This window comes from Dromaius novaehollandiae, chromosome 10 (genome assembly GCF_036370855.1).
Source record: "Dromaius novaehollandiae isolate bDroNov1 chromosome 10, bDroNov1.hap1, whole genome shotgun sequence".
Classification (NCBI taxonomy): domain Eukaryota; kingdom Metazoa; phylum Chordata; class Aves; order Casuariiformes; family Dromaiidae; genus Dromaius; species Dromaius novaehollandiae.
The window spans coordinates 29,390,931-29,535,109 of record NC_088107.1 but is presented as its reverse complement, the minus strand read 5'-3'; positions in this window follow the sequence as shown (position 1 = coordinate 29,535,109).

Below are 144,179 nucleotides of genomic sequence, written 5' to 3'. Positions count from 1 at the left end.
TCCACGTCACTTTCGAAGCCCCCACGTGACGTCCACGTCACGTTCGATGCCCCCACGTGACGCCCACGTCACGTTCGCATCACCCAGGTCACACCCACGTCAAATGTAAAGTACCCACGTCATGCCCACGTCACGTTCGAATCACCCACGTCATGCCCACGTCACGTTTGAATCACCCACGAAATGCCCACGTAACGTTCGAAACACCCACGTCACACCCACGTCACGTTCGCATGACCCAGGTCACACCCACGTCACATTCAAAGTCATGCCCATGTCACCTTCGAAACACCCACGTCACACCCAGGTCACGCTTGAAGCCCCCACGTGACGCCCACGTCACGTTCGATGCCCCCACGTCACGCCCACGTCACGTTCCAATCACCCAGGTCACACTCACGTCACATTCAAAGTACTGACGTCACACCCACGTCACGTTCGAATCACCCACGTCATGCCCACGTCACGTTCGAAGCCCCCACGTCACAGCCACGTCACGTTCAAATGAGCCAGGTCACACCCACGTCAGATATAAAGTACCGACGTCACGTCCACGTCACGATCGAAGCCCCCACGTCACGCCCAGGTCACTTGTAAACACCCACGTTACGCCTACGTGACGTTCGAAGCCCCCACGTCACACCCACGTTAGTTTTGAAACACCCACATCACGTTCGAAGCCCGAACGTCACACGTACGTCACGCTCGAATGACCCAGGTAACACCAGCCTCAAATTGAAAGTAGCGACGTCACGTCCAAATGACCCAGGTCACACCAACCTCAAATTGAAAGTACCGACGTCACTCCCACGTCACGTTCCAATCACCCAGGTAACACCCACGTCACATTGAAAGTAGCGACGTCACTCCCACGTCACGTTCGAAGACCCCACGTCACACCCACGTCACCTTCGCATCCCCCACGTCATGCCCACGTCACTTTCGAAGCCCCCACGTGACGCCCACGTCACGTTCGATGCCCCCACGTTACGCCCACGTCACGTTTGCATCACCCAGGTCACACCCACGTAAAATGTAAAGTACTCACGTCACGCCCACGTCACGTTCGAAACTCCCACGTGACGCCCACGTCACGTTCCAATCACCCACGTCATGCCCACGTCACGTTCGAACCCCCCACCTCACACCCACGTCACGTTCGAAGCCCCCACGTGACGCCCACGTCACGTCCGAAGCACCCACGTCACACCCACGTCACGTTGGGAACACCAACGTCACGATCGAAACACCCACGTCACGCCCATGTCACGTTAGAAGCCCCCACGTCACGTTGGAATCACCCACGTCACGCCCACGTCACGTTCTATGCACACATGTCGCCCTTACGTCACATTCGAAGCCCCCAGGTCACACCCACGCAACTTTCAAAGTACCGACGTCACGCCCACGTCACGTTCCAATCACCCACCTCACGCCCACGTCACATTCGAAGCCCCACGTCACGTTGGAATCACCCGCATCACGCCCACGTCACGTTGAAACCACCCATGTCACGTCCACGTCACGTTCCAATCACCCAGGTCACGCCCACGTCAACATCCAAGCCCCCACGTCACGCCCAAGTGATATTCGAATCACCCCCATCACGTCCACGTCACGTTCGAAGCCCCCACGTCACGTTGGAATCACCCACGTCACTCCCACGTCACGTTCTAAGCACCCATGTCACCCTTACGTCATGTTCGAAGCCCCCGCATCACTCCCACGTCACGTTCCAATGACCCAGGTCACACCCACGTCACATTCAAAGTTCCGACGTGACGCCCACGTCACGTTCGAAACACCCACCTCACACCCAGGTCACGTTCGAAACACCAACGTCACGTTCGAAGCCCCCACGTCACGCCCACGTCACCTTCGAATCACCCACGTGACGTCCACGTCACTTTCGAAGCCCCCACGTGACGCCCACGTCACGTTCGATGCCCCCACGTGACGCCCACGTCACGTTCGATGCCCCCACGTCACGCCCACGTCACATTCGAATCACCCACGTCACGCCCACGTCACGTTCAAAGCCCCACGTCACGTTGGAATCACCCACGTCACGCCCACGTCACGATCAAATGACCCAGGTCACACCCACGTCACTTTCGAAGCCCCCACGTCACACCCACGTCAGGTTCGAAGCCCCCACGTTACGCCCACGTCACATTCGAAGCACCCATGTCACACCCATGTCACGTTCGAAACACCAACGTCACCTTCGAATCACCCACGTCACACCCACGTCACCTTCGAATCAACCACGTGACGTCCACGTCACTTTCGAAGCCCCCACGTGACGTCCACGTCACGTTCGCATCACCCAGGTCACACCCACGTCAAAAGTAAAGTACCCACGTCACGCCCACGTCACGTTTGATTCACCCACGAAATGCCCACGTAACGTTCGAAACACCCACGTCACACCCACGTCACGTTCGCATGACCCAGGTCACACCCACGTCACATTCAAAGTACTGACGTCATGCCCACGTCACCTTCGAAACACCCACGTCACACCCAGGTCACGCTTGAAATCCCCACGTCACGCCCACGTCACGTTCGATGCCCCCACGTCACACCTACGTCACATTCGAATGACCCACGATACGCCCAGCTCACATTTAAAACACCCACCTCACGTTCGAACCATGCACGTCACACCCACGTCACATTCAACGTACTGACGTCACATCCACGTCAGTTTGGAAACACCTACGTCACGTTCGATACCCCTACGTCACACCCACGTTAGTTTTGAAACACCCACGTCACGTTCGAAGCCCCCTTCGTCACACGTACATCACGTTCGAATGACCCACGTCACACCCACGTCACATTCAAAGTTCCGACGTGACGCCCACGTCACGTTCGAAACACCCACCTCACACCCAGGTCATGTTCGAAGCCCCCACGTCACGCCCACGTCACCTTCGAATCACCCACGTGACGTCCACGTCACTTTCGAAGCCCCCACGTGACGCCCACGTCACGTTCGATGCCCCCACGTGACGCCCACGTCACGTTCGCATCACCCAGGTCACACCCACGTCAAATGTAAAGTACCCACATCACGCCCACGTCACATTCGAATCACCCACGTCACGCCCCCGTCACGTTCAAAGCCCCACGTCACGTTGGAATCACCCACGTCACGCCCACGTCACGTTCAAATGACCCAAGTTACGCCCACGTCAGGTCCGAAGACGCCACGTCACACCCACGTCAGGTTCGAAGCCCCCACGTTACGCCCACGTCACATTCGAAGCACCCATGTCACACCCACGTCACGTTCGAAGCCCCCACGTCACACGTACATCACGTTCGAATGACCCACGTCACACCCACGTCACTTTCAAAGTACCGACGTCACGCCCACGTCACGTTTGAAACACCCACGTCACACCCAGGTCACGTTCGAAGCCTCCACGTCACGCCCACGTCACGTTCGATGCCCCCACGTCACGCCCACGTCACGTTCGAAACACCCACGTCACACCCAGGTCACGTTCGAAGCCCCCACGTCACGCCCACTTCACGTTCGATTCCCCCACGTCACACCCACGTCACGTTCGAATCACCGACGTCATGCCCACGTCACGTTCGAATCACCGACGTCATGCCCACGTCACACTCGAAGCCCCCACGTCACACCCACGTCACGTTCGATGCCCCCACGTCACGCCCACGTCACGTTCGAATCACCCACGTCACGTCCACGTCACGATCGAAGCCCCCACGTCACGCCCAGGTCACTTGTAAACACCCACGTTACGCCTACGTCACGTTCGAAGCCCCCACGTCACACCCACGTTAGTTTTGAAACACCCACATCACGTTCGAAGCCCCAACGTCACACGTACGTCACGCTCGAATGACCCAGGTCACACCAGCCTCAAATTGAAAGTAGCGACGTCACGTCCAAATGACCCAGGTCACACCAACCTCAAATTGAAAGTACCGACGTCACGTCCACGTCACGTTCGAAACTCCCACGTCACGCCCATGTCACGTTCAAATGACCCACGTCACGCCCACGTCACTTTCGAAGCCCCCACGTCACTCCCACGTCAGGTTCGAAGCCCCCACGTTACGCCCACGTCACATTCGAAGCACCCATGTCACACCCATGTCACGTTCGAAACACCAACGTCACATTCGAAGCATCCACGTCACGCCCACGTCACGTTCGAAGCCCCCACGTCACACCTACGTCATGTTCGAATGACCCACGTCACGCCCAGCTCACATTTAAAACACCCACCTCACGTTCGAACCATGCACGTCACACCCACGTCACATTCAACATACCGACGTCACACCCACGTCAGTTTGGAAACACCTACGTCACGTTCGATACCCCTACGTCACACCCACGTTAGTTTTGAAACACCCACGTCACGTTCGAAGCCCCCTTCGTCACACGTACATCACGTTCGAATGACCCACGTCACACCCACGTCACATTCAAAGTACCGACGTCACGTCCACGTCACGTTGGAATCACCCACGTCACACCCAGGTCACGTTCGAAGCCCCCACGTCACGCCCACGTAACGTTCGATGCCCCCACGTCACGCCCACGTCACGTTCGAAACACCCACGTCACACCCAGGTCACGTTCGAAGCCCCCACGTCACGCCCACGTCACGTTCGATGCCCCCACGTCACGCCCACGTCACGTTCGAATCATCGATTTTATGCCCACGTCACGGTCGAATCACCGACGTCACGCCCACGTCACGTTCGAATCTCCCACGTCATGCCCACGTCACGTTCGAAACCCCCACGTCACACCCACGTCACGTTCGAATGACCCACGTCACACCCCCATCAGGTATAAAGTACCGACGTCACGTCCACGTCACGATCGATGCCCCCACGTCACACCCCCGTCATGTTCGAAGCCCCCACGTTACGCCCACGTCACGTTCGAAATACCAACGTCAGGTTCGAAACACCCACGTCACACCCACGTCACGTTCGAAGCCCCCACGTCACACCCACGTCACGTTCCAATCACCCAGGTCACGCCCACGTGACGTTCGATGCCCCCACGTCACACCCACGTCACGTTCGAAGCCCCCACGTCACGCCCACGTCACATTCGAATCACCCACGTCACGCCCACGTCACATTCGAAGCCCCCACGTCACACCCACGTCACGTTCGATTGACCCAGGTCACACCCACGTCAAATGTAAAGTACCACGTCACGTCCACGTCACGTTCGAAACACCCACGTCACACCCACATCATTTTCGAAGCCCCGACGTCACGCCCACGTCACGTCCGAAGCACCCACCTCACATCCACGTCATGTTCGAAGCCCCCACGTGACGCCCACGTCACGTTCGAAGCACCCACGTCACACCCCTGTCACGTTCGAAACACCAACGTCACATTCGAAGCATCCACGTCACTCCCGCGTCATGCTCGAAGCCCCCACGTTACGCCCACGTCAGGTCCGAAGCACCCACGTCACACCGAAGTCAAGTTCGAAACACCAACGTCACGTTCGAAACACCCACGTCACACCCACGTCACGTTCGAAGCCCCCACGTCACACCCACGTCACGTTCCAATCACCCAGGTCACACCCACGTCACGTTCGAAGCCCCACGTCACGTTGGAATCACCCACGTCACACGTACGTCACGTTCGAATGACCCAGGTCACACCAACCTCAAATTGAAAGTACCGACGTCACGTCCACGTCACGTTCGATGCCCCACGTGACACCCACGTCACGTTGAAACCACACACGTCACGCCCACGTCATGATCGAAGCGCCTATGTCACGCCCACGTCACGTTCGATGCCCCCACGTCACGCCCACGTCACGTTCGAAGCCCCCACGTCACGCCCACGTCACGTTCGAAGCACCCACGTCACACCCACGTCACTTTCGAATCACCCACGTCACGCCCACGTCACGTTCAAATGGCCCAGGTCACACCCACGTCACATTCAAAGTACCGACGTCACACCCACGTCACGTTCGAAGCCCCCACGTCACACCCACGTCACGATGCAATCACCCACGTGACGCCCACGTCACGTTCGAAGCACCCATGTCACCCTTACGTCATGTTTGAAGCCCCCACGTCACTCCCACGTCACGTTCAACTGACCCAGGTCACACCCACGTCACGTTCGAATCACCCACGTCACACCCACGTCACGTTCGCATGACCCAGGTCACACCCACGTCACATTCAAAGTACTGACGTCATGCCCACGTCACCTTCGAATCAACCACGTCACACCCAGGTCACGTTGGAATCACCCACGTCACGCCCACGTCACGTTCTAAGCACCCATGTCGCCCTTACGTCACGTTCGAAGCCCCCAGGTCACACCCTTACGTCACATTCAAAGCCCCCGCGTCACTCCCACGTCACGTTCAAATGACCCAGGTCACACCCACGTCACATTGAAAGTACCGATGTCACGCCCACGTCACATTCGAAACAACCACCTCACACCCACGTCACGTTCCATGCCCCCATGTCACCCCCACATCACCTTCGAATCAACCACGTCACACCCAGGTCACGTTTGAAGCCCCCTCATGACGCCCATGTCACGTCCGAAGCACCCACGTCACACCCACGTCACGTTGGAAACACCAACGTCACGTTCGAAACACCCACGTCACGCCCATGTCACGTTCGAAGCCCCCACGTCACATTGGAATCACCCACGTCACGCCCACGTCACGTTCTATGCACACATGTCGCCCTTACGTCACGTTCGAAGCCCCCAGGTCACACCCACGTCACTTTCAAAGTACCGACGTCACGCCCACGTCACGTTCCAATCACCCACGTCACTCCCACGTCACATTCGAAGCCCCACGTCACGTTGGAATCACCCGCATCACGCCCACGTCACGTTCTAAGCACTCATGTCACCCTTATGTCACGTTCGATGCCCCCACGTCACTCCCACGTCACGTTCAAATGACCCAGGTCACACCCACGTCACATTCAAAGTACCGACGTCACACCCACGTCACGTTCGAAGCCCCCACGTCACACCCACGTCACCTTCGAATCACCCACGTCATGCCCACGTCACTTTTGAAGACCCCACGTGACGCCCAAGTCACGTTCGAGGACCCCACGTGACGCTCACGTCACGTTGAAACCACCCACGTCACGTCCACGTCACGTTCCAATCACCCAGGTCACGCCCACGTCAACATCGAAGCCCCCACATCACGCCCAAGTGATATTCGAATCACGCACCTCACGCCCACGTCACGTTCGAAGCCCCACGTCACGTTGGAATCGCCCACGTCACGCCCACGTCACGTTCTAGGAACCCATGTCACCCTTACGTCAAGTTCGAAGCACCCACGTCACTCCCACGTCACGTTCCAATGACCCAGGTCACACCCACGTCACATTCAAAGTACCGACGTCACGCCCATGTCACGTTCGAAACACCCATGTCACCCTTACGTCACGTTCGAAGCCCCCACGTGATGCCCACGTCACGTCCGATGCACCCACGTCACACCCACGTCACGTTCGAAATACCAACGTCAGGTTCGAAACACCCACGTCACACCCACGTCACGTTCAAAGCCCCCACGTCACACCCACGTCACGTTCCAATCACCCAGGTCACACCCACGTCACATTGAAAGTGGCGACGTCACGCCCACGTCACGTTCGAAGACCCCACGTCACACCCACGTCACCTTTGAATCACCCAGGTCACACCCACGTCACTTTCGAACCCCCCACGTTACGCCCACGTCACGTTCGCATCACCGAGGTCATACCCACGTCAAATGCAAAGTACCCACGTCACACCCACGTCACGTTCGAAGCCCCCACGTGACGCCCACGTCACGTTCGAAGCCCTCACGTCACACCCATGTCACCTTCGAATCACCCACGTCATGCCCACGTCACGTTCCAATCACCCAGGTCACGCCCACGTCAACATCGAAGCCCCCACATCACGCCCACGTGACGTTCCAATCACCCACATGACGCCCACGTCACGTTCGAAGCCCCACGTCACATTGGAATCACCCACGTCACACCCACGTCACGTTCTAAGCACCCATGTCGCCCTTACGTCACGTTTGAAGCCCCCACGTCACTGCCACATCATGTTCAAATGACCCAGGTCACACCCACGTCACATTCAAAGTACCGACGTCACGCCCACGTCACGTTCGAATCACCCACCTCACACCCACGTCACGTTCCATGCCCCCACGTCACACCCTCGTTACCTTCGAATCACCCACGTCATGCCCACGTCACTTTTGAAACACCCACGTCACACCCACGTCACGTTCGCATCACCGAGGTCACACCCACGTCACATTCAAAGTACCAACGTCACGCCCACGTCACCTTCGAAACACCCACGTCACACCCCGGTCACATTTGAAGCCACCACGTCACACCCACGTCACGTTCGAATGACCCAGGTCACACCCACGTCACATTCAAAGTACCAACGTCTCGCCCACGTCACGTTCGATGCACCCACGTCACACCCAGGTCACGTTCGAATCACCACGTCCTGCCCACGTAACGTTCGAATCACCAACGTCACACCCACGTCACGTTCAAATGACCCAGGTCACACCCACGTCACATTCAAAGTACCAACGTCACGCCCACGTCACGTTCCAATCACCCACGTCACGCCCGCGTAACTTCGAAGCCCCCACGTTACGCCCACGTCACATTCGAAGCACCCATGTCACACCCATGTCACGTTCGAAACACCAACGTCACATTCGAAGCATCCACGTCACTCCCACGTCATCTTCGAAGCCCCCACGTTACGCCCACGTCACGTCCGAAGCACCCACGTCACACCCACGTCACGTTCGAAACACCAACGTCACGATCGAAACACCCACGTCACACCCACTTCACGTTCGATGCATCCACGTCACGTCCACGTGACTTTCCAATCCCCCAGGTCACCCCCACGTCAACTTCGATGCCCCCACGTGACGCCCACGTGACGTTCGAAGCCCCCACGTCACACGTACATCACGATGAAATGACCTAGCTCATACCCACGTCACCTTCGAAACACAAACGTCACGTTCGAATGACCCACGTCACACCCACGTCATGTTCGAAGCCCCCACGTCACTCCCACGTCACGTTCGAATGACCCAGGTCACACCAACCTCAAATTGAAAGTACCGCCGTCACGTCCACGTCACGTTCGAAACTTCCACGTGACGCCCACGTCACGTTGAATCCACTCACGTCACGCCCACGTCACGTTCGAACCACCCACGTCACGCCAACGTCACATTCGAATCACCCACGTCACGCCCACGTCACGTTCGAAGCCCCACGTCACGGTGGTATCACCCACGTGACACCCACGTGACGTTTTAAGCACCCATGTCACCCTTGCGTCACGTTCGAAGCCCCCACGTCACTCCCACGTCACGTTCAAATGACCCAGGTCACACCCACGTCACATTCAAAGTACCGACGTCACGCCCACGTCACGTTCGAGGCCCCCACGTGACGCCCACGTCACGTTCGCATCACCCAGGTCACACCCACGTCACATGTAAAGTACCCACGTCACGTCCACGTCACTTTCGAATCACCCACGTCACGCCCACGTCACTTTCATATCATCCACGTCACACCCACGTCACATTCGAAGCCCCCACGTCACACCCACGTCACCTTCGATTCACCCACGTCATGCCCACGTCACGTTCGAAGCCCCCACGTCACGCCCAAGTCACCTTCGAATGACCCACGTCATGCCCAGGTCACGTTCCAATCACCTACGTGACGCCCACGTCACGATCGAAGCCCCACGTCATGTTTGAATCACCCACGTCACGCCCACGTCACGTTCTAGGCACCCATGTCACCCTTACGTCACGTTCGAAGCCCCCACGTCACTCCCACGTCACGTTCAAATGACCCAGGTCACACCCACGTCACGTTCCAATCACCCAGGTCACACCCACGTCACGTTCGAAGCCCCCACGTCACGCCCAAGTCACCTTCGAATGACCCACTTCACGCCCAGGTCACGTCCAATCACCCACGTCACACCCACGTCCCGACCGAAGCACCCACGTAACGCCCACGTCATGTTGAAACCACCCACGTCACGTCCACGTCACGTTCCAATCACCCAGGTCACGCCCACGTGACCTTCGAAGCCCCCACGTCACGCCCAAGTCACACTCGAATCACCCACATCACGCCCACGTCACGTTCAAATGCCCCACGTCACGTTGGAATCGCCCGCGTCACGCCCACGTCACGTTTTAAGCACCCATGTCACCCTTGCGTCACGTTCGAAGCCCCCACGTCACTCCCACGTCACGTTCAAATGACCCAGGTCACACCCACGTCACATTCAAAGTACCGACGTCACGCCCACGTCACGTTCGAGGCCCCCACGACACACCCACGTCACGTTCGAAGCCCCCACGTCACATACACGTGACGTTGCAATCACCCAGGTCACGCCCACGTCAACTTCGATGCCCCCACGTCATGCCCACGTCACGTTCGAATCACCCACGTCACGCCCACGTCACGTTCCAAGCCCCACGTCACGTTGCAATCACCCACGCCACGCCCACGTCACGTTCGAAGCCCCCACGTCACACCCACGTCACCTTCCAATCACCCAGGTCACGCGCACGTCATCTTCGATGCCCCCACGTGACGCCCACGTGACGTTGGAAGCCCCCACGTCACGCCCACGTCACATTCGAATCACCCACGTCACACCCACGTCACGTTCGAAGCCCCAAGCCACGTTGGAATCGCCCACGTCACGCCCACGTCACGTTCTAAGCACCGATGTCACCCTTACATCACGTTCGATGCCCCCACGTCACGCCCACGTCACGTTCCAATCACGCAGGTCACGCTCATGTCAACATCGATGCCCCCACGTGACGCCCACGTGATGTTCGAAGCCCCCACGTCACACCCTCGTTACCTTCGAATCACCCACGTCATGCCCACGTCACTTTTGAAGCCGCCACGTGACGCCCACGTCACGTTCCATGCCCCCACGTGATGCCCCGTCACGTTCGCATCACCCAGGTCACACCCACGTCAAATGTAAAGTACCCACGTCACGCCCACGTCACGTTCGAAACTCCCACGTCATGCCCACATCACGTTCGAAGCCCCCACGTCACACGTACGTCACGTTCGAATGACCCAGGTCACTCCAACCTCAAATTGAAAGTACCGACGTCACGTCCACGTCACGTACGAAGCCCCCACGTCACACCCACGTCACCTTCGAATCACCCACGTCACGCCCACGTCACCTTCGAATCACCCACGACATGCCCACGTCACTTTCGAAGCCCCCACGTGAGGCCCACGTCACCTCCGAAGCCCCCACGTGACGCCCACGTCACGTTGAAACCACCCACGCCACGTCCACGTCACGTTCGTAACTCCCACGACACGCCGAGGTCACGTTGGATCCACCCACGCCACGCCCACGTCACGTTCGAAGCCCCACGTCACGTTGGAATCACCCACGTGACGCCCACGTCACGTTCTAAGCACCCATGTCACCCTTAAGTCACGTTCGAAGCCCCCAAGTCACTCCCACGTCACGTTCCAATCACCCAGGTCACGCCCACGTCAACTTCGGTGCCCCCACGTGGCGCCCACGTCACGTTCGAAGCCCCCACGTCACGCCCACGTCACATTCGAATCACCCACGTCATGCCCACGTCACGTTCTAAGCACCCATGTCACCCTTAAGTCACGTTGGAAGCCCCCAAGTCACTCCCTCGTCACGTTCCAATCACCCAGGTCACGCCCACGTCAACTTCGGTTCCCCCACGTGGCGCCCACGTCACGTTCGAAGCCCCCACGTCACGCCCACGTCACATTCGAATCACCCACGTCACGCCCACGTCACGTTCGAAGACCCACGTCACGTTGGAATCACCCACGTCACACGTACGTCACGTTCAAATGACCCAGGTCACACCAACCTCAAACAGAAAGTACCGACGTCACGTCCACGTCACGTTCGAAACTCCCACGTGACGCCCACGTCACGTTGGAACCACACACGTCACGCCCACGTCACGATCGAAGCGCCTATGTCACGCCCACGTCACGATCGAAGCACCCAAGTCACGCCCACGTCACCTTCGAAACACCAACGTCACGTTCGAAGCATCCACGTCACGCCCACGTCACGTTCGAAGCCCCCAAGTCACTCCCACGTCACATTCAAAGTACCGACGTCACGCCCACGTCACATTCCAATCACCCACGTCACGCCCACGTCACGTTCGAAGCCCCACGTCACGTTGGAATCACCCACGTCACGCCCACGTCACGTTCCAAGCACCCATGTCACCCTTACCTCACACTCGATGCCCCCACGTCACTCCCACATCACGTTCAAATGACCCAGGTCACGCCCACGTCACATTCAAAGTACCGACGTCACGCCCACGTCACGTTCGAAACACCCACGTCACACCCACGTCACGTTTGAAGCCCCCACGTCATGCCCACGTCACGTTGAAACCACGCACGTCACTCCCACGTCACGTTCGATGCCCCACGTGACACCCACGTCACCTTGAAACCACACACGTCATGCCCAAGTCACGATCGAAGCGCCTATGTCACGCCCACGTCACATCCGAAACACCCACGTCACACCGACGTCACTTTCGAATCACCCACGTCACGCCCACGTCACGTTCCATTCACCCACGTCGCGCCCACGTCACGTTCCAAGCACACACGTCACGCCCACGTCACGAGCGAAACTCCAACGTCACGTTCGCATCACCCACGTCACAACCATGTCACGTTCGAAGCCCCCCTGTCACACCCACGTTACTTTTGCAACACCCACATCACGTTCGAAGCCCCCACGTTACGCCCACGTCACATACAAATGACCCAGGTCACACCCACAGCACATTCGAAACTCCCACGTCACGCCCACGTCACTTTCAAAACAACCGCCTCATGTTTGTAGCCCCCACGTTACACCCACGTCACGTTCGAATGACCCACCTCACACCCCCGTCACGTTCGTAATACCAACGTCACGTTCGAAACACCCACGTCACACCCACGTCACGTTCGAAGCCCCCACCTCACACCCACGCCACGTTCCAATCACCCAGGGCATGCCCACGTCAAGTTCCATGCCCCCACGTGACGCCCACGTGACGTTCGCAGCCCCCACATCACGCCCACGTCACATTAGAATCACCCACGTCACACGTACATCACGTTCGACTCACCCAGGTCACACCCACGTCACCTTCGAAACACAAGCGTCACGTTCGAAGCCCCCACGTCACACCCACGGCACATTCGAAGCCCTCACGTCACGTCCACGCTACGTTCCAATCACCCAGGTCACGCCCACGTCAACTTCGATGCCCCCACGTAACGCCCACGTGACGTTCGAAGCCCCTACGACAAGCCCACGTCACGGTGAAATGACCCAGGTCACGCCCACGTCACGTTCGAAGCCCCCACGTGACACCCATGTCACGATCGAACCACCCACGTCACGCCCACGTCACGTTCGAAACACCCACGTCACACCCACGTCACGTTCTAAGCACCCATGTCACCCTTACGTCACGTTTGAAGCCCCCACGTCACTCCCACGTCACGTTCCAATGACCCAGGTCACACCCACGTCACATTCAAAGTACCGACGTCACGCCCACGTCACGTTCAAAACACCCACGTCACGCCCACGTCACGTTCGAAGCCCCACGTCACGTTGGAATCACCCACGTCATGCCCACGTCACGCTCCAATCATCCAGGTCATGCCCACGTCAACCTCGATGCCCCCACTTGACGCCCACGTCACGTTCGAAGCCCCCACGTCACACCCACGTCACCTTCGAATCACCCACGTGACGCCCACGTCACTTTCGAAGCTCCCACGTCACGCACACGTCACGTTCGAAGCCCCCATGTCACACCCACGTCTCGTTCGAAGCCCCCACGTCACGCCCACGTCATGTTCGAAGCCCCACGTCACGTTGGAATCACCCACGTCACGCCCACGTCACGTTCCAATCACACAGGTCACGCCCATGTCAAACTCGATGCCCCCACGTGACGCTCACGTGACGTTCGAATCACCCACGTCACGCCCACGTCACATTCGAATCAGCCACGTCACGCCCACGTCACGTTCAAAGCCCCACGTCACGTTGGAATCACCCACGTCACGCCCACGTCACGTTCTAAGCACCCATGTCACCCTTATGTCACGTTCGAAGACCCCACGTCACTCCCACGTCACGTTCAAATGACCCAGGTCACACCCACGTCACATTCAAAGTACCGACGTCACGCCCACGTCACGTTCGAATCACCCACGTCACTCCCACGTCACGTTCGAAGCCCCACGTCACGTTGGAATCACCCACGTCACACCCACGTCACGTTCAAATGACCCACGTCACACCCACGTCACTTTCGAAGCCCCCACGTCACACCCACGTCAGGTTCGAAGCCCCCACGTCACGCCCACGTCACATTCGAAGCACCCATGTCACACCCATGTCACGTTCGAAACACCAACGTCACATTCGAAGCATCCACGTCACACCCACGTCACGTTCGAAGCCCCCACGTCACACCTACGTCATGTTCGAATGACCCACATCACGCCCAGCTCACATTTAAAACACCATCCTCATGTTCGAACCATGCACGTCACACCCACGTCACATTCAACATACCGACGTCACACCCACGTCAGTTTGGAAACACCTACGTCACGTTCGATACCCCTACGTCACACCCACGTTAGTTTTGAAACACCCACGTCACGTTCGAAGCCCCCACGTCAAACGTACATCACGTTCGAATGACCCACGTCACACCCACGTCACATTCAAAGTACCGACGTCACGCCCACGTCAGGTTCGAAACACCCACGTCACACCCAGGTCACGTTCGAAGCCCCCACGTCACCCCCACGTCACGTTCGATGCCCCCACGTCACGCCCACGTCACGTTCGAAACACCCACGTCACACCCAGGTCACGTTCGAAGCCCCCACGTCACGCCCACGTGACGTTCGAAGCCCCCACGTCACGCCCACGTAACATTCGAATCATCGATTTTATGCCCACGTCACGGTCGAATCACCGACGTCACGCCCACGTCACGTTCGAATCACCCACGTCATGCCCACGTCACGTTCGAATGACCCACGTCACACCCCCATCAGGTATAAAGTACCGACGTCACGTCCACGTCACGATCGATGCCCCCACGTCACACCCCCGTCATGTTCGAAGCCCCCACGTCACGCCCACGTCACGATCAAATGACCCAGGTCACACCCACGTCACATTCAAAGTTCCGACGTCACGCCCACGTCACGTTCGATGCCCCCACGTCACGCCCACGTCACGTTCGAATCACCGATTTTATGCCCACGTCACGGTCGAATCACCGACGTCATGCCCACGTCACGTTCAAAGCCCCCACGTCACACCCACGTCACGTTCGATGCCCCCACGTCACGCCCACGTCACGTTCGAATCACCCACGTCATGCCCACGTCACGTTCGAAACCCCCACGTCACACCCACGTCACGTTCGAATGACCCACGTCACACCCCCATCAGGTATAAAGTACCGACGTCACGTCCACGTCACGATCGATGCCCCCACGTCACACCCCCGTCATGTTCGAAGCCCCCACGTGACGCCCACGTCACGTTCGAAATACCAACGTCAGGTTCGAAACACCCACGTCACACCCACGTCACGTTCGAAGCCCCCACGTCACACCCACGTCACATTCCAATCACCCAGGTCACGCCCACGTGACGTTCGATGCCCCCACGTGACGCCCACGTGACGTTCGAAGCCCCCACGTCACGCCCACGTCACATTCGAATCACCCACGTCACGCCCACGTCACATTCGAAGCCCCCACGTCACACCCACGTCACGTTCGATTGACCCAGGTCACACCCACGTCAAATGTAAAGTACCACGTCACTTCCACGTCACGTTCGAAACACCCACGTCACACCCACATCATTTTCGAAGCCCCGACGTCACGCCCACGTCACGTCCGAAGCACCCACCTCACATCCACGTCATGTTCGAAGCCCCCACGTGACGCCCACGTCACGTTCGAAGCACCCACGTCACACCCCTGTCACGTTCGAAACACCAACGTCACATTCGAAGCATCCACGTCACTCCCGCGTCATGCTCGAAGCCCCCACGTTACGCCCACGTCAGGTCCGAAGCACCCACGTCACACCGAAGTCAAGTTCGAAACACCAACGTCACGTTCGAAACACCCACGTCACACCCACGTCACGTTCGAAGCCCCCACGTCACACCCACGTCACGTTCCAATCACCCAGGTCACACCCACGTCACGTTCGAAGCCCCACGTCACGTTGGAATCACCCACGTCACACGTTGTCACGTTCGAATGACCCAGGTCACACCAACCTCAAATTGAAAGTACCGACGTCACGTCCATGTCACGTTCGATGCCCCACGTGACACCCACGTCACGTTGAAACCACACACGTCACGCCCACGTCATGATCGAAGCGCCTATGTCACGCCCACGTCACGTTCGAAGCACCCACGTCACACCCACGTCACTTTCGAATCACCCACGTCACGCCCACGTCACGTTCAAATGGCCCAGGTCACACCCACGTCACATTCAAAGTACCGACGTCACACCCAGGTCACGTTCGAAGCCCCCACGTCACACCCACGTCACGATGCAATCACCCACGTGACGCCCACGTCACGTTCGAAGCACCCATGTCACCCTTACGTCATGTTTGAAGCCCCCACGTCACTCCCACGTCACGTTCAACTGACCCAGGTCACACCCACGTCACGTTCGAATCACCCACGTCACACCCACGTCACATTCAAAGTACTGACGTCACGCCCACGTCACCTTCGAATCAACCACGTAACACACCCAGGTCACGTTGGAATCACCCACGTCACGCCCACGTCACGTTCTGAGCACCCATGTCGCCCTTACGTCACGTTCGAAGCCCCCAGGTCACACCCTTACGTCACATTCAAAGCCCCCACGTCACTCCCACGTCACGTTCAAATGACCCAGGTCACACCCACGTCACATTGAAAGTACCGACGTCACGCCCACGTCACATTCGAAACAACCACCTCACACCCACGTCACGTTCCATGCCCCCATGCCACCCCCACGTCACCTTCGAATCAACCACGTCACACCCAGGTCACGTTTGAAGCCCCCTCATGACGCCCATGTCAGGTCCGAAGCACCCACGTCACACCCACGTCACGTTGGAAACACCAACGTCACGTTCGAAACACCCACGTCACGCCCATGTCACGTTCGAAGCCCCCACGTCACATTGGAATCACCCACGTCACGCCCACGTCACGTTCTATGCACACATGTCGCCCTTACGTCACGTTCGAAGCCCCCAGGTCACACCCACGTCACTTTCAAAGTACCGACGTCACGCCCACGTCACGTTCCAATCACCCACGTCACTCCCACGTCACATTCGAAGCCCCACGTCACGTTGGAATCACCCGCATCACGCCCACGTCACGTTCTAAGCACTCATGTCACCCTTATGTCACGTTCGATGCCCCCACGTCACTCCCACGTCACGTTCAAATGACCCAGGTCACACCCACGTCACAGTCAAAGTACCGACGTCACACCCACGTCACGTTCGAAGCCCCCACGTCACACCCACGTCACCTTCGAATCACCCACGTCATGCCCACGTCACTTTCGAAGACCCCACGTGACGCCCAAGTCACGTTCGAGGACCCCACGTGACGCTCACGTCACGTTGAAACCACCCACGTCACGTCCACGTCACGTTCCAATCACCCAGGTCACGCCCACGTCAACATCGAAGCCCCCACGTCACGCCCAAGTGACATTCGAATCACCCACAAAACGCCCACGTCACGTTCGAAGCCCCACGTCACGTTGGAATCGCCCACGTCACGCCCACGTCACGTTCTAGGAACCCATGTCACCCTTACGTCAACTTCGAAGCACCCACGTCACTCCCACGTCACGTTCCAATGACCCAGGTCACACCCACGTCACATTCAAAGTACCGACGTCACGCCCATGTCACGTTCGAAACACCCATGTCACCCTTACGTCACGTTCGAAGCCCCCACGTGATGCCCACGTCACGTCCGATGCACCCACGTCACACCCACGTCACGTTCGAAATACCAACGTCAGGTTCGAAACACCCACGTCACACCCACGTCACGTTCAAAGCCCCCACGTCACACCCACGTCACCTTTGAATCACCCAGGTCACACCCACGTCACTTTCGAACCCCCCACGTTACGCCCACGTCACGTTCGCATCACCGAGGTCATACCCACGTCAAATGCAAAGTACCCACGTCACGCCCACGTCACGTTCGAAGCCCCCACGTGACGCCCACGTCACGTTCGAAGCCCTCACGTCACACCCATGTCACCTTCGAATCACCCACGTCATGCCCACGTCACGTTCCAATCACCCAGGTCACGCCCACGTCAACATCGAAGCCCCCACATCACGCCCACGTGACGTTCCAATCACCCACATGACGCCCACGTCACGTTCGAAGCCCCACGTCACATTGGAATCACCCACGTCACACCCACGTCACGTTCTAAGCACCCATGTCGCCCTTACGTCACGTTTGAAGCCCCCACGTCACTGCCACATCATGTTCAAATGACCCAGGTCACACCCACGTCACATTCAAAGTACCGACGTCACGCCCACGTCACGTTCGATGCACCCACGTGACGCCCACGTTTGTTTCGAATCATCCACGTGACACCCACGTCACGTTCCGATCACCCACGTCACGCCCCCGTCAACTTCGAGGCCCCCACGTGACGCCCACGTGACGATCGAAGCCAACACGTCACGCCCACGTCACGTTGGAATCACCCACGTCACGCCCACGTCACGTTCCAAGCCCCACGTCACGTTGCAATCACCCACGTCACGCCCACGTCACGTACGAAGCCCCCACGTCACACCCACGTCACCTTCCAATCACCCAGGTCACGCGCACGTCATCTTCGATGCCCCCACGTGACGCCCACGTGACGTTGGAAGCCCCCACGTCACGCCCACGTCACATTCGAATCACCCACGTCACACCCACGTCACGTTCGAAGCCCCAAGCCACGTTGGAATCGCCCACGTCACGCCCACGTCACGTTCTAAGCACCGATGTCACCCTTACATCACGTTCGATGCCCCCACGTCACGCCCACGTCACGTTCCAATCACGCAGGTCACGCTCATGTCAACATCGATGCCCCCACGTGACGCCCACGTGATGTTCGAAGCCCCCACGTCACACCCTCGTTACCTTCGAATCACCCACGTCATGCCCACGTCACTTTTGAAGCCGCCACGTGACGCCCACGTCACGTTCCATGCCCCCACGTCACACCCACGTCACCTTCGAATCACCCACGTCATGCCCACGTCACTTTCGAAGCCGCCACGTGATGCCCCGTCACGTTCGCATCACCCAGGTCACACCCACGTCAAATGTAAAGTACCCACGTCACGCCCACGTCACGTTCGAAACTCCCACGTCACGCCCACATCACGTTCGAAGCCCCCACGTCACACGTACGTCACGTTCGAATGACCCAGGTCACACCAACCTCAAATTGAAAGTACCGACGTCACGTCCACGTCACGTTCGAAGACCCCACGTCACACCCACGTCACCTTCGAATCACCCACGTCACGCCCACGTCACCTTCGAATCACCCACGACATGCCCACGTCACTTTCGAAGCCCCCACGTGAGGCCCACGTCACCTCCGAAGCCCCCACGTGACGCCCACGTCACGTTGAAACCACCCACGTCACGTCCACGTCACGTTTCAATCACCCAGGTCACGCCCACGTCAACTTCGATGACCCTACGTGGCGCCCACGTTACGTTCGAAGCCCCACGTCACGCCCACGTCATCTTCGATGCCCCCACGTAACGCCCACGTGACGTTCGAAGCCCCCACGTGACGCCCACGTCACGTTGGAACCACACACGGCACGCCCACGTGACGTTCGGAGCCCCACGTGACACCCACGTCACGTTGAAACCACACACGTCACGCCCACGTCACGTTCAAATGGCCCAGGTCACACCCACGTCACATTCAAAGTACCGACGTCACACCCAGGTCACGTTCGAAGCCCCCACGTCACACCCACGTCACGATGCAATCACCCACGTCACGCCCACGTCACGTTCTAAGCACCCATGTCACCCTTACGTCACGTTTGAAGCCCCCATGTCACTCCCACGTCACGTTCAACTGACCCAGGTCACACCCACGTCACGTTCGAAGCCCCCACGTCACACCCACGTCACGATCGCATGACCCAGGTCACACCCACGTCACATTCAAAGTACTGACGTCACGCCCACGTCACCTTCGAATCAACCACGTCACACCCAGGTCACGTTTCAAGCCCCCACGTTACGCCCACGTCACGTTCGATGCACCCACGTCACGCCCACGTCACGTTGGAATCACCCACGTCAAGCCCACGTCACGTTCTAAGGGCCCATGTCGCCCTTACGTCAAGTTCGAAGCCCCCAGGTCACACCCACGTCACATTCAAAGCCCCCATGTCACTCCCACGTCACGTTCAAATGACCCAGGTCACCCCCACGTCACGTTCGAATCAACCACGTCACACCGAGGTCACGTTTGAAGCCCCCTCGTGACGCCCACGTCACGTTCGAAGCCCCCACGTGACGCCCACGTCACGTTCCAATCACCCAGGACACACCCACGTCACATTCAAAGTTCCGACGTCACTCCCACGTCACGTTCGAAACACCCACGAAATGCCCACGTAACGTTCGAAACACCCACGTCACACCCACGTCACGTTCGCATGACCCAGGTCACACCCACGTCACATTCAAAGTACTGACGTCACGCCCACGTCACCTTCGAAACACCCACGTCACACCCAGGTCACGCTTGAAGCCCCCACGTCACGCCCACGTCACGTTCGATGCCCCCACGTGAAGCTCACGTGGCGTTCGAAGCCCCCACGTCACGCCCACGTCACATTCGAATCACCCACGTCACGCCCACGTCACGTTCAAAGCCCCACGTCACGTTGGAATCACCCACGTCACGCCCAGGTCACGTTCAAATGACCCACGTCACACCCACGTCACTTTCGAAGCCCCCACGTCACACCCACGTCAGGTTCGAAGCCCCCACGTTACGCCCACATCACATTCGAAGCACCTACGTCACACCCATGTCACGTCCGAAACACCCACGTCACACCTACGTCATGTTCGAATGACCCACGTCACGCCCAGCTCACATTTAAAACACCCACCTCACGTTCGAACCATGCACGTCACACCCACGTCACATTCAACATACCGACGTCACACCCACGTCAGTTTGGAAACACCTACGTCACGTTCGATACCCCTACGTCACGCCCACGTCACATTCAAAGTACCGACGTCACACGTACATCACGTTCGAAGCCCCCACGTCACACCCACGTCACATTCAAAGTACCGACGTCACGCCCACGTCACGTTCGAAACACCCACGTCACACCCACGTCACGTTCGAAGCCCCCACGTCACGCCCACGTGACTTTCGAAGCCCCCACGTCACGCCCACGTCACGTTCGAATCACCCACGTCATGCCCACATCACGTTCGAAGCCCCCACGTCACTCCCACGTCACGTTCGAATGACCCACGTCACACCCCCATCAGGTATAAAGTACCGACGTCACGTCCACGTCACGATCGATGCCCCCACGTCACACCCACGTCATGTTCGAAGCCCCCACGTGACGCCCACGTCACGTTCCAAGCACCCACGTCACACCCATGTCACGTTCGAAACACCAACGTCGATTCGAAGCATCCACGTCACACCCGCGTAATGTTCGTAGCCCCCACGTTATGCCCACGTCACGTCCGATGCACCCACGTCACACCCACGTCACGTTGGAATCACCAACGTCACGTTCCAAACACCCACGTCACACCCACGTCACGTTGAAACCACACACGTCACGCCCACGTCACGTTCGATGCCCCCACGTGACGCCCACGTGACGTTCGAAGCCCCCAGGTCACGCCCACGTCACGTTCGATTGAGCCAGGTCACACCCACGTCAAATGTAAAGTACCACGTCAGGTCCACGTCAGGTTCGAAACTCCCACGTCACGCCCACGTCACGTTCGAAGCCCCCACGTCGCGCCCACGTCACGTCCGAAGCACCCACCTCACATCCACGTCATGTTCGAAGCCCCTCCGTTACGCCCACGTCAGGTCCGAATCACCCACGTCACACCGAAGTCAAGTTCGAAACACCAACGTCACGTTCGAAACACCCACGTCACACCCACGTCACGTTCGAATCACCGACGTCATGCCCACGTCACGTTCGAAGCCCCCACGTCACACCCACGTCACGTTCGATGCCCCCACGTCACGCCAACGTCACGTTCCATGCCCCCACGTCAGGTTGGAATCACCCACGTCACGCCCACGTCACGTTCTAAGCACCTATGTCGCCCTTACGTCACGTTCGAAGCCCCCAGGTCACACCCACGTCACTTTCAAAGTACCGACGTCACGCCCACGTCACGTTCCAATCACCCACGTCACGCCCACGTCACATTCGAAGCCCCAGGTCACGTTGGAATCACCCGCATCACGCCCACGTCACGTTCTAAGCACCCATGTCGCCCTTACGTCACGTTCGAAGCCCCCAGGTCACACCCTTACGTCACATTCAAAGCCCCCACGTCACTCCCACGTCACGTTCAAATGACCCAGGTCACACCCACGTCACATTGAAAGTACCGACGTCACGCCCACGTCACATTCGAAACAACCACCTCACACCCACGTCACGTTCCATGCCCCCATGCCACCCCCACGTCACCTTCGAATCAACCACGTCACACCCAGGTCACGTTTGAAGCCCCCTCATGACGCCCATGTCAGGTCCGAAGCACCCACGTCACACCCACGTCACGTTGGAAACACCAACGTCACGTTCGAAACACCCACGTCACGCCCATGTCACGTTCGAAGCCCCCACGTCACATTGGAATCACCCACGTCACGCCCACGTCACGTTCTATGCACACATGTCGCCCTTACGTCACGTTCGAAGCCCCCAGGTCACACCCACGTCACTTTCAAAGTACCGACGTCACGCCCACGTCACGTCCGAAACACCCACGTCACTCCCACGTCACATTCGAAGCCCCACGTCACGTTGGAATCACCCGCATCACGCCCACGTCACGTTCTAAGCACTCATGTCACCCTTATGTCACGTTCGATGCCCCCACGTCACTCCCACGTCACGTTCAAATGACCCAGGTCACACCCACGTCACAGTCAAAGTACCGACGTCACACCCACGTCACGTTCGAAGCCCCCACGTCACACCCACGTCACCTTCGAATCACCCACGTCATGCCCACGTCACTTTCGAAGACCCCACGTGACGCCCAAGTCACGTTCGAGGACCCCACGTGACGCTCACGTCACGTTGAAACCACCCACGTCACGTCCACGTCACGTTCCAATCACCCAGGTCACGCCCACGTCAACATCGAAGCCCCCACGTCACGCCCAAGTGACATTCGAATCACCCACAAAACGCCCACGTCACGTTCGAAGCCCCACGTCACGTTGGAATCGCCCACGTCACGCCCACGTCACGTTCTAGGAACCCATGTCACCCTTACGTCAACTTCGAAGCACCCACGTCACTCCCACGTCACGTTCCAATGACCCAGGTCACACCCACGTCACATTCAAAGTACCGACGTCACGCCCATGTCACGTTCGAAACACCCATGTCACCCTTACGTCACGTTCGAAGCCCCCACGTGATGCCCACGTCACGTCCGATGCACCCACGTCACACCCACGTCACGTTCGAAATACCAACGTCAGGTTCGAAACACCCACGTCACACCCACGTCACGTTCAAAGCCCCCACGTCACACCCACGTCACCTTTGAATCACCCAGGTCACACCCACGTCACTTTCGAACCCCCCACGTTACGCCCACGTCACGTTCGCATCACCGAGGTCATACCCACGTCAAATGCAAAGTACCCACGTCACGCCCACGTCACGTTCGAAGCCCCCACGTGACGCCCACGTCACGTTCGAAGCCCTCACGTCACACCCATGTCACCTTCGAATCACCCACGTCATGCCCACGTCACGTTCCAATCACCCAGGTCACGCCCACGTCAACATCGAAGCCCCCACATCACGCCCACGTGACGTTCCAATCACCCACATGACGCCCACGTCACGTTCGAAGCCCCACGTCACATTGGAATCACCCACGTCACACCCACGTCACGTTCTAAGCACCCATGTCGCCCTTACGTCACGTTTGAAGCCCCCACGTCACTGCCACATCATGTTCAAATGACCCAGGTCACACCCACGTCACATTCAAAGTACCGACGTCACGCCCACGTCACGTTCGATGCACCCACGTGACGCCCACGTTTGTTTCGAATCATCCACGTGACACCCACGTCACGTTCCGATCACCCACGTCACGCCCCCGTCAACTTCGAGGCCCCCACGTGACGCCCACGTGACGATCGAAGCCAACACGTCACGCCCACGTCACGTTGGAATCACCCACGTCACGCCCACGTCACGTTCCAAGCCCCACGTCACGTTGCAATCACCCACGTCACGCCCACGTCACGTACGAAGCCCCCACGTCACACCCACGTCACCTTCCAATCACCCAGGTCACGCGCACGTCATCTTCGATGCCCCCACGTGACGCCCACGTGACGTTGGAAGCCCCCACGTCACGCCCACGTCACATTCGAATCACCCACGTCACACCCACGTCACGTTCGAAGCCCCAAGCCACGTTGGAATCGCCCACGTCACGCCCACGTCACGTTCTAAGCACCGATGTCACCCTTACATCACGTTCGATGCCCCCACGTCACGCCCACGTCACGTTCCAATCACGCAGGTCACGCTCATGTCAACATCGATGCCCCCACGTGACGCCCACGTGATGTTCGAAGCCCCCACGTCACACCCTCGTTACCTTCGAATCACCCACGTCATGCCCACGTCACTTTTGAAGCCGCCACGTGACGCCCACGTCACGTTCCATGCCCCCACGTCACACCCACGTCACCTTCGAATCACCCACGTCATGCCCACGTCACTTTCGAAGCCGCCACGTGATGCCCCGTCACGTTCGCATCACCCAGGTCACACCCACGTCAAATGTAAAGTACCCACGTCACGCCCACGTCACGTTCGAAACTCCCACGTCACGCCCACATCACGTTCGAAGCCCCCACGTCACACGTACGTCACGTTCGAATGACCCAGTTCACACCAACCTCAAATTGAAAGTACCCACGTCACGTCCACGTCACGTTCGAAGCCCCCACGTGACGCCCACGTCACGTTCGAAGCCCTCACGTCACACCCATGTCACCTTCGAATCACCCACGTCACTCCCACGTCACGTTCGAATGACCCACGTCACACCCCCATCAGGTATAAAGTACCGACGTCACGTCCACGTCACGATCGATGCCCCCACGTCACACCCACGTCATGTTCGAAGCCCCCACGTGACGCCCACGTCACGTTCCAAGCACCCACGTCACACCCATGTCACGTTCGAAACACCAACGTCGATTCGAAGCATCCACGTCACACCCGCGTAATGTTCGTAGCCCCCACGTTATGCCCACGTCACGTCCGATGCACCCACGTCACACCCACGTCACGTTGGAATCACCAACGTCAGGTTCGAAACACCCACGTCACACCCACGTCACGTTGAAACCACACACGTCACGCCCACGTCACGTTCGATGCCCCCACGTGACGCCCACGTGACGTTCGAAGCCCCCAGGTCACGCCCACGTCACGTTCGATTGAGCCAGGTCACACCCACGTCAAATGTAAAGTACCACGTCAGGTCCACGTCAGGTTCGAAACTCCCACGTCACGCCCACGTCACGTTCGAAGCCCCCACGTCGCGCCCACGTCACGTCCGAAGCACCCACCTCACATCCACGTCATGTTCGAAGCCCCTCCGTTACGCCCACGTCAGGTCCGAATCACCCACGTCACACCGAAGTCAAGTTCAAAACACCAACGTCACGTTCGAAACACCCACGTCACACCCACGTCACGTTCGAATCACCGACGTCATGCCCACGTCACGTTCGAAGCCCCCTACGTCACACCCACGTCACGTTCGATGCCCCCACGTCACGCCAACGTCACGTTCCATGCCCCCACGTCAGGTTGGAATCACCCACGTCACGCCCACGTCACGTTCTAAGCACCTATGTCGCCCTTACGTCACGTTCGAAGCCCCCAGGTCACACCCACGTCACTTTCAAAGTACCGACGTCACGCCCACGTCACGTTCCAATCACCCACGTCACGCCCACGTCACATTCGAAGCCCCACGTCACGTTGGAATCACCCGCATCACGCCCACGTCACGTTCTAAGCACCCATGTCACCCTTATGTCACGTTCGATGCCCCCACGTCACTCCCACGTCACGTTCCAATGACCCAGGTCACACCCACGTCACATTCAAAGTACCGACGTCACACCCACGTCACGTTCGAAGCCCCCACGTCACACCCACGTCACCTTCGAATCACCCACGTCATGCCCACGTCACGTTGGAATCACCCACGTCAAGCCCACGTCACGTTCTAAGGGCCCATGTCGCCCTTACGTCAAGTTCGAAGCCCCCAGGTCACACCCACGTCACATTCAAAGCCCCCATGTCACTCCCACGTCACGTTCAAATGACCCAGGTCACCCCCACGTCACGTTCGAATCAACCACGTCACACCGAGGTCACGTTTGAAGCCCCCTCGTGACGCCCACGTCACGTTCGAAGCCCCCACGTGACGCCCACGTCACGTTCCACTCACCCAGGACACACCCACGTCACATTCAAAGTTCCGACGTCACTCCCACGTCACGTTCGAAACACCCACGAAATGCCCACGTAACGTTCGAAACACCCACGTCACACCCACGTCACGTTCGCATGACCCAGGTCACACCCACGTCACATTCAAAGTACTGACGTCACGCCCACGTCACCTTCGAAACACCCACGTCACACCCAGGTCACGCTTGAAGCCCCCACGTCACGCCCACGTCACGTTCGATGCCCCCACGTGAAGCTCACGTGGCGTTCGAAGCCCCCACGTCACGCCCACGTCACATTCGAATCACCCACGTCACGCCCACGTCACGTTCAAAGCCCCACGTCACGTTGGAATCACCCACGTCACGCCCAGGTCACGTTCAAATGACCCACGTCACACCCACGTCACTTTCGAAGCCCCCACGTCACACCCACGTCAGGTTCGAAGCCCCCACGTTACGCCCACATCACATTCGAAGCACCTACGTCACACCCATGTCACGTCCGAAACACCCACGTCACACCTACGTCATGTTCGAATGACCCACGTCACGCCCAGCTCACATTTAAAACACCCACCTCACGTTCGAACCATGCACGTCACACCCACGTCACATTCAACATACCGACGTCACACCCACGTCAGTTTGGAAACACCTACGTCACGTTCGATACCCCTACGTCACGCCCACGTCACATTCAAAGTACCGACGTCACACGTACATCACGTTCGAAGCCCCCACGTCACACCCACGTCACATTCAAAGTACCGACGTCACGCCCACGTCACGTTCGAAACACCCACGTCACACCCAGGTCACGTTCGAAGCCCCCACGTCACGCCCACGTGACTTTCGAAGCCCCCACGTCACGCCCACGTCACGTTCGAATCACCCACGTCATGCCCACATCACGTTCGAAGCCCCCACGTCACTCCCACGTCACGTTCGAATGACCCACGTCACACCCCCATCAGGTATAAAGTACCGACGTCACGTCCACGTCACGATCGATGCCCCCACGTCACACCCACGTCATGTTCGAAGCCCCCACGTGACGCCCACGTCACGTTCCAAGCACCCACGTCACACCCATGTCACGTTCGAAACACCAACGTCGATTCGAAGCATCCACGTCACACCCGCGTAATGTTCGTAGCCCCCACGTTATGCCCACGTCACGTCCGATGCACCCACGTCACACCCACGTCACGTTGGAATCACCAACGTCACGTTCCAAACACCCACGTCACACCCACGTCACGTTGAAACCACACACGTCACGCCCACGTCACGTTCGATGCCCCCACGTGACGCCCACGTGACGTTCGAAGCCCCCAGGTCACGCCCACGTCACGTTCGATTGAGCCAGGTCACACCCACGTCAAATGTAAAGTACCACGTCAGGTCCACGTCAGGTTCGAAACTCCCACGTCACGCCCACGTCACGTTCGAAGCCCCCACGTCGCGCCCACGTCACGTCCGAAGCACCCACCTCACATCCACGTCATGTTCGAAGCCCCTCCGTTACGCCCACGTCAGGTCCGAATCACCCACGTCACACCGAAGTCAAGTTCGAAACACCAACGTCACGTTCGAAACACCGACGTCACACCCACGTCACGTTCGAATCACCGACGTCATGCCCACGTCACGTTCGAAGCCCCCACGTCACACCCACGTCACGTTCGATGCCCCCACGTCACGCCCACGTCACGTTCGATGCCCCCACGTCAGGTTGGAATCACCCACGTCACGCCCACGTCACGTTCTAAGCACCTATGTCGCCCTTCCGTCACGTTCGAAGCCCCCAGGTCACACCCACGTCACTTTCAAAGTACCGACGTCACGCCCACGTCACGTTCCAATCACCCACCTCACGCCCACGTCACATTCGAAGCCCCACGTCACGTTGCAATCACCCGCATCACGCCCACGTCACGTTCTAAGCACCCATGTCACCCTTATGTCACGTTCGATGCCCCCACGTCACTCCCACGTCACGTTCCAATGACCCAGGTCACACCCACGTCACATTCAAAGTACCGACGTCACACCCACGTCACGTTCGAAGCCCCCACGTCACACCCACGTCACCTTCGAATCACCCACGTCATGCCCACGTCACTTTCGAAGACCCCCGTGACGCCCAAGTCACGTTCGAGGACCCCACGTGACGCCCAAGTCACGTTGAAACCACCCACGTCACATCCACGTCACGTGCCAATCACCCAGGTCACGCCCACGTCAACATCGAAGCCCCCACGTCACGCCCACGTGACGTTCGAAGCCCCCACGTCACGCCTAAGTGACATTCGAATCACCCACATCACGCCACGTCACGTTCGAAGCCCCACGTCACGTTGGAATCGCCCACGTCACGCCCACGTCACGTTCTAAGCACCCATGTCACCCTTACGTCACGTTCGAAGCCCCCGCGTCACTCCCACGTCACGTTCCAATGACCCAGGTCACACCCACGTCACATTCAAAGTACCGACGTCACGCCCACGTCACGTTCGAAACACCCACCTCACACCCAGGTCACGTTCGAAGCCCCCACGTCACACCCACGTCACCTTCGATTCACCCACGTGACGTCCACGTCACTTTCGAAGCCCCCACGTGACGCCCACGTCACGTTCCAATCACCCAGGTCACACCCACGTCAACTTCGATGCCCCCACGTGACGCCCACGTGACGTTCAAATGGCCCAGGTCACACCCACGTCACATTCAAAGTACCGACGTCACACCCAGGTCACGTTCGAAGCCCCCACGTCACACCCACGTCACGATGCAATCAGCCACGTGACGCCCACGTCACGTTCTAAGCACCCATGTCACCCTTACGTCACGTTTGAAGCCCCCATGTCACTCCCACGTCACGTTCAACTGACCCAGGTCACACCCACGTCACGTTCGAAGCCCCCACGTCACACCCACGTCACGATCGCATGACCCAGGTCACACCCACGTCACATTCAAAGTACTGACGTCACGCCCACGTCACCTTCGAATCAACCACGTCACACCCAGGTCACGTTTCAAGCCCCCACGTTACGCCCACGTCACGTTCGATGCACCCACGTCACGCCCACGTCACGTTGGAATCACCCACGTCAAGCCCACGTCACGTTCTAAGGGCCCATGTCGCCCTTACGTCAAGTTCGAAGCCCCCAGGTCACACCCACGTCACATTCAAAGCCCCCATGTCACTCCCACGTCACGTTCAAATGACCCAGGTCACCCCCACGTCACGTTCGAATCAACCACGTCACACCGAGGTCACGTTTGAAGCCCCCTCGTGACGCCCACGTCACGTTCGAAGCCCCCACGTGACGCCCACGTCACGTTCCAATCACCCAGGACACACCCACGTCACATTCAAAGTTCCGACGTCACTCCCACGTCACGTTCGAAACACCCACGAAATGCCCACGTAACGTTCGAAACACCCACGTCACACCCACGTCACGTTCGCATGACCCAGGTCACACCCACGTCACATTCAAAGTACTGACGTCACGCCCACGTCACATTCGAAACACCCACGTCACACCCAGGTCACGCTTGAAGCCCCCACGTCACGCCCACGTCACGTTCGATGCCCCCACGTGAAGCTCACGTGGCGTTCGAAGCCCCCACGTCACGCCCACGTCACATTCGAATCACCCACGTCACGCCCACGTCACGTTCAAAGCCCCACGTCACGTTGGAATCACCCACGTCACGCCCAGGTCACGTTCAAATGACCCACGTCACACCCACGTCACATTGAAAGTACCGACGTCACGCCCACGTCACATTCGAAACAACCACCTCACACCCACGTCACGTTCCATGCCCCCATGCCACCCCCACGTCACCTTCGAATCAACCACGTCACACCCAGGTCACGTTTGAAGCCCCCTCATGACGCCCATGTCAGGTCCGAAGCACCCACGTCACACCCACGTCACGTTGGAAACACCAACGTCACGTTCGAAACACCCACGTCACGCCCATGTCACGTTCGAAGCCCCCACGTCACATTGGAATCACCCACGTCACGCCCACGTCACGTTCTATGCACACATGTCGCCCTTACGTCACGTTCGAAGCCCCCAGGTCACACCCACGTCACTTTCAAAGTACCGACGTCACGCCCACGTCACGTTCCAATCACCCACGTCACTCCCACGTCACATTCGAAGCCCCACGTCACGTTGGAATCACCCGCATCACGCCCACGTCACGTTCTAAGCACTCATGTCACCCTTATGTCACGTTCGATGCCCCCACGTCACTCCCACGTCACGTTCAAATGACCCAGGTCACACCCACGTCACATTCAAAGTACCGACGTCACACCCACGTCACGTTCGAAGCCCCCACGTCACACCCACGTCACCTTCGAATCACCCACGTCATGCCCACGTCACTTTCGAAGACCCCACGTGACGCCCAAGTCACGTTCGAGGACCCCACGTGACGCTCACGTCACGTTGAAACCACCCACGTCACGTCCACGTCACGTTCCAATCACCCAGGTCACGCCCACGTCAACATCGAAGCCCCCACGTCACGCCCAAGTGACATTCGAATCACCCACAAAACGCCCACGTCACGTTCGAAGCCCCACGTCACGTTGGAATCGCCCACGTCACGCCCACGTCACGTTCTAGGAACCCATGTCACCCTTACGTCAACTTCGAAGCACCCACGTCACTCCCACGTCACGTTCCAATGACCCAGGTCACACCCACGTCACATTCAAAGTACCCACGTCACGCCCATGTCACGTTCGAAACACCCATGTCACCCTTACGTCACGTTCGAAGCCCCCACGTGATGCCCACGTCACGTCCGATGCACCCACATCACACCCACGTCACGTTCGAAATACCAACGTCAGGTTCGAAACACCCACGTCACACCCACGTCACGTTCAAAGCCCCCACGTCACACCCACGTCACCTTTGAATCACCCAGGTCACACCCACGTCACTTTCGAACCCCCCACGTTACGCCCACGTCACGTTCGCATCACCGAGGTCATACCCACGTCAAATGCAAAGTACCCACGTCACGCCCACGTCACGTTCGAAGCCCCCACGTGACGCCCACGTCACGTTCGAAGCCCTCACGTCACACCCATGTCACCTTCGAATCACCCACGTCATGCCCACGTCACGTTCCAATCACCCAGGTCACGCCCACGTCAACATCGAAGCCCCCACATCACGCCCACGTGACGTTCCAATCACCCACATGACGCCCACGTCACGTTCGAAGCCCCACGTCACATTGGAATCACCCACGTCACACCCACGTCACGTTCTAAGCACCCATGTCGCCCTTACGTCATGTTTGAAGCCCCCACGTCACTGCCACATCATGTTCAAATGACCCAGGTCACACCCACGTCACATTCAAAGTACCGACGTCACGTCCACGTCACGTTCGATGCACCCACGTGACGCCCACGTCACGTTCGAATCATCCACGTGACACCCACGTCACGTTCCGATCACCCACGTCACGCCCCCGTCAACTTCGAGGCCCCCACGTGACGCCCACGTGACGATCGAAGCCAACACGTCACGCCCACGTCACGTTGGAATCACCCACGTCACGCCCACGTCACGTTCCAAGCCCCACGTCACGTTGCAATCACCCACGTCACGCCCACGTCACGTACGAAGCCCCCACGTCACACCCACGTCACCTTCCAATCACCCAGGTCACGCGCACGTCATCTTCGATGCCCCCACGTGACGCCCACGTGACGTTGGAAGCCCCCACGTCACGCCCACGTCACATTCGAATCACCCACGTCACACCCACGTCACGTTCGAAGCCCCAAGCCACGTTGGAATCGCCCACGTCACGCCCACGTCACGTTCTAAGCACCGATGTCACCCTTACATCACGTTCGATGCCCCCACGTCACGCCCACGTCACGTTCCAATCACGCAGGTCACGCTCATGTCAACATCGATGCCCCCACGTGACGCCCACGTGATGTTCGAAGCCCCCACGTCACACCCTCGTTACCTTCGAATCACCCACGTCATGCCCACGTCACTTTTGAAGCCGCCACGTGACGCCCACGTCACGTTCCATGCCCCCACGTCACACCCACGTCACCTTCGAATCACCCACGTCATGCCCACGTCACTTTCGAAGCCGCCACGTGATGCCCCGTCACGTTCGCATCACCCAGGTCACACCCACGTCAAATGTAAAGTACCCACGTCACGCCCACGTCACGTTCGAAACTCCCACGTCACGCCCACATCACGTTCGAAGCCCCCACGTCACACGTACGTCACGTTCGAATGACCCAGGTCACACCAACCTCAAATTGAAAGTACCGACGTCACGTCCACGTCACGTTCGAAGACCCCACGTCACACCCACGTCACCTTCGAATCACCCACGTCACGCCCACGTCACCTTCGAATCACCCACGACATGCCCACGTCACTTTCGAAGCCCCCACGTGAGGCCCACGTCACCTCCGAAGCCCCCACGTGACGCCCACGTCACGTTGAAACCACCCACGTCACGTCCACGTCACGTTTCAATCACCCAGGTCACGCCCACGTCAACTTCGATGACCCTACGTGGCGCCCACGTTACGTTCGAAGCCCCACGTCACGCCCACGTCATCTTCGATGCCCCCACGTAACGCCCACGTGACGTTCGAAGCCCCCACGTGACGCCCACGTCACGTTGGAACCACACACGGCACGCCCACGTGACGTTCGGAGCCCCACGTGACACCCACGTCACGTTGAAACCACACACGTCACGCCCACGTCACGTTCAAATGGCCCAGGTCACACCCACATCACATTCAAAGTACCGACGTCACACCCAGGTCACGTTCGAAGCCCCCACGTCACACCCACGTCACGATGCAATCAGCCACGTGACGCCCACGTCACGTTCTAAGCACCCATGTCACCATTACGTCACGTTTGAAGCCCCCATGTCACTCCCACGTCACGTTCAACTGACCCAGGTCACACCCACGTCACGTTCGAAGGCCCCACGTCACACCCACGTCACGATCGCATGACCCAGGTCACACCCACGTCACATTCAAAGTACTGACGTCACGCCCACGTCACCTTCGAATCAACCACGTCACACCCAGGTCACGTTTCAAGCCCCCACGTTACGCCCACGTCACGTTCGATGCACCCACGTCACGCCCACGTCACGTTGGAATCACCCACGTCAAGCCCACGTCACGTTCTAAGGGCCCATGTCGCCCTTACGTCAAGTTCGAAGCCCCCAGGTCACACCCACGTCACATTCAAAGCCCCCATGTCACTCCCACGTCACGTTCAAATGACCCAGGTCACCCCCACGTCACGTTCGAATCAACCACGTCACACCGAGGTCACGTTTGAAGCCCCCTCGTGACGCCCACGTCACGTTCGAAGCCCCCACGTGACGCCCACGTCACGTTCCAATCACCCAGGACACACCCACGTCACATTCAAAGTTCCGACGTCACTCCCACGTCACGTTCGAAACACCCACGAAATGCCCACGTAACGTTCGAAACACCCACGTCACACCCACGTCACGTTCGCATGACCCAGGTCACACCCACGTCACATTCAAAGTACTGACGTCACGCCCACGTCACCTTCGAAACACCCACGTCACACCCAGGTCACGCTTGAAGCCCCCACGTCACGCCCACGTCACGTTCGATGCCCCCACGTGAAGCTCACGTGGCGTTCGAAGCCCCCACGTCACGCCCACGTCACATTCGAATCACCCACGTCACGCCCACGTCACGTTCAAAGCCCCACGTCACGTTGGAATCACCCACGTCACGCCCAGGTCACGTTCAAATGACCCACGTCACACCCACGTCACTTTCGAAGCCCCCACGTCACACCCACGTCAGGTTCGAAGCCCCCACGTTACGCCCACATCACATTCGAAGCACCTACGTCACACCCATGTCACGTCCGAAACACCCACGTCACACCTACGTCATGTTCGAATGACCCACGTCACGCCCAGCTCACATTTAAAACACCCACCTCACGTTCGAACCATGCACGTCACACCCACGTCACATTCAACATACCGACGTCACACCCACGTCAGTTTGGAAACACCTACGTCACGTTCGATACCCCTACGTCACGCCCACGTCACATTCAAAGTACCGACGTCACACGTACATCACGTTCGAAGCCCCCACGTCACACCCACGTCACATTCAAAGTACCGACGTCACGCCCACGTCACGTTCGAAACACCCACGTCACACCCAGGTCACGTTCGAAGCCCCCACGTCACGCCCACGTGACTTTCGAAGCCCCCACGTCACGCCCACGTCACGTTCGAATCACCCACGTCATGCCCACATCACGTTCGAAGCCCCCACGTCACTCCCACGTCACGTTCGAATGACCCACGTCACACCCCCATCAGGTATAAAGTACCGACGTCACGTCCACGTCACGATCGATGCCCCCACGTCACACCCACGTCATGTTCGAAGCCCCCACGTGACGCCCACGTCACGTTCCAAGCACCCACGTCACACCCATGTCACGTTCGAAACACCAACGTCGATTCGAAGCATCCACGTCACACCCGCGTAATGTTCGTAGCCCCCACGTTATGCCCACGTCACGTCCGATGCACCCACGTCACACCCACGTCACGTTGGAATCACCAACGTCAGGTTCGAAACACCCACGTCACACCCACGTCACGTTGAAACCACACACGTCACGCCCACGTCACGTTCGATGCCCCCACGTGACGCCCACGTGACGTTCGAAGCCCCCAGGTCACGCCCACGTCACGTTCGATTGAGCCAGGTCACACCCACGTCAAATGTAAAGTACCACGTCAGGTCCACGTCAGGTTCGAAACTCCCACGTCACGCCCACGTCACGTTCGAAGCCCCCACGTCGCGCCCACGTCACGTCCGAAGCACCCACCTCACATCCACGTCATGTTCGAAGCCCCTCCGTTACGCCCACGTCAGGTCCGAATCACCCACGTCACACCGAAGTCAAGTTCAAAACACCAACGTCACGTTCGAAACACCCACGTCACACCCACGTCACGTTCGAATCACCGACGTCATGCCCACGTCACGTTCGAAGCCCCCTACGTCACACCCACGTCACGTTCGATGCCCCCACGTCACGCCAACGTCACGTTCCATGCCCCCACGTCAGGTTGGAATCACCCACGTCACGCCCACGTCACGTTCTAAGCACCTATGTCGCCCTTACGTCACGTTCGAAGCCCCCAGGTCACACCCACGTCACTTTCAAAGTACCGACGTCACGCCCACGTCACGTTCCAATCACCCACGTCACGCCCACGTCACATTCGAAGCCCCACGTCACGTTGGAATCACCCGCATCACGCCCACGTCACGTTCTAAGCACCCATGTCACCCTTATGTCACGTTCGATGCCCCCACGTCACTCCCACGTCACGTTCCAATGACCCAGGTCACACCCACGTCACATTCAAAGTACCGACGTCACACCCACGTCACGTTCGAAGCCCCCACGTCACACCCACGTCACCTTCGAATCACCCACGTCATGCCCACGTCACGTTGGAATCACCCACGTCAAGCCCACGTCACGTTCTAAGGGCCCATGTCGCCCTTACGTCAAGTTCGAAGCCCCCAGGTCACACCCACGTCACATTCAAAGCCCCCATGTCACTCCCACGTCACGTTCAAATGACCCAGGTCACCCCCACGTCACGTTCGAATCAACCACGTCACACCGAGGTCACGTTTGAAGCCCCCTCGTGACGCCCACGTCACGTTCGAAGCCCCCACGTGACGCCCACGTCACGTTCCACTCACCCAGGACACACCCACGTCACATTCAAAGTTCCGACGTCACTCCCACGTCACGTTCGAAACACCCACGAAATGCCCACGTAACGTTCGAAACACCCACGTCACACCCACGTCACGTTCGCATGACCCAGGTCACACCCACGTCACATTCAAAGTACTGACGTCACGCCCACGTCACCTTCGAAACACCCACGTCACACCCAGGTCACGCTTGAAGCCCCCACGTCACGCCCACGTCACGTTCGATGCCCCCACGTGAAGCTCACGTGGCGTTCGAAGCCCCCACGTCACGCCCACGTCACATTCGAATCACCCACGTCACGCCCACGTCACGTTCAAAGCCCCACGTCACGTTGGAATCACCCACGTCACGCCCAGGTCACGTTCAAATGACCCACGTCACACCCACGTCACTTTCGAAGCCCCCACGTCACACCCACGTCAGGTTCGAAGCCCCCACGTTACGCCCACATCACATTCGAAGCACCTACGTCACACCCATGTCACGTCCGAAACACCCACGTCACACCTACGTCATGTTCGAATGACCCACGTCACGCCCAGCTCACATTTAAAACACCCACCTCACGTTCGAACCATGCACGTCACACCCACGTCACATTCAACATACCGACGTCACACCCACGTCAGTTTGGAAACACCTACGTCACGTTCGATACCCCTACGTCACGCCCACGTCACATTCAAAGTACCGACGTCACACGTACATCACGTTCGAAGCCCCCACGTCACACCCACGTCACATTCAAAGTACCGACGTCACGCCCACGTCACGTTCGAAACACCCACGTCACACCCAGGTCACGTTCGAAGCCCCCACGTCACGCCCACGTGACTTTCGAAGCCCCCACGTCACGCCCACGTCACGTTCGAATCACCCACGTCATGCCCACATCACGTTCGAAGCCCCCACGTCACTCCCACGTCACGTTCGAATGACCCACGTCACACCCCCATCAGGTATAAATTACCGACGTCACGTCCACGTCACGATCGATGCCCCCACGTCACACCCACGTCATGTTCGAAGCCCCCACGTGACGCCCACGTCACGTTCCAAGCACCCACGTCACACCCATGTCACGTTCGAAACACCAACGTCGATTCGAAGCATCCACGTCACACCCGCGTAATGTTCGTAGCCCCCACGTTATGCCCACGTCACGTCCGATGCACCCACGTCACACCCACGTCACGTTGGAATCACCAACGTCAGGTTCGAAACACCCACGTCACACCCACGTCACGTTGAAACCACACACGTCACGCCCACGTCACGTTCGATGCCCCCACGTGACGCCCACGTGACGTTCGAAGCCCCCAGGTCACGCCCACGTCACGTTCGATTGAGCCAGCTCACACCCACGTCAAATGTAAAGTACCACGTCACGTCCACGTCACGTTGGAATCACCCACGTCACGCCCACGTCACGTTCGAAGCCCCCACGTCGCGCCCACGTCACGTCCGAAGCACCCACCTCACATCCACGTCATGTTCGAAGCCCCTCCGTTACGCCCACGTCAGGTCCGAATCACCCACGTCACACCGAAGTCAAGTTCGAAACACCAACGTCACGTTCGAAACACCCACGTCACACCCACGTCACGTTCGAATCACCGACGTCATGCCCACGTCACGTTCGAAGCCCCCACGTCACACCCACGTCACGTTCGATGCCCCCACGTCACGCCCACGTCACGTTCGATGCCCCCACGTCAGGTTGGAATCACCCACGTCACGCCCACGTCACGTTCTAAGCACCTATGTCGCCCTTCCGTCACGTTCGAAGCCCCCAGGTCACACCCACGTCACTTTCAAAGTACCGACGTCACGCCCACGTCACGTTCCAATCACCCACGTCACGCCCACGTCACATTCGAAGCCCCACGTCACGTTGGAATCACCCGCATCACGCCCACGTCACGTTCTAAGCACCCATGTCACCCTTATGTCACGTTCGATGCCACCACGTCACTCCCACGTCACGTTCCAATGACCCAGGTCACACCCACGTCACATTCAAAGTACCGACGTCACACCCACGTCACGTTCGAAGCCCCCACGTCACACCCACGTCACCTTCGAATCACCCACGTCATGCCCACGTCACTTTCGAAGACCCCCGTGACGCCCAAGTCACGTTCGAGGACCCCACGTGACGCCCAAGTCACGTTGAAACCACCCACGTCACATCCACGTCACGTGCCAATCACCCAGGTCACGCCCACGTCAACATCGAAGCCCCCACGTCACGCCCACGTGACGTTCGAAGCCCCCACGTCACGCCTAAGTGACATTCGAATCACCCACATCACGCCCACGTCACGTTCGAAGCCCCACGTCACGTTGGAATCGCCCACGTCACGCCCACGTCACGTTCTAAGCACCCATGTCACCCTTACGTCACGTTCGAAGCCCCCGCGTCACTCCCACGTCACGTTCCAATGACCCAGGTCACACCCACGTCACATTCAAAGTACCGACGTCACGCCCACGTCACGTTCGAAACACCCACCTCACACCCAGGTCACGTTCGAAGCCCCCACGTGATGCCCACGTCACCTTCGATTCACCCACGTGACGTCCACGTCACTTTCGAAGCCCCCACGTGACGCCCACGTCACGTTCCAATCACCCAGGTCACACCCACGTCAACTTCGATGCCCCCACGTGACGCCCACGTGACGTTCGAAGTTCCCACGTGACGCCCACGTGACGTTCGAAGCCCCCACGTCACGCCCACGTCACATTCGGATCACCCACGTCACGCCCACGTCACATTCGAAGCCCCCACGTCACACCCACGTCACGTTCGATTGAGCCAGCTCACACCCACGTCAAATGTAAAGTACCACGTCACGTCCACGTCACGTTGGAATCACCCACGTCACGCCCACGTCACGTTCTAAGCACCCATGTCACCCTTACGTCACGTTTGAAGCACCCACGTCACTCCCACGTCACGTTCTAAGCACCCATGTCACCGTTATGTCACGTTCGATGCCCCCACGTCACTACCAAATCATTTTCGAAGCCCCGACGTCACGCCCACGTCACGTCCGAAGCACCCACCTCACATCCACGTCATGTTCGAAGCCCCCACGTGACGCCCACGTCACGTTCGAAGCACCCACGTCACACCCCGTCACGTTCGAAACACCAACGTCACATTCGAAGCATCCACGTCACTCCCGCGTCATGCTCGAAGCCCCCACGTTACGCCCACGTCAGGTCCGAAGCACCCACGTCACACCGAAGTCAAGTTCGAAACACCAACGTCACGTTCGAAACACCCACGTCACACCTACGTCACGTTCGAAGCCCCCACGTCACACCCACGTCACGTTCCAATCACCCAGGTCACACCCACGTCACGTTCGAAGCCCCACGTCACGTTGGAATCACCCACGTCACATGTACGTCACGTTCGAATGACCCAGGTCACACCAACCTCAAATTGAAAGTACCGACGTCACGTCCACGTCACGTTCGATGCCCCACGTGACACCCACGTCACGTTGAAACCACCCACGTCACGCCCACGTCATGATCGAAGCGCCTATGTCACGCCCACGTCACGTTCGATGCCCCCAGGTCACGCCCACTCACGTTCGAAACACCCACGTCACACCCACGTCACGTTCGAAACACCCACGTCACGCCCACGTCACGTTCGATGCCCCCACGTCACGCCCACGTCACGTTCGAATCACCGACGTCACACCCACGTCACGTTCGAATCACCCACGTCATGCCCACGTCACGTTCGAAGCCCCCACGTCACACCCACGTCACGTTCGAATGACCCACGTCACACCCCCATCAGGTATAAAGTACCGACGTCACACCCACGTCACGATCGATGCCCCCACGTCACACCCACGTCATGTTCGAATGACCCACGTCACACCCACGTCATGTTCGAAGCCCCCACGTGACGCCCACGTCACGTTCCAAGCACCCACGTCACACCCATGTCACGTTCGAAACACCAACGTCGCATTCGAAGCATCCACGTCACACCCGCGTAATGTTCGTAGCCCCCACGTTATGCCCACGTCACGTCCGATGCACCCACGTCACACCCACGTCACGTTCGAAATACCAACGTCACGTTCGAAACACCCACGTCACACCCACGTCACGTTCCAATCACCCAGGTCACGCCCACGTGACGTTCGATGCCCCAACGTGACGCCCACGTGACGTTCGAAGCCCCCACGTCACGTCCACGTCACGTTCGAAACACCCACGTCACGCCCACGTCACGTTCGATGCACCCACGTCACGCCCACATCATTTTCGAAGCCCCGACGTCACGCCCACGTCACGTCCGAAGCACCCACCTCACATCCACGTCATGTTCGAAGCCCCCACGTGACGCCCACGTCACGTTCGAAGCACCCACGTCACACCCCTGTCACGTTCGAAACACCAACGTCACATTCGAAGCATCCACGTCACTCCCGCGTCATGTTCGAAGCCCCCACGTCATGCCCACGTCACGTTCGAAGCCCCCACGTCACACCCACGTCACGTTCGAATGACCCACGTCACACCCCCATCAGGTATAAAGTACCGACGTCACGTCCACGTCAGGATCGATGCCCCCACGTCACACCCACGTCATGTTCGAAGCCCCCACGTGACGCCCACGTCACGTTCCAAGCACCCACGTCACACCCATGTCACGTTCGAAACACCAACGTCGCATTCGAAGCATCCACGTCACACCCGCGTAATGTTCGTAGCCCCCACGTTATGCCCACGTCACGTCCGATGCACCCACGTCACACCCACGTCACGTTCGAAATACCAACATCAGGTTCGAAACACCCACGTCACACCCACGTCACGTTCGAAGCCCCCACGTCACACCCACGTCACGTTCCAATCACCCAGGTCACGCCCACGTGACGTTCGATGCCCCCACGTGACGCCCACGTGACGTTCGAAGCCCCCACGTCACGTCCACTTCACGTTCGAAACACCCACGTCACGCCCACGTCACGTTCGATGCACCCAATTCACGCCCACATCATTTTCGAAGCCCCCACGTCACGCCCACGTCACGTCCGAAGCACCCACGTCACATCCACGTCATGTTCGAAGCCCCCACGTGACGCCCACGTCACGTTCGAAGCACCCACGTCACACCCACGTCACGTTCGAAGCCCCCACGTCACACCCACGTCACGTTCCAATCACCCAGGTCACACCCACGTCACGTTCGAAGCCCCACGTCACGTTGGAATCACCCACGTCACATGTACGTCACGTTCGAATGACCCAGGTCACACCAACCTCAAATTGAAAGTACCGACGTCACGTCCACGTCACGTTCGATGCCCCACGTGACACCCACGTCACGTTGAAACCACACACGTCACGCCCACGTCATGATCGAAGCGCCTATGTCACGCCCACGTCACGTTCGATGCCCCCACGTCACGCCCACGTCACGTTCGAAGCCCCCACGTCACGCCCACGTCACGTTCGAAACACCCACGTCACACCCACGTCACGTTCGAAGCCCCCACGTCACGCCCACGTCACGTTCCAATCACCGACGTCACACCCACGTCACGTTCGAATCACCCACGTCATGCCCACGTCACGTTCGATGCCCCCACGTCACACCCACGTCACGTTCCAATCACCCAGGTCACGCCCACGTCACGTTCGAAGCCCCACGTCACGTTGGAATCGCCCACGTCACGCCCACGTCACGTTCTAAGCACCCATGTCACCCTTACGTCAAGTTCGAAGCACCCACGTCACTCCCACGTCACGTTCCAATGACCCAGGTCACACCCACGTCACATTCAAAGTACCGACGTCACGCCCACGTCACGTTCGAAACACCCACTTCACACCCACGTCACGTTCGAAGCCCCCACGTCACACCCACGTCACCTTCGAATCACCCACGTGACGTCCACGTCACTTTCGAAGCCCCCACGTGACGCCAACGTCACGTTCGATGCCCCCACGTGACGCCCACGTCACGTTCGCATCACCCAGGTCACACCCAAGTCAAATGTAAAGTACCCACGTCACGCCCACGTCACGTTCGAATGACCCACGTCACACCCCTATCAGGTATAAAGTACCGACGTCACGTCCACGTCACGATCGATGCCCCCACGTCACGCCCACGTCACGTTCCAAGCACCCACGTCACACCCATTTCACGTTCGAAACACCAACGTTGCATTCGAAGCATCCACGTCACACCCGCGTAATGTTCGTAGCCCCCACGTTATGCCCACGTCACGTCCGATGCACCCACGTCACACCCACGTCACGTTCGAAATACCAACGTCAGGTTCGAAACACCCACGTCACACCCACGTCACGTTCAAAGCCCCCACGTCACACCCACGTCACGTTCCAATCACCCAGGTCACGCCCACGTGACGTTCGATGCCCCCACGTGACGCCCACGTGACGTTCGAAGCCCCCACGTCACGCCCACGTCACATTCGAATCACCCACGTCACGCCCACGTCACATTCGAAGCCCCCACGTCACACCCACATCACGTTCGATTGAGCCAGGTCACACCCACGTCAAATGTAAAGTACCACGTCACGTCCACGTCACGTTCGAAACTCCCACGTCACGCCCACGTCACGTTCGATGCCCCCACGTCACACCCACATCATTTTCGAAGCCCCGACGTCACGCCCACGTCACGTCCGAAGCACCCACCTCACATGCACGTCACGTTAGAAGCACCCACGTCACACCCACGTCACCTTCGAAACACCCACGCCATGCCCACGTCACTTTCGAAGCCCCCACGTAAGGCCCACGTCACCTCCGAAGCCCCCACGTGACGCCCACGTCACGTTGGAACCACCCACGTCACTCCCACGTCACGTTCAAATGACCCAGGTCACACCGACGTCACATTCAAAGTACCGACGTCACGCCCACGTCACGTTCGAAACACCCACGTCATGCCCACGTCACGTTCGAAGCCCCCACGTCACACCCACGTCACCTTCGAATCACCCACGTCATGCCCACGTCACTTTCGAAGCCCCCACGTCACGCCCACGTCATGATCGAAGCGCCTATGTCACGCCCACGTCACGTTCGATGCCCCCACGTCACGCCCACGTCACTTTCGAAGCCCCCACGTCACGCCCACGTCACGTTCGAAACACCCACGTCACACCCACGTCACGTTCGAAGCCCCCACGTCACGCCCACGTCACGTTCGAATCACCGACGTCACACCCACGTCACGTTCGAATCACCCACGTCATGCCCACGTCACGTTCGATGCCCCCACGTCACACCCACGTCACGTTCCAATCACCCAGGTCACGCCCACGTCACGTTCGAAGCCCCACGTCACGTTGGAATCGCCCACGTCACGCCCACGTCACGTTCTAAGCACCCATGTCACCCTTACGTCAAGTTCGAAGCACCCACGTCACTCCCACGTCACGTTCCAATGACCCAGGTCACACCCACGTCACATTCAAAGTACCGACGTCACGCCCACGTCACGTTCGAAACACCCACTTCACACCCACGTCACGTTCGAAGCCCCCACGTCACACCCACGTCATCTTCGAATCACCCACGTGACGTCCACGTCACTTTCGAAGCCCCCACGTGACGCCAACGTCACGTTCGATGCCCCCACGTGACGCCCACGTCACGTTCGCATCACCCAGGTCACACCCAAGTCAAATGTAAAGTACCCACGTCACGCCCACGTCACGTTCGAATGACCCACGTCACACCCCTATCAGGTATAAAGTACCGACGTCACGTCCACGTCACGATCGATGCCCCCACGTCACGCCCACGTCACGTTCCAAGCACCCACGTCACACCCATTTCACGTTCGAAACACCAACGTTGCATTCGAAGCATCCACGTCACACCCGCGTAATGTTCGTAGCCCCCACGTTATGCCCACGTCACGTCCGATGCACCCACGTCACACCCACGTCACGTTCGAAATACCAACGTCAGGTTCGAAACACCCACGTCACACCCACGTCACGTTCAAAGCCCCCACGTCACACCCACGTCACGTTCCAATCACCCAGGTCACGCCCACGTGACGTTCGATGCCCCCACGTGACGCCCACGTGACGTTCGAAGCCCCCACGTCACGCCCACGTCACATTCGAATCACCCACGTCACGCCCACGTCACATTCGAAGCCCCCACGTCACACCCACATCACGTTCGATTGAGCCAGGTCACGCCCACGTCAAATGTAAAGTACCACGTCACGTCCACGTCACGTTCGAAACTCCCACGTCACGCCCACGTCACGTTCGATGCACCCACGTCACACCCACATCATTTTCGAAGCCCCCACGTCACGCCCACGTCACGTCCGAAGCACCCACCTCACATGCACGTCACGTTAGAAGCACCCACGTCACACCCACGTCACCTTCGAATCACCCACGCCATGCCCACGTCACTTTCTAAGCCCCCACGTAAGGCCCACGTCACCTCCGAAGCCCCCACGTGACGCCCACGTCACGTTGGAACCACCCACGTCACTCCCACGTCACGTTCAAATGACCCAGCTCACACCCACGTCACATTCAAAGTACCGACGTCACGCCCACGTCACCTTCGAATCACCCACGTCATGCCCACGTCACGTTCGAAGCCCCCACGTCACGCCCACGTCATGTTCGAAGCCCCACGTCACGTTGGAATCACCCACGTCACGCCCACGTCACGTTCCAATCACACAGGTCACGCCCATGTCAAACTCGATGACCCCACGTGACGCTCACGTCACGTTCGAAGACCCCACGTGACGCCCACGTCACATTCGAAACACCCATTCACGCACAAGTCAGGTTCGAAGCCCCCACGTCACACCCACGTCACGTTCCAATCACCCAGGTCACACCCACGTCACGTTCGAAGCCCCACGTCACGTTGGAATCACCCACGTCACATGTACGTCACGTTCGAATGACCCAGGTCACACCAACCTCAAATTGAAAGTACCGACGTCACGTCCACGTCACGTTCGATGCTCCACGTGACACCCACGTCACGTTGAAACCACACACGTCACGCCCACGTCATGATCGAAGCGCCTATGTCACGCCCACGTCACGTTCGATGCCCCCACGTCACGCCCACGTCACGTTCGAAGCCCCCACGTCACGCCCACGTCACGTTCGAAACACCCACGTCACACCCACGTCACGTTCGAAGCCCCCACGTCACGCCCACGTCACGTTCCAATCACCGACGTCACACCCACGTCACGTTCGAATCACCCACGTCATGCCCACGTCACGTTCGATGCCCCCACGTCACACCCACGTCACGTTCCAATCACCCAGGTCACGCCCACGTCACGTTCGAAGCCCCACGTCACGTTGGAATCGCCCACGTCACGCCCACGTCACGTTCTAAGCACCCATGTCACCCTTACGTCAAGTTCGAAGCACCCACGTCACTCCCACGTCACGTTCAAATGACCCAGGTCACACCCACGTCACATTCAAAGTACCGACGTCACGCCCACGTCACGTTCGAAGCCCCCACGTCACACCCACGTCACCTTCGAATCACCCACGTGACGTCCACGTCACTTTCGAAGCCCCCACGTGACGCCAACGTCACGTTCGATGCCCCCACGTGACGCCCACGTCACGTTCGCATCACCCAGGTCACACCCAAGTCAAATGTAAAGTACCCACGTCACGCCCACGTCACGTTCGAATGACCCACGTCACACCCCTATCAGGTATAAAGTACCGACGTCACGTCCACGTCACGATCGATGCCCCCACGTCACGCCCACGTCACGTTCCAAGCACCCACGTCACACCCATTTCACGTTCGAAACACCAACGTTGCATTCGAAGCATCCACGTCACACCCGCGTAATGTTCGTAGCCCCCACGTTATGCCCACGTCACGTCCGATGCACCCACGTCACACCCACGTCACGTTCGAAATACCAACGTCAGGTTCGAAACACCCACGTCACACCCACGTCACGTTCAAAGCCCCCACGTCACACCCACGTCACGTTCCAATCACCCAGGTCACGCCCACGTGACGTTCGATGCCCCCACGTGACGCCCACGTGACGTTCGAAGCCCCCACGTCACGCCCACGTCACATTCGAATCACCCACGTCACGCCCACGTCACATTCGAAGCCCCCACGTCACACCCACATCACGTTCGATTGAGCCAGGTCACACCCACGTCAAATGTAAAGTACCACGTCACGTCCACGTCACGTTCGAAACTCCCACGTCACACCCACGTAACGTTCGAAACACCCACGTCACACCCACATCATTTTCGAAGCCCCGACGTCACGCCCACGTCACGTCCGAAGCACCCACCTCACATGCACGTCACGTTAGAAGCACCCACGTCACACCCACGTCACCTTCGAATCACCCACGCCATGCCCACGTCACTTTCGAAGCCCCCACGTAAGGCCCACGTCACCTCCGAAGCCCCCACGTGACGCCCACGTCACGTTGGAACCACCCACGTCACTCCCACGTCACGTTCAAATGACCCAGGTCACACCCACGTCACATTCAAAGTACCGACGTCACGCCCACGTCACGTTCGAAACACCCACGTCATGCCCACGTCACGTTCGAAGCCCCCACGTCACACCCACGTCACCTTCGAATCACCCACATCATGCCCACGTCACTTTCGAAGCCCCCACGTCACGCCCACGTCATGATCGAAGCGCCTATGTCACGCCCACGTCACGTTCGATGCCCCCACGTCACGCCCACGTCACGTTCGAAGCCCCCACGTCACGCCCACGTCACGTTCGAAACACCCACGTCACACCCACGTCACGTTCGAAGCCCCCACGTCACGCCCACGTCACGTTCGAATCACCGACGTCACACCCACGTCACGTTCGAATCACCCACGTCATGCCCACGTCACGTTCGATGCCCCCACGTCACACCCACGTCACGTTCCAATCACCCAGGTCACGCCCACGTCACGTTCGAAGCCCCACGTCACGTTGGAATCGCCCACGTCACGCCCACGTCACGTTCTAAGCACCCATGTCACCCTTACGTCAAGTTCGAAGCACCCACGTCACTCCCACGTCACGTTCCAATGACCCAGGTCACACCCACGTCACATTCAAAGTACCGACGTCACGCCCACGTCACGTTCGAAACACCCACTTCACACCCACGTCACGTTCGAAGCCCCCACGTCACACCCACGTCATCTTCGAATCACCCACGTGACGTCCACGTCACTTTCGAAGCCCCCACGTGACGCCAACGTCACGTTCGATGCCCCCACGTGACGCCCACGTCACGTTCGCATCACCCAGGTCACACCCAAGTCAAATGTAAAGTACCCACGTCACGCCCACGTCACGTTCGAATGACCCACGTCACACCCCTATCAGGTATAAAGTACCGACGTCACGTCCACGTCACGATCGATGCCCCCACGTCACGCCCACGTCACGTTCCAAGCACCCACGTCACACCCATTTCACGTTCGAAACACCCACGTCACACCCATTTCACGTTCGAAACACCAACGTTGCATTCGAAGCATCCACGTCACACCCGCGTAATGTTCGTAGCCCCCACGTTATGCCCACGTCACGTCCGATGCACCCACGTCACACCCACGTCACGTTCGAAATACCAACGTCAGGTTCGAAACACCCACGTCACACCCACGTCACGTTCAAAGCCCCCACGTCACACCCACGTCACGTTCCAATCACCCAGGTCACGCCCACGTGACGTTCGATGCCCCCACGTGACGCCCACGTGACGTTCGAAGCCCCCACGTCACACCCACGTCACATTCGAATCACCCACGTCACGCCCACGTCACATTCGAAGCCCCCACGTCACACCCACATCACGTTCGATTGAGCCAGGTCACGCCCACGTCAAATGTAAAGTACCACGTCACGTCCACGTCACGTTCGAAACTCCCACGTCACGCCCACGTCACGTTCGATGCACCCACGTCACACCCACATCATTTTCGAAGCCCCCACGTCACGCCCACGTCACGTCCGAAGCACCCACCTCACATGCACGTCACGTTAGAAGCACCCACGTCACACCCACGTCACCTTCGAATCACCCACGCCATGCCCACGTCACTTTCTAAGCCCCCACGTAAGGCCCACGTCACCTCCGAAGCCCCCACGTGACGCCCACGTCACGTTGGAACCACCCACGTCACTCCCACGTCACGTTCAAATGACCCAGCTCACACCCACGTCACATTCAAAGTACCGACGTCACGCCCACGTCACCTTCGAATCACCCACGTCATGCCCACGTCACGTTCGAAGCCCCCACGTCACGCCCACGTCATGTTCGAAGCCCCACGTCACGTTGGAATCACCCACGTCACGCCCACGTCACGTTCCAATCACACAGGTCACGCCCATGTCAAACTCGATGACCCCACGTGACGCTCACGTCACGTTCGAAGACCCCACGTGACGCCCACGTCACATTCGAAACACCCATTCACGCACAAGTCAGGTTCGAAGCCCCCACGTCACACCCACGTCACGTTCCAATCACCCAGGTCACACCCACGTCACGTTCGAAGCCCCACGTCACGTTGGAATCACCCACGTCACATGTACGTCACGTTCGAATGACCCAGGTCACACCAACCTCAAATTGAAAGTACCGACGTCACGTCCACGTCACGTTCGATGCTCCACGTGACACCCACGTCACGTTGAAACCACACACGTCACGCCCACGTCATGATCGAAGCGCCTATGTCACGCCCACGTCACGTTCGATGCCCCCACGTCACGCCCACGTCACGTTCGAAGCCCCCACGTCACGCCCACGTCACGTTCGATGCCCCCACGTCACACCCACGTCACGTTCCAATCACCCAGGTCACGCCCACGTCACGTTCGAAGCCCCACGTCACGTTGGAATCGCCCACGTCACGCCCACGTCACGTTCTAAGCACCCATGTCACCCTTACGTCAAGTTCGAAGCACCCACGTCACTCCCACGTCACGTTCCAATGACCCAGGTCACACCCACGTCACATTCAAAGTACCGACGTCACGCCCACATCATGTTCGATGCCCCACGTGACGCCCACGTCACGTTCGCATCACCCAGGTCACACCCACGTCACGTTCAAAGCCCCCACGTCACACCCACGTCACGTTCCAATCACCCAGGTCACGCCCACGTGACGTTCGATGCCCCCACGTGACGCCCACGTGACGTTCGAAGCCCCCACGTCACGCCCACGTCACATTCGAATCACCCACGTCACGCCCACGTCACATTCGAAGCCCCCACGTCACACCCACATCACGTTCGATTGAGCCAGGTCACGCCCACGTCAAATGTAAAGTACCACGTCACGTCCACGTCACGTTCGAAACTCCCACGTCACGCCCACGTCACGTTCGATGCCCCCACGTCACACCCACATCATTTTCGAAGCCCCCACCTCACGCCCACGTCACGTCCGAAGCACCCACCTCACATGCACGTCACGTTAGAAGCACCCACGTCACACCCACGTCACCTTCGAATCACCCACGCCATGCCCACGTCACTTTCGAAGCCCCCACGTAAGGCCCACGTCACCTCCGAAGCCCCCACGTGACGCCCACGTCACGTTGGAACCACCCACGTCACTCCCACGTCACGTTCAAATGACCCAGGTCACACCCACGTCACATTCAAAGTACCGACGTCACGCCCACGTCACGTTCGAAACACCCACGTCATGCCCACGTCACGTTCGAAGCCCCCACGTCACACCCACGTCACCTTCGAATCACCCACGTCATGCCCACGTCACGTTCGAAGACCCCACGTGACGCCCAAGTCATGTTCGAAGCCCCACGTCACGTTGGAATCACCCACGTCACGCCCACGTCACGTTCCAATCACACAGGTCACGCCCATGTCAAACTCGATGCCCCCACGTGACGCTCACGTGACGTTCGAAGCCCCCACGTCACGCCCACGTCACATTCGAATCAGCCACGTCACGCCCACGTCACGTTCAAAGCCCCACGTCACGTTGGAATCACCCACGTCACTCCCACGTCACGTTCAAATGACCCACGTCACGCCCACGTCACGTTCGAAGCACCCATGTCACCCTTACGTCACGTTTGAAGCCCCCACGTCACTCCCACGTCACTTTCATAGTTCCGACGTCACGCCCACGTCACGTTCCAAACACCCACGTCACGCCCACGTCACGTTCGATGCCCCACGTCACGTTGGAATCACCCACGTCACACCCACGTCACGTTCGAAACACCCATGTCACCCTTCCGTCACGTTCGATGCCCCCACGTCACTCCCACGTCACGTTCCAATCACCCAGGTCACACCCACGTCGCGTTCGAAGCCCCACGTCACGTTGGAATCACCCACGTCACACGTACGTCACGTTCGAATGACCCAGGTCACACCAACCTCAAATTGAAAGTACCGACGTCACGTCCACGTCACGTTCGATGCCCCACGTGACACCCACGTCACGTTGAAACCACACACGTCACGCCCACGTCATGATCGAAGCGCCTATGTCACGCCCACGTCACGTTCGAAGCACCCACGTCACACCCACGTCACTTTCGAATCACCCACGTCACGCCCACGTCACGTTCAAATGGCCCAGGTCACACCCACGTCACATTCAAAGTACCGACGTCACACCCAGGTCACGTTCGAAGCCCCCACGTCACACCCACGTCACGATGCAATCACCCACGTGACGCCCACGTCACGTTCGAAGCACCCATGTCACCCTTACGTCATGTTTGAAGCCCCCACGTCACTCCCACGTCACGTTCAACTGACCCAGGTCACACCCACGTCACGTTCGAATCACCCACGTCACACCCACGTCACGTTCGCATGACCCAGGTCACACCCACGTCACATTCAAAGTACTGACGTCACGCCCACGTCACCTTCGAATCAACCACGTCACACCCAGGTCACGTTGGAATCACCCACGTCACGCCCACGTCACGTTCTAAGCACCCATGTCGCCCTTACGTCACGTTCGAAGCCCCCAGGTCACACCCTTACGTCACATTCAAAGCCCCCACGTCACTCCCACGTCACGTTCAAATGACCCAGGTCACACCCACGTCACATTGAAAGTACCGATGTCACGCCCACGTCACATTCGAAACAACCACCTCACACCCACGTCACGTTCCATGCCCCCATGTCACCCCCACGTCACCTTCGAATCAACCACGTCACACACAGGTCACATTTGAAGCCCCCTCATGACGCCCATGTCACGTCCGAAGCACCCACGTCACACCCACGTCACGTTGGAAACACCAACGTCACGTTCGAAACACCCACGTCACGCCCATGTCACGTTCGAAGCCCCCACGTCACATTGGAATCACCCACGTCACGCCCACGTCACGTTCTATGCACACATGTCGCCCTTACGTCACGTTCGAAGCCCCCAGGTCACACCCACGTCACTTTCAAAGTACCGACGTCACGCCCACGTCACGTTCCAATCACCCACGTCACTCCCACGTCACATTCGAAGCCCCACGTCACGTTGGAATCACCCGCATCACGCCCACGTCACGTTCTAAGCACCCATGTCATCCTTATGTCACGTTCGAAGACCCCACGTCACTCCCACGTTACGTTCGAAGCACCCAGCCCACACCCACGTCACATTCAAACTACCGACGTCACGCCCACGTCACATTCAGATCACCCACGTCACACCCACGTCACCTTCGAATCACCCACGTGACGCCCACGTCACGTCCGAAGCCCCCACGTCACGCCCACGTCACGTTGAAACCACCCACGTCACGTCCACGTCACGTTCCAATCACCCAGGTCACGCCCACGTCAACATCGAAGCCCCCACGTCACGCCCAAGTGACATTCGAATCACCCACAAAACGCCCACGTCACGTTCGAAGCCCCACGTCACGTTGGAATCGCCCACGTCACGCCCACGTCACGTTCTAGGAACCCATGTCACCCTTACGTCAAGTTCGAAGCACCCACGTCACTCCCACGTCACGTTCCAATGACCCAGGTCACACCCACGCCACATTCAAAGTACCAACGTCACGCCCACGTCACCTTCGAAACACCCACGTCACACCCCGGTCACATTTGAAGCCACCACGTCACACCCACGTCACGTTCGAATGACCCAGGTCACACCCACGTCACATTCAAAGTACCAACGTCTCGCCCACGTCACGTTCGATGCACCCACGTCACACCCAGGTCACGTTCGAATCACCACGTCATGCCCACGTAACGTTCGAATCACCCACGTCACACCCACGTCACGTTCAAATGACCCAGGTCACACCCACGTCACATTCAAAGTACCAACGTCACGCCCACGTCACGTTCCAATCACCCACGTCACGCCCGCGTAACTTCGAAGCCCCCACGTTACGCCCACGTCACATTCGAAGCACCCATGTCACACCCATGTCACGTTCGAAACACCAACGTCACATTCGAAGCATCCACGTCACTCCCACGTCATCTTCGAAGCCCCCACGTTACGCCCACGTCACGTCCGAAGCACCCACGTCACACCCACGTCACGTTCGAAACACCAACGTCACGATCGAAACACCCACGTCACACCCACTTCACGTTCGATGCATCCACGTCACGTCCACGTGACTTTCCAATCCCCCAGGTCACCCCCACGTCAACTTCGATGCCCCCACGTGACGCCCACGTGACGTTCGAAGCCCCCACGTCACACGTACATCACGATGAAATGACCTAGCTCATACCCACGTCACCTTCGAAACACAAACGTCACGTTCGAATGACCCACGTCACACCCACGTCACGTTCGAAGCCCCCACGTCACTCCCACGTCACGTTCGAATGACCCAGGTCACACCAACCTCAAATTGAAAGTACCGCTGTCACGTCCACGTCACGTTCGAAACTTCCACGTGACGCCCACGTCACGTTGAATCCACTCACGTCACGCCCACGTCACGTTCGAACCACCCACGTCACGCCAACGTCACATTCGAATCACCCACGTCACGCCCACGTCACGTTCGAAGCCCCACGTCACGGTGGTATCACCCACGTGACACCCACGTGACGTTTTAAGCACCCATGTCACCCTTGCGTCACGTTCGAAGCCCCCACGTCACTCCCACGTCACGTTCAAATGACCCAGGTCACACCCACGTCACATTCAAAGTACCGACGTCACGCCCACGTCACGTTCGAGGCCCCCACGTTACGCCCACGTCACGTTCGCATCACCCAGGTCACACCCACGTCACATGTAAAGTACCCACGTCACGTCCACGTCACTTTCGAATCACCCACGTCACGCCCACGTCACTTTCATATCATCCACGTCACACCCACGTCACATTCGAAGCCCCCACGTCACACGTACGTCACCTTCGAATCACCCACGTCACGCCCACGTCACGTTCGAAGCCCCCACGTCAGGCCCAAGTCACCTTCGAATGACCCACGTCATGCCCAGGTCACGTTCCAATCACCTACGTGACGCCCACGTCACGATCGAAGCCCCACGTCATGTTTGAATCACCCACGTCACGCCCACGTCACGTTCTAGGCACCCATGTCACCCTTACGTCACGTTCGAAGCCCCCACGTCACTCCCACGTCACGTTCAAATGACCCAGGTCACACCCACGTCACGTTCCAATCACCCAGGTCACACCCACGTCACGTTCGAAGCCCCCACGTCACGCCCAAGTCACCTTCGAATGACCCACTTCACGCCCAGGTCACGTCCAATCACCCACGTCACACCCACGTCCCGACCGAAGCACCCACGTAACGCCCACGTCATGTTGAAACCACCCACGTCACGTCCACGTCACGTTCCAATCACCCAGGTCACGCCCACGTGACCTTCGAAGCCCCCACGTCACGCCCAAGTCACACTCGAATCACCCACATCACGCCCACGTCACGTTCAAATGCCCCATGTCACGTTGGAATCGCCCACGTCACGCCCACGTGACGTTTTAAGCACCCATGTCACCCTTGCGTCACGTTCGAAGCCCCCACGTCACTCCCACGTCACGTTCAAATGACCCAGGTCACACCCACGTCACATTCAAAGTACCGACGTCACGCCCACGTCACGTTCGAGGCCCCCACGACACACCCACGTCACGTTCGAAGCCCCCACGTCACATACACGTGACGTTGCAATCACCCAGGTCACGCCCACGTCAACTTCGATGCCCCCACGTCATGCCCACGTCACGTTCAAATCACCCACGTCACGCCCACGTCACGTTCGAAGTCCCACGTGACGTTGGAAGCACCCACGTGACGCCCACGTCACGTTCTAAGCACCCATGTCACCCTTACGTCACGTTCGAAGCCCACAGGTCACACCCACGTCACTTTCAAAGTACCGACGTCACACCCACGTCACGTTCAAATGACCCAGGTCACACCCACGTCAGATAGAAAGTACCGACCTGACGCCCACGTCATATTCGATGCCACCACGTCACACCCACGTTAGTTTTGAGACACCCACATCACGTTCGAAGCCCCCACGTCACACGTACGTCACGTTCGAATGACCCAGGTCACACCAACCTCAAATTGAAAGTACCGACGTCACGCCCACGTCACGTTCGATGCACCCACGTGACGCCCACGTTAGTTTCGAATCATCCACGTGACACCCACGTCACGTTCCGATCACCCAGGTCACGCCCCCGTCAACTTCGAGGCCCCCACGTGACGCCCACGTGACGATCGAAGCCAACACGTCACGCCCACGTCACGTTCGAAACACCCACGTCACGCCCACGTCACGTTCCAAGCCCCACGTCACGTTGCAATCACCCACGTCACGCCCACGTCACGTTCGAAGCCCCCACGTCACACCCACGTCACCTTCCAATCACCCAGGTCACGCGCACGTCATCTTCGATGCCCCCACGTGACGCCCACGTGACGTTGGAAGCCCCCACGTCACGCCCACGTCACATTCGAATCACCCACGTCACACCCACGTCACGTTCGAAGCCCCAAGCCACGTTGGAATCGCCCACGTCACGCCCACGTCACGTTCTAAGCACCCATGTCGCCCTTACGTCACGTTCGAAGCCCCCAGGTCACACCCTTACGTCACATTCAAAGCCCCCACGTCACTCCCACGTCACGTTCAAATGACCCAGGTCACACCCACGTCACATTGAAAGTACCGATGTCACGCCCACGTCACATTCGAAACAACCACCTCACACCCACGTCACGTTCCATGCCCCCATGTCACCCCCACGTCACCTTCGAATCAACCACGTCACACACAGGTCACATTTGAAGCCCCCTCATGACGCCCACGTCACGTCCGAAGCACCCACGTCACACCCACGTCACGTTGGAAACACCAACGTCACGTTCGAAACACCCACGTCACGCCCATGTCACGTTCGAAGCCCCCACGTCACATTGGAATCACCCACGTCACGCCCACGTCACGTTCTATGCACACATGTCGCCCTTACGTCACGTTCGAAGCCCCCAGGTCACACCCACGTCACTTTCAAAGTACCGACGTCACGCCCACGTCACGTTCCAATCACCCACGTCACTCCCACGTCACATTCGAAGCCCCACGTCACGTTGGAATCACCCGCATCACGCCCACGTCACGTTCTAAGCACCCATGTCATCCTTATGTCACGTTCGAAGACCCCACGTCACTCCCACGTTACGTTCGAAGCACCCAGCCCACACCCACGTCACATTCAAACTACCGACGTCACGCCCACGTCACATTCAGATCACCCACATCACACCCACGTCACCTTCGAATCACCCACCTGACGCCCACGTCACGTCCGAAGCCCCCACGTCACGCCCACGTCACGTTGAAACCACCCACGTCACGTCCACGTCACGTTCCAATCACCCAGGTCACGCCCACGTCAACATCGAAGCCCCCACGTCACGCCCAAGTGACATTCGAATCACCCACAAAACGCCCACGTCACGTTCGAAGCCCCACGTCACGTTGGAATCGCCCACGTCACGCCCACGTCACGTTCTAGGAACCCATGTCACCCTTACGTCAACTTCAAAGCACCCACGTCACTCCCACGTCACGTTCCAATGACCCAGGTCACACCCACGTCACATTCAAAGTACCGACGTCACGCCCATGTCACGTTCGAAACACCCATGTCACCCTTACGTCACGTTCGAAGCCCCCACGTGATGCCCACGTCACGTCCGATGCACCCACGTCACACCCACGTCACGTTCGAAATACCAACGTCAGGTTCGAAACACCCACGTCACACCCATGTCACGTTCAAAGCCCCCACGTCACACCAACGTCACGTTCCAATCACCCAGGTCACACCCACGTCACATTGAAAGTGGCGACGTCACGCCCACGTCACGTTCGAAGACCCCACGTCACACCCACGTCACCTTTGAATCACCCAGGTCACACCCACGTCACTTTCGAACCCCCCACGTTACGCCCACGTCACGTTCGCATCACCGAGGTCATACCCACGTCAAATGCAAAGTACCCACGTCACGCCCACGTCACGTTCGAAGCCCCCACGTGACGCCCACGTCACGTTCGAAGCCCTCACGTCACACCCATGTCACCTTCGAATCACCCACGTCATGCCCACGTCACGTTCCAAACACCCAGGTCACGCCCACGTCAACATCGAAGCCCCCACATCACGCCCACGTGACGTTCCAATCACCCACATGACGCCCACGTCACGTTCGAAGCCCCACGTCACATTGGAATCACCCACGTCACACCCACGTCACGTTCTAAGCACCCATGTCGCCCTTACGTCACGTTTGAAGCCCCCACGTCACTGCCACATCATGTTCAAATGACCCAGGTCACACCCACGTCACATTCAAAGTACCGACGTCACGCCCACGTCACGTTCGAATCACCCACCTCACACCCACGTCACGTTCCATGCCCCCACGTCACACCCTCGTTACCTTCGAATCACCCACGTCATGCCCACGTCACTTTTGAAACACCCACGTCACGTTCGCATCACCCAGGTCACACCCACGCCACATTCAAAGTACCAACGTCACGCCCACGTCACCTTCGAAACACCCACGTCACACCCCGGTCACATTTGAAGCCACCACGTCACACCCACGTCACGTTCGAATGACCCAGGTCACACCCACGTCACATTCAAAGTACCAACGTCTCGCCCACGTCACGTTCGATGCACCCACGTCACACCCAGGTCACGTTCGAATCACCACGTCATGCCCACGTAACGTTCGAATCACCCACGTCACACCCACGTCACGTTCAAATGACCCAGGTCACACCCACGTCACATTCAAAGTACCAACGTCACGCCCACGTCACGTTCCAATCACCCACGTCACGCCCGCGTAACTTCGAAGCCCCCACGTTACGCCCACGTCACATTCGAAGCACCCATGTCACACCCATGTCACGTTCGAAACACCAACGTCACATTCGAAGCATCCACGTCACTCCCACGTCATCTTCGAAGCCCCCACGTTACGCCCACGTCACGTCCGAAGCACCCACGTCACACCCACGTCACGTTCGAAACACCAACGTCACGATCGAAACACCCACGTCACACCCACTTCACGTTCGATGCATCCACGTCACGTCCACGTGACTTTCCAATCCCCCAGGTCACCCCCACGTCAACTTCGATGCCCCCACGTGACGCCCACGTGACGTTCGAAGCCCCCACGTCACACGTACATCACGATGAAATGACCTAGCTCATACCCACGTCACCTTCGAAACACAAACGTCACGTTCGAATGACCCACGTCACACCCACGTCACGTTCGAAGCCCCCACGTCACTCCCACGTCACGTTCGAATGACCCAGGTCACACCAACCTCAAATTGAAAGTACCGCTGTCACGTCCACGTCACGTTCGAAACTTCCACGTGACGCCCACGTCACGTTGAATCCACTCACGTCACGCCCACGTCACGTTCGAACCACCCACGTCACGCCAACGTCACATTCGAATCACCCACGTCACGCCCACGTCACGTTCGAAGCCCCACGTCACGGTGGTATCACCCACGTGACACCCACGTGACGTTTTAAGCACCCATGTCACCCTTGCGTCACGTTCGAAGCCCCCACGTCACTCCCACGTCACGTTCAAATGACCCAGGTCACACCCACGTCACATTCAAAGTACCGACGTCACGCCCACGTCACGTTCGATGCCCCCACGTCACGCCCACGTCACGTTCGCATCACCCAGGTCACACCCACGTCACATGTAAAGTACCCACGTCACGTCCACGTCACTTTCGAATCACCCACGTCACGCCCACGTCACTTTCATATCATCCACGTCACACCCACGTCACATTCGAAGCCCCCACGTCACGCCCAAGTCACCTTCGAATGACCCACGTCATGCCCAGGTCACGTTCCAATCACCTACGTGACGCCCACGTCACGATCGAAGCCCCACGTCATGTTTGAATCACCCACGTCACGCCCACGTCACGTTCTAGGCACCCATGTCACCCTTACGTCACGTTCGAAGCCCCCACGTCACTCCCACGTCACGTTCAAATGACCCAGGTCACACCCACGTCACGTTCCAATCACCCAGGTCACACCCACGTCACGTTCGAAGCCCCCACGTCACGCCCAAGTCACCTTCGAATGACCCACTTCACGCCCAGGTCACGTCCAATCACCCACGTCACACCCACGTCCCGACCGAAGCACCCACGTAACGCCCACGTCATGTTGAAACCACCCACGTCACGTCCACGTCACGTTCCAATCACCCAGGTCACGCCCACGTGACCTTCGAAGCCCCCACGTCACGCCCAAGTCACACTCGAATCACCCACATCACGCCCACGTCACATTCGAAGCCCCCACGTCACGCCCACGTCACCTTCGAATCACCCACGTCACGCCCACGTCACGTTCGAAGCCCCCACGTCACGCCCAAGTCACCTTCGAATGACCCACGTCATGCCCAGGTCACGTTCCAATCACCTACGTGACGCCCACGTCACGATCGAAGCCCCACGTCATGTTTGAATCACCCACGTCACGCCCACGTCACGTTCTAGGCACCCATGTCACCCTTACGTCACGTTCGAAGCCCCCACGTCACTCCCACGTCACGTTCAAATGACCCAGGTCACACCCACGTCACGTTCCAATCACCCAGGTCACACCCACGTCACGTTCGAAGCCCCCACGTCACGCCCAAGTCACCTTCGAATGACCCACTTCACGCCCAGGTCACGTCCAATCACCCACGTCACACCCACGTCCCGACCGAAGCACCCACGTAACGCCCACGTCATGTTGAAACCACCCACGTCACGTCCACGTCACGTTCCAATCACCCAGGTCACGCCCACGTGACCTTCGAAGCCCCCACGTCACGCCCAAGTCACACTCGAATCACCCACATCACGCCCACGTCACGTTCAAATGCCCCATGTCACGTTGGAATCGCCCACGTCACGCCCACGTGACGTTTTAAGCACCCATGTCACCCTTGCGTCACGTTCGAAGCCCCCACGTCACTCCCACGTCACGTTCAAATGACCCAGGTCACACCCACGTCACATTCAAAGTACCGACGTCACGCCCACGTCACGTTCGAGGCCCCCACGACACACCCACGTCACGTTCGAAGCCCCCACGTCACATACACGTGACGTTGCAATCACCCAGGTCACGCCCACGTCAACTTCGATGCCCCCACGTCATGCCCACGTCACGTTCAAATCACCCACGTCACGCCCACGTCACGTTCGAAGTCCCACGTGACGTTGGAAGCACCCACGTGACGCCCACGTCACGTTCTAAGCACCCATGTCACCCTTACGTCACGTTCGAAGCCCACAGGTCACACCCACGTCACTTTCAAAGTACCGACGTCACACCCACGTCACGTTCAAATGACCCAGGTCACACCCACGTCAGATAGAAAGTACCGACCTGACACCCACGTCATATTCGATGCCACCACGTCACACCCACGTTAGTTTTGAGACACCCACATCACGTTCGAAGCCCCCACGTCACACGTACGTCACGTTCGAATGACCCAGGTCACACCAACCTCAAATTGAAAGTACCGACGTCACGCCCACGTCACGTTCGATGCACCCACGTGACGCCCACGTTAGTTTCGAATCATCCACGTGACACCCACGTCACGTTCCGATCACCCAGGTCACGCCCCCGTCAACTTCGAGGCCCCCACGTGACGCCCACGTGACGATCGAAGCCAACACGTCACGCCCACGTCACGTTCGAAACACCCACGTCACGCCCACGTCACGTTCCAAGCCCCACGTCACGTTGCAATCACCCACGTCACGCCCACGTCACGTTCGAAGCCCCCACGTCACACCCACGTCACCTTCCAATCACCCAGGTCACGCGCACGTCATCTTCGATGCCCCCACGTGACGCCCACGTGACGTTGGAAGCCCCCACGTCACGCCCACGTCACATTCGAATCACCCACGTCACACCCACGTCACGTTCGAAGCCCCAAGCCACGTTGGAATCGCCCACGTCACGCCCACGTCACGTTCTAAGCACCCATGTCGCCCTTACGTCACGTTCGAAGCCCCCAGGTCACACCCTTACGTCACATTCAAAGCCCCCACGTCACTCCCACGTCACGTTCAAATGACCCAGGTCACACCCACGTCACATTGAAAGTACCGATGTCACGCCCACGTCACATTCGAAACAACCACCTCACACCCACGTCACGTTCCATGCCCCCATGTCACCCCCACGTCACCTTCGAATCAACCACGTCACACACAGGTCACATTTGAAGCCCCCTCATGACGCCCATGTCACGTCCGAAGCACCCACGTCACACCCACGTCACGTTGGAAACACCAACGTCACGTTCGAAACACCCACGTCACGCCCATGTCACGTTCGAAGCCCCCACGTCACATTGGAATCACCCACGTCACGCCCACGTCACGTTCTATGCACACATGTCGCCCTTACGTCACGTTCGAAGCCCCCAGGTCACACCCACGTCACTTTCAAAGTACCGACGTCACGCCCACGTCACGTTCCAATCACCCACGTCACTCCCACGTCACATTCGAAGCCCCACGTCACGTTGGAATCACCCGCATCACGCCCACGTCACGTTCTAAGCACCCATGTCATCCTTATGTCACGTTCGAAGACCCCACGTCACTCCCACGTTACGTTCGAAGCACCCAGCCCACACCCACGTCACATTCAAACTACCGACGTCACGCCCACGTCACATTCAGATCACCCACATCACACCCACGTCACCTTCGAATCACCCACGTGACGCCCACGTCACGTCCGAAGCCCCCACGTCACGCCCACGTCACGTTGAAACCACCCACGTCACGTCCACGTCACGTTCCAATCACCCAGGTCACGCCCACGTCAACATCGAAGCCCCCACGTCACGCCCAAGTGACATTCGAATCACCCACAAAACGCCCACGTCACGTTCGAAGCCCCACGTCACGTTGGAATCGCCCACGTCACGCCCACGTCACGTTCTAGGAACCCATGTCACCCTTACGTCAAGTTCGAAGCACCCACGTCACTCCCACGTCACGTTCCAATGACCCAGGTCACACCCACGTCACATTCAAAGTACCGACGTCACGCCCATGTCACGTTCGAAACACCCATGTCACCCTTACGTCACGTTCGAAGCCCCCACGTGATGCCCACGTCACGTCCGATGCACCCACGTCACACCCACGTCACGTTCGAAATACCAACGTCAGGTTCGAAACACCCACGTCACACCCATGTCACGTTCAAAGCCCCCACGTCACACCCACGTCACGTTCCAATCACCCAGGTCACACCCACGTCACATTGAAAGTGGCGACGTCACGCCCACGTCACGTTCGAAGACCCCACGTCACACCCACGTCACCTTTGAATCACCCAGGTCACACCCACGTCACTTTCGAACCCCCCACGTTACGCCCACGTCACGTTCGCATCACCGAGGTCATACCCACGTCAAATGCAAAGTACCCACGTCACGCCCACGTCACGTTCGAAGCCCCCACGTGACGCCCACGTCACGTTCGAAGCCCTCACGTCACACCCATGTCACCTTCGAATCACCCACGTCATGCCCACGTCACGTTCCAATCACCCAGGTCACGCCCACGTCAACATCGAAGCCCCCACATCACGCCCACGTGACGTTCCAATCACCCACATGACGCCCACATCACGTTCGAAGCCCCACGTCACATTGGAATCACCCACGTCACACCCACGTCACGTTCTAAGCACCCATGTCGCCCTTACGTCACGTTTGAAGCCCCCACGTCACTGCCACATCATGTTCAAATGACCCAGGTCACACCCACGTCACATTCAAAGTACCGACGTCACGCCCACGTCACGTTCGAATCACCCACCTCACACCCACGTCACGTTCCATGCCCCCACGTCACACCCTCGTTACCTTCGAATCACCCACGTCATGCCCACGTCACTTTTGAAACACCCACGTCACGTTCGCATCACCCAGGTCACACCCACGCCACATTCAAAGTACCAACGTCACGCCCACGTCACCTTCGAAACACCCACGTCACACCCCGGTCACATTTGAAGCCACCACGTCACACCCACGTCACGTTCGAATGACCCAGGTCACACCCACGTCACATTCAAAGTACCAACGTCTCGCCCACGTCACGTTCGATGCACCCACGTCACACCCAGGTCACGTTCGAATCACCACGTCATGCCCACGTAACGTTCGAATCACCCACGTCACACCCACGTCACGTTCAAATGACCCAGGTCACACCCACGTCACATTCAAAGTACCAACGTCACGCCCACGTCACGTTCCAATCACCCACGTCACGCCCGCGTAACTTCGAAGCCCCCACGTTACGCCCACGTCACATTCGAAGCACCCATGTCACACCCATGTCACGTTCGAAACACCAACGTCACATTCGAAGCATCCACGTCACTCCCACGTCATCTTCGAAGCCCCCACGTTACGCCCACGTCACGTCCGAAGCACCCACGTCACACCCACGTCACGTTCGAAACACCAACGTCACGATCGAAACACCCACGTCACACCCACTTCACGTTCGATGCATCCACGTCACGTCCACGTGACTTTCCAATCCCCCAGGTCACCCCCACGTCAACTTCGATGCCCCCACGTGACGCCCACGTGACGTTCGAAGCCCCCACGTCACGCCCAAGTCACCTTCGAATGACCCACTTCACGCCCAGGTCACGTCCAATCACCCACGTCACACCCACGTCCCGACCGAAGCACCCACGTAACGCCCACGTCATGTTGAAACCACCCACGTCACGTCCACGTCACGTTCCAATCACCCAGGTCACGCCCACGTGACCTTCGAAGCCCCCACGTCACGCCCAAGTCACACTCGAATCACCCACATCACGCCCACGTCACGTTCAAATGCCCCATGTCACGTTGGAATCGCCCACGTCACGCCCACGTGATGTTTTAAGCACCCATGTCACCCTTGCGTCACGTTCGAAGCCCCCACGTCACTCCCACGTCACGTTCAAATGACCCAGGTCACACCCACGTCACATTCAAAGTACCGACGTCACGCCCACGTCACGTTCGAGGCCCCCACGACACACCCACGTCACGTTCGAAGCCCCCACGTCACATACACGTGACGTTGCAATCACCCAGGTCACGCCCACGTCAACTTCGATGCCCCCACGTCATGCCCACGTCACGTTCAAATCACCCACGTCACGCCCACGTCACGTTCGAAGTCCCACGTGACGTTGGAAGCACCCACGTGACGCCCACGTCACGTTCTAAGCACCCATGTCACCCTTACGTCACGTTCGAAGCCCACAGGTCACACCCACGTCACTTTCAAAGTACCGACGTCACACCCACGTCACGTTCAAATGACCCAGGTCACACCCACGTCAGATAGAAAGTACCGACCTGACACCCACGTCATATTCGATGCCACCACGTCACACCCACGTTAGTTTTGAGACACCCACATCACGTTCGAAGCCCCCACGTCACACGTACGTCACGTTCGAATGACCCAGGTCACACCAACCTCAAATTGAAAGTACCGACGTCACGCCCACGTCACGTTCGATGCACCCACGTGACGCCCACGTTAGTTTCGAATCATCCACGTGACACCCACGTCACGTTCCGATCACCCAGGTCACGCCCCCGTCAACTTCGAGGCCCCCACGTGACGCCCACGTGACGATCGAAGCCAACACGTCACGCCCACGTCACGTTCGAAACACCCACGTCACGCCCACGTCACGTTCCAAGCCCCACGTCACGTTGCAATCACCCACGTCACGCCCACGTCACGTTCGAAGCCCCCACGTCACACCCACGTCACCTTCCAATCACCCAGGTCACGCGCACGTCATCTTCGATGCCCCCACGTGACGCCCACGTGACGTTGGAAGCCCCCACGTCACGCCCACGTCACATTCGAATCACCCACGTCACACCCACGTCACGTTCGAAGCCCCAAGCCACGTTGGAATCGCCCACGTCACGCCCACGTCACGTTCTAAGCACCCATGTCGCCCTTACGTCACGTTCGAAGCCCCCAGGTCACACCCTTACGTCACATTCAAAGCCCCCACGTCACTCCCACGTCACGTTCAAATGACCCAGGTCACACCCACGTCACATTGAAAGTACCGATGTCACGCCCACGTCACATTCGAAACAACCACCTCACACCCACGTCACGTTCCATGCCCCCATGTCACCCCCACGTCACCTTCGAATCAACCACGTCACACACAGGTCACATTTGAAGCCCCCTCATGACGCCCATGTCACGTCCGAAGCACCCACGTCACACCCACGTCACGTTGGAAACACCAACGTCACGTTCGAAACACCCACGTCACGCCCATGTCACGTTCGAAGCCCCCACGTCACATTGGAATCACCCACGTCACGCCCACGTCACGTTCTATGCACACATGTCGCCCTTACGTCACGTTCGAAGCCCCCACGTCACACCCACGTCACTTTCAAAGTACCGACGTCACGCCCACGTCACGTTCCAATCACCCACGTCACTCCCACGTCACATTCGAAGCCCCACGTCACGTTGGAATCACCCGCATCACGCCCACGTCACATTCTAAGCACCCATGTCATCCTTATGTCACGTTCGAAGACCCCACGTCACTCCCACGTTACGTTCGAAGCACCCAGCCCACACCCACGTCACATTCAAACTACCGACGTCACGCCCACGTCACATTCAGATCACCCACATCACACCCACGTCACCTTCGAATCACCCACGTGACGCCCACGTCACGTCCGAAGCCCCCACGTCACGCCCACGTCACGTTGAAACCACCCACGTCACGTCCACGTCACGTTCCAATCACCCAGGTCACGCCCACGTCAACATCGAAGCCCCCACGTCACGCCCAAGTGACATTCGAATCACCCACAAAACGCCCACGTCACGTTCGAAGCCCCACGTCACGTTGGAATCGCCCACGTCACGCCCACGTCACGTTCTAGGAACCCATGTCACCCTTACGTCAAGTTCGAAGCACCCACGTCACTCCCACGTCACGTTCCAATGACCCAGGTCACACCCACGTCACATTCAAAGTACCGACGTCACGCCCATGTCACGTTCGAAACACCCATGTCACCCTTACGTCACGTTCGAAGCCCCCACGTGATGCCCACGTCACGTCCGATGCACCCACGTCACACCCACGTCACGTTCGAAATACCAACGTCAGGTTCGAAACACCCACGTCACACCCATGTCACGTTCAAAGCCCCCACGTCACACCCACGTCACGTTCCAATCACCCAGGTCACACCCACGTCACATTGAAAGTGGCGACGTCACGCCCACGTCACGTTCGAAGACCCCACGTCACACCCACGTCACCTTTGAATCACCCAGGTCACACCCACGTCACTTTCGAACCCCCCACGTTACGCCCACGTCACGTTCGCATCACCGAGGTCATACCCACGTCAAATGCAAAGTACCCACGTCACGCCCACGTCACGTTCGAAGCCCCCACGTGACGCCCACGTCACGTTCGAAGCCCTCACGTCACACCCATGTCACCTTCGAATCACCCACGTCATGCCCACGTCACGTTCCAATCACCCAGGTCACGCCCACGTCAACATCGAAGCCCCCACATCACGCCCACGTGACGTTCCAATCACCCACATGACGCCCACGTCACGTTCGAAGCCCCACGTCACATTGGAATCACCCACGTCACACCCACGTCACGTTCTAAGCACCCATGTCGCCCTTACGTCACGTTTGAAGCCCCCACGTCACTGCCACATCATGTTCAAATGACCCAGGTCACACCCACGTCACATTCAAAGTACCGACGTCACGCCCACGTCACGTTCGAATCACCCACCTCACACCCACGTCACGTTCCATGCCCCCACGTCACACCCTCGTTACCTTCGAATCACCCACGTCATGCCCACGTCACTTTTGAAACACCCACGTCACGTTCGCATCACCCAGGTCACACCCACGCCACATTCAAAGTACCAACGTCACGCCCACGTCACCTTCGAAACACCCACGTCACACCCCGGTCACATTTGAAGCCACCACGTCACACCCACGTCACGTTCGAATGACCCAGGTCACACCCACGTCACATTCAAAGTACCAACGTCTCGCCCACGTCACGTTCGATGCACCCACGTCACACCCAGGTCACGTTCGAATCACCACGTCATGCCCACGTAACGTTCGAATCACCCACGTCACACCCACGTCACGTTCAAATGACCCAGGTCACACCCACGTCACATTCAAAGTACCAACGTCACGCCCACGTCACGTTCCAATCACCCACGTCACGCCCGCGTAACTTCGAAGCCCCCACGTTACGCCCACGTCACATTCGAAGCACCCATGTCACACCCATGTCACGTTCGAAACACCAACGTCACATTCGAAGCATCCACGTCACTCCCACGTCATCTTCGAAGCCCCCACGTTACGCCCACGTCACGTCCGAAGCACCCACGTCACACCCACGTCACGTTCGAAACACCAACGTCACGATCGAAACACCCACGTCACACCCACTTCACGTTCGATGCATCCACGTCACGTCCACGTGACTTTCCAATCCCCCAGGTCACCCCCACGTCAACTTCGATGCCCCCACGTGACGCCCACGTGACGTTCGAAGCCCCCACGTCACACGTACATCACGATGAAATGACCTAGCTCATACCCACGTCACCTTCGAAACACAAACGTCACGTTCGAATGACCCACGTCACACCCACGTCACGTTCGAAGCCCCCACGTCACTCCCACGTCACGTTCGAATGACCCAGGTCACACCAACCTCAAATTGAAAGTACCGCTGTCACGTCCACGTCACGTTCGAAACTTCCACGTGACGCCCACGTCACGTTGAATCCACTCACGTCACGCCCACGTCACGTTCGAACCACCCACGTCACGCCAACGTCACATTCGAATCACCCACGTCACGCCCACGTCACGTTCGAAGCCCCACGTCACGGTGGTATCACCCACGTGACACCCACGTGACGTTTTAAGCACCCATGTCACCCTTGCGTCACGTTCGAAGCCCCCACGTCACTCCCACGTCACGTTCAAATGACCCAGGTCACACCCACGTCACATTCAAAGTACCGACGTCACGCCCACGTCACGTTCGAGGCCCCCACGTTACGCCCACGTCACGTTCGCATCACCCAGGTCACACCCACGTCACATGTAAAGTACCCACGTCACGTCCACGTCACTTTCGAATCACCCACGTCACGCCCACGTCACTTTCATATCATCCACGTCACACCCACGTCACATTCGAAGCCCCCACGTCACACGTACGTCACCTTCGAATCACCCACGTCACGCCCACGTCACGTTCGAAGCCCCCACGTCACGCCCAAGTCACCTTCGAATGACCCACGTCATGCCCAGGTCACGTTCCAATCACCTACGTGACGCCCACGTCACGATCGAAGCCCCACGTCATGTTTGAATCACCCACGTCACGCCCACGTCACGTTCTAGGCACCCATGTCACCCTTACGTCACGTTCGAAGCCCCCACGTCACTCCCACGTCACGTTCAAATGACCCAGGTCACACCCACGTCACGTTCCAATCACCCAGGTCACACCCACGTCACGTTCGAAGCCCCCACGTCACGCCCAAGTCACCTTCGAATGACCCACTTCACGCCCAGGTCACGTCCAATCACCCACGTCACACCCACGTCCCGACCGAAGCACCCACGTAACGCCCACGTCATGTTGAAACCACCCACGTCACGTCCACGTCACGTTCCAATCACCCAGGTCACGCCCACGTGACCTTCGAAGCCCCCACGTCACGCCCAAGTCACACTCGAATCACCCACATCACGCCCACGTCACGTTCAAATGCCCCATGTCACGTTGGAATCACCCACGTCACGCCCACGTGACGTTTTAAGCACCCATGTCACCCTTGCGTCACGTTCGAAGCCCCCACGTCACTCCCACGTCACGTTCAAATGACCCAGGTCACACCCACGTCACATTCAAAGTACCGACGTCACGCCCACGTCACGTTCGAGGCCCCCACGACACACCCACGTCACGTTCGAAGCCCCCACGTCACATACACGTGACGTTGCAATCACCCAGGTCACGCCCACGTCAACTTCGATGCCCCCACGTCATGCCCACGTCACGTTCAAATCACCCACGTCACGCCCACGTCACGTTCGAAGTCCCACGTGACGTTGGAAGCACCCACGTGACGCCCACGTCACGTTCTAAGCACCCATGTCACCCTTACGTCACGTTCGAAGCCCACAGGTCACACCCACGTCACTTTCAAAGTACCGACGTCACACCCACGTCACGTTCAAATGACCCAGGTCACACCCACGTCAGATAGAAAGTACCGACCTGACGCCCACGTCATATTCGATGCCACCACGTCACACCCACGTTAGTTTTGAGACACCCACATCACGTTCGAAGCCCCCACGTCACACGTACGTCACGTTCGAATGACCCAGGTCACACCAACCTCAAATTGAAAGTACCGACGTCACGCCCACGTCACGTTCGATGCACCCACGTGACGCCCACGTTAGTTTCGAATCATCCACGTGACACCCACGTCACGTTCCGATCACCCAGGTCACGCCCCCGTCAACTTCGAGGCCCCCACGTGACGCCCACGTGACGATCGAAGCCAACACGTCACGCCCACGTCACGTTCGAAACACCCACGTCACGCCCACGTCACGTTCCAAGCCCCACGTCACGTTGCAATCACCCACGTCACGCCCACGTCACGTTCGAAGCCCCCACGTCACACCCACGTCACCTTCCAATCACCCAGGTCACGCGCACGTCATCTTCGATGCCCCCACGTGACGCCCACGTGACGTTGGAAGCCCCCACGTCACGCCCACGTCACATTCGAATCACCCACGTCACACCCACGTCACGTTCGAAGCCCCAAGCCACGTTGGAATCGCCCACGTCACGCCCACGTCACGTTCTAAGCACCGATGTCACCCTTACATCACGTTCGATGCCCCCACGTCACGCCCACGTCACGTTCCAATCACGCAGGTCACGCTCATGTCAACATCGATGCCCCCACGTGACGCCCACGTGATGTTCGAAGCCCCCACGTCACACCCTCGTTACCTTCGAATCACCCACGTCATGCCCACGTCACTTTCGAAGCCGCCACGTGACGCCCACGTCACGTTCCATGCCCCCACGTCACACCCACGTCACCTTCGAATCACCCACGTCATGCCCACGTCACTTTCGAAGCTGCCACGTGACGCCCACGTCACCTTCGATGCCCCCACGTGATGCCCCGTCACGTTCGCATCACCCAGGTCACACCCACGTCAAATGTAAAGTACCCACGTCACGCCCACGTCACGTTCGAAACTCCCACGTCACGCCCACATCACGTTCGAAGCCCCCACGTCACACGTACGTCACGTTCGAATGACCCAGGTCACACCAACCTCAAATTGAAAGTACCGAAGTCACGTCCACGTCACGTTCGAAGCCCCCACGTCACACCCACGTCACCTTCGAATCACCCACGTCACGCCCACGTCACCTTCGAATCACCCACGACATGCCCACGTCACTTTCGAAGCCCCCACGTGAGGCCCACGTCACCTCCGAAGCCCCCACGTGACGCCCACGTCACGTTGAAACCACCCACGTCACGTCCATGTCACGTTCCAATCACCCAGGTCACGCCCACGTCAACTTCGATGACCCTACGTGGCGCCCACGTTACGTTCGAAGCCCCACGTCACGCCCACGTCATCTTCGATGCCCCCACGTGACGCCCACGTGACGTTCGAAGCCCCCACGTGACGCCCACGTCACGTTGGAACCACACACGGCACGCCCACGTGACGTTCGGAGCCCCACGTGACACCCACGTCACGTTGAAACCACACACGTCACGCCCACGTCACGTTCGAAGCCACCACGTCACACCCATGTCACGATGCAATCACCCACGTGACGCCCACGTCAGGTTCTAAGCACCCATGTCACCCTTACGTCACGTTTGAAGCCCCCATGTCACTCCCACGTCACGTTCAACTGACCCAGGTCACACCCACGTCACGTTCGAATCACCCACGTCACACCCACGTCACGTTCGCATGACCCAGGTCACACCCACGTCACATTCAAAGTACTGACGTCACGCCCACGTCACCTTCGAATCAACCACGTCACACCCAGGTCACGTTTCAAGCCCCCACGTTACGCCCACGTCACGTTCGATGCACCCACGTCACGCCCACGTCACGTTGGAATCACCCACGTCAAGCCCACGTCACGTTCTAAGGGCCCATGTCGCCCTTACGTCAAGTTCGAAGCCCCCAGGTCACACCCACGTCACATTCAAAGCCCCCATGTCACTCCCACGTCACGTTCAAATGACCCAGGTCACACCCACGTCACATTGAAAGTACCGACGTCACGCCCACGTCACGTTCGAAGCCCCCACGTCACACCCACCTCACCTTCGAATCACCCACATCACGCCCACGTCACGTTCGAAGACCCACGTCACGTTGGAATCACCCACGTCACACCCACGTCACGTTCGAAACACCCACGTCACACCCACGTCACGTTCGAAGCCCCCCCGTCACACCCACGTCACGTTCCAATCACCCAGGTCACACCCACGTCACGTTCGAAGCCCCACGTCACGTTGGAATCACCCACGTCACACGTACGTCACGTTCGAATGACCCAGGTCACACCAACCTCAAATTGAAAGTACCGACGTCACGTCCACGTCACGTTCGATGCCCCACGTGACACCCACGTCACGTTGAAACCACACACGTCACGCCCACGTCATGATCGAAGCGCCTATGTCACGCCCACGTCACGTTCGAAGCATCCACGTCATGCCCACGTCACTTTCGAATCACCCACGTCACGCCCACGTCATATTCGAATCACCAACGTCACGCCCACGTCACCTTCGAAGCCCACGTCACGTTGGAATCACCCACGTCACGCCCACGTCACGTTCTAAGGGCCCATGTCGCCCTTACGTCAAGTTCGAAGCCCCCAGGTCACACCCACGTCACATTCAAAGCCCCCATGTCACTCCCACGTCACGTTCAAATGACCCAGGTCACCCCCACGTCACCTTCGAATCAACCACGTCACACCGAGGTCACGTTTGAAGCCCCCTCGTGACGCCCACGTCACGTTCGATGCCCCCACGTCACACCCACGTTACTAATGAAACACCCACATCACGTTCAAAGCCCCCACGTCACACGTACGTCACGTTCAAATGACCCAGGTCACACCAGCCTAAAATTGAAAGTAGCGACGTCACGTCCACGTGACGATCGAAACTCCCACGTGACGCCCACGTCACGTTGAAACCACACACGTCACACCCACGTCACGTTCGATGCCCCACGTGGCACCCACATCACGTTGAAACCACACACGTCACGCCCACGTCACGATCGAAGCGCCTATGTCACGCCCACGTCACGTTCTATGCACACATGCCGCCCTTACATCACGTTCGAAGCCCCCAGGTCACACCCACGTCACTTTCAAAGTACCGACGTCACGCCCACGTCACGTTCCAATCACCCACGTCACGCCCACGTCACATTCGAAGCCCCACGTCACGTTGGAATCACCTGCATCACGCCCACGTCACGTTCTAAGCACTCATGTCACCCTTATGTCATGTTCGATGCCCCCACGTCACTCCCACGTCACGTTCCAATGACCCAGGTCACACCCACGTCACATTCAAAGTACCGACGTCACACCCACGTCACGTTCGAAGCCCCCACGTCACACCCACGTCACGTTCCAATCACCCACGTCATGCCCACGTCACGTTCGATGCCCCCACGTGACGCCCAAGTCACGTTCGAGGACCCCACGTGACGCCCACGTCACGTTGAAACCACCCACGTCACGTCCACGTCAACATCGAAGCCCCCACGTCACGCCCACGTGACGTTTGAAGCCCACACGTCACGCCCAAGTGACATTCGAATCATTCACATCACGCCCACGTCACGTTCGAAGCACCCATGTCACCCTTACGTCACCTCCGAAGCCCCCGCGTCACTCCCACGTCACGTTCCAATGACCCAGGTCACACCCACGTCACATTCAAAGTACCGACGTCACGCCCACGTCACGTTCGAAACACCCACCTCACACCCACGTCACGTTCGAAGCCCCCACGTCACGCCCACGTCACCTTCGAATCACCCACGTGACGTCCACGTCACTTTCGAAGCCCCAACGTGACGCCCACGTCACGTTCGCATCACCCAGGTCACACCCACGTCAAATGTAAAGTACCCACGTCACGCCCACGTCACTTTCGAACCACCCACGTCATACCCACGTAACGTTCGAAACACCCACGTCACACCCACGTCACGTTCGCATGACCCAGGTCACACCCACATCACATTCAAAGTACTGACATCATGCCCACGTCACCTTCGAAACACCCACGTCACACCCAGGTCACGTTTGAAGCCCCCACGTCACGCCCACGTCACGTTCGATGCCCCCACGTCACGCCCACGTCACGTTCCAATCACCCACGTCATGCCCACGTCACGTTCGATGCCCCCACGTGACGCCCAAGTCACGTTCGAGGACCCCACGTGACGCTCACGTCACGTTGAAACCACCCACGTCACGTCCACGTCACGTTCCAATCACCCAGGTCACGCCCACGTCAACATCGAAGCCCCCACATCACCCCCAAGTGATATTCAAATCACCCACCTCACGCCCACGTCACGTTCAAAGCCCCACGTCACGTTGGAATCGCCCACGTCACGCCCACGTCACGTTCTAAGCACCCATGTCACCCTTACGTCAAGTTCGAAGCACCCACGTCACTCCCACGTCACGTTCCAATGACCCAGGTCACACCCACGTCACATTCAAAGTACCGACGTCACGCCCACGTCACGTTCGAAACACCCACTTCACACCCACGTCACGTTGGAAGCCCCCACGTCACACCCACGTCATCTTTGAATCACCCACGTGACGTCCACGTCACTTTCGAAGCCCCCACGTGACGCCAACGTCACGTTCGATGCCCCCACGTGACGCCCACGTCACGTTCGCATCACTCAGGTCACACCCAAGTCAAATGTAAAGTACCCACGTCACGCCCACGTCACGTTCGAATGACCCACGTCACACCCCTATCAGGTATAAAGTACCGACGTCACGTCCACGTCACGATCGATGCCCCCACGTCACGCCCACGTCACGTTCCAAGCACCCACGTCACACCCATTTCACGTTCGAAACACCCACGTCACACCCATTTCACGTTCGAAACACCAACGTTGCATTCGAAGCCTCAACGTCACACCCGCGTAATGTTCGTAGCCCCCACGTTTCGCCCACGTCACGTCCGATGCACCCACGTCACACCCACGTCACGTTCGAAATACCAACGTCAGGTTCGAAACACCCACGTCACACCCACGTCACGTTCAAAGCCCCCACGTCACACCCACGTCACGTTCCAATCACCCAGGTCACGCCCACGTGACGTTCGATGCCCCCACGTGACGCCCACGTGACGTTCGAAGCCCCCACGTCACGCCCACGTCACATTCGAATCACCCACGTCACGCCCACGTCACATTCGAAGCCCCCACGTCACACCCACATCACGTTCGATTGAGCCAGGTCACACGCACGTCAAATGTAAAATACCACGTCACGTCCACGTCACGTTCGAAACTCCCACGTCACGCCCACGTCACGTTCGATGCCCCCACGTCACACCCACATCATTTTCGAAGCCCCCACCTCACGCCCACGTCACGTCCGAAGCACCCACCTCACATGCACGTCACGTTAGAAACACCCACGTCACACCCACGTCACGTTCGAATCACCCACGCCATGCCCACGTCACTTTCGAAGCCCCCACGTAAGGCCCACGTCACCTCCGAAGCCCCCACGTGACGCCCACGTCACGTTGGAACCACCCACGTCACTCCCACGTCACGTTCAAATGACCCAGGTCACACCCACGTCACATTCAAAGTACCGACGTCACGCCCACGTCACGTTCGAAACACCCACGTCATGCCCACGTCACGTTCGAAGCCCCCACGTCACACCCACGTCACCTTCGAATCACCCACGTCATGCACACGTCACTTTCGAAGCCCCCACGTCACGCCCACGTCATGTTCGAAGCCCCACGTCACGTTGGAATCACCCACGTCACGCCCACGTCACGTTCCAATCACACAGGTCACGCCCATGTCAAACTCGATGCCCCCACGTGACGCTCACGTGACGTTCGAAGCCCCCACGTCACACCCACGTCACATTCGAATCAGCCACGTCACGCCCACGTCACGTTCAAAGCCCCACGTCACGTTGGAATCACCCACGTCACGCCCACGTCACGTTCTAAGCACCCATGTCACCCTTATGTCACGTTCGAAGACCCCACGTCACTCCCACGTCACGTTCAAATGACCCAGGTCACACCCACGTCACATTCAAAGTACCGACGTCACGCCCACGTCACGTTCGAATCACCCACGTCACTCCCACGTCACGTTCGAAGCCCCACGTCACGTTGGAATCACCCACGTCACACCCACGTCACGTTCGAAACACCCACGTCACACCCACGTCACGTTCGAAGCCCCCACGTCACACCCACGTCACGTTCCAATCACCCAGGTCACACCCACGTCACGTTCGAAGCCCCACGTCACGTTGGAATCACCCACGTCACACGTACGTCACGTTCGAATGACCCAGGTCACACCAACCTCAAATTGAAAGTACCGACGTCACGTCCACGTCACGTTCGATGCCCCACGTGACACCCACGTCACGTTGAAACCACACACGTCACGCCCACGTCATGATCGAAGCGCCTATGTCACGCCCACGTCACGTTCGAAGCACCCACGTCACACCCACGTCACTTTCGAATCACCCACGTCACGCCCACGTCACGTTCAAATGGCCCAGGTCACACCCACGTCACATTCAAAGTACCGACGTCACACCCAGGTCACGTTCGAAGCCCCCACGTCACACCCACGTCACGATGCAATCACCCACGTGACGCCCACGTCACGTTCGAAGCACCCATGTCACCCTTACGTCATGTTTGAAGCCCCCACGTCACTCCCACGTCACGTTCAACTGACCCAGGTCACACCCACGTCACGTTCGAATCACCCACGTCACACCCACGTCACGTTCCCATGACCCAGGTCACACCCACGTCACATTCAAAGTACTGACGTCACGCCCACGTCACCTTCGAATCAACCACGTCACACCCAGGTCACGTTGGAATCACCCACGTCACGCCCACGTCACGTTCTAAGCACCCATGTCGCCCTTACGTCACGTTCGAAGCCCCCAGGTCACACCCTTACGTCACATTCAAAGCCCCCACGTCACTCCCACGTCACGTTCAAATGACCCAGGTCACACCCACGTCACATTGAAAGTACCGACGTCACGCCCACGTCACATTCGAAACAACCACCTCACACCCACGTCACGTTCCATGCCCCCATGTCACCCCCACGTCACCTTCGAATCAACCACGTCACACCCAGGTCACGTTTGAAGCCCCCTCATGACGCCCATGTCACGTCCGAAGCACCCACGTCACACCCACGTCACGTTGGAAACACCAACGTCACGTTCGAAACACCCACGTCACGCCCATGTCACGTTCGAAGCCCCCACGTCACATTGGAATCACCCACGTCACGCCCACGTCACGTTCTATGCACACATGTCGCCCTTACGTCACGTTCGAAGCCCCCAGGTCACACCCACGTCACTTTCAAAGTACCGACGTCACGCCCACGTCACGTTCCAATCACCCACGTCACTCCCACGTCACATTCGAAGCCCCACGTCACGTTGGAATCACCCGCATCACGCCCACGTCACGTTCTAAGCACTCATGTCACCCTTATGTCACGTTCGAAGACCCCACGTCACTCCCACGTTACGTTCGAAGCACCCAGCCCACACCCACGTCACATTCAAACTACCGACGTCACGCCCACGTCACATTCAGATCACCCACGTCATGCCCACGTTAGTTTCGAATCACCCACGTGACGCCCACGTCACGTCCGAAGCCCCCACGTCACGCCCACGTCACGTTGAAACCACCCACGTCACGTCCACGTCACGTTCCAATCACCCAGGTCACGCCCACGTCAACATCGAAGCCCCCACGTCACGCCCAAGTGATATTCGAATCACCCACCTCACGCCCACGTCACGTTCGAAGCCCCACGTCACGTTGGAATCGCCCACGTCACGCCCACGTCACGTTCTCAGCACCCATGTCACCCTTACGTCAAGTTCGAAGCACCCACGTCACTCCCACGTCACGTTCCAATGACCAAGGTCACACCCACGTCACATTCAAAGTACCGACGTCACGCCCATGTCACGTTCGAAACACCCATGTCACCCTTACGTCACGTTCGAAGCCCCCACGTGATGCCCACGTCACGTCCGATGCACCCACATCACACCCACGTCACGTTCGAAATACCAACGTCAGGTTCGAAACACCCACGTCACACCCATGTCACGTTCAAAGCCCCCACGTCACACCCACGTCACGTTCCAATCACCCAGGTCACACCCACGTCACATTGAAAGTGGCGACGTCACGCCCACGTCACGTTCGAAGACCCCACGTCACACCCACGTCACCTTTGAATCACCCAGGTCACACCCACGTCACTTTCGAACCCCCCACGTTACGCCCACGTCACGTTCGCATCACCGAGGTCATACCCACGTCAAATGCAAAGTACCCACGTCACGCCCACGTCACGTTCGAAGCCCCCACGTGACGCCCACGTCACGTTCGAAGCCCTCACATCACACCCATGTCACCTTCGAATCACCCACGTCATGCCCACGTCACGTTCCAATCACCCAGGTCACGCCCACGTCAACATCGAAGCCCCCACATCACGCCCACGTGACGTTCCAATCACCCACATGACGCCCACGTCACGTTCGAAGCCCCACGTCACATTGGAATCACCCACGTCACACCCACGTCACGTTCTAAGCACCCATGTCGCCCTTACGTCACGTTTGAAGCCCCCACGTCACTGCCACATCATGTTCAAATGACCCAGGTCACACCCACGTCACATTCAAAGTACCGACGTCACGCCCACGTCACGTTCGAATCACCCACCTCACACCCACGTCACGTTCCATGCCCCCACGTCACACCCTCGTTACCTTCGAATCACCCACGTCATGCCCACGTCACTTTTGAAACACCCACGTCACGTTCGCATCACCCAGGTCACACCCACGCCACATTCAAAGTACCAACGTCACGCCCACGTCACCTTCGAAACACCCACGTCACACCCCGGTCACATTTGAAGCCACCACGTCACACCCACGTCACGTTCGAATGACCCAGGTCACACCCACGTCACATTCAAAGTACCAACGTCTCGCCCACGTCACGTTCGATGCACCCACGTCACACCCAGGTCACGTTCGAATCACCACGTCATGCCCACGTAACGTTCGAATCACCCACGTCACACCCACGTCACGTTCAAATGACCCAGGTCACACCCACGTCACATTCAAAGTACCAACGTCACGCCCACGTCACGTTCCAATCACCCACGTCACGCCCGCGTAACTTCGAAGCCCCCACGTTACGCCCACGTCACATTCGAAGCACCCATGTCACACCCATGTCACGTTCGAAACACCAACGTCACATTCGAAGCATCCACGTCACTCCCACGTCATCTTCGAAGCCCCCACGTTACGCCCACGTCACGTCCGAAGCACCCACGTCACACCCACGTCACGTTCGAAACACCAACGTCACGATCGAAACACCCACGTCACACCCACTTCACGTTCGATGCATCCACGTCACGTCCACGTGACTTTCCAATCCCCCAGGTCACCCCCACGTCAACTTCGATGCCCCCACGTGACGCCCACGTGACGTTCGAAGCCCCCACGTCACACGTACATCACGATGAAATGACCTAGCTCATACCCACGTCACCTTCGAAACACAAACGTCACGTTCGAATGACCCACGTCACACCCACGTCACGTTCGAAGCCCCCACGTCACTCCCACGTCACGTTCGAATGACCCAGGTCACACCAACCTCAAATTGAAAGTACCGCCGTCACGTCCACGTCACGTTCGAAACTTCCACGTGACGCCCACGTCACGTTGAATCCACTCACGTCACGCCCACGTCACGTTCGAACCACCCACGTCACGCCAACGTCACATTCGAATCACCCACGTCACGCCCACGTCACGTTCGAAGCCCCACGTCACGGTGGTATCACCCACGTGACACCCACGTGACGTTTTAAGCACCCATGTCACCCTTGCGTCACGTTCGAAGCCCCCACGTCACTCCCACGTCACGTTCAAATGACCCAGGTCACACCCACGTCACATTCAAAGTACCGACGTCACGCCCACGTCACGTTCGAGGCCCCCACGTCACACCCACGTCACGTTCCAATCACCCAGGTCACACCCACGTCACATTGAAAGTGGCGACGTCACGCCCACGTCACGTTCGAAGACCCCACGTCACACCCACGTCACCTTTGAATCACCCAGGTCACACCCACGTCACGTTCGAGGCCCCCACGTTACGCCCACGTCACGTTCGCATCACCCAGGTCACACCCACGTCACATGTAAAGTACCCACGTCACGTCCACGTCACTTTCGAATCACCCACGTCACGCCCACGTCACTTTCATATCATCCACGTCACACCCACGTCACATTCGAAGCCCCCACGTCACACGTACGTCACCTTCGAATCACCCACGTCACGCCCACGTCACGTTCGAAGCCCCCACGTCACGCCCAAGTCACCTTCGAATGACCCACGTCATGCCCAGGTCACGTTCCAATCACCTACGTGACGCCCACGTCACGATCGAAGCCCCACGTCATGTTTGAATCACCCACGTCACGCCCACGTCACGTTCTAGGCACCCATGTCACCCTTACGTCACGTTCGAAGCCCCCACGTCACTCCCACGTCACGTTCAAATGACCCAGGTCACACCCACGTCACGTTCCAATCACCCAGGTCACACCCACGTCACGTTCGAAGCCCCCACGTCACGCCCAAGTCACCTTCGAATGACCCACTTCACGCCCAGGTCACGTCCAATCACCCACGTCACACCCACGTCCCGATCGAAGCACCCACGTAACGCCCACGTCATGTTGAAACCACCCACGTCACGTCCACGTCACGTTCCAATCACCCAGGTCACGCCCACGTGACCTTCGAAGCCCCCACGTCACGCCCAAGTCACACTCGAATCACCCACATCACGCCCACGTCACGTTCAAATGCCCCACGTCACGTTGGAATCGCCCACGTCACGCCCACGTGACGTTTTAAGCACCCATGTCACCCTTGCGTCACGTTCGAAGCCCCCACGTCACTCCCACGTCACGTTCAAATGACCCAGGTCACACCCACGTCACATTCAAAGTACCGACGTCACGCCCACGTCACGTTCGAGGCCCCCACGACACACCCACGTCACGTTCGAAGCCCCCACGTCACGTACACGTGACGTTGCAATCACCCACGTCACGCCCACGTCAACTTCGATGCCCCCACGTCATGCCCACGTCACGTTCAAATCACCCACGTCACGCCCACGTCACGTTCGAAGTCCCACGTGACGTTGGAAGCACCCACGTGACGCCCACGTCACGTTCTAAGCACCCATGTCACCCTTACGTCACGTTCGAAGCCCACAGGTCACACCCACGTCACTTTCAAAGTACCGACGTCACACCCACGTCACGTTCAAATGACCCAGGTCACACCCACGTCAGATAGAAAGTACCGACCTGACGCCCACGTCATATTCGATGCCACCACGTCACACCCACGTTAGTTTTGAGACACCCACATCACGTTCGAAGCCCCCACGTCACACGTACGTCACGTTCGAATGACCCAGGTCACACCAACCTCAAATTGAAAGTACCGACGTCACGCCCACGTCACGTTCGATGCACCCACGTGACGCCCACGTTAGTTTCGAATCATCCACGTGACACCCACGTCACGTTCCGATCACCCAGGTCACGCCCCCGTCAACTTCGAGGCCCCCACGTGACGCCCACGTGACGATCGAAGCACCCACGTCACACCCACGTCACGTTCGAAACACCCACGTCACGCCCACGTCACGTTCCAAGCCCCACGTCACGTTGCAATCACCCACGTCACGCCCACGTCACGTTCGAAGCCCCCACGTCACACCCACGTCACCTTCCAATCACCCAGGTCACGCGCATGTCATCTTCGATGCCCCCACGTGACGCCCACGTGACGTTGGAAGCCCCCACGTCACGCCCACGTCACATTCGAATCACCCACGTCACACCCACGTCACGTTCGAAGCCCCAAGCCACGTTGGAATCGCCCACGTCACGCCCACGTCACGTTCTAAGCACCGATGTCACCCTTACATCACGTTCGATGCCCCCACGTCACGCCCACGTCACGTTCCAATCACGCAGGTCACGCTCATGTCAACATCGATGCCCCCACGTGACGCCCACGTGATGTTCGAAGCCCCCACGTCACACCCTCGTTACCTTCGAATCACCCACGTCATGCCCACGTCACTTTCGAAGCCGCCACGTGACGCCCACGTCACGTTCCATGCCCCCACGTCACACCCACGTCACCTTCGAATCACCCACGTCATGCCCACGTCACTTTCGAAGCCGCCACGTGACGCCCACGTCACGTTCGATGCCCCCACGTGATGCCCCGTCACGTTCGCATCACCCAGGTCACACCCACGTCAAATGTAAAGTACCCACGTCACGCCGACGTCACGTTCGAAACTCCCATGTCACGCCCACATCACGTTCGAAGCCCCCACGTCACACGTACGTCACGTTCGAATGACCCAGGTCACACCAACCTCAAATTGAAAGTACCGCCGCCACGTCCACGACACGTTCGTAACTCCCACGACACGCCGAGGTCACGTTGGATCCACCCACGTCACAACCACGTCACGTTCGAAGCACCCACGTCACACCCATGTTACGTTCGAAACACCCACGTCACTTTCGATTCACCCACGTCACGCCCACGTGACATTGGAATCACCCACGCCACGCCCACGTCACGTTCGAAGCCCCACGTCACGTTGGAATCACCCACGTGACGCCCACGTCACGTTCTAAGCACCCATGTCACCCTTAAGTCACGTTCGAAGCCCCCAAGTCACTCCCACGTCACGTTCCAATCACCCAGGTCACGCCCACGTCAACTTCGGTGCCCCCACGTGGCGCCCACGTCACGTTCGAAGCCCCCACGTCACGCCCACGTCACATTCGAATCACCCACGTCAGGCCCACGTCACGTTCTAAGCACCCATGTCATCCTTAAGTCACGTTGGAAGCCCCCAAGTCACTCCCTCGTCACGTTCCAATCACCCAGGTCACGCCCACGTCAACTTCGGTTCCCCCACGTGGCGCCCACGTCACGTTCGAAGCCCCCACGTCACGCCCACGTCACATTCGAATCACCCACGTCACGCCCACGTCACGTTCGAAGACCCACGTCACGTTGGAATCACCCACGTCACACGTACGTCACGTTCAAATGACCCAGGTCACACCAACCTCAAACAGAAAGTACCGACGTCACGTCCACGTCACGTTCGAAACTCCCACGTGACGCCCACGTCACGTTGGAACCACACACGTCACGCCCACGTCACGATCGAAGCGCCTATGTCACGCCCACGTCACGATCGAAGCACCCAAGTCACGCCCACGTCACCTTCGAAACACCAACGTCACGTTCGAAGCATCCACGTCACGCCCACGTCACGTTCGAAGCCCCCAAGTCACTCCCACGTCACATTCAAAGTACCGACGTCACGCCCACGTCACATTCCAATCACCCACGTCACGCCCACTTCACGTTCTACGCGCCCATGTCACCCTTACGTCACGTTCGAAGTCCCCACGTCACACCCACGTCACGTTCGAAGCCCCCACATGACGTTGGAATCACCCACGTCACGCCCACGTCACGTTCTAAGCACCCATGTCACCCTTACGTCACGTTTGAAGTCCCAAGTCACTCCCACGTCACTTTCAAAGTACCGACGTCACGCCCACGTCACGTTCCAATCACCCACGTCACGCCCACGTCACGTTCGAAGACCCACGTCACGTTCCAATCACCCACGTCACGCCCACGTCACGTACTAAGCACCCATGTCACCCTTACGTCACGTTCGATGCCCCCACGTCACTCCCACGTCACGTTCAAATGACCCAGGTCACACCCACGTCACATTCAATGTTCCGACGTCACGCCCACGTCACGTTCGAATCACCCACGTCACGCCCACGTCACTTTCGAAGCCCCCACGTCACACCCATGTCACCTTCGAATCACCCACGTCATGCCCACGTCACTTTCGAAGCCCCCACGTGAGGCCCACGTCACCTCCGAAGCCCCCACGTGACGCCCACGTCACGTTGAAACCACCCACGTCACGTCCACGTCACGTTACAATCACCCAGGTCACGCCCACGTCACGTTTGAAGCCCCCACGTCACGCCCACGTCACCTTCGAAGCACCCACGTGACGTCCATGTCACTTTCGAAGACCCCACGTGACGCCCACGTCACGTTCGATGCCCCCACGTGACGCCCACCTCACGTTCGCATCACCCACGTCACACCCACGTCACATTCAAAGTACCGACGTCACACCCACGTCACGTTCGAAACACCCACGAAATGCCCACGTAACGTTCGAAACACCCACGTCACACCCACGTCACGTTCGCATGACCCAGGTCACACCCACGTCACATTCAAAGTACTGACGTCACGCCCACGTCACCTTCGAAACACCCACGTCACACCCAGGTCACGCTTGAAGCCCCCAAGTCACGCCCACGTCACGTTCGATGCCCCCACGTGAAGCTCACGTGGCGTTCGAAGCCCCCACGTCACGCCCACGTCACATTCGAATCACCCACGTCACGCCCACGTCACGTTCAAAGCCCCACGTCACGTTGGAATCACCCACGTCACGCCCACGTCACGTTCAAATGACCCACGTCACACCCACGTCACGTTCGAAGCCCCCACGTCACACCCACGTCAGGTTCGAAGCCCCCACGTTACGCCCACGTCACATTCGAAGCACCCATGTCACACCCATGTCACGTTCGAAACACCAACGTCACATTCGAAGCATCCACGTCACGCCCACGTCACGTTCGAAGCCCCCACGTCACACCTACGTCATGTTCGAATGACCCACGTCACGCCCAGCTCACATTTAAAACACCCACCTCACGTTCGAACCATGCACGTCACACCCACGTCACATTCAACATACCGACGTCACACCCACGTCAGTTTGGAAACACCTACGTCACGTTCGATACCCCTACGTCACACCCACGTTAGTTTTGAAACACCCACGTCACGTTCGAATGACCCACGTCACACCCACGTCACATTCAAAGTACCGACGTCACGCCCACGTCACGTTCGAAACACTCACGTCACACCCACGTCACGTTCGATGCCCCCACGTCACACCCACGTCACCTTCGAATCACCGACGTCATGCCCACGCCACGTTCGAATCACCGACGTCATGCCCACGTCACGTTCGAAGCCCCCACGTCACACCCCCATCAGGTATAAAGTACCGACGTCACGTCCACGATACGATCGATGCCCCCACGTCACACCCACGTCATGTTCGAAGCCCCCACATGACGCCCACGTCACGTTCGAAGCACCCACGTCACACCCATGTCACGTTCGAAACACCAACGTCGCATTCGAAGCATCCACGTCACACCCGCGTAATGTTCGTAGCCCCCACGTGATGCCCACGTCACGTCCGATGCACCCACGTCACACCCACGTCACGTACGAAATACCAACGTCAGGTTCGAAACACCCACGTCACACCCACGTCGCGTTCGAAGACCCCACGTCACACCCACGTCACGTTCGATTGCCCCAGGTCACACCCACGTCAAATGTAAAGTACCACGTCACGTCCACGTCACGTTTGAAGCATCCACGTCACTCCCACGTCACGTTCTAAGCACCCATGTCACCGTTATGTCACGTTCGATGCCCCCACGTCAGCCCCACGTCACGTTCAAATGACCCAGGTCACACCCACGTCACATTCAAAGTACCGATGTCACGCCCAGGTCACGTTCGAAGACCCCACGTCACACCCACGTCACGTTCGAAGCCCCCACGTCACACCCATGTCACCTTCGAATCACCCACGTCATGCCCACGTCACTTTCGAAGCCCCCACGTGAGGCCCACGTCACATTCGCAGCCCCACGTCACGTTGGAATCACACACGTCACGCCCACGTCACGTTCTAAGCACCCATGTCGCCCTTACGTCACGTTCGAAGCCCCCAGGTCACACCCACGTCACATTCAAAGTACCGACGTCACGCCCACGTCACGTTCCAATCACCCACCTCACGCCCACGTCACATTCGAAGCCCCACGTCACGTTGGAATCACCCGCATCACGCCCACGTCACGTTCTAAGCACCCATGTCACCCTTACGTCACGTTTGAAGCCCCCACGTCACTCCCACGTCACGTTCTAAGCACCCATGTCACCCTCATGTAACGTTCGATGCCACCACGTCACTCCCACGTCACATTCAAAGTACTGACGTCACGCCCACGTCACGTTCCAATCACCCACCTCACGCCCACGTCACATTCAAAGTACCGACGTCACGCCCACGTCACGTTCCAATCACCCACGTCACGCCCACGTCACATTCGAAGCCCCACGTCACGTTGGAATCACCCGCATCACGCCCACGTCATGTTCTAAGCACCCATGTCACCCTTATGTCACGTTCGATGCCCCCACGTCACTCCCAAGTCACGTTCAAATGACCCAGGTCACACCCACGTCACATTCAAAGTACCGACGTCACGCCCACATTACGTTCGAAACACCCATGTCACACCCACGTCACGTTCGAAGCCCCCACGTCACACCCATGTCACCTTCGAATCACCCACGTCATGCACACGTCACTTTCGAAGCCCCCACGTCACGCCCACGTCATGTTCGAAGCCCCACATCACGTTGTAATCACCCACGTCACGCCCACGTCACGTTCTAAGCACCCATGTCACCCTTACGTCACGTTCGAAGCCCCCACGTCACTCCCACGTCACGTTCGATGCACCCAGGTCACACCCACGTCACTTTCAAAGTACCGATGTCACACCCACGTCACGTTCGAAACACCCACCTCACACCCACGTCACGTTCGAAACACCCACCTCACACCCACGTCACGATCCATGCCCCCACGTCACGCCCACGTCACCTTCGAATCACCCACGTCATGCCCACGTCACGTTCGAGGCCCCCCCGTGACGCCCACGTCACGTTGAAACCACACACGTCACGCCCACGTCACGTTCGATGCCCTACGTGACACCCACGTCAAGTTGAAACCACACACGTCACGCCCACGTCACGATCGAAGCGCTTATGTCATGCCCACGTCACGTTCGAGGCACCCACGTCACACCGACGTCACTTTCGAATCACCCACCTCACGCCCACGTCACGTTCCAATCACCCACGTCACCCCCACGTCACGTTGGAAGCCCACGTCACGTTGGAATCACCCACGTCGCTCCCACGTCACGTTCTAAGCACCCATGTCACTCTTACGTCATGTTTGAAGCCCCCACGTCACTCCCACGTCACGTTCCAATGACCCAGGTCACACCCACGTCACATTCAAAGTTCCGACGTCACGCCCACCTCACCTTCGAATCACCCACGTCACGCCCCCGTCACGTTCGAAGCCCCCACGTCACGTTGGAATCACCCACGTGACGCCCACGTCACCTTCAAATCACCCACGTCATGCCCACGTCACTTTCGAAGACCCCACGTGACGCCCATGTCACGTTCGAGGACCCCACGTGACGCCCAAGTCACGTTGAAACCACCCACGTCACGCCCACGTCACGTTCCAATCATCCAGGTCACGCCCACGTCAACATCGAAGCCCCCACGTCACGCCCACGTGACGTTCGAAGCCCCCACGTCACGCCCAAGTGACATTCGAATCACCCACATCACGCCCACGTCACGTTCGAAGCCCCACGTCACGTTGGAATCGCCCACGTCACGCCCACGTCACGTTCTAAGCACCCATGTCACCCTTATGTCACGTTCGAAGCCCCCGCGTCACTCCCACGTCACGTTCCAATGACCCAGGTCACACCCACGTCACATTCAAAGTACCGACGTCACGCCCACGTCACGTTCGAAACACCCGCCTCACACCCAGGTCACGTTCGAAGCCCCCACGTCACACCCACGTCACCTTCGAATCACCCACGTGACGTCCACGTCACTTTCGAAGCCCCCACGTGACGCCCACGTCACGTTCCAATCACCCAGGACACACCCACGTCACATTCAAAGTTCCGACGTCACTAACACGTAACGTTCGAAACACCCACGTCACACCCACGTCACGTTCGCATGACCCAGGTCACACCCACGTCACATTCAAAGTACTGACGTCACGCCCACGTCACCTTCGAAACACCCACGTCACACCCAGGTCACGCTTGAAGCCCCCACGTCACACCCAGGTCACGCTTGAAGCCCCCACGTCACGCCCACGTCACGTTCGATGCCCCCACGTGAAGCTCACGTGGCGTTCGAAGCCCCCACGTCACACCCACGTCACATTCAAAGCACCCACGTCACGCCCACGTCACGTTCGAAGCCCCCACGTCACACCCACGTCAGGTTCGAAGCCCCCACCTTACGCCCACATCACATTCGAAGCACCTACGTCACACCCATGTCACGTCCGAAACACCCACGTCACACCTACGTCATGTTCGAATGACCCACGTCACGCCCAGCTCACATTTAAAACACCCACCTCACGTTCGAACCATGCACGTCACACCCACGTCACATTCAACATACCGACGTCACACCCACGTCAGTTTGGAAACACCTACGTCACGTTCGATACCCCTACGTCACACCCACGTTAGTTTTGAAACACCCACGTCACGTTCGAAGCCCCCACGTCACACGTACATCACGTTCGAAGCCCCCACGTCACACCCACGTCACATTCAAAGTACCGACGTCACGCCCACGTCAGGTTCGAAACACCCACGTCACACCCAGGTCACGTTCGAAGCCCCCACGTCACGCCCACGTGACTTTCGAAGCCCCCACGCCACGCCCACGTCACGTTCGAATCACCCACGTCATGCCCACGTCACGTTCGAAGCCCCCACGTCACGCCCACGTCACGTTCGAATGACCCACGTCACACCCCCATCAGGTATAAAGTACCGACGTCACGTCCACGTCACGATCGATGCCCCCACGTCACACCCACGTCATGTTCGAAGCCCCCACGTGACGCCCACGTCACGTTCCAAGCACCCACGTCACACCCATGTCACGTTCGAAACACCAACGTCGCATTCGAAGCATCCACGTCACACCCGCGTAATGTTCGTAGCCCCCACGTTACGCCCACGTCACGTCCGATGCACCCACGTCACACCCACGTCACGTTCGAAACACCAACGTCAGGTTCGAAACACCCACGTCACACCCACGTCACGTTGTAACCACACACGTCACGCCCACGTCAACTTCGATGCCCCCACGTGACGCCCACGTGACGTTCGAAGCCCCCAGGTCACGCCCACGTCACATTCGGATCACCCACGTCACGCCCACGTCACATTCGAAGCCCCCACGTCACACCCACGTCACGTTCGATTGAGCCAGGTCACACCCACGTCAAATGTAAAGTACCACGTCAGGTCCACGTCAGGTTCGAAACACCCACCTCACACCCAGGTCACGTTCGAAGCCCCCACGTCGTGCCCACGTCACGTCCGAAGCACACACCTCACATCCACGTCATGTTCGAAGCCCCTCCGTTACGCCCACGTCAGGTCCGAATCACCCACGTCACACCGAAGTCAAGTTCGAAACACCAACGTCACGTTCGAAACACCCACGTCACACCCACGTCACGTTCGAATCACCGACGTCATGCCCACGTCACGTTCGAAGCCCCCACGTCACACCCACGTCACGTTCGATGCCCCCACGTCACGTTGGAATCACCCACGTCACGCCCACGTCATGTTCTAAGCACCTATGTCGCCCTTACGTCACGTTCGAAGCCCCCAGGTCACACCCACGTCACTTTCAAAGTACCGACGTCACGCCCACGTCACGTTCGAATCACCCACGCCACGCCCACGTCACGTTCGAAGGCCCACGTCACGTTGGAATCACCCGCATCACGCCCACGTCACGTTCTAAGCACCCATGTCACCCTTATGTCACGTTCGATGCCCCCACGTCACTCCCACGTCACGTTCCAATGACCCAGGTCACACCCACGTCAAATGTAAAGTACCGACGTCACGCCCAGGTCACGTTCGAAGACCCCACGTCACACCCACGTCACGTTCGAAGCCCCCACGTCACACCCATGTCACCTTCGAATCACCCACGTCATGCCCACGTCACTTTCGAAGCCCCCACGTGAGGCCCACGTCACATTCGCAGCCCCACGTCACGTTGGAATCACCCACATCACGCCCACGTCATGTTCTAAGCACCTATGTCGCCCTTACGTCACGTTTGAAGCCCCCAGGTCACACCCACGTCACTTTCAAAGTACCGACGTCACGCCCACGTCACGTTCGAATCACCCACGCCACGCCCACGTCACGTTCGAAGACCCACGTCACGTTGGAATCACCCGCATCACGCCCACGTCACGTTCTAAGCACCCATGTCACCCTTATGTCACGTTCGATGCCCCCACGTCACTCCCACGTCACGTTCCAATGACCCAGGTCACACCCACGTCAAATGTAAAGTACCGACGTCACGCCCAGGTCACGTTCGAAGACCCCACGTCACACCCACGTCACGTTCGAAGCCCCCACGTCACACCCATGTCACCTTCGAATCACCCACGTCATGCCCACGTCACTTTCGAAGCCCCCACGTGAGGCCCACGTCACATTCGCAGCCCCACGTCACGTTGGAATCACCCACGTCACGCCCACGTCACCTTCAAATCACCCACGTCATGCCCACGTCACTTTCGAAGACCCCACGTGACGCCCATGTCACGTTCGAGGACCCCACGTGACGCCCAAGTCACGTTGAAACCACCCACGTCACGCCCACGTCACGTTCCAATCATCCAGGTCACGCCCACGTCAACATCGAAGCCCCCACGTCACGCCCACGTGACGTTCGAAGCCCCCACGTCACGCCCAAGTGACATTCGAATCACCCACATCACGCCCACGTCACGTTCGAAGCCCCACGTCACGTTGGAATCGCCCACGTCACGCCCACGTCACGTTCTAAGCACCCATGTCACCCTTATGTCACGTTCGATGCCCCCGCGTCACTCCCACGTCACGTTCCAATGACCCAGGTCACACCCACGTCACATTCAAAGTACCGACGTCACGCCCACGTCACGTTCGAAACACCCGCCTCACACCCAGGTCACGTTCGAAGCCCCCACGTCACACCCACGTCACCTTCGAATCACCCACGTGACGTCCACGTCACTTTCGAAGCCCCCACGTGACGCCCACGTCACGTTCCAATCACCCAGGACACACCCACGTCACATTCAAAGTTCCGACGTCACTAACACGTAACGTTCGAAACACCCACGTCACACCCACGTCACGTTCGCATGACCCAGGTCACACCCACGTCACATTCAAAGTACTGACGTCACGCCCACGTCACCTTCGAAACACCCACGTCACACCCAGGTCACGCTTGAAGCCCCCACGTCACACCCAGGTCACGCTTGAAGCCCCCACGTCACGCCCACGTCACGTTCGAATCACCCACGTGAAGCTCACGTGGCGTTCGAAGCCCCCACGTCACACCCACGTCACATTCAAAGCACCCACGTCACGCCCACGTCACGTTCGAAGCCCCCACGTCACACCCACGTCAGGTTCGAAGCCCCCACCTTACGCCCACATCACATTCGAAGCACCTACGTCACACCCATGTCACGTCCGAAACATCCACGTCACACCTACGTCATGTTCGAATGACCCACGTCACGCCCAGCTCACATTTAAAACACCCACCTCACGTTCGAACCATGCACGTCACACCCACGTCACAGTCAACATACCGACGTCACACCCACGTCAGTTTGGAAACACCTACGTCACGTTCGATACCCCTACGTCACACCCACGTTAGTTTTGAAACACCCACGTCACGTTCGAAGCCCCCACGTCACACGTACATCACGTTCGAAGCCCCCACGTCACACCCACGTCACATTCAAAGTACCGACGTCACGCCCACGTCAGGTTCGAAACACCCACGTCACACCCAGGTCACGTTCGAAGCCCCCACGTCACGCCCACGTGACTTTCGAAGCCCCCACGCCACGCCCACGTCACGTTCGAATCACCCACGTCATGCCCACGTCACGTTCGAAGCCCCCACGTCACGCCCACGTCACGTTCGAATGACCCACGTCACACCCCCATCAGGTATAAAGTACCGACGTCACGTCCACGTCACGATCGATGCCCCCACGTCACACCCACGTCATGTTCGAAGCCCCCACGTGACGCCCACGTCACGTTCCAAGCACCCACGTCACACCCATGTCACGTTCGAAACACCAACGTCGCATTCGAAGCATCCACGTCACACCCGCGTAATGTTCGTAGCCCCCACGTTACGCCCACGTCACGTCCGATGCACCCACGTCACACCCACGTCACGTTCGAAACACCAACGTCAGGTTCGAAACACCCACGTCACACCCACGTCACGTTGTAACCACACACGTCACGCCCACGTCAACTTCGATGCCCCCACGTGACGCCCACGTGACGTTCGAAGCCCCCAGGTCACGCCCACGTCACATTCGGATCACCCACGTCACGCCCACGTCACATTCGAAGCCCCCACGTCACACCCACGTCACGTTCGATTGAGCCAGGTCACACCCACGTCAAATGTAAAGTACCACGTCAGGTCCACGTCAGGTTCGAAACACCCACCTCACACCCAGGTCACGTTCGAAGCCCCCACGTCGTGCCCACGTCACGTCCGAAGCACACACCTCACATCCACGTCATGTTCGAAGCCCCTCCGTTACGCCCACGTCAGGTCCGAATCACCCACGTCACACCGAAGTCAAGTTCGAAACACCAACGTCACGTTCGAAACACCCACGTCACACCCACGTCACGTTCGAATCACCGACGTCATGCCCACGTCACGTTCGAAGCCCCCACGTCACACCCACGTCACGTTCGATGCCCCCACGTCACGTTGGAATCACCCACGTCACGCCCACGTCATGTTCTAAGCACCTATGTCGCCCTTACGTCACGTTCGAAGCCCCCAGGTCACACCCACGTCACTTTCAAAGTACCGACGTCACGCCCACGTCACGTTCGAATCACCCACGCCACGCCCACGTCACGTTCGAAGGCCCACGTCACGTTGGAATCACCCGCATCACGCCCACGTCACGTTCTAAGCACCCATGTCACCCTTATGTCACGTTCGATGCCCCCACGTCACTCCCACGTCACGTTCCAATGACCCAGGTCACACCCACGTCAAATGTAAAGTACCGACGTCACGCCCAGGTCACGTTCGAAGACCCCACGTCACACCCACGTCACGTTCGAAGCCCCCACGTCACACCCATGTCACCTTCGAATCACCCACGTCATGCCCACGTCACTTTCGAAGCCCCCACGTGAGGCCCACGTCACATTCGCAGCCCCACGTCACGTTGGAATCACCCACATCACGCCCACGTCATGTTCTAAGCACCTATGTCGCCCTTACGTCACGTTCGAAGCCCCCAGGTCACACCCACGTCACTTTCAAAGTACCGACGTCACGCCCACGTCACGTTCGAATCACCCACGCCACGCCCACGTCACGTTCGAAGACCCACGTCACGTTGGAATCACCCGCATCACGCCCACGTCACGTTCTAAGCACCCATGTCACCCTTATGTCACGTTCGATGCCCCCACGTCACTCCCACGTCACGTTCCAATGACCCAGGTCACACCCACGTCAAATGTAAAGTACCGACGTCACGCCCAGGTCACGTTCGAAGACCCCACGTCACACCCACGTCACGTTCGAAGCCCCCACGTCACACCCATGTCACCTTCGAATCACCCACGTCATGCCCACGTCACTTTCGAAGCCCCCACGTGAGGCCCACGTCACATTCGCAGCCCCACGTCACGTTGGAATCACCCACATCACGCCCACGTCACGTTCTAAGCACCCATGTCGCCCTTACGTCACGTTTGAAGCCCCCAGGTCACACCCACGTCACTTTCAAAGTACCGACGTCACGCCCACGTCACGTTCCAATCACCCACCTCACGCCCACGTCACATTCGCAGCCCCACGTCACGTTGGAATCACCCACGTCACGCCCACGTCACGTTCTAAGCACCCATGTCGCCCTTACGTCACGTTCGAAGCCCCCAGGTCACACCCACGTCACATTCAAAGTACCGACGTCACGCCCACGTCACGTTCCAATCACCCACCTCACGCCCACGTCACATTCGAAGCCCCACGTCACGTTGGAATCACCCGCATCACGCCCACGTCACGTTCTAAGCACCCATGTCACCCTTACGTCACGTTTGAAGCCCCCACGTCACGCCCACGTCACGTTCTAAGCACCCATGTCACCCTTATGTAAGGTTCGATGCCACCACGTCACTCCCACGTCACGTTCAAATGACCCAGGTCACACCCACGTCACATTCAAAGTACTGACGTCACGCCCACGTCACGTTCCAATCACCCACCTCACGCCCACGTCACATTCATAGTACCGACGTCACGCCCACGTCACGTTCCAATCACCCACGTCACGCCCACGTCACATTCGAAGCCCCACGTCACGTTGGAATCACCCGCATCACGCCCACGTCACGTTCTAAGCACCCATGTCACCCTTATGTCACGTTCGATGCCCCCACGTCACTCCCAAGTCACGTTCAAATGACCCAGGTCACACCCACGTCACATTCAAAGTACCGACGTCACGCCCACGTCACGTTCGAAACACCCATGTCACACCCACGTCACGTTCGAAGCCCCCACGTCACACCCATGTCACCTTCGAATCACCCACGTCATGCACACGTCACTTTCGAAGCCCCCACGTCACGCCCACGTCATGTTCGAAGCCCCACATCACGTTGTAATCACCCACGTCACGCCCACGTCACGTTCTAAGCACCCATGTCACCCTTACGTCACGTTCGAAGCCCCCACGTCACTCCCACGTCACGTTCAAATGACCCAGGTCACACCCACGTCACTTTCAAAGTACCGATGTCACACCCACGTCACGTTCGAAACACCCACCTCACACCCACGTCACGTTCGAAACACCCACCTCACACCCACGTCACGATCCATGCCCCCACGTCACGCCCACGTCACCTTCGAATCACCCACGTCATGCCCACGTCACGTTCGAGGCCCCCCCGTGACGCCCACGTCACGTTGAAACCACACACGTCACGCCCACGTCACGTTCGATGCCCTACGTGACACCCACGTCAAGTTGAAACCACACACGTCACGCCCACGTCACGATCGAAGCACCCACGTCACACCGACGTCACTTTCGAATCACCCACCTCACGCCCACGTCACGTTCCAATCACCCACGTCACCCCCACGTCACGTTGGAAGCCCACGTCACGTTGGAATCACCCACGTCGCTCCCACGTCACGTTCTAAGCACCCATGTCACCGTTATGTCACGTTCGATGCCCCCACGTCAGCCCCACGTCACGTTCAAATGACCCAGGTCACACCCACGTCAAATGTAAAGTACCGACGTCACGCCCAGGTCACGTTCGAAGCCCCCACGTCACACCCACGTCACGTTCGAAGCCCCCACGTCACACCCATGTCACCTTCGAATCACCCACGTCATGCCCACGTCACTTTCGAAGCCCCCACGTGAGGCCCACGTCACATTCGCAGCCCCACGTCACGTTGGAATCACCCACGTCACGCCCACGTCACGTTCTAAGCACCCATGTCGCCCTTACGTCACGTTCGAAGCCCCCAGGTCACACCCACGTCACTTTCAAAGTACCGACGTCACGCCCACGTCACGTTCCAATCACCCACCTCACGCCCACGTCACATTCGCAGCCCCACGTCACGTTGGAATCACCCACGTCACGCCCACGTCACGTTCTAAGCACCCATGTCGCCCTTACGTCACGTTCGAAGCCCCCAGGTCACACCCACGTCACATTCAAAGTACCGACGTCAGGCCCACGTCACGTTCCAATCACCCACCTCACGCCCACGTCACATTCGAAGCCCCACGTCACGTTGGAATCACCCGCATCACGCCCACGTCACGTTCTAAGCACCCATGTCACCCTTACGTCACGTTTGAAGCCCCCACGTCACGCCCACGTCACGTTCTAAGCACCCATGTCACCCTTATGTAACGTTCGATGCCACCACGTCACTCCCACGTCACGTTCAAATGACCCAGGTCACACCCACGTCACATTCAAAGTACTGACGTCACGCCCACGTCACGTTCCAATCACCCACCTCACGCCCACGTCACGTTTGAAGCCCCCACGTCACGCCCACGTCACGTTCCAATCACCCACGTCACGCCCACGTCACATTCGAAGCCCCACGTCACGTTGGAATCACCCGCATCACGCCCACGTCACGTTCTAAGCACCCATGTCACCCTTATGTCACGTTCGATGCCCCCACGTCACTCCCAAGTCACGTTCAAATGACCCAGGTCACACCCACGTCACATTCAAAGTACCGACGTCACGCCCACGTCACGTTCGAAACACCCATGTCACACCCAGGTCACGTTCGAAGCCCCCACGTCACACCCATGTCACCTTCGAATCACCCACGTCATGCACACGTCACTTTCGAAGCCCCCACGTCACGCCCACGTCATGTTCGAAGCCCCACATCACGTTGTAATCACCCACGTCACGCCCACGTCACGTTCTAAGCACCCATGTCACCCTTACGTCACGTTCGAAGCCCCCACGTCACTCCCACGTCACGTTCAAATGACCCAGGTCACACCCACGTCACTTTCAAAGTACCGATGTCACACCCACGTCACGTTCGAAACACCCACCTCACACCCACGTCACGTTCGAAACACCCACCTCACACCCACGTCACGATCCATGCCCCCACGTCACGCCCACGTCACCTTCGAATCACCCACGTCATGCCCACGTCACGTTCGAGGCCCCCCCGTGACGCCCACGTCACGTTGAAACCACACACGTCACGCCCACGTCACGTTCGATGCCCTACGTGACACCCACGTCAAGTTGAAACCACACACGTCACGCCCACGTCACGTTCGAAGCACCCACGTCACACCGACGTCACTTTCGAATCACCCACCTCACGCCCACGTCACGTTCCAATCACCCACGTCACCCCCACGTCACGTTGGAAGCCCACGTCACGTTGGAATCACCCACGTCGCTCCCACGTCACGTTCTAAGCACCCATGTCACTCTTACGTCATGTTTGAAGCCCCCACGTCACTCCCACGTCACGTTCCAATGACCCAGGTCACACCCACGTCACATTCAAAGTTCCGACGTCACGCCCACCTCACCTTCGAATCACCCACGTCACGCCCCCGTCACGTTCGAAGCCCCCACGTCACGTTGGAATCACCCACGTGACGCCCACGTCACCTTCAAATCACCCACGTCATGCCCACGTCACTTTCGAAGACCCCACGTGACGCCCATGTCACGTTCGAGGACCCCACGTGACGCCCAAGTCACGTTGAAACCACCCACGTCACGCCCACGTCACGTTCCAATCACCCAGGTCACACCCACGTCAACATCGAAGCCCCCACGTCACGCCCACGTGACGTTCGAAGCCCCCACGTCACGCCCAAGTGACATTCGAATCACCCACATCACACCCACGTCACGTTCGAAGCCCCACGTCACGTTGGAATCGCCCACGTCACGCCCACGTCACGTTCTAAGCACCCATGTCACCCTTACGTCACGTTCGAAGCCCCCGCGTCACTCCCACGTCACGTTCCAATGACCCAGGTCACACCCACGTCACATTCAAAGTACCGACGTCACGCCCACGTCACGTTCGAAACACCCGCCTCACACCCAGGTCACGTTCGAAGCCCCCACGTCACACCCACGTCACCTTCGAATCACCCACGTGACGTCCACGTCACTTTCGAAGCCCCCACGTGACGCCCACGTCACGTTCCAATCACCCAGGACACACCCACGTCACATTCAAAGTTCCGACGTCACTCCCACGTCACGTTCGAAACACCCACGAAATGCCCACGTCACGTTCGAAACACCCACGTCACACCCACGTCACGTTCGCATGACCCAGGTCACACCCACGTCACATTCAAAGTACTGACGTCACGCCCACGTCACCTTCGAAACACCCACGTCACACCCAGGTCACGCTTGAAGCCCCCACGTCACGCCCACGTCACGTTCGATGCCCCCACGTGAAGCTCACGTGGCGTTCGAAGCCCCCACGTCACGCCCACGTCACATTCGAATCACCCACGTCACGCCCACGTCACGTTCAAAGCCCCCACGTCACGTTCGAATCACCCACCTCACGCCCAGGTCACGTTCAAATGACCCACGTCACACCCACGTCACGTTCGAAGCCCCCACGTCACACCCACGTCAGGTTCGAAGCCCCCACCTTACGCCCACATCACATTCGAAGCACCTACGTCACACCCATGTCACGTCCGAAACACCCACGTCACACCTACGTCATGTTCGAATGACCCACGTCACGCCCAGCTCACATTTAACCACCCACCTCACGTTCGAACCATGCACGTCACACCCACGTCACATTCAACATACCGACGTCACACCCACGTCAGTTTGGAAACACCTACGTCACGTTCGATACCCCTACGTCACACCCACGTTAGTTTTGAAACACCCACGTCACGTTCGAAGCCCCCACGTCACACGTACGTCACCTTCGAATCACCCACGTCACGCCCACGTCACGTCCGAAGCACCCACCTCACATCCACGTCATGTTCGAAGCCCCTCCGTTACGCCCACGTCAGGTCCGAATCACCCACGTCACACCGAAGTCAAGTTCGAAACACCAACGTCACGTTCGAAACACCCACGTCACACCCACGTCACCTTCGAATCACCGAGGTCATGCCCACGTCACGTTCGAAGCCCCCACGTCACACCCACGTCACGTTCGATGCCCCCACGTCAGGTTGGAATCACCCACGTCACGCCCACGTCACGTTCTAAGCACCTATGTCGCCCTTACGTCACGTTCGAAGCCCCCAGGTCACACCCACGTCACTTTCAAAGTACCGACGTCACGCCCACGTCACGTTCGAATCACCCACGCCACGCCCACGTCACATTCGAAGCCCCACGTCACGTTGGAATCACCCGCATCACGCCCACGTCACGTTCTAAGCACCCATGTCACCCTTATGTCACGTTCGATGCCCCCACGTCACTCCCACGTCACGTTCCAATGACCCAGGTCACACCCACGTCACATTCAAAGTACCGACGTCACACCCACGTCACGTTCGAAGCCCCCACGTCACACCCACGTCACCTTCGAATCACCCACGTCATGCCCACGTCACTTTCGAAGACCCCCGTGACGCCCAAGTCACGTTCGAGGACCCCACGTCACTCCCACGTCACGTTCCAATGACCCAGGTCACACCCACGTCACATTCAAAGTACCGACGTCACGCCCACGTCACGTTCGAAACACCCACCTCACACCCAGGTCACGTTCGAAGCCCCCACGTCACACCCACGTCACCTTCGATTCACCCACGTGACGTCCACGTCACTTTCGAAGCCCCCACGTGACGCCCACGTCACGTTCCAATCACCCAGGTCACACCCACGTCAACTTCGATGCCCCCACGTGACGCCCACGTGACGTTCGAAGTTCCCACGTGACGCCCACGTGACGTTCGAAGCCCCCACGTCACGCCCACGTCACATTCGGATCACCCACGTCACGCCCACGTCACATTCGAAGCCCCCACGTCACACCCACGTCACGTTCGATTGAGCCAGCTCACACCCACGTCAAATGTAAAGTACCACGTCACGCCCACGTCACGTTCGAAGCCCCCACGTCGCGCCCACGTCACGTCCGAAGCACCCACCTCATATCCACGTCTTGTTCGAAGCCCCCACGTGACGCCCACGTCACATTCGAAGCAGCCACGTCACACCCCTGTCACGTTCGAAACACCAACGTCACATTCGAAGCATCCACGTCACTCCCGCGTCATGTTCGAAGCCCCCACGTCACGCCCACGTCACGTTCGAAACACCCACGTCACACCCACGTCACGTTCGAAGCCCCCACGTCATACCCACGTCACGTTCCAATCACCCAGGTCACACCCACGTCACGTTCGAAGCCCCACATCACGTTGGAATCACCCACGTCACACGTACGTCACGTTCGAATGACCCAGGTCACACCAACCTCAAATTGAAAGTACCGACGTCACGTCCACGTCACGTTCGATGCCCCACGTGACACCCACGTCACGTTGAAACCACACACGTCACGCCCACGTCATGATCGAAGTGCCTATGTCACGCCCACGTCACGTTCGAAGCCCCCACGTCACACCCACGTCACGTTCGAAACACCAACGTCACGTTCGAAGCATCCACGTCACGCCCACGTCACGTGCGAAACACCCACGTCACTCCCACGTCACGTTCTAAGCGCCCATGTCGCCCGTACGTCATGTTTGAAGCCCCCACGTGACTCCCACGTCACGTTCAAATGACCCAGGTCACACCCACGTCACTTTCAAAGTAGCGACGTCACGCCCACGTCATGTTCCAATCACCCACGTCACGCCCACGTCACGTTCGAAGCCCCACGTCACGTTGGAATCACCCACGTCACACCCACGTCATGTTCTAAGCACCCATGTCACACCCACGTCACGTTCGAAGCCCCCACGTCACTCCCACGTCACCTTCGAATCACCCACCTCACGCCCACGTCACTTTGGAAGACCCCACGTCACGCCCACGTCACCTCCGAAGCCCCACGTGACGCCCACGTCACGTTGAAACCACCCACGTCACGTCCACGTCACGTTCCAATCACCCAGGTCATGCCCACGTCACGTTCGAAGCCCCCACGTCACGCCCACGTGACGTTCAAAGCCCCCACGTCACGCCCACGTCAGCTTCGAATCACCCACATCCCGCCGACGTCACGTTCGAAGCCCCACAGCACGTTGGAATCGCCCACGTCACGCCCACATCACGTTCAAATGACCCAGGTCACACCCACGTCACATTCAAAGTACCGACGTCACGCCCACGTCACGTTCGAAACACCCACGTCACACCCACGTCACCTTCGAAGCCCCCACGTCACACCCATGTCACCTTCGAATCACCCACATCATGCCTACGTCACGTTCTAAGCACCCATATCACACTTATGTCACGTTCCATGCCCCCACGTCACTCCCACGTCACGTTCCAATGACCCAGGTCACACCCACGTCACATTCAAAGTACCGACGTCACGCCCACGTCACGTTGGAATCACCCACCTCACACCCACGTTCCGTTCCATGCCCCCACGTCACGCCCACGTCACCTTCGAATCACCCACGTCATGCCCACGTCACGTTCGAAGCCCACCCGTGACGCCCACGTCACGTTGAAACTACACACGTCACGTTCGATTCCCCACGTGACACCCACGTCACGTTGAAACCACACACGTCACGCCCACGTCATGATCGAAGCGCCTATGTCACGCCCACGTCACGTTCGATGCCCCCACGTCACGCCCACGTCACGTTCGAAGCCCCCACGCCACGCCCACGTCACGTTCGAAACACCCACGTCACACCCAGGTCACGTTCGAAGCCCCCACGTCACGCCCACGTCACGTTCGATGCACCCACGTCACGCCCACATCATTTTCGAAGCCCCCATGTCACGCCCACGTCACGTCCGAAGCACCCACCTCACATCCACGTCATGTTCGAAGCCCCCACGTGACGCCCACGTCACATTCGAAGCATCCACGTCACTCCCGCGTCATGTTCGAAGCCCCCACGTCATGCCCACGTCACGTTCGAAGCCCCCACGTCACACCCACGTCACGTTCGAATGACCCACGTCACACCCCCATCAGGTATAAAGTACCGACGTCACGTCCACGTCACGATCGATGCCCAAACGTCACACCCACGTCATGTTCGAAGCCCCCACGTGACGCCCACGTCACGTTCCAAGCACCCACGTCACACCCATGTCACGTTCGAAACACCAACGTCGCATTCGAAGCATCCACGTCACACCCGCGTAATGTTCGTAGCCCCCACGTTATGCCCACGTCACGTCCGATGCACCCACGTCACACCCACGTCACGTTCGAAATACCAACGTCAGGTTCGAAACACCCACGTCACGCCCACGTCACCTTCGAAGCCCCCACGTCACACCCACGTCACGTTCCAATCACCCAGGTCACGCCCACGTCACGTTCGATGCCCCCACGTGACGCCCACGTGACGTTTGAAGCCCGCACGTCACGTCCACGTCACGTTCGAAACACCCACCTCACGCCCACGTCACGTTCGATGCACCCACGTCACGCCCACATCATTTTCGAAGCCCCCACGTCACGCCCACGTCACGTCCGAAGCACCCACCTCACATCCACGTCATGTTCGAAGCCCCCACGTGACGCCCACGTCACGTTCGAAGCACCCACGTCACACCCCTGTCACGTTCGAAACACCAACGTCACATTCGAAGCATCCACGTCACTCCCGCGTCATGCTCGAAGCCCCCACGTTACGCCCACGTCAGGTCCGAAGCACCCACGTCACACCGAAGTCAAGTTCGAAACACCAACGTCACGTTCGAAACACCCACGTCACACCCACGTTACGTTCGAAGCCCCCACGTCACACCCACGTCACGTTCCAATCACCCAGGTCACACCCACGTCACGTTCGAAGCCCCACGTCACGTTGGAATCACCCACGTCACATGTACGTCACGTTGGAATGACCCAGGTCACACCAACCTCAAATTGAAAGTACCGACGTCACGCCCACGTCACGTTCCAATCACCCACCTCACGCCCACGTCACATTCGAAGCCCCACGTCACGTTGGAATCACCCGCATCACGCCCACGTCACGTTCTAAGCACCCATGTCACCTTTATGTCACGTTCGATGCCCCCACGTCACTCCCACGTCACGTTCAAATGACCCAGGTCACACCAACCTCAAATTGAAAGTACCGACGTCACGTCCACGTCACGTTCGATGCCCCACGTGACACCCACGTCACGTTGAAACCACACACGTCACGCCCACGTCACGTTTGAAACACCCACGTCACACCCAGGTCACGTTCGAAGCCCCCACGTCACGCCCACGTCACGTTCGATGCCCCCACGTCACGCCCACGTCACGTTCGAATCACCAACGTCACACCCACGTCACGTTCGAATCACCCACGTCATGCCCACGTCACGTTCGAAGCCCCCACGTCACACCCACGTCACGTTCGAATGACCCACGTCACACCCCCATCAGGTATAAAGTACCGACGTCACGTCCACGTCACGATCGATGCCCCCACGTCACACCCACGTCATGTTCGAAGCCCCCACGTGACGCCCACGTCACGTTCCAAGCACCCACGTCACACCCACGTCACGTTCGAAACACCAACGTCACGTTCGAAACACCCACGTCACGCCCACGTCACGTTCGAAGCCCCCACGTCACACCCACGTCACGTTCCAATCACCCAGGTCACGCCCACGTCACGTTCGATGCACCCACGTCACGCCCACATCATTTTCGAAGCCCCCACGTCACGCCCACGTCACGTTCGAAACACCCACCTCACACCCAGGTCACGTTCGAAACACCGTCAGGTTCGAAGCCCCCACGTCACGCCCACGTCACCTTCGAATCACCCACGTGACGTCCACGTCACTTTCGAAGCCCCCACGTGACGCCCACGTCACGTTCGAAGCCCCCACGTGACGCCCACGTCACGTTCCAAGCACACACGTCACACCCATGTCACGTTCGAAACACCAACTTCGCATTCGAAGCATCCACGTCACACCCGCGTAATGTTCGTAGCCCCCACGTTATGCCCACGTCACGTCCGAAGCACCCACCTCACATCCACGTCATGTTCGAAGCCCCCACGTGACGCCCACGTCACGTTCCAAGCACCCACGTCACACCCCTGTCACGTTCGAAACACCAACGTCACATTCGAAGCATCCACGTCACGTCCACGTCATGCTCGAAGCCCCCACGTTACGCCCACGTCAGGTCCGAAGCACCCACGTCACACCCACGTCACGTTCGAAACACCAACGTCACTTTCGAAGCCCCCACGTCACACCCACGTCACGTTCGAATGACCCACGTCACACCCACGTCACGTTCCAATCACCCAGGTCACGCCCACGTCACGTCCGAAGCACCCACCTCACATCCACGTCATGTTCGAAGCCCCCACGTGACGCCCACGTCACGTTCCAAGCACCCACGTCACACCCCTGTCACGTTCGAAACACCAACGTCACATTCGAAGCATCCACGTCACTCCCGCGTCATGCTCGAAGCCCCCACGTTACGCCCACGTCAGGTCCGAAGCACCCACGTCATACCGAAGTCAAGTTCGAAACACCAACGTCACGTTCGAAGCCCCCACGTCACACCCACGTCACGTTCGAATCACCCACGTCACACCCACGTCACGTTCCAATCACCCAGGTCACACCCACGTCACGTTCGAAGCCCCACGTCACGTTGGAATCACCCACGTCACATGTACGTCACGTTCGAATGACCCAGGTCACACCAACCTCAAATTGAAAGTACCGACGTCACGTCCACGTCACGTTCGATGCCCCACGTGACACCCACGTCACGTTGAAACCACACACGTCACGCCCACGTCATGATCGAAGCGCCTATGTCACGCCCACGTCACGTTCGATGCCCCCACGTCACGCCCACGTCACGTTCGAAGCCCCCACGTCACGCCCACGTCACGTTCGAAACACCCACGTCACACCCAGGTCACGTTCGAAGCCCCCACGTCACGCCCACGTCACGTTCGATGCCCCCACGTCACACCCACGTCACGTTCGAATCACCGACGTCACACCCACGTCACGTTCGAATGACCCACGTCACACCCCCATCAGGTATAAAGTACCGACGTCACGTCCACGTCACGATCGATGCCCCCACGTCACACCCACGTCATGTTCGAAGCCCCCACGTGACGCCCACGTCACGTTCCAAGCACCCACGTCACACCCATGTCACGTTCGAAACACCAACGTCGCATTCGAAGCATCCACGTCACACCCGCGTAATGTTCGTAGCCCCCACGTTATGCCCACGTCACGTCCGATGCACCCACGTCACACCCACGTCACGTTCGAAATACCAACGTCACGTTCGAAACACCCACGTCACACCCACGTCACGTTCCAATCACCCAGGTCACGCCCACGTCTCATTCGAATCACCCACGTGACGCCCACGTGACGTTCGAAGCCCCCACGTCACGTCCACATCACGTTCGAAACACCCACGTCACGCCCACGTCACGTTCGATGCACCCACGTCACGCCCACATCATTTTCGAAGCCCCCACGTCACGCCCACGTCACGTCCAAAGCACCCACCTCACATCCACGTCATGTTCGAAGCCCCCACGTGACGCCCACGTCACGTTCGAAGCACCCACGTCACATCGAAGTCAAGTTCGAAACACCAACGTCACATTCGAAACACCCACGTCACACCCACGTCACGTTCGAAGCCCCCACGTCACACCCACGTCACGTTCGAATGACCCACGATACGCCCAGCTCACATTTAAAACACCCACCTCACGTTCGAACCATGCACGTCACACCCACGTCACATTCAACGTACTGACGTCACATCCACGTCAGTTTGGAAACACCTACGTCACGTTCGATACCCCTACGTCACACCCACGTTAGTTTTGAAACACCCACGTCACGTTCGAAGCCCCCTTCGTCACACGTACATCACGTTCGAATGACCCACGTCACACCCACGTCACATTCAAAGTTCCGACGTGACGCCCACGTCACGTTCGAAACACCCACCTCACACCCAGGTCACGTTCGAAGCCCCCACGTCACGCCCACGTCACCTTCGAATCACCCACGTGACGTCCACGTCACTTTCGAAGCCCCCACGTGACGCCCACGTCACGTTCGATGCCCCCACGTGACGCCCACGTCACGTTCGCATCACCCAGGTCACACCCACGTCAAATGTAAAGTACCCACGTCACGCCCACGTCACATTCGAATCACCCACGTCACGCCCCCGTCACGTTCAAAGCCCCACGTCACGTTGGAATCACCCACGTCACGCCCACGTCACGTTCAAATGACCCAAGTTACGCCCACGTCAGGTCCGAAGCCGCCACGTCACACCCACGTCAGGTTCGAAGCCCCCACGTTACGCCCACGTCACATTCGAAGCACCCATGTCACACCCACGTCACGTTCGAAGCCCCCACGTCACACGTACATCACGTTCGAATGACCCACGTCACACCCACGTCACTTTCAAAGTACCGACGTCACGCCCACGTCACGTTCGAAACACCCACGTCACACCCAGGTCACGTTCGAAGCCCCCACGTCACGCCCACGTCACGTTCGATGCCCCCACGTCACGCCCACGTCACGTTCGAAACACCCACGTCACACCCAGGTCACGTTCGAAGCCCCCACGTCACGCCCACGTCACGTTCGATGCCCCCACGTCACGCCCACGTCACGTTCGAATCACCGACGTCACGCCCACGTCACGTTCGAATCACCGACGTCATGCCCACGTCACACTCGAAGCCCCCACGTCACACCCACGTCACGTTCGATGCCCCCACGTCACGCCCACGTCACGTTCGAATCACCCACGTCATGCCCACGTCACGTTCGAAGCCCCCACGTCACAGCCACGTCACGTTCGAATGACCCACGTCACACCCCCATCAGGTATAAAGTACCGACGTCACGTCCACGTCACGATCGAATCACCCACGTCACACCCCCGTCATGTTCGAAGCCCCCACGTCACGCCCACGTCACGTTCCAAGCACCCACGTCATGCCCACGTCACGTTCGAAGCCCCCACGTCACACCCACGTCACGTTCGAATGACCCACGTCACACCCCCATCAGGTATAAAGTACCGACGTCATGCCCACGTCACGTTCGAATCACCCACGTCACACCCCCGTCATGTTCGAAGCCTCCACGTGACGCCCACGTCACGTTCCAAGCACCCACGTCACACCCATGTCACGTTCGAAACACCAACATCGCATTCGAAGCATCCACGTCACACCCGCGTAATGTTCGTAGCCCCCACGTTACGCCCACGTCACGTCCGAAGCACCCACGTCACACCCACGTCACGTTCGAAATACCAACGTCAGGTTCGAAACACCCACGTCACACCCACGTCACGTTCGAAGCCCCCACGTCACACCGACGTCACGTTCGATTGACCCAGGTCACACCCACGTCAAAAGTAAACTACCACGTCACGTCCACGTCACGTTCGAAACTCCGACGTCACGTCCACGTCACGTTCGATGCCCCCACGTCACACCCACATCATTTTCGAAGACCCCACGTCATGCCCACGTCACGTCCGAAGCACCCACGTCACGCCCACGTCATGTTCGAAGCCCCACGTCACGTTGGAATCACCCGCATCTCGCCCACGTCACGTTCTAAGCACCCATGTCACCCTTATGTCACGTTCGATGCCCCCACGTCACGCCCACGTCACCTTCGAATCACCCACGTCACACCCACGTCACCTTCGAATCAACCACGTGACGTCCACGTCACTTTCGAAGCCCCCACGTGACGTCCACGTCACGTTCGATGCCCCCACGTGACGCCCACGTCACGTTCGCATCACCCAGGTCACACCCACGTCAAATGTAAAGTACCCACGTCACGCCCACGTCACGTTTGAATCACCCACGAAATGCCCACGTAACGTTCGAAACACCCACGTCACACCCACGTCACGTTCGCATGACCCAGGTCACACCCACGTCACATTCAAAGTCATGCCCATGTCACCTTCGAAACACCCACGTCACACCCAGGTCACGCTTGAAGCCCCCACGTGACGCCCACGTCACGTTCGATGCCCCCACGTCACGCCCACATCACGTTCCAATCACCCAGGTCACACTCACGTCACATTCAAAGTACTGACGTCACACCCACGTCACGTTCGAATCACCCACGTCATGCCCACGTCACGTTCGAAGCCCCCACGTCACAGCCACGTCACGTTCAAATGAGCCAGGTCACACCCACGTCAGATATAAAGTACCGACGTCACGTCCACGTCACGATCGAAGCCCCCACGTCACGCCCAGGTCACTTGTAAACACCCACGTTACGCCTACGTCACGTTCGAAGCCCCCACGTCACACCCACGTTAGTTTTGAAACACCCACATCACGTTCGAAGCCCGAACGTCACACGTACGTCACGCTCGAATGACCCAGGTAACACCAGCCTCAAATTGAAAGTAGCGACGTCACGTCCAAATGACCCAGGTCACACCAACCTCAAATTGAAAGTACCGACGTCACTCCCACGTCACGTTCCAATCACCCAGGTAACACCCACGTCACATTGAAAGTAGCGACGTCACTCCCACGTCACGTTCGAAGACCCCACGTCACACCCACGTCACCTTCGCATCCCCCACGTCATGCCCACGTCACTTTCGAAGCCCCCACGTGACGCCCACGTCACGTTCGATGCCCCCACGTTACGCCCACGTCACGTTTGCATCACCCAGGTCACACCCACGTCAAATGTAAAGTACTCACGTCACGCCCACGTCACGTTCGAAACTCCCACGTGACGCCCACGTCACGTTCGAATCACCCACGTCATGCCCACGTCACGTTCGAAACCCCCACCTCACACCCACGTCACGTTCGAAGCCCCCACGTGACGCCCACGTCACGTCCGAAGCACCCACGTCACACCCACGTCACGTTGGGAACACCAACGTCACGATCGAAACACCCACGTCACGCCCATGTCACGTTGGAAGCCCCCACGTCACGTTGGAATCACCCACGTCACGCCCACGTCACGTTCTATGCACACATGTCGCCCTTACGTCACATTCGAAGCCCCCAGGTCACACCCACGTCACTTTCAAAGTACCGACGTCACGCCCACGTCACGTTCCAATCACCCACGTCACGCCCACGTCACATTCGAAGCCCCACGTCACGTTGGAATCACCCGCATCACGCCCACGTCACGTTGAAACCACCCATGTCACGTCCACGTCACGTTCCAATCACCCAGGTCACGCCCACGTCAACATCCAAGCCCCCACGTCACGCCCAAGTGATATTCGAATCACCCCCATCACGTCCACGTCACGTTCGAAGCCCCCACGTCACGTTGGAATCACCCACGTCACTCCCACGTCACGTTCTAAGCACCCATGTCACCCTTACGTCATGTTCGAAGCCCCCGCATCACTCCCACGTCACGTTCCAATGACCCAGGTCACACCCACGTCACATTCAAAGTTCCGACGTGACGCCCACGTCACGTTCGAAACACCCACCTCACACCCAGGTCACGTTCGAAACACCAACGTCACGTTCGAAGCCCCCACGTCACGCCCACGTCACCTTCGAATCACCCACGTGACGTCCACGTCACTTTCGAAGCCCCCACGTGACGCCCACGTCACGTTCGATGCCCCCACGTGACGCCCACGTCACGTTCGCATCACCCAGGTCACACCCACGTCAAATGTAAAGTACCCACGTCACGCCCACGTCACATTCGAATCACCCACGTCACGCCCACGTCACGTTCAAAGCCCCACGTCACGTTGGAATCACCCACGTCACGCCCACGTCACGATCAAATGACCCAGGTCACACCCACGTCACTTTCGAAGCCCCCACGTCACACCCACGTCAGGTTCGAAGCCCCCACGTTACGCCCACGTCACATTCGAAGCACCCATGTCACACCCATGTCACGTTCGAAACACCAACGTCACCTTCGAATCACCCACGTCACACCCACGTCACCTTCGAATCAACCACGTGACGTCCACGTCACTTTCGAAGCCCCCACGTGACGTCCACGTCACGTTCGCATCACCCAGGTCACACCCACGTCAAAAGTAAAGTACCCACGTCACGCCCACGTCACGTTTGAATCACCCACGAAATGCCCACGTAACGTTCGAAACACCCACGTCACACCCACGTCACGTTCGCATGACCCAGGTCACACCCACGTCACATTCAAAGTACTGACGTCATGCCCACGTCACCTTCGAAACACCCACGTCACACCCAGGTCACGCTTGAAATCCCCACGTCACGCCCACGTCACGTTCGATGCCCCCACGTCACGCCCACGTCACGTTCCAATCACCCACGTCATGCCCACGTCACGTTCGAAGCCCCCACGTCACGCCCACGTCACGTTCGATGCCCCCACGTCACGCCCACGTCACGTTCGAAACACCCACGTCACACCCAGGTCACGTTCGAAGCCCCCACGTCACGCCCACATCACGTTCGATGCCCCCACGTCACGCCCACGTCACGTTCGAATCACCGACGTCATGCCCACGTCACGTTCGAATCACCGACGTCATGCCCACGTCACACTCGAAGCCCCCACGTCACACCCACGTCACGTTCGATGCCCCCACGTCACGCCCACGTCACGTTCGAATCACCCACGTCATGCCCACGTCACGTTCGAAGCCCCCACGTCACACCCACGTCACGTTCGAATGACCCACGTCACACCCCCATCAGGTATAAAGTACCGACGTCACGTCCACGTCACGATCGATGCCCCCACGTCACACCCCCGTCATGTTCGAAGCCCCCACGTGACGCCCACGTCACGTTCCAAGCACCCACGTCATGCCCACGTCACGTTCGAAGCCCCCACGTCACACCCACGTCACGTTCGAATGACCCACGTCACACCCCCATCAGGTATAAAGTACCGACGTCATGCCCACGTCACGTTCGAATCACCCACGTCACACCCCCGTCATGTTCGAAGCCTCCACGTGACGCCCACGTCACGTTCCAAGCACCCACGTCACACCCATGTCACGTTCGAAACACCAACATCGCATTCGAAGCATCCACGTCACACCCGCGTAATGTTCGTAGCCCCCACGTTACGCCCACGTCACGTCCGAAGCACCCACGTCACACCCACGTCACGTTCGAAATACCAACGTCAGGTTCGAAACACCCACGTCACACCCACGTCACGTTCGAAGCCCCCACGTCACACCGACGTCACGTTCGATTGACCCAGGTCACACCCACGTCAAAAGTAAACTACCACGTCACGTCCACGTCACGTTCGAAACTCCGACGTCAGGTCCACGTCACGTTCGATGCCCCCACGTCACACCCACATCATTTTCGAAGACCCCACGTCATGCCCACGTCACGTCCGAAGCACCCACGTCACGCCCACGTCATGTTCGAAGCCCCACGTCACGTTGGAATCACCCGCATCTCGCCCACGTCACGTTCTAAGCACCCATGTCACCCTTATGTCACGTTCGATGCCCCCACGTGACGCCCACGTCACCTTCGAATCACCCACGTCACACCCACGTCACCTTCGAATCAACCACGTGACGTCCACGTCACTTTCGAAGCCCCCACGTGACGTCCACGTCACGTTCGATGCCCCCACGTGACGCCCACGTCACATTCGCATCACCCAGGTCACACCCACGTCAAATGTAAAGTACCCACGTCACGCCCACGTCACGTTTGAATCACCCACGAAATGCCCACGTAACGTTCGAAACACCCACGTCACACCCACGTCACGTTCGCATGACCCAGGTCACACCCACGTCACATTCAAAGTCATGCCCATGTCACCTTCGAAACACCCACGTCACACCCAGGTCACGCTTGAAGGCCCCACGTGACGCCCACGTCACGTTCGATGCCCCCACGTCACGCCCACATCACGTTCCAATCACCCAGGTCACACTCACGTCACATTCAAAGTACTGACGTCACACCCACGTCACGTTCGAATCACCCACGTCATGCCCACGTCACGTTCGAAGCCCCCACGTCACAGCCACGTCACGTTCAAATGAGCCAGGTCACACCCACGTCAGATATAAAGTACCGACGTCACGTCCACGTCACGATCGAAGCCCCCACGTCACGCCCAGGTCACTTGTAAACACCCACGTTACGCCTACGTCACGTTCGAAGCCCCCACGTCACACCCACGTTAGTTTTGAAACACCCACATCACGTTCGAAGCCCGAACGTCACACGTACATCACGCTCGAATGACCCAGGTAACACCAGCCTCAAATTGAAAGTAGCGACGTCACGTCCAAATGACCCAGGTCACACCAACCTCAAATTGAAAGTACCGACGTCACTCCCACGTCACGTTCCAATCACCCAGGTAACACCCACGTCACATTGAAAGTAGCGACGTCACTCCCACGTCACGTTCGAAGACCCCACGTCACACCCACGTCACCTTCGCATCCCCCACGTCATGCCCACGTCACTTTCGAAGCCCCCACGTGACGCCCACGTCACGTTCGATGCCCCCACGTTACGCCCACGTCACGTTTGCATCACCCAGGTCACACCCACGTCAAATGTAAAGTACTCACGTCACGCCCACGTCACGTTCGAAACTCCCACGTGACGCCCACGTCACGTTCGAATCACCCACGTCATGCCCACGTCACGTTCGAAACCCCCACCTCACACCCACGTCACGTTCGAAGCCCCCACGTGACGCCCACGTCACGTCCGAAGCACCCACGTCACACCCACGTCACGTTGGGAACACCAACGTCACGATCGAAACACCCACGTCACGCCCATGTCACGTTGGAAGCCCCCACGTCACGTTGGAATCACCCACGTCACGCCCACGTCACGTTCTATGCACACATGTCGCCCTTACGTCACATTCGAAGCCCCCAGGTCACACCCACGTCACTTTCAAAGTACCGACATCACGCCCACGTCACGTTCCAATCACCCACGTCACGCCCACGTCACATTCGAAGCCCCACGTCACGTTGGAATCACCCGCATCACGCCCACGTCACGTTGAAACCACCCATGTCACGTCCACGTCACGTTCCAATCACCCAGGTCACGCCCACGTCAACATCCAAGCCCCCACGTCACGCCCAAGTGATATTCGAATCACCCCCATCACGTCCACGTCACGTTCGAAGCCCCCACGTCACGTTGGAATCACCCACGTCACTCCCACGTCACGTTCTAAGCACCCATGTCACCCTTACGTCATGTTCGAAGCCCCCGCATCACTCCCACGTCACGTTCCAATGACCCAGGTCACACCCACGTCACATTCAAAGTTCCGACGTGACGCCCACGTCACGTTCGAAACACCCACCTCACACCCAGGTCACGTTCGAAACACCAACGTCACGTTCGAAGCCCCCACGTCACGCCCACGTCACCTTCGAATCACCCACGTGACGTCCACGTCACTTTCGAAGCCCCCACGTGACGCCCACGTCACGTTCGATGCCCCCACGTGACGCCCACGTCACGTTCGCATCACCCAGGTCACACCCACGTCAAATGTAAAGTACCCACGTCACGCCCACGTCACATTCGAATCACCCACGTCACGCCCACGTCACGTTCAAACCCCACGTCACGTTGGAATCACCCACGTCACGCCCACGTCACGATCAAATGACCCAGGTCACACCCACGTCACTTTCGAAGCCCCCACGTCACACCCACGTCAGGTTCGAAGCCCCCACGTTACGCCCACGTCACATTCGAAGCACCCATGTCACACCCATGTCACGTTCGAAACACCAACGTCACCTTCGAATCACCCACGTCACACCCACGTCACCTTCGAATCAACCACGTGACGTCCACGTCACTTTCGAAGCCCCCACGTGACGTCCACGTCACGTTCGCATCACCCAGGTCACACCCACGTCAAATGTAAAGTACCCACGTCACGCCCACGTCACGTTTGAATCACCCACGAAATGCCCACGTAACGTTCGAAACACCCACGTCACACCCACGTCACGTTCGCATGACCCAGGTCACACCCACGTCACATTCAAAGTACTGACGTCATGCCCACGTCACCTTCGAAACACCCACGTCACACCCAGGTCACGCTTGAAATCCCCACGTCACGCCCACGTCACGTTCGAAACACCCACGTCACGCCCACGTCACGTTCCAATCACCCACGTCATGCCCACGTCACGTTCGAAGCCCCCACGTCACGCCCACGTCACGTTCGATGCCCCCACGTCACGCCCACGTCACGTTCGAAACACCCACGTCACACCCAGGTCACGTTCGAAGCCCCCACGTCACGCCCACATCACGTTCGATGCCCCCACGTCACGCCCACGTCACGTTCGAATCACCGACGTCATGCCCACGTCACGTTCGAATCACCGACGTCATGCCCACGTCACACTCGAAGCCCCCACGTCACGCCCACGTCACGTTCGATGCCCCCACGTCACACCCACGTCACGTTCGAATCACCCACGTCATGCCCACGTCACGTTCGAAGCCCCCACGTCACACCCACGTCACGTTCGAAACACCCACGTCACACCCCCATCAGGTATAAAGTACCGACGTCACGTCCACGTCACGATCGAATCACCCACGTCACACCCCCGTCATGTTCGAAGCCCCCACGTGACGCCCACGTCACGTTCCAAGCACCCACGTCATGCCCACGTCACGTTCGATGCCCCCACGTCACGCCCACGTCACGTTCGAATCACCCACGTCATGCCCACGTCACGTTCGAAGCCCCCACGTCACACCCACGTCACGTTCGAATGACCCACGTCACACCCCCATCAGGTATAAAGTACCGACGTCACGTCCACGTCACGATCGATGCCCCCACGTCACACCCCCGTCATGTTCGAAGCCCCCACGTGACGCCCACGTCACGTTCCAAGCACCCACGTCATGCCCACGTCACGTTCGAAGCCCCCACGTCACACCCACGTCACGTTCGAATGACCCACGTCACACCCCCATCAGGTATAAAGTACCGACGTCATGCCCACGTCACGTTCGAATCACCCACGTCACACCCCCGTCATGTTCGAAGCCTCCACGTGACGCCCACGTCACGTTCCAAGCACCCACGTCACACCCATGTCACGTTCGAAACACCAACATCGCATTCGAAGCATCCACGTCACACCCGCGTAATGTTCGTAGCCCCCACGTTACGCCCACGTCACGTCCGAAGCACCCACGTCACACCCACGTCACGTTCGAAATACCAACGTCAGGTTCGAAACACCCACGTCACACCCACGTCACGTTCGAAGCCCCCACGTCACACCGACGTCACGTTCGATTGACCCAGGTCACACCCACGTCAAAAGTAAACTACCACGTCACGTCCACGTCACGTTCGAAACTCCGACGTCACGTCCACGTCACGTTCGATGCCCCCACGTCACACCCACATCATTTTCGAAGACCCCACGTCATGCCCACGTCACGTTCGAAGCCCCCACGTCACGCCCACGTCACCTTCGAATCACCCACGTGACGTCCACGTCACTTTCGAAGCCCCCACGTGACGCCCACGTCACGTTCGATGCCCCCACGTGACGCCCACGTCACGTTCGCATCACCCAGGTCACACCCACGTCAAATGTAAAGTACCCACGTCACGCCCACGTCACATTCGAATCACCCACGTCACGCCCACGTCACGTTCAAACCCCACGTCACGTTGGAATCACCCACGTCACGCCCACGTCACGATCAAATGACCCAGGTCACACCCACGTCACTTTCGAAGCCCCCACGTCACACCCACGTCAGGTTCGAAGCCCCCACGTTACGCCCACGTCACATTCGAAGCACCCATGTCACACCCATGTCACGTTCGAAACACCAACGTCACCTTCGAATCACCCACGTCACACCCACGTCACCTTCGAATCAACCACGTGACGTCCACGTCACTTTCGAAGCCCCCACGTGACGTCCACGTCACGTTCGCATCACCCAGGTCACACCCACGTCAAATGTAAAGTACCCACGTCACGCCCACGTCACGTTTGAATCACCCACGAAATGCCCACGTAACGTTCGAAACACCCACGTCACACCCACGTCACGTTCGCATGACCCAGGTCACACCCACGTCACATTCAAAGTACTGACGTCATGCCCACGTCACCTTCGAAACACCCACGTCACACCCAGGTCACGCTTGAAATCCCCACGTCACGCCCACGTCACGTTCGAAACACCCACGTCACGCCCACGTCACGTTCCAATCACCCACGTCATGCCCACGTCACGTTCGAAACACCCACGTCACGCCCACGTCACGTTCGATGCCCCCACGTCACGCCCACGTCACGTTCGAAACACCCACGTCACACCCAGGTCACGTTCGAAGCCCCCACGTCACGCCCACATCACGTTCGATGCCCCCACGTCACGCCCACGTCACGTTCGAATCACCGACGTCATGCCCACGTCACGTTCGAATCACCGACGTCATGCCCACGTCACACTCGAAGCCCCCACGTCACGCCCACGTCACGTTCGATGCCCCCACGTCACACCCACGTCACGTTCGAATCACCCACGTCATGCCCACGTCACGTTCGAAGCCCCCACGTCACACCCACGTCACGTTCGAATGACCCACGTCACACCCCCATCAGGTATAAAGTACCGACGTCACGTCCACGTCACGATCGAATCACCCACGTCACACCCCCGTCATGTTCGAAGCCCCCACGTGACGCCCACGTCACGTTCCAAGCACCCACGTCATGCCCACGTCACGTTCGAAGCCCCCACGTAACACCCACGTCACGTTCGAATGACCCACGTCACACCCCCATCAGGTATAAAGTACCGACGTCATGCCCACGTCACGTTCGAATCACCCACGTCACACCCCCGTCATGTTCGAAGCCTCCACGTGACGCCCACGTCACGTTCCAAGCACCCACGTCACACCCATGTCACGTTCGAAACACCAACATCGCATTCGAAGCATCCACGTCACACCCGCGTAATGTTCGTAGCCCCCACGTTACGCCCACGTCACGTCCGAAGCACCCACGTCACACCCACGTCACGTTCGAAATACCAACGTCAGGTTCGAAACACCCACGTCACACCCACGTCACGTTCGAAGCCCCCACGTCACACCCACGTCACGTTCGATTGACCCAGGGCACACCCACGTCAAAAGTAAACTACCACGTCACGTCCACCTCACGTTCGAAACTCCGACGTCACGTCCACGTCACGTTCGATGCCCCCACGTCACACCCACATCATTTTCGAAGACCCCACGTCATGCCCACGTCACGTCCGAAGCACCCACGTCACGCCCACGTCATGTTCGAAGCCCCACGTCACGTTGGAATCACCCGCATCTCGCCCACGTCACGTTCTAAGCACCCATGTCACCCTTATGTCACGTTCGATGCCCCCACGTGACGCCCACGTCACCTTCGAATCACCCACGTCACACCCACGTCACCTTCGAATCAACCACGTGACGTCCACGTCACTTTCGAAGCCCCCACGTGACGTCCACGTCACGTTCGATGCCCCCACGTGACGCCCACGTCACGTTCGCATCACCCAGGTCACACCCACGTCAAATGTAAAGTACCCACGTCACGCCCACGTCACGTTTGAATCACCCACGAAATGCCCACGTAACGTTCGAAACACCCACGTCACACCCACGTCACGTTCGCATGACCCAGGTCACACCCACGTCACATTCAAAGTCATGCCCATGTCACCTTCGAAACACCCACGTCACACCCAGGTCACGCTTGAAGCCCCCACGTGACACCCACGTCACGTTCGATGCCCCCACGTCACGCCCACATCACGTTCCAATCACCCAGGTCACACTCACGTCACATTCAAAGTACTGACGTCACACCCACGTCACGTTCGAATCACCCACGTCATGCCCACGTCACGTTCGAAGCCCCCACGTCACAGCCACGTCACGTTCAAATGAGCCAGGTCACACCCACGTCAGATATAAAGTACCGACGTCACGTCCACGTCACGATCGAAGCCCCCACGTCACGCCCAGGTCACTTGTAAACACCCACGTTACGCCTACGTCACGTTCGAAGCCCCCACGTCACACCCACGTTAGTTTTGAAACACCCACATCACGTTCGAAGCCCGAACGTCACACGTACATCACGCTCGAATGACCCAGGTAACACCAGCCTCAAATTGAAAGTAGCGACGTCACGTCCAAATGACCCAGGTCACACCAACCTCAAATTGAAAGTACCGACGTCACTCCCACGTCACGTTCCAATCACCCAGGTAACACCCACGTCACATTGAAAGTAGCGACGTCACTCCCACGTCACGTTCGAAGACCCCACGTCACACCCACGTCACCTTCGCATCCCCCACGTCATGCCCACGTCACTTTCGAAGCCCCCACGTGACGCCCACGTCACGTTCGATGCCCCCACGTTACGCCCACGTCACGTTTGCATCACCCAGGTCACACCCACGTCAAATGTAAAGTACTCACGTCACGCCCACGTCACGTTCGAAACTCCCACGTGACGCCCACGTCACGTTCGAATCACCCACGTCATGCCCACGTCACGTTCGAAACCCCCACCTCACACCCACGTCACGTTCGAAGCCCCCACGTGACGCCCACGTCACGTCCGAAGCACCCACGTCACACCCACGTCACGTTGGGAACACCAACGTCACGATCGAAACACCCACGTCACGCCCATGTCACGTTGGAAGCCCCCACGTCACGTTGGAATCACCCACGTCACGCCCACGTCACGTTCTATGCACACATGTCGCCCTTACGTCACATTCGAAGCCCCCAGGTCACACCCACGTCACTTTCAAAGTACCGACGTCACGCCCACATCACGTTCCAATCACCCACGTCACGCCCACGTCACATTCGAAGCCCCACGTCACGTTGGAATCACCCGCATCACGCCCACGTCACGTTGAAACCACCCATGTCACGTCCACGTCACGTTCCAATCACCCAGGTCACGCCCACGTCAACATCCAAGCCCCCACGTCACGCCCAAGTGATATTCGAATCACCCCCATCACGTCCACGTCACGTTCGAAGCCCCCACGTCACGTTGGAATCACCCACGTCACTCCCACGTCACGTTCTAAGCACCCATGTCACCCTTACGTCATGTTCGAAGCCCCCGCATCACTCCCACGTCACGTTCCAATGACCCAGGTCACACCCACGTCACATTCAAAGTTCCGACGTGACGCCCACGTCACGTTCGAAACACCCACCTCACACCCAGGTCACGTTCGAAACACCAACGTCACGTTCGAAGCCCCCACGTCACGCCCACGTCACCTTCGAATCACCCACGTGACGTCCACGTCACTTTCGAAGCCCCCACGTGACGCCCACGTCACGTTCGATGCCCCCACGTGACGCCCACGTCACGTTCGCATCACCCAGGTCACACCCACGTCAAATGTAAAGTACCCACGTCACGCCCACGTCACATTCGAATCACCCACGTCACGCCCACGTCACGTTCAAAGCCCCACGTCACGTTGGAATCACCCACGTCACGCCCACGTCACGATCAAATGACCCAGGTCACACCCACGTCACTTTCGAAGCCCCCACGTCACACCCACGTCAGGTTCGAAGCCCCCACGTTACGCCCACGTCACATTCGAAGCACCCATGTCACACCCATGTCACGTTCGAAACACCAACGTCACCTTCGAATCACCCACGTCACACCCACGTCACCTTCGAATCAACCACGTGACGTCCACGTCACTTTCGAAGCCCCCACGTGACGTCCACGTCACGTTCGCATCACCCAGGTCACACCCATGTCAAAAGTAAAGTACCACGTCACACCCACGTCACGTTTGAATCACTCACGAAATGCCCACGTAACGTTCGAAACACCCACGTCACACCCACGTCACGTTCCAATCACCCAGGTCACACCCACGTCACATTCAAAGTACTGACGTCATGCCCACGTCACCTTCGAAACACCCACGTCACACCCAGGTCACGCTTGAAATCCCCACGTCACGCCCACGTCACGTTCGATGCCCCCACGTCACACCTATGTCACATTCGAATGACCCACGATACGCCCAGCTCACATTTAAAACACCCACCTCACGTTCGAACCATGCACGTCACACCCACGTCACATTCAACGTACTGACGTCACATCCACGTCAGTTTGGAAACACCTACGTCACGTTCGATACCCCTACGTCACACCCACGTTAGTTTTGAAACACCCACGTCACGTTCGAAGCCCCCACGTCACACGTACATCACGTTCGAATGACCCACGTCACACCCACGTCACATTCAAAGTTCCGACGTGACGCCCACGTCACGTTCGAAACACCCACCTCACACCCAGGTCACGTTCGAAGCCCCCACGTCACGCCCACGTCACCTTCGAATCACCCACGTGACGTCCACGTCACTTTCGAAGCCCCCACGTGACGCCCACGTCACGTTCGATGCCCCCACGTGACGCCCACGTCACGTTCGCATCACCCAGGTCACACCCACGTCAAATGTAAAGTACCCACATCATGCCCACGTCACATTCGAATCACCCACGTCACGCCCCCGTCACGTTCAAAGCCCCACGTCACGTTGGAATCACCCACGTCACGCCCACGTCACGTTCAAATGACCCAAGTAACGCCCACGTCAGGTCCGAAGCCGCCACGTCACACCCACGTCAGGTTCGAAGCCCCCACGTTACGCCCTCGTCACATTCGAAGCACCCATGTCACACCCACGTCACGTTCGAAGCCCCCACGTCACACGTACATCACGTTCGAATGACCCACGTCACACCCACGTCACTTTCAAAGTACCGACGTCACGCCCACGTCACGTTCGAAACACCCACGTCACACCCAGGTCACGTTCGAAGCCCCCACGTCACGCCCACGTCACGTTCGATGCCCCCACGTCACGCCCACGTCACGTTCGAAACACCCACGTCACACCCAGGTCACGTTCGAAGCCCCCACGTCACGCCCACGTCACGTTCGATGCCCCCACGTCACGCCCACGTCACGTTCGAATCACCGACGTCATGCCCACGTCACGTTCGAATCACCGACGTCATGCCCACGTCACACTCGAAGCCCCCACGTCACACCCACGTCACGTTCGATGCCCCCACGTCACGCCCACGTCACGTTCGAATCACCCACGTCATGCCCACGTCACGTTCGAAGCCCCCACGTCACACCCACGTCACGTTCGAATGACCCACGTCACACCCCCATCAGGTATAAAGTACCGACGTCACGTCCACGTCACGATCGAATCACCCACGTCACACCCCCGTCATGTTCGAAGCCCCCACGTCACGCCCACGTCACGTTCCAAGCACCCACGTCATGCCCACGTCACGTTCGAAGCCCCCACGTCACACCCACGTCACGTTCGAATGACCCACGTCACACCCCCATCAGGTATAAAGTACCGACGTCATGCCCACGTCACGTTCGAATCACCCACGTCACACCCCCGTCATGTTCGAAGCCTCCACGTGACGCCCACGTCACGTTCCAAGCACCCACGTCACACCCATGTCACGTTCGAAACACCAACATCGCATTCGAAGCATCCACGTCACACCCGCGTAATGTTCGTAGCCCCCACGTTACGCCCACGTCACGTCCGAAGCACCCACGTCACACCCACGTCACGTTCGAAATACCAACGTCAGGTTCGAAACACCCACGTCACACCCACGTCACGTTCGAAGCCCCCACGTCACACCGACGTCACGTTCGATTGACCCAGGTCACACCCACTTCAAAAGTAAACTACCACGTCACGTCCACATCACGTTCGAAACTCCGACGTCACGTCCACGTCACGTTCGATGCCCCCACGTCACACCCACATCATTTTCGAAGACCCCACGTCATGCCCACGTCACGTCCGAAGCACCCACGTCACGCCCACGTCATGTTCGAAGCCCCACGTCACGTTGGAATCACCCGCATCTCGCCCACGTCACGTTCTAAGCACCCATGTCACCCTTATGTCACGTTCGATGCCCCCACGTGACGCCCACGTCACCTTCGAATCACCCACGTCACACCCACGTCACCTTCGAATCAACCACGTGACGTCCACGTCACTTTCGAAGCCCCCACGTGACGTCCACGTCACGTTCGATGCCCCCACGTGACGCCCACGTCACGTTCGCATCACCCAGGTCACACCCACGTCAAATGTAAAGTACCCACGTCACGCCCACGTCACGTTTGAATCACCCACGAAATGCCCACGTAACGTTCGAAACACCCACGTCACACCCACGTCACGTTCGCATGACCCAGGTCACACCCACGTCACATTCAAAGTCATGCCCATGTCACCTTCGAAACACCCACGTCACACCCAGGTCACGCTTGAAGCCCCCACGTGACGCCCACGTCACGTTCGATGCCCCCACGTCACGCCCACATCACGTTCCAATCACCCAGGTCACACTCACGTCACATTCAAAGTACTGACGTCACACCCACGTCACGTTCGAATCACCCACGTCATGCCCACGTCACGTTCGAAGCCCCCACGTCACAGCCACGTCACGTTCAAATGAGCCAGGTCACACCCACGTCAGATATAAAGTACCGACGTCACGTCCACGTCACGATCGAAGCCCCCACGTCACGCCCAGGTCACTTGTAAACACCCACGTTACGCCTACGTCACGTTCGAAGCCCCCACGTCACACCCACGTTAGTTTTGAAACACCCACATCACGTTCGAAGCCCGAACGTCACACGTACGTCACGCTCGAATGACCCAGGTAACACCAGCCTCAAATTGAAAGTAGCGACGTCACGTCCAAATGACCCAGGTCACACCAACCTCAAATTGAAAGTACCGACGTCACTCCCACGTCACGTTCCAATCACCCAGGTAACACCCACGTCACATTGAAAGTAGCGACGTCACTCCCACGTCACGTTCGAAGACCCCACGTCACACCCACGTCACCTTCGCATCCCCCACGTCATGCCCACGTCACTTTCGAAGCCCCCACGTGACGCCCACGTCACGTTCGATGCCCCCACGTTACGCCCACGTCACGTTTGCATCACCCAGGTCACACCCACGTCAAATGTAAAGTACTCACGTCACGCCCACGTCACGTTCGAAACTCCCACGTGACGCCCACGTCACGTTCGAATCACCCACGTCATGCCCACGTCACGTTCGAAACCCCCACCTCACACCCACGTCACGTTCGAAGCCCCCACGTGACGCCCACGTCACGTCCGAAGCACCCACGTCACACCCACGTCACGTTGGGAACACCAACGTCACGATCGAAACACCCACGTCACGCCCATGTCACGTTGGAAGCCCCCACGTCACGTTGGAATCACCCACGTCACGCCCACGTCACGTTCTATGCACACATGTCGCCCTTACGTCACATTCGAAGCCCCCAGGTCACACCCACGTCACTTTCAAAGTACCGACGTCACGCCCACGTCACGTTCCAATCACCCACGTCACGCCCACGTCACATTCGAAGCCCCACGTCACGTTGGAATCACCCGCATCACGCCCACGTCACGTTGAAACCACCCATGTCACGTCCACGTCACGTTCCAATCACCCAGGTCACGCCCACGTCAACATCCAAGCCCCCACGTCACGCCCAAGTGATATTCGAATCACCCCCATCACGTCCACGTCACGTTCGAAGCCCCCACGTCACGTTGGAATCACCCACGTCACTCCCACGTCACGTTCTAAGCACCCATGTCACCCTTACGTCATGTTCGAAGCCCCCGCATCACTCCCACGTCACGTTCCAATGACCCAGGTCACACCCACGTCACATTCAAAGTTCCGACGTGACGCCCACGTCACGTTCGAAACACCCACCTCACACCCAGGTCACGTTCGAAACACCAACGTCACGTTCGAAGCCCCCACGTCACGCCCACGTCACCTTCGAATCACCCACGTGACGTCCACGTCACTTTCGAAGCCCCCACGTGACGCCCACGTCACGTTCGATGCCCCCACGTGACGCCCACGTCACGTTCGCATCACCCAGGTCACACCCACGTCAAATGTAAAGTACCCACGTCACGCCCACGTCACATTCGAATCACCCACGTCACGCCCACGTCACGTTCAAAGCCCCACGTCACGTTGGAATCACCCACGTCACGCCCACGTCACGATCAAATGACCCAGGTCACACCCACGTCACTTTCGAAGCCCCCACGTCACACCCACGTCAGGTTCGAAGCCCCCACGTTACGCCCACGTCACATTCGAAGCACCCATGTCACACCCACGTCACGTTCGAAACACCAACGTCACCTTCGAATCACCCACGTCACACCCACGTCACCTTCGAATCAACCACGTGACGTCCACGTCACTTTCGAAGCCCCCACGTGACGTCCACGTCACGTTCGCATCACCCAGGTCACACCCACGTCAAAAGTAAAGTACCCACGTCACGCCCACGTCACGTTTGAATCACCCACGAAATGCCCACGTAACGTTCGAAACACCCACGTCACACCCACGTCACGTTCGCATGACCCAGGTCACACCCACGTCACATTCAAAGTACTGACGTCATGCCCACGTCACCTTCGAAACACCCACGTCACACCCAGGTCACGCTTGAAATCCCCACGTCACGCCCACGTCACGTTCGATGCCCCCACGTCACGCCCACGTCACGTTCCAATCACCCACGTCATGCCCACGTCACGTTCGAAGCCCCCACGTCACAGCCACGTCACGTTCAAATGAGCCAGGTCACACCCACGTCAGATATAAAGTACCGACGTCACGTCCACGTCACGATCGAAGCCCCCACGTCACGCCCAGGTCACTTGTAAACACCCACGTTACGCCTACGTCACGTTCGAAGCCCCCACGTCACACCCACGTTAGTTTTGAAACACCCACATCACGTTCGAAGCCCCAACGTCACACGTACGTCACGCTCGAATGACCCAGGTCACACCAGCCTCAAATTGAAAGTAGCGACGTCACGTCCAAATGACCCAGGTCACACCAACCTCAAATTGAAAGTACCGACGTCACGTCCACGTCACGTTCGAAACTCCCACGTCACGCCCATGTCACGTTCAAATGACCCACGTCACGCCCACGTCACTTTCGAAGCCCCCACGTCACTCCCACGTCAGGTTCGAAGCCCCCACGTTACGCCCACGTCACATTCGAAGCACCCATGTCACACCCATGTCACGTTCGAAACACCAACGTCACATTCGAAGCATCCACGTCACGCCCACGTCACGTTCGAAGCCCCCACGTCACACCTACGTCATGTTCGAATGACCCACGTCACGCCCAGCTCACATTTAAAACACCCACCTCACGTTCGAACCATGCACGTCACACCCACGTCACATTCAACATACCGACGTCACACCCACGTCAGTTTGGAAACACCTACGTCACGTTCGATACCCCTACGTCACACCCACGTTAGTTTTGAAACACCCACGTCACGTTCGAAGCCCCCTTCGTCACACGTACATCACGATCGCATGACCCACGTCACACCCACGTCACATTCAAAGTACCGACGTCACGTCCACGTCACGTTGGAATCACCCACGTCACACCCAGGTCACGCTTGAAACCCCACGTCACGCCCACGTCACGTTCGATGCCCCCACGTCACGCCCACGTCACGTTCCAATCACCCACGTCATGCCCACATCACGTTCGAAGCCCCCACGTCACAGCCACGTCACGTTCAAATGAGCCAGGTCACACCCCCATCAGGTATAAAGTACCGACGTCACGTCCACGTCACGATCGATGCCCCCACGTCACACCCGCGTCATGTTCGAAGCCCCCACGTGACGCCCACGTCACGTTCCAAGCACACACGTCACACCCATGTCACGTTCGAAACACCAACGTCGCATTCGAAGCATCCACGTCACACCCGCGTAATGTTCGTAGCCCCCACGTTATGCCCAGGTCACGTCCGAAGCACCCACGTCACACCCACGTCACGTTCGAAATACCAACGTCAGGTTCGAAATACCCACGTCACACCCACGTCACGTTCGAAGCCCCCACGTCACACCCACGTCACGTTCGATTGACCCAGGGCACACCCACGTCAAAAGTAAACTACCACGTCACGTCCACGTCACGTTCGAAACTCCCACGTCACGCCCACGTCACGTTCGATGCCCCCACGTCACACCCACATCATTTTCGAAGACCCCACGTCATGCCCACGTCACGTCCGAAGCACCCACGTCACGCCCACGTCATTTTCGAAGCCCCACGTCACGTTGGAATCACCCGCATCTCGCCCACGTCACGTTCTAAGCACCCATGTCACCCTTATGTCACGTTCGATGCCCCCACGTGACGCCCACGTGACCTTCGAATCACCCACGTCACACCCACGTCACCTTCGAATCAACCACGTGACGTCCACGTCACTTTCGAAGCCCCCACGTGACGTCCACGTCACGTTCGATGCCCCCACGTGACGCCCACGTCACGTTCGCATCACCCAGGTCACACCCACGTCAAATGTAAAGTACCCACGTCACGCCCACGTCACGTTTGAATCACCCACGAAATGCCCACGTAACGTTCGAAACACCCACGTCACACCCACGTCACGTTCGCATGACCCAGGTCACACCCACGTCACATTCAAAGTCATGCCCATGTCACCTTCGAAACACCCACGTCACACCCAGGTCACGCTTGAAGCCCCCACGTGACGCCCACGTCACGTTCGATGCCCCCACGTCACGCCCACGTCACGTTCCAATCACCCAGGTCACACTCACGTCACATTCAAAGTACTGACGTCACACCCACGTCACGTTCGAATCACCCACGTCATGCCCACGTCACGTTCGAAGCCCCCACGTCACAGTCACGTCACGTTCAAATGAGCCAGGTCACACCCACGTCAGATATAAAGTACCGACGTCACGTCCACGTCACGATCGAAGCCCCCACGTCACACCCACGTTAGTTTTGAAACACCCACATCACGTTCGAAGCCCGAACGTCACACGTACGTCACGCTCGAATGACCCAGGTAACACCAGCCTCAAATTGAAAGTAGCGACGTCACGTCCAAATGACCCAGGTCACACCAACCTCAAATTGAAAGTACCGACGTCACTCCCACGTCACGTTCCAATCACCCAGGTAACACCCACGTCACATTGAAAGTAGCGACGTCACTCCCACGTCACGTTCGAAGACCCCACGTCACACCCACGTCACCTTCGCATCCCCCACGTCATGCCCACGTCACTTTCGAAGCCCCCACGTGACGCCCACGTCACGTTCGATGCCCCCACGTTACGCCCACGTCACGTTTGCATCACCCAGGTCACACCCACGTCAAATGTAAAGTACTCACGTCACGCCCACGTCACGTTCGAAACTCCCACGTGACGCCCACGTCACGTTCGAATCACCCACGTCATGCCCACGTCACGTTCGAAACCCCCACCTCACACCCACGTCACGTTCGAAGCCCCCACGTGACGCCCACGTCACGTCCGAAGCACCCACGTCACACCCACGTCACGTTGGGAACACCAACGTCACGATCGAAACACCCACGTCACGCCCATGTCACGTTCGAAGCCCCCACGTCACGTTGGAATCACCCACGTCACGCCCACGTCACGTTCTATGCACACATGTCGCCCTTACGTCACATTCGAAGCCCCCAGGTCACACCCACGTCACTTTCAAAGTACCGACATCACGCCCACGTCACGTTCCAATCACCCACGTCACGCCCACGTCACATTCGAAGCCCCACGTCACGTTGGAATCACCCGCATCACGCCCACGTCACGTTGAAACCACCCATGTCACGTCCACGTCACGTTCCAATCACCCAGGTCACGCCCACGTCAACATCCAAGCCCCCACGTCACGCCCAAGTGATATTCGAATCACCCCCATCACGCCCACGTCACGTTCGAAGCCCCCACGTCACGTTGGAATCACCCACGTCACTCCCACGTCACGTTCTAAGCACCCATGTCACCCTTACGTCATGTTCGAAGCCCCCGCATCACTCCCACGTCACGTTCCAATGACCCAGGTCACACCCACGTCACATTCAAAGTTCCGACGTGACGCCCACGTCACGTTCGAAACACCCACCTCACACCCAGGTCACGTTCGAAACACCAACGTCACGTTCGAAGCCCCCACGTCACGCCCACGTCACCTTCGAATCACCCACGTGACGTCCACGTCACTTTCGAAACCCCTACGTGACGCCCACGTCACGTTCGATGCCCCCACGTGACGCCCACGTCACGTTCGCATCACCCAGGTCACACCCACGTCAAATGTAAAGTACCCACGTCACGCCCACGTCACATTCGAATCACCCACGTCACGCCCACGTCACGTTCAAAGCCCCACGTCACGTTGGAATCACCCACGTCACGCCCACGTCACGATCAAATGACCCAGGTCACACCCACGTCACTTTCGAAGCCCCCACGTCACACCCACGTCAGGTTCGATGCCCCCACGTTACGCCCACGTCACATTCGAAGCACCCATGTCACACCCATGTCACGTTCGAAACACCAACGTCACCTTCGAATCACCCACGTCACACCCACGTCACCTTCGAATCAACCACGTGACGTCCACGTCACTTTCGAAGCCCCCACGTGACGCCCACGTCACGTTCGCATCACCCAGGTCACACCCACGTCAAATGTAAAGTACCCACGTCACGCCCACGTCACGTTTGAATCACTCACGAAATGCCCACGTAACGTTCGAAACACCCACGTCATACCCACGTCACGTTCGCATGACCCAGGTCACACCCACGTCACATTCAAAGTACTGACGTCATGCCCACGTCACCTTCGAAACACCCACGTCACACCCAGGTCATGCTTGAAATCCCCACGTCACGCCCACGTCACGTTCGATGCCCCCACGTCACGCCCACGTCACGTTCCAATCACCCACGTCATGCCCACGTCACGTTCGAAGCCCCCACGTCACAGCCACGTCACGTTCAAATGAGCCAGGTCACACCCACGTCAGATATAAAGTACCGACGTCACGTCCACGTCACGATCGAAGCCCCCACGTCACGCCCAGGTCACTTGTAAAGACCCACGTTACGCCTACGTCACGTTCGAAGCCCCCACGTCACGCCCACGTCACGTTCGCATCACCGACGTCATGCCCACGTCACGTTCAAAGCCCCCACGTCACACCCACGTCACGTTCAAAGCCCCCACGTCACGCCCACGTCACGTTCGAATCACCCACGTCATGCCCACGTCACGTTCGAAGACCCCACGTCACACCCACGTCACGTTCGAATGACCCACGTCACACCCCCATCAGGTATAAAGTACCGACGTCACGTCCACGTCACGATCGATGCCCCCACGTCACACCCGCGTCATGTTCGAAGCCCCCACGTGACGCCCACGTCACGTTCCAAGCACACACGTCACACCCATGTCACGTTCGAAACACCAACGTCGCATTCGAAGCATCCACGTCACACCCGCGTAATGTTCGTAGCCCCCACGTTATGCCCAGGTCACGTCCGAAGCACCCACGTCACACCCACGTCACGTTCGAAATACCAACGTCAGGTTCGAAATACCCACGTCACACCCACGTCACGTTCGAAGCCCCCACGTCACACCCACGTCACGTTCGATTGACCCAGGGCACACCCACGTCAAAAGTAAACTACCACGTCACGTCCACGTCACGTTCGAAACTCCCACGTCACGCCCACGTCACGTTCGATGCCCCCACGTCACACCCACATCATTTTCGAAGCCCCCACGTCATGCCCACGTCACGTCCGAAGCACCCACGTCACGCCCACGTCATTTTCGAAGCCCCACGTCACGTTGGAATCACCCGCATCTCGCCCACGTCACGTTCTAAGCACCCATGTCACCCTTATGTCACGTTCGATGCCCCCACGTGACGCCCACGTCACCTTCGAATCACCCACGTCACACCCACGTCACCTTCGAATCAACCACGTGACGTCCACGTCACTTTCGAAGCCCCCACGTGACGTCCACGTCACGTTCGATGCCCCCACGTGACGCCCACGTCACGTTCGCATCACCCAGGTCACACCCACGTCAAATGTAAAGTACCCACGTCACGCCCACGTCACGTTTGAATCACCCACGAAATGCCCACGTAACGTTCGAAACACCCACGTCACACCCACGTCACGTTCGCATGACCCAGGTCACACCCACGTCACATTCAAAGTCATGCCCATGTCACCTTCGAAACACCCACGTCACACCCAGGTCACGCTTGAAGCCCCCACGTGACGCCCACGTCACGTTCGATGCCCCCACGTCACGCCCACGTCACGTTCCAATCACCCAGGTCACACTCACGTCACATTCAAAGTACTGACGTCACACCCACGTCACGTTCGAATCACCCACGTCATGCCCACGTCACGTTCGAAGCCCCCACGTCACAGTCACGTCACGTTCAAATGAGCCAGGTCACACCCACGTCAGATATAAAGTACCGACGTCACGTCCACGTCACGATCGAAGCCCCCACGTCACACCCACGTTAGTTTTGAAACACCCACATCACGTTCGAAGCCCGAACGTCACACGTACGTCACGCTCGAATGACCCAGGTAACACCAGCCTCAAATTGAAAGTAGCGACGTCACGTCCAAATGACCCAGGTCACACCAACCTCAAATTGAAAGTACCGACGTCACTCCCACGTCACGTTCCAATCACCCAGGTAACACCCACGTCACATTGAAAGTAGCGACGTCACTCCCACGTCACGTTCGAAGACCCCACGTCACACCCACGTCACCTTCGCATCCCCCACGTCATGCCCACGTCACTTTCGAAGCCCCCACGTGACGCCCACGTCACGTTCGATGCCCCCACGTTACGCCCACGTCACGTTTGCATCACCCAGGTCACACCCACGTCAAATGTAAAGTACTCTCGTCACGCCCACGTCACGTTCGAAACTCCCACGTGACGCCCACGTCACGTTCGAAACCCCCACCTCACACCCACGTCACGTTCGAAGCCCCCACGTGACGCCCACGTCACGTCCGAAGCACCCACGTCACACCCACGTCACGTTGGGAACACCAACGTCACGATCGAAACACCCACGTCACGCCCATGTCACGTTCGAAGCCCCCACGTCACGTTGGAATCACCCACGTCACGCCCACGTCACGTTCTATGCACACATGTCGCCCTTACGTCACATTCGAAGCCCCCAGGTCACACCCACGTCACTTTCAAAGTACCGACATCACGCCCACGTCACGTTCCAATCACCCACGTCACGCCCACGTCACATTCGAAGCCCCACGTCACGTTGGAATCACCCGCATCACGCCCACGTCACGTTGAAACCACCCATGTCACGTCCACGTCACGTTCCAATCACCCAGGTCACGCCCACGTCAACATCCAAGCCCCCACGTCACGCCCAAGTGATATTCGAATCACCCCCATCACGCCCACGTCACGTTCGAAGCCCCCACGTCACGTTGGAATCACCCACGTCACTCCCACGTCACGTTCTAAGCACCCATGTCACCCTTACGTCATGTTCGAAGCCCCCGCATCACTCCCACGTCACGTTCCAATGACCCAGGTCACACCCACGTCACATTCAAAGTTCCGACGTGACGCCCACGTCACGTTCGAAACACCCACCTCACACCCAGGTCACGTTCGAAACACCAACGTCACGTTCGAAGCCCCCACGTCACGCCCACGTCACCTTCGAATCACCCACGTGACGTCCACGTCACTTTCGAAACCCCTACGTGACGCCCACGTCACGTTCGATGCCCCCACGTGACGCCCACGTCACGTTCGCATCACCCAGGTCACACCCACGTCAAATGTAAAGTACCCACGTCACGCCCACGTCACATTCGAATCACCCACGTCACGCCCACGTCACGTTCAAAGCCCCACGTCACGTTGGAATCACCCACGTCACGCCCACGTCACGATCAAATGACCCAGGTCACACCCACGTCACTTTCGAAGCCCCCACGTCACACCCACGTCAGGTTCGAAGCCCCCACGTTACGCCCACGTCACATTCGAAGCACCCATGTCACACCCATGTCACGTTCAAAACACCAACGTCACCTTCGAATCACCCACGTCACACCCACGTCACCTTCGAATCAACCACGTGACGTCCACGTCACTTTCGAAGCCCCCACGTGACGCCCACGTCACGTTCGCATCACCCAGGTCACACCCACGTCAAATGTAAAGTACCCACGTCACGCCCACGTCACGTTTGAATCACTCACGAAATGCCCACGTAACGTTCGAAACACCCACGTCATACCCACGTCACGTTCGCATGACCCAGGTCACACCCACGTCACATTCAAAGTACTGACGTCATGCCCACGTCACCTTCGAAACACCCACGTCACACCCAGGTCATGCTTGAAATCCCCACGTCACGCCCACGTCACGTTCGATGCCCCCACGTCACGCCCACGTCACGTTCCAATCACCCACGTCATGCCCACGTCACGTTCGAAGCCCCCACGTCACAGCCACGTCACGTTCAAATGAGCCAGGTCACACCCACGTCAGATATAAAGTACCGACGTCACGTCCACGTCACGATCGAAGCCCCCACGTCACGCCCAGGTCACTTGTAAAGACCCACGTTACGCCTACGTCACGTTCGAAGCCCCCACGTCACGCCCACGTCACGTTCGCATCACCGACGTCATGCCCACGTCACGTTCAAAGCCCCCACGTCACACCCACGTCACGTTCAAAGCCCCCACGTCACGCCCACGTCACGTTCCAATCACCCACGTCATGCCCACGTCACGTTCGAAGACCCCACGTCACACCCACGTCACGTTCGAATGACCCACGTCACACCCCCATCAGGTATAAAGTACCGACGTCACGTCCACGTCACGATCGATGCCCCCACGTCACACCCACGTCATGTTCGAAGCCCCCACGTGACGCCCACGTCACGTTCCAAGCACCCACGTCACACCCATGTCACGTTCGAAACACCAACGTCGCATTCGAAGCATCCACGTCACACCCGCGTAATGTTCGTAGCCCCCACGTTATGCCCACGTCACGTCCCATGCACCCACGTCACACCCACGTCACGTTCGAAATACCAACGTCAGGTTCGAAACACCCACGTCACACCCACGTCACGTTCGAAGCCCCCACGTCACGCCCACGTCACATTCGAATCACCCAAGTCATGCCCACGTCACATTCGAAGCCCCCACGTCACACCCACGTCACGTTCGATTGGCCCAGGTCACACCCACGTCACATTCAAAGTTCCGACGTCACGCCCACGTCACGTTCGAATCACCCACGTCACTCCCACGTCACGTTCGAAGCCCCACGTCACGTTGGAATCACCCACGTCACACCCACGTCACGTTCAAATGACCCACGTCACACCCACGTCACTTTCGAAGCCCCCACGTCACACCCACGTCAGGTTCGAAGCCCCCACGTTACGCCCACGTCACATTCGAAGCACCCATGTCACACCCATGTCACGTTCGAAACACCAACGTCACATTCGAAGCATCCACGTCACACCCACGTCACGTTCGAAGCCCCCACGTCACACCTACGTCATGTTCGAATGACCCACGTCACGCCCAGCTCACATTTAAAACACCCACCTCACGTTCGAACCATGCACGTCACACCCACGTCACATTCAACATACCGACGTCACACCCACGTCAGTTTGGAAACACCTACGTCACGTTCGATACCCCTACGTCACACCCACGTTAGTTTTGAAACACCCACGTCACGTTCGAAGCCCCCACGTCAAACGTACATCACGTTCGAATGACCCACGTCACACCCACGTCACATTCAAAGTACCGACGTCACGCCCACGTCACGTTCGATGCCCCCACGTCACGCCCACGTCACGTTCGAAACACCCACGTCACACCCAGGTCACGTTCGAAGCCCCCACGTCACGCCCACGTCACGTTCGATGCCCCCACGTCACGCCCACGTCACGTTCGAATCATCGATTTTATGCCAACGTCACGGTCGAATCACCGACGTCACGCCCACGTCACGTTCGAATCTCCCACGTCATGCCCACGTCACGTTCGAAACCCCCACGTCACACCCACGTCACGTTCGAATGACCCACGTCACACCCCCATCAGGTATAAAGTACCGACGTCACGTCCACGTCACGATCGATGCCCCCACGTCACACCCCCGTCATGTTCGAAGCCCCCACGTGACGCCCACGTCACGTTCGAAATACCAACGTCAGGTTCGAAACACCCACGTCACACCCACGTCACGTTCGAAGCCCCCACGTCACACCCACGTCACGTTCCAATCACCCAGTCACGCCCACGTGACGTTCGATGCCCCCACGTCACACCCACGTCACGTTCGAAGCCCCCACGTCACGCCCACGTCACATTCGAATCACCCACGTCACGCCCACGTCACATTCGAAGCCCCCACGTCACACCCACGTCACGTTCGATTGACCCAGGTCACACCCACGTCAAATGTAAAGTACCACGTCACGTCCACGTCACGTTCGAAACACCCACGTCACACCCACATCATTTTCGAAGCCCCGACGTCACGCCCACGTCACGTCCGAAGCACCCACCTCACATCCACGTCATGTTCGAAGCCCCCACGTGACGCCCACGTCACGTTCGAAGCACCCACGTCACACCCCTGTCACGTTCGAAACACCAACGTCACATTCGAAGCATCCACGTCACTCCTGCGTCATGCTCGAAGCCCCCACGTTACGCCCACGTCAGGTCCGAAGCATCCACGTCACACCCACGTCAAGTTCGAAACACCAACGTCACGTTCGAAACACCCACGTCACACCCACGTCACGTTCGAAGCCCCCACGTCACACCCACGTCACGTTCCAATCACCCAGGTCACACCCACGTCACGTTCGAAGGCCCACGTCACGTTGGAATCACCCACGTCACACGTACGTCACGTTCCAATGACCCAGGTCACACCAACCTCAAATTGAAAGTACCGACGTCACGTCCACGTCACGTTCGATGCCCCACGTGACACCCACGTCACGTTGAAACCACACACGTCACGCCCACGTCATGATCGAAGCGCCTATGTCACGCCCACGTCACGTTCGAAGCACCCACGTCACACCCACGTCACTTTCGAATCACCCACGTCACGCCCACGTCACGTTCAAATGGCCCAGGTCACACCCACGTCACATTCAAAGTACCGACGTCACACCCACGTCACGTTCGAAGCCCCCACGTCACACCCACGTCACGATGCAATCACCCACGTGACGCCCACGTCACGTTCGAAGCACCCATGTCACCCTTACGTCATGTTTGAAGCCCCCACGTCACTCCCACGTCACGTTCAACTGACCCAGGTCACACCCACGTCACGTTCGAATCACCCACGTCACACCCACGTCACGTTCGCATCACCGAGGTCACACCCACGTCACATTCAAAGTACTGACGTCATGCCCACGTCACCTTCGAATCAACCACGTCACACCCAGGTCACGTTGGAATCACCCACGTCACGCCCACGTCACGTTCTAAGCACCCATGTCGCCCTTACGTCACGTTCGAAGCCCCCAGGTCACAGCCTTACGTCACATTCAAAGCCCCCGCGACACTCCCACGTCACGTTCAAATGACCGAGGTCACACCCACGTCACATTGAAAGTACCGACGTCACGCCCACGTCACATTCGAAACAACCACCTCACACCCACGTCACGTTCCATGCCCCCATGTCACCCCCACGTCACCTTCGAATCAACCACGTCACACCCAGGTCACGTTTGAAGCCCCCTCATGACGCCCATGTCACGTCCGAAGCACCCACGTCACACCCACGTCACGTTGGAAACACCAACGTCACGTTCGAAACACCCACGTCACGCCCATGTCACGTTCGAAGCCCCCACGTCACATTGGAATCACCCACGTCACGCCCACGACACGTTCTAAGCACCCATGTCGCCCTTACGTCACGTTCGAAGCCCCCAGGTCACACCCTTACGTCACATTCAAAGCCCCCACGTCACTCCCACGTCACGTTCAAATGACCCAGGTCACACCCACGTCACATTGAAAGTACCGACGTCACGCCCACGTCACATTCGAAACAACCACCTCACACCCACGTCACGTTCCATGCCCCCATGTCACCCCCACGTCACCTTCGAATCAACCACGTCACACCCAGGTCACGTTTGAAGCCCCCTCATGACGCCCATGTCACGTCCGAAGCACCCACGTCACACCCACGTCACGTTGGAAACACCAACGTCACGTTCGAAACACCCACGTCACGCCCATGTCACGTTCGAAGCCCCCACGTCACATTGGAATCACCCACGTCACGCCCACGTCACGTTCTATGCACACATGTCGCCCTTACGTCACGTTCGAAGCCCCCAGGTCACACCCACGTCACTTTCAAAGTACCGACGTCACGCCCACGTCACGTTCCAATCACCCACGTCACTCCCACGTCACATTCGAAGCCCCACGTCACGTTGGAATCACCCGCATCACGCCCACGTCACGTTCTAAGCACTCATGTCACCCTTATGTCACGTTCGATGCCCCCACGTCACTCCCACGTCACGTTCAAATGACCCAGGTCACACCCACGTCACATTCAAAGTACCGACGTCACACCCACGTCACGTTCGAAGCCCCCACGTCACACCCACGTCACCTTCGAATCACCCACGTCATGCCCACGTCACTTTTGAAGACCCCACGTGACGCCCAAGTCACGTTCGAGGACCCCACGTGACGCTCACGTCACGTTGAAACCACCCACGTCACGTCCACGTCACGTTCCAATCACCCAGGTCACGCCCACGTCAACATCGAAGCCCCCACATCACGCCCAAGTGATATTCGAATCACGCACCTCACGCCCACGTCACGTTCGAAGCCCCACGTCACGTTGGAATCGCCCACGTCACGCCCACGTCACGTTCTAGGAACCCATGTCACCCTTACGTCAACTTCGAAGCACCCACGTCACTCCCACGTCACGTTCCAATGACCCAGGTCACACCCACGTCACATTCAAAGTACCGACGTCACGCCCATGTCACGTTCGAAACACCCATGTCACCCTTACGTCACGTTCGAAGCCCCCACGTGATGCCCACGTCACGTCCGATGCACCCACGTCACACCCACGTCACGTTCGAAATACCAACGTCAGGTTCGAAACACCCACGTCACACCCACGTCACGTTCGAAACCCCCACGTCACACCCACGTCACGTTCCAATCACCCAGGTCACACCCACGTCACATTGAAAGTGGCGACGTCACGCCCACGTCACGTTCGAAGACCCCACGTCACACCCACGTCACCTTTGAATCACCCAGGTCACACCCACGTCACTTTCGAACCCCCCACGTTACGCCCACGTCACGTTCGCATCACCGAGGTCATACCCACGTCAAATGCAAAGTACCCACGTCACACCCACGTCACGTTCGAAGCCCTCACGTCACACCCATGTCACCTTCGAATCACCCACGTCATGCCCACGTCACGTTCCAAACACCCAGGTCACGCCCACGTCAACATCGAAGCCCCCACATCACGCCCACGTGACGTTCCAATCACCCACATGACGCCCACGTCACGTTCGAAGCCCCACGTCACATTGGAATCACCCACGTCACACCCACGTCACGTTCTAAGCACCCATGTCGCCCTTACGTCACGTTTGAAGCCCCCACGTCACTGCCACATCATGTTCAAATGACCCAGGTCACACCCACGTCACATTCAAAGTACCGACGTCACGCCCACGTCACGTTCGAATCACCCACCTCACACCCACGTCACGTTCCATGCCCCCACGTCACACCCTCGTTACCTTCGAATCACCCACGTCATGCCCACGTCACTTTTGAAACACCCACGTCACGTTCGCATCACCCAGGTCACACCCACGCCACATTCAAAGTACCAACGTCACGCCCACGTCACCTTCGAAACACCCACGTCACACCCCGGTCACATTTGAAGCCACCACGTCACACCCACGTCACGTTCGAATGACCCAGGTCACACCCACGTCACATTCAAAGTACCAACGTCTCGCCCACGTCACGTTCGATGCACCCACGTCACACCCAGGTCACGTTCGAATCACCACGTCATGCCCACGTAACGTTCGAATCACCCACGTCACACCCACGTCACGTTCAAATGACCCAGGTCACACCCACGTCACATTCAAAGTACCAACGTCACGCCCACGTCACGTTCCAATCACCCACGTCACGCCCGCGTAACTTCGAAGCCCCCACGTTACGCCCACGTCACATTCGAAGCACCCATGTCACACCCATGTCACGTTCGAAACACCAACGTCACATTCGAAGCATCCACGTCACTCCCACGTCATCTTCGAAGCCCCCACGTTACGCCCACGTCACGTCCGAAGCACCCACGTCACACCCACGTCACGTTCGAAACACCAACGTCACGATCGAAACACCCACGTCACACCCACTTCACGTTCGATGCATCCACGTCACGTCCACGTGACTTTCCAATCCCCCAGGTCACCCCCACGTCAACTTCGATGCCCCCACGTGACGCCCACGTGACGTTCGAAGCCCCCACGTCACACGTACATCACGATCAAATGACCTAGCTCATACCCACGTCACCTTCGAAACACAAACGTCACGTTCGAATGACCCACGTCACACCCACGTCACGTTCGAAGCCCCCACGTCACTCCCACGTCACGTTCGAATGACCCAGGTCACACCAACCTCAAATTGAAAGTACCGCCGTCACGTCCACGTCACGTTCGAAACTTCCACGTGACGCCCACGTCACGTTGAATCCACTCACGTCACGCCCACGTCACGTTCGAACCACCCACGTCACGCCAACGTCACATTCGAATCACCCACGTCACGCCCACGTCACGTTCGAAGCCCCACGTCACGGTGGTATCACCCACGTGACACCCACGTGACGTTTTAAGCACCCATGTCACCCTTGCGTCACGTTCGAAGCCCCCACGTCACTCCCACGTCACGTTCAAATGACCCAGGTCACACCCACGTCACATTCAAAGTACCGACGTCACGCCCACGTCACGTTCGAGGCCCCCACGTTACGCCCACGTCACGTTCGCATCACCCAGGTCACACCCACGTCACATGTAAAGTACCCACGTCACGTCCACGTCACTTTCGAATCACCCACGTCACACCCACGTCACATTCGAAGCCCCCACGTCACACGTACGTCACCTTCGAATCACCCACGTCATGCCCACGTCACGTTCGAAGCCCCCACGTCACGCCCAAGTCACCTTCGAATGACCCACGTCATGCCCAGGTCACGTTCCAATCACCTACGTGACGCCCACGTCACGATCGAAGCCCCACGTCATGTTTGAATCACCCACGTCACGCCCACGTCACGTTCTAGGCACCCATGTCACCCTTACGTCACGTTCGAAGCCCCCACGTCACTCCCACGTCACGTTCAAATGACCCAGGTCACACCCACGTCACGTTCCAATCACCCAGGTCACACCCACGTCACGTTCGAAGCCCCCACGTCACGCCCAAGTCACCTTCGAATGACCCACTTCACGCCCAGGTCACGTCCAATCACCCACGTCACACCCACGTCCCGACCGAAGCACCCACGTAACGCCCACGTCATGTTGAAACCACCCACGTCACGTCCACGTCACGTTCCAATCACCCAGGTCACGCCCACGTGACCTTCGAAGCCCCCACGTCACGCCCAAGTCACACTCGAATCACCCACATCACGCCCACGTCACGTTCAAATGCCCCACGTCACGTTGGAATCGCCCACGTCACGCCCACGTGACGTTCTCAGCACCCATGTCACCGTTGCGTCACGTTCGAAGCCCCCACGTCACTCCCACGTCACGTTCAAATGACCCAGGTCACACCCACGTCACATTCAAAGTACCGACGTCACGCCCACGTCACGTTCGAGGCCCCCACGACACACCCACGTCACGTTCGAAGCCCCCACGTCACATACACGTGACGTTGCAATCACCCAGGTCACGCCCACGTCAACTTCGATGCCCCCACGTCATGCCCACGTCACGTTCGAATCACCCACGTCACGCCCACGTCACGTTCCAAGCCCCACGTCACGTTGCAATCACCCACGTCACGCCCACGTCACGTTCGAAGCCCCCACGTCACACCCACGTCACCTTCCAATCACCCAGGTCACGCGCATGTCATCTTCGATGCCCCCACGTGACGCCCACGTGACGTTGGAAGCCCCCACGTCACGCCCACGTCACATTCGAATCACCCACGTCACACCCACATCACGTTCGAAGCCCCAAGCCACGTTGGAATCGCCCACGTCACGCCCACGTCACGTTCTAAGCACCGATGTCACCCTTACATCACGTTCGATGCCCCCACGTCACGCCCACGTCACGTTCCAATCACGCAGGTCACGCTCATGTCAACATCGATGCCCCCACGTGACGCCCACGTGATGTTCGAAGCCCCCACGTCACACCCTCGTTACCTTCGAATCACCCACGTCATGCCCACGTCACTTTCGAAGCCGCCACGTGACGCCCACGTCACGTTCCATGCCCCCACGTCACGCCCACGTCACATTCAACGTACCGACGTCACACCCACGTCAGTTTGGAAACACCTACGTCACGTTCGAAGCCCCCACGTCACGCCCACGTCACGTTCGAAGCCCCCACGTCACGCCCACGTCACGTCCGAAATACCCACGTCACAGCGACGTCACGTTACAATCACCCACGTCACGCCCACGTCACATTCGAATCACCCACGTCACGCCCACGTCACGTTCCAATCACCCACGTCACGCCGACGTCACATTCGAAGCCCCCACGTCACTCCCACGTCACGTTGGAATCACCCACGTCACGCCCACGACACGTTCTAAGCACCCATGTCACCCTTACGACACGTTCGAAACCCCCACGTCACTCCCACGTCACGTTCAAATGACGCAGGTCACACCCAGGTCACATTCAAAGTACCGACGTCAGGCCCACGTCTCTTTGGAATCACCCACGTCACACCCACGTCACGTTCGAAGCACCCACGTCACTCCCACGTCACGTTCAAATAACCCAGGTCACACCCACATCATATTCGAAGCACCCACGTCACACCGACGTCACGTTCGATGCCCCCACGTCACACCCACGTCACGTTCGAAGCCCCCACGTCACACCCACGTCACGTTGGAACCACACACGGCACGCCCACGTCACGTTCGATGCCCCACGTGACACCCACGTCACGTTGAAACCACACACGTCACGCCCACGTGACGTCCGAAGCACCCACGTCACACCGACGTCCCTTTCGAATCACCCACGTCACGCCCACGTCACGTTCGATCACCCACGTCACGTTGTAATCACCCACGTCACGCCCACATCATGTTCTAAGTACCCATGTCACCCTTACGTCACGTTCGAAGCCCCCACGTCACCCTTACGTCACGTTCAAATGACCCAGGTCACCCCCACGTCACATTCAAAGTACCGACGTCAGGCCCACGTCACGTTTGAAACACCCACGTCACGCCCACGTCACGTTTGAAGCCCCCACGTCACCCCCATTTCACCTTCGAATCACCCACGTCATGCCCACGTCACGTTCGAAGACCCCACGTGACGCACACGTCACGTTGAAACCACACACGTGACGCCCACGTCACGTTCGATGCCCTACGTGACACCCACGTCACATTGAAACCACACACGTCACGCCCACGACACGATCGAAGCCCCACGTCACGTTGGAATAACCCACGTCACTCCCACGTCACGTTCCAATCACCCAGGTCACACCCATGTCACTTTCAAAGTACCGACGTCACGCCCACGTCACGTTCGAAGCACCCACCTCACACCCAGGTCACGTTCCGTGCCCCCACGTCACCCCCACGTCACCTTCAAATCACCCACGTCACGCCCACGTCACTTTCGAAGCCGCCACGTGACACCCACGTCACGTTCGAATCACCCACGTCACACCCACGTAACGTTCGAAACACCCACGTCACACCCACGTCACGTTCCAATCACCCAGATCACACCCACGTTACATTCAATGTACCGACGTCACGCCCACGTCACGTTCGAAGCCCCCACGTCACACCCACGTCACGTTCGAATGACCCACGTCACGCCCACGTCACCTTCCAATCATCCACGTCACGACCACGTCACGTTCTAAGCACCCATGTCACCCTTACGTCACCTTCGAAGCCCCCACGTCACTCCCATTTCACGTTCAAATGACCCAGGTCACACCCACGTCACTTTCAAAGTACCGACGTCACGCCCACGTCACGCTCGAAGCCCCCACGTCACACCCACGTCACCTTGGAATCACCCACATCATGCCCACGACACTTTCGGAGCCCCCACGTGACGCCGACGTCACGTTCAATGCCCCCCACGTTACGCCCACATCACGTTCGCATCACCCAGGTCACACCCACGTCAAATGTAAAGTACCCACGTCACGTCCACGTCACGTTCGAAACTCCCACGTGACGCCCACATCATGCTCGAATCACCACGTCACACCCACGTCACGTTTGAAGCACCCACGTCACACCCATGTCAAGTTCGAAACACCAACGTCACATTCGAAGCATCCACGTCACTCCCGCGTCATGTTCGAAGCCCCCACGCTACGCCCACGTCACGTCCGAAGCACCCAAGTCACGCCCACATCACCTTCGAAACACCAACGTCACGTTCGCAGCATCCACGTCACGCCCACGTCATATTCGAATCACCCACGTCACGCCCACGTCACGTTCGAAGCCCCACGTCACGTTGGAATCACCCACGTCACGCCCACGTCACGTTCTAAGCACCCATGTCACACTTACATCACGTTTGAAGCCCCCACATCACTCCCACGTTACGTTCAAATGACCCAGGTCACACCCACGTCACATTCAAAGTACCGACGTCAGGCCCACGTCACGTTCGAAGCACCCACGTCACACCCAGGTCACGTTCGAAGACCCCACGTGACCCCCACGTCACGTTGAAACCACGCACGTCACTCCCATGTCACGTTCGATGCCCCACGTGACACCCACGTCACCTTGAAACCACACACGTCATGCCCAAGTCACGATCGAAGCGCCTATGTCACGCCCACGTCACATCCGAAACACCCACGTCACACCGACGTCACTTTCGAATCACCCACGTCACGCCCACGTCACGTTCCAATCACCCACGTCACGCCCACGTCACGTTCGAAGCCCCACGTCACGTTGGAATCACCCACGTCACGCCCACGTCATGTTCGAAGCCCCCACGTCATACCCACGTCAACTTCGAATCATGCACGTCATGCCCACGTCACTTTCGAAGCCGCCACGTGACGCTCACGTCACGTTCGATTGACCCAGCTCACACCCACGTCAAATGTAAAGTACCCACGTCACGTCCACGTCACGTTCGAAACTCCCACGTCACGCCCACATCATGTTCGAATCACCCACGTCACACCCACGTCACGACCGAATGACCCAGATCACATATATGTGAGATATAAAGTACCGACGTCACGCCCACGTCATGTTCGAAGCCCCCACGTGACGCCCACGTCACGTTCCAAGCACACACGTCACACCCACGTCACGAGCAAAACTCCAACGTCACATTTGAAGCATCCACGCCACACCCGCGTCATGATCGAAACCCCCACGTCGCGCCCACGTCACGTTCCAAGCACACACGTCACACCCACGTCACG